At 38.0% G+C, this 144,179-nt stretch overlaps 4 protein-coding genes across 14 annotated transcripts in view; 2 read left to right on the plus strand and 2 right to left on the minus strand.

Annotated features, from left to right (window-relative positions):
* The window catches only part of vav2 (vav 2 guanine nucleotide exchange factor), a 195,574-nt gene extending 181,403 nt beyond the window's left edge, over window positions 1-14,171 (plus strand). For 4 of the 10 annotated variants that reach the window (XM_063478842.1, XM_063478843.1, XM_063478845.1 and 1 more), the window contains 11 exons: window positions 1-2; window positions 156-174; window positions 1,936-2,063; window positions 3,729-3,800; window positions 3,941-3,996; window positions 4,277-4,393; window positions 4,951-5,038; window positions 5,172-5,295; window positions 8,961-9,050; window positions 9,532-9,686; window positions 11,942-14,171. The exon at window positions 1-2 is cut by the window's left edge and continues 12 nt beyond it. In XM_063478842.1, coding sequence (XP_063334912.1) covers window positions 1-2; window positions 156-174; window positions 1,936-2,063; window positions 3,729-3,800; window positions 3,941-3,996; window positions 4,277-4,393; window positions 4,951-5,038; window positions 5,172-5,295; window positions 8,961-9,050; window positions 9,532-9,686; window positions 11,942-11,989 — 899 coding nt within the window. In that variant the 3' untranslated portion in view covers window positions 11,990-14,171. Of the gene's footprint in view, window positions 3-155; window positions 175-1,935; window positions 2,064-3,728; window positions 3,801-3,940; window positions 3,997-4,276; window positions 4,394-4,950; window positions 5,039-5,171; window positions 5,296-6,046; window positions 6,089-8,960; window positions 9,051-9,531; window positions 9,687-11,941 lie in introns of all 10 variants that reach the window. The other 6 variants (XM_063478844.1, XM_063478851.1, XM_063478849.1 and 3 more) reach the window with 3 other exon arrangements.
* A 3,622-nt stretch (window positions 14,172-17,793) lies between these two features.
* On the minus strand, window positions 17,794-91,655 carry LOC134632187 (coxsackievirus and adenovirus receptor homolog). The gene is made up of 10 exons (XM_063480842.1): window positions 91,066-91,655; window positions 83,006-83,090; window positions 62,711-62,787; window positions 61,319-61,382; window positions 35,136-35,311; window positions 32,463-32,667; window positions 30,464-30,616; window positions 29,679-29,801; window positions 27,204-27,345; window positions 17,794-18,137 (listed from the first exon to the last, which is right to left on the minus strand). The coding sequence occupies exons 5-10, from the start codon at window positions 35,136-35,138 to the stop codon at window positions 17,921-17,923; spliced, it is 843 nt and encodes a 280-aa protein (XP_063336912.1). The 5' UTR covers window positions 35,139-35,311; window positions 61,319-61,382; window positions 62,711-62,787; window positions 83,006-83,090; window positions 91,066-91,655; the 3' UTR covers window positions 17,794-17,920.
* si:ch211-127i16.2 (probable flavin-containing monoamine oxidase A) lies at window positions 43,926-88,526 on the plus strand. Its single transcript, XM_063480841.1, has 12 exons — window positions 43,926-44,139; window positions 44,255-44,342; window positions 47,490-47,670; window positions 48,117-48,231; window positions 48,839-48,996; window positions 49,897-49,986; window positions 56,133-56,217; window positions 62,728-62,828; window positions 73,801-73,959; window positions 75,996-76,082; window positions 79,260-79,360; window positions 87,022-88,526. Exons 1-12 carry the CDS (start codon window positions 44,022-44,024, stop codon window positions 87,365-87,367), a joined length of 1,629 nt encoding a protein of 542 aa, XP_063336911.1. The 5' UTR covers window positions 43,926-44,021; the 3' UTR covers window positions 87,368-88,526.
* A 9,906-nt stretch (window positions 91,656-101,561) lies between the features above and the next one.
* Window positions 101,562-144,179, minus strand: part of lrrtm4l1 (leucine rich repeat transmembrane neuronal 4 like 1) — a 59,361-nt gene continuing 16,743 nt past the window's right edge. The window contains exons 2-3 of one of the 2 annotated variants that reach the window (XR_010094343.1): window positions 141,910-143,605; window positions 101,562-103,298 (exon numbers count right to left, since the gene is read on the minus strand). Coding sequence is in view for 1 of the 2 variants with exons in the window: in XM_063478854.1 (XP_063334924.1) it covers window positions 103,233-103,298; window positions 141,975-143,605 (1,697 nt within the window). In the remaining variant the exon portion in view is untranslated. The remainder of the gene's footprint in view (window positions 103,299-141,909; window positions 143,606-144,179) is intronic. The other variant, XM_063478854.1, reaches the window with a different exon arrangement.

Here is a 144,179-nt window from a genome sequence, read left to right on the forward strand (position 1 = left end):
TGGTGAGTAGTTTCTTTTTCACTCAATATACAACAGCTTTCTCTAATTGTCACCATCTTTCTTTGTTAAATAATTACCACAAAATGATAAAAGGTGATGTTTTTTGCTTGCTTATTAACAGTATCAATAATCAGATATTTGTCTCTGTTCTGTAGGAGCCTGGAATATCACCTGGTAAGAGCCAACATTTGAATATGAAGCTGGATATTCTGTCAGCTGTCAACTTTGTTTTGGCTGTAGCTGCGCTTAAATAGCACAGCTCTCTACTGCCATCTAGTGAATAGCTCCATTGCAGCAACAATACTAACCCTATACTAATCCCTCTAAAAAAACATTTGAATATTGTGAAAAGGTTTTATTTTGTTTTCCTATAATTTGATTCAAAAAGGTAAACTTTAATGTATTCTGTATCATGACATGTTCACATCACAAGTGAACTATTTCAAGCTAGATTATAGTTTAATACAGATTTTTTTTTGTGGCTTTAAAAAAGAATCAGAATTCCAGCATCTGAAATTATTAAATTATTTGTGATCAATCAAAAAAAACTACGTATAATACAGAAATGAACAATTTCTGTTAAGTTAGCACTTGGTTGGGGCTTCTTTACCATGAATTATTACATCAGTCTGGCGTAGTCTGGTGGTGATCAGGTTGTGTCACTGCTTAGCTGTTAGGGAAGCCCAGATTCCTTTAATAGTAGGCTTCAGGTGTTTCTCATCTTCCTCAGTTTGTTGATTGAGGAAGATGAGATTCTCTTTGGGGTTTCAGGTCACATCAGTTGCCTGGGTAGTCAAACCCAGCATTATCATAGTCAGCAAACCAATAAATACTAGCTTTGGCGCTGTGGGAGTTCCTAGTTCCTGGTGAAAAAGGAAATATGCTCCATACTTTTTGTCAGGTGGAAACATGAAGCGCTCTAGTAGGTGGTTACATTGAATTTTTACGTGATAGTACAGAGTAGAGCAGCAACCATCAACACCAGCAGATGGCATGGCACCCTAAATAATCAAAGATTGAATTCTAGCATGAGGTTTCCACAAACACTTTTGATTGTATGCCTCTCCATCCTTCACCAAACTCTAGAACCTTGATTCTAAATGAAATCAAAAGAAAACCTGGACCACTGAGCAACAGTCCACTTCTTTTTCTCTTTAAACCAGGTACTTGTAAGATGCATCTGATGTTTTCCATTGTTTCAGGAGTGGCATGATTTTAGGAATTTAACAGTTGTAGCTTTGATCCTGAAGAGGTCTACGTGTGGTGGCTTTTGATGCTCTGACTCCAGCCTTGGTCCACTTGTTGTGAAGCTCTTCTTGAGTGGACTTGACAGTCTTGTCAAGGCTCTGGTCATCTCTCTTGGCTCTGCACTCTTCCCGGCCGGTTCATCTTGTCATTGATATGCTTTGATACAGCACTGAACAGCCAGCCTTTTTTGCAATGACCTCGTGTGGTGTTACGTCCTCGTGGAGGGAGTCGACTATCATTTGGACAACTGTCAGGCTAGGAGTCTTGCCTGTGACTGTGGTTGCATGTACCGAAGTAGAACGAGAGATACACAGTATTTATATAGTTTGAATAATGCAATCCCAAAATTAAATATGCCAATAAGTCAGTCAATAAGCATCAATACTCCAAATTTGAGAAAGTCTGCAGATATTTAACTTTACAGCTAATGAAAATATAATATGTAAAAGTTTACCTTTCTCTATTATATTACAAAAAAAGTAACCTTTTCACAATATAAATGCATTAGTAGAGTGTGCGGAAGTACAGTAGAGATACACTGACTGGCCACTTTATTAGGTACACCTGCAGAATCTGATCTTTTCTTTCACAACTCTTCTACAGCTTTTGTTTTCTCAATGTCAGTGGACTTTTTTATTAGTGAGAAGCTGTAAGCGGTAATGTACTGGACACTGACTGTTATTGCAGGTCCTAAGATGGTGGCAGTGAAGAACTACCATGGCACACCAGTGCCTCCGGGGAAGACACCTCTCTGTTTCCAAACAGGAGATTTTATCGAGCTTCTGAAGGGAGACCCGGATATCACATGGTGGGAGGTAGAGTAGTCAATCATTTTTAAATCAATCCATCCCCCACTTTGACACACGCAGCTTGTTACGCAGACAGCTGATGTTGGCACAGCACCTCACACAGTGGATTTGAAATGAGTCAGTGATTCTCATGTTAAATTCAAATTTTTTTTACCTGCGAGATAGAAAGTATAGAACATAAGTCAAAGTTCTGTCTCTGTTCAAATACCAGCACTTCCAGATTGAAATAGTTAGCATATAGGATCGCTATTATTAGATCTGGACAAAAACCTTGTTTTATTGGACAATTGCAATGACTTTGGTGGAGTCTTATAATCAGCAAAGCTAAAGTCTGAGCACACAACCTCCTGTAAAACTGTATATTAGTTTTTACACACACTGTTTTTTTGTATTGATTGAACAAACAAGATATATGTGTTAATTACTGAGCTTTAGAGTTGCCAGTAGCAAACGTTTTGTTGCCTTTCGAGCCATTTCTGTCATTTCTTTTCATGTTTTCTAACCAGGCTGCAGAAAGCACTATCAATCTTATCCCTCTGGTGGTGAGCAAGTACAGTAACCCCAAAATGCCTTTAATTCAAATTGCTGTGGAGTAGGCAAATCCCTAAGTGCTTTTTTTCCCCCGTGCTACAAAAAAAGATAATTTTTCTTGTAGTTGCAAATCATCATCATATTCCAGCGCACACCTTGTAAACAGAGTCCCCTTGTCACCTTGTCAGTTTAAATTAATAGCGCTTTGGCTTGTGCATCTCACTAAAATAGCACAGGATACTTTAAAGAGTGTTTGAATGATAAACTGAGCCACGCTCGCCTAAAATTGTTCTAAAATCTTAGAGGAAGTTAAAGACTTCTTTGCACCTTCACCAATGGAAATAAATCACTTTTAGCTGAACATTAGTAGAGGTGTACCTGCAGACCTGGAGGATCCTCTGCAGTGAATTAGGCTGGATGATAGGAACTGTGACACTGTTTGCTCCAGGAACTGTTGGCATTCCTGCTGAATCACCGACTCTAATATCAGGCTGACTTTTCCCGAAGTGACTCTGGGCAACTTTCTGATGACATTAATTGATCTTAGCTATAACAGTAGGCTATCCCTCTACAGCATGGCAGTTTAATCTCTCAGTGTGATGTCAGCGGGTGTGCCGAGTTTAAAATCGATTGCTGCAGGCATAAGATGGTGGAGTCATTTCATCCTCTGTCTGACTTTGATGGGGAAAGTTTGTACATACAACATCTAGCACTGAAAATATGATGCATAGTGTGTAATATTTATTTAGCTCCAAGTGAATACATCGTCTTTTAGAAATTTTTTACTTGCTTACTTTCAGTTTGGTTCCTTTTGACAAAACTAATCCAGTGCGGATAAACTGGCACCACTAGGAGGCACCAACGTAACACTGTTTCACATTATACACATTAAACTAAAGAATCTCTGCTTCAGATATTTGTTTACAAGGAGGAAATATAGTTCTCAGTTTTAGTTTTTCCTCTATACACCCTACAAATTTTTCAGTGTGCCTTAGGATTTCCAAATTTTCTGTATCTACACTAAACTGTATTACCCATTTTCCCTTTTTTCCACAGATGTTCTAAAGTATTTCTTTGCCTGAAGTAAGCACAGTTTTGTTTCACATCTAGAAATAAACTTACCCTGTGTTTGTCTTACAGGGAAAGCTGATACAGACACAAAAGAGCGGCTTTTTCCCCAGTTCCTATGTAAAGCCTTGTTTGGACCCAAAGGTAATGCACCCATACACCTGTAAAGTGGGTTGTGACTGATTACAGCGTTTATGATTTGAGAGTGGACGAGTTTATGCATGTGCATGTCAATTAGTCCTGTGCTGTGTTCTTTAATGAACGGTGTCTGTTATGTGCGACAGCCCTTCCAGACATGCCGGTCGTCCTCAAGGGATGCAGACTACTATGGATATCCTTGGTAAGACCTATAACTGTGCATTTAATGGGCCTGTGCACTATAAGATACCATTAGCCCAAGGTCAATATCCTGTAATTAGTGCAGATCTGTTAATGTTAAACTATACCGTTATCTCAAAGCAGTGGTTCAATTGAAAGCAAGCTGACCCTAACCAAAAGATTAATTACTACATGGGTGATTGAAGTTAAGTGTTTTTAAAGCTTTTAGAGTGTCATTTGATGAAACAACTTTAAATTTAGAGGTCACTGTTTTTTTGTTTTGTTTTGTTTTTTTTCTGTAGGTTTGCAGGAAACATGGAGCGGCAGCAGGCAGACAACCTTTTAAAATCCCACTGCAGTGGGACCTACCTTATCAGAGAGAGGACAGCTGAGGCGGAGAGGTTCGCCATCAGCATCAAGTGAGTATTTCAGATCTTACAGGAGAGGAAAATGTCAAGGGAAGGTTTTTATCCATATCTCATGGGGAATAAATATTCTCACAGGGAGCCCTAGTCAGCTTTTTCTGTGCATCTTTTAGCTCCAGCTAATTACTACTCAGTAATTGCTTTTTTTTTTTTAATCCTTTCTTTTTTTGTGCCTTTTCAATGAGAGGATGCATTCTCAAGAGGAAAAAAAATCCACGGGTTCTTTACTGGAGTTGTCATATAATGATGGGTTGGGAAAGTGAATGCACATTTATACATTTGTGTCTAACACAGGTGATGAGTGACTGTGGGGACCAGGCTCAATATAATTAAGTAAACAAATCTGTTAAGAAGTCTTAACTTTAAGAAAAAATACTTAATTTTCATCTTATTTAATCAGATATACTGAAAAAGAAATGTGTGGAGCAGCAGAACACATTAAGTTAAGGGCACAAGAGAATACAGGCTCAACAGTAATTTGCAAGATATGGATAAAGAAAATCGATAACAGTGGAAAAATAACATCTATTCTTGGTGATTTCTCTTTACAGATTCAACGATGAAGTAAAGCACATCAAAGTCATTGAAAAAGACAGCTGGATACACATCACCGAGGCAAAGAAGTTTGAAAGTCTGTTGGTAAGTCATATTAAACTGTTTAAAAAAAAGAAAAAAGGTCATATATTGAACTGCCAACACAGAAACACCCATAGGAGCTTGTTGTCAATGTGAAGCAGAAAAGTTCACCTTTTTGTATCCTGTTACTTAACAGGAGCTTGTGGAGTACTATCAGTCTCATTCGCTGAAAGAAAGCTTCAAGTTGTTAGATACCACACTGAGATACCCCTACAAGTCGAGAGAACGCTCGCTTACACGGGCCAACACACGCTCACCAGGTAAACCTTTTGAATTTTTCTCTGTTCCAATACTTTACTTTCCACTTCTGCAGCCATTCTGATACCTCATAGCAGCCAAACTCTGCAAACAACACAATCTGTTAGTACCAGAAAATCATATTAGATCCTTGAGCAATGAACAGCTAAGTACAGCCAGCTGATAAATGATAGTCAGTAAGCGTTTTGGCAGAGCAAGGTTTCATGTTTATCGGTTGTGAAAGAGAGCCTAATGTTTGTCCTTCCGTGTTAATGATAACTTAATCCAAGGAACTTAATATGTGGATTTATAGTATAGATTAAGTGACCACGATGCTTATCAGTGTGGTTCTGATGAAGCTAAGTTTTGAGAACATCTTCAGATAAAATATTCATCATTCTTTTAGAAGCAAGTTTCACTGCTTGGCAGGCATCTTTGTAACAGCACCTGGGAGTTTATTCAGGCTAACACTAAGCCCCTCTCTAAATGAATAAGGAGACAGCCGCAACGTTAATAAAAAGCTGTATAAATCACCAGAAAAATCTAATAAAAAAGGTGACTTTGCCTCATGATATTTAAGTTTTATAAAGTTTTATACAGCACCTTCAAGAGTTAAATTCCACCTCAATCAAGTGTGCCAACAGAATCAACATATCTGGTTGATCCTGCAAGGGCATTTGAACAAATACGAGGCTAATTTACATTATGGATGCAGTAAGCCAAGAAAAAAAACTTGTATAGATTTTGGAATCACTTCTGTGTGTTCTGTTTCAGCTATTATAAAGCAGACGGTTGGCCCTTTGGAGGGAGTAGTAGGTACAAGATTTATTCAGATATTTCTATTCAGGATTCTTTTTAGTGCCATGTCTCTCCCATATAAAATCACATGTGGTTGGCTTTGGACTTGACTCTTAAATACACTATGACTTGTGGTGGGTGCGCATATCATCCCTTTAACTTTTCTACCACTTGACTCATGTTACAGACCTCATTTCCATTAATGAGCTTTGGGTAATGCCCACTGGAAGTTGAGTGGAACCACCCAAAGCTCTAACGAGACATGCACAGACATCTTCAAATGCTAGTGTCAGTGTTTTTGCATGGAGACTGAAGGAGCATTGCATGTTAAATAATGTCTACCTGCTTCAATGCACGATTATGAAAATACCTTTTTCACTCTGTGTTACCAAAATACACTGGTCCAGTACAAATTCAATTTCATGACACCGTGGCTGTGGATACTGTAAGAACGGGGGTAAAATAAATGAGACACACTTCCTCCCACTCTCTTTGTCTTCCCCTGTCCTCTGTTTTTCCCAAGGCCAGTGACTCTCATGACTCATACAGACAAAAAAAAGGATGGAGGCCAGAGGGGCAGCTGGGCAGAGTAGAGGGCAGCAGTGTGAAATGATAAAGAGAGTGACAAAGAGAAAGTCAGCTAACTCCAGCCTGTGGAATGACTGAATTGGCTGCCCTTTGTGGCCATTACACTATATGAATACTGGCTGTGTCTTTGCGCTAGCTTCTGTCCTACACTGGCCTCACTTTGTTCGCTCTTCACAAAGACCCAACTGGCCACTATAGTGAGATCATTTCTCCTCCTGTTTTGGCTGAAGTTGTACACGGATGGAGACAACTGGAGTTTTTGCTAATAATGGTTTTCCTCTCAGTTTTATCCTTGACTGTTTCCAAGCACGTACTTTTACTTTTCAATCTGGAAAACTCTATTATGGTTACAAAGAGCCACGACTATGTCCAATTGAAAGAGGTTTGTTCAAAAGCTATATTTTCAGCGTGATAATCTACTGACAGTTTGGTAATGGGCTGAGTTCACACAAACATTTTCTGATAAGTCAAATCAACAACAATTGAAGCAGCTGGAAAATATGTATATTATATTATATAGCTGCCCTATTTATTTTATATAAAATAAATAGCACAACTACTGCGGTTTTATTTTTGTAGTGCCAAATCATGACAACAGCCCCCCTTAAGGCGCTTTGTAACGTAAAGGCCCTGTAACAATAGGACCCTACAATAACCACACGTGACACACAGTCCCCACGACATCCATATCGTATGTAATGACATATTAAGAACAAAAAGCTCAGGTTTCATGTGAATTTCAGTGGAGCTTCATAAGATGTCACCTTTTACTACTACTACTGTTTTCTTGATCCTTTCAACAAGTTGTGACAATTTTAGATCCCTCTGTCTATTATTCCACAAAAAAGGAATTCTGTTCCAAGTCCAGGAAAAGGATTTGTAAAAGGTGGTGTGGGATTTTACACGTCTGTACAGAGATAAGAGGAAGCCAGTCAGTTTTCTATAGATTTAGTGGCCACTTTGCTAGGTGGCCAGTGCTAACTCCTTTGCTACGTAGTTCCAGGTTGGCCCCTCCTTTTTGGTTCAAAGTTGCTCCAGATTGCTCAAATGCACATTCACAATGGGAATTTCCTGTCCCAGATTATCCCAAAGGGTGACTCTATTTGACTTGGATCTGGTGGCTGTGCAGGCCATTTGAGTGATCTCAATGTCAAAAAAGCTGTTTGAGATTATTTGAGCTTTGTCACAGTCTGTATTATTAGTTTTTTGTAGACCTTCAGGTAAATATCTATTTGAGAAAAATAAGTTTGAGAAAAAATAAAATCAAATAAAGTGTGACCTGGCCTGGAGAGCTGCAGAGATTTTATACACACAAGTGACACAAAGTGCAAGTGAGTAAGCACAAAATCAAGATCATGTGCAATTATACATCAAGAACAAAAAAGGTCCAATTTCAAATAAATTTCAGTGCAACTCCAAGAGATATCACAGTGAACAAGAGTACTAATTTTTCAATCCTTTAAAAGTGGTTATTCCAGAAAAAAGAGCAGCATAATCAACGCCTCTGTCTTTAAAATATTAGAAATTAGAGGTTGTAAAACTATGTCTTTATATTTAAAAAAGAAAAAACAACAACCAATTGGATAATAGTTTAACATAAAATGGTAGTAAAACATGAGGAACATCGGTATAGTGTCCAGCTTCTTTAGGTGTTTCTTGAGTGCATTCATAAAGAGCACCGTATTCATTGCCTGGAGGGAAAAACAAGATTATTCATTTAAAAGAATCTTAATGTAAGTTTTAGCTCTCTGTCTCCTTTTTAAATAAAAAATTTCAATGCATAATACTAAATACTAATATCTTGTGATAATTTCACTTTCAGCCCTTTTAGCAGCTTTTATCTTTTTCTTTATTTGAAAATAGCATGACCTTGGATTTTGCTCCATTTAAGTTGAGTTAAATGGGAACAACATGAAACGCAGACTGCAGCGATTTAAAGGTTTTCACTACGGTAAATAATAGATAACAGTGCCATCTGCATAAAAATGGAAAGCAGCATTTGATCAGTTATCACAAATGATGAAGTCTTGTTAATCCAACCTTCAGTTGGGCTGAATGAGTTCCCATGCTGCTTCTGTTTGAGACTTTGTAAATAAATTCACACTCTTAAAGCAGTCAAATTGTAACACCTACATGGTTAAGATTAAATATAATGAGAACCGAACGCACAGGCACACAAAGCTTCAATGCAAAATCTTTTTATCTTTCTGCTTCTTTGGCTTCGCCTCTGCATGTGTTCACCTCAAACATTTTCCAGCTTTACTTCCTCCCTTGTCTCGCTCTCTCTCTCTCCTCCTCTCAGCAGCCACCTGTGCATCCTACAACTTCTCCTTCCTCAGTCCGCAGGGCCTCAACTTCTCCTCCTCTCAGAGCTCAGCCCCTTTTTGGTCAGGTACTATCTACTTATCCTCTCCTTTCCCCCGCTGCCTCTGTTGTGTTCTCGCGCCGCATCTCTTGTAATTACATAATAAGCCTATGTACCTCGACCTCATTACTTCTTCTCTGTGGCACTCTTTTCATTAACAAGAACACTGCAGTTCTTCTCAGGATGACATTTCCTCATTAAATCAAGAAAAGAAAACCAATTTCCTCTCCAGTGATGAAACAAGTTGTCCTTTCCCATCGTGCTCATTTGTCATTTTGTGGCAACAGCGTGTCACGCTGAAAACTGACCTGACCATCTCGCCTCTGTACATTCTTCACAACTAATTATTACCATTATGTTCAGTGTGACCTCGTCTTACAACCGTCACCCTCATACATAAACATGAATATTCATCAATACCAGTAAATAATAACTATTGTTACGAATTCAGTGGTGTGCCATTAAGTTAATTAACTATGGCTCAACTCCTATTGTTATCAATTTTCAGTGTTTACACCTCGAGTGGTCAGCACAGCAGTGGCCAGGTATAACTTTGCAGCGCGAGACATGAGAGAGCTGTCACTGCGAGAAGGCGACATTGTCAAAATCTACAGCAAGATCGGTGGAGACCAGGGCTGGTGGAAAGGAGAAGCCAATGGACGAGTAAGTAACTATGAATAAAGTGTTTATTTGTGGATGGGAAATTGATCAGACCCAAGGCATAAAAGCCACCACTGGATTAAATACTTTAATGTTGTAATATTTTGATTTTGATCAAAAATGTATCCAGTTAGCTTTATTAAGTTAGAGATCTGCAAAAGAGAAATTCGGGTAAGCATGTCCCCAAAAGTGCATTGATACATTTGACAATTTAACCAGTGATATCGGGGAAAAAGGAAAAAACAAAACAAAAAGATGTGGTTGAAAGACAAAAACTAGCTGCTGGGAAATGTGCCAGTTTAATAGGATGGCAGTAAAAGGGAATGTGATGTCAGAATTTTATTTTAGGAATGTTCCCAATTAGGCTGTAAATTTAGAGTTGTGCTGTGGAGCCAGAGGATCTGCACAACTTGAGCAGTTGTAAAGCTAAACCTTACCACACTCTGCTGTACAGCCTGGTGTAAAAATGCCATAGAGTCTAGTTTTGATTTTTATCGGTGTTTTCCCCACCTTACTTTTATTCCCTCGGGTGGATTGATGGAAATAAGCTTTTAACTTTCTCCTATGAAACCATCTGCCTGCACACGCAGTTTCTTTGGATTGGTCTCTCTGTAACGTATGACCTTGATGGAACAGAAGTGGTAAAAAAAGCTGAAACGTACCGACTTAAAAAAAAAAAAAAGTATAATTATAAGGTTTTTTTGCTGGTATAACTCAGCAAAAAAAAAAGTATTTGCTAATGCAGTGTGTACAGCAAATACATTGAAATTTGTGTATCATATACTATGATAACCAGGTCAACTACTTTAGCTGGTTGCAAATCTATTCTGACAAAGCCTCTAAGTTTTCATGAAGTGAGCTGAAGTTTCTTGATTACTGCTGTGTATGAGAAAGACATCAAGCTCACAAAATTAGATGCTATTTATTTCTACATGAAGAAATACCCACCGTAATTGGATGATTTGCTGAATGTAGTGGCTATTAGTGATGACATCAGAGCTGCTGTTTAATGGCTTTTTACTTCTTTTTTCCATTCTTGATATTTATAAGAATAAGATTTGACCTAGGTGAATAACCTAGTGCAACTGATGAATATTGCCACAAGATGCTATTCGTTGTCCTTCCTTTGCTGTGTTAAACCCAAGACTGAAAAGCTTGACTTCCCAGTTCTGTGTAGACATGACTTTGTGTAGCTTCTTATAAGGTGAAGAACGCAGTGTTGCGGAAGTCTCCATTCTGTGTCCAGCAAAGATAAGAAGCTCTCCCAGAGCCTATGCTAAGTAGATTATCATTTGGTTGGTGGTTTCTCCACAAAGACCCCTTACATATTATGGGTTCTGTACTTTGATCATTTATTAGCACTTGTTCATTTTACAGCTGAAAGGTTTCCATTAGCTTTTTTGTTTTAATGTACTTTCCTGGCTAGCTGGTTTTGTCTGGTTTCAAACTAAAATACTGCAAAATATGAATTGTTTTATTCCACGTGTGCACATGGCCCCTGCAAATATATTTTCATTCCCCTACTGTTGAATTAAAAATGACCATTTTGAAATCTTTACATATCACGCCAACCCTAACATTCATGTGGAGCACCACAGGCATCACAGCAAATACCATTAATTCAGCCAATATACATGGTGCTGATCTGTGTTTATGGACAGTGCACATGCTACTAATTGAATCACGACTTAACTTGAGCACATAAAATATTATTGCTTCTCTTTTTAAATTAAGACATCTGCTACTTTCAACTACCTCATTTCAGCATTTTAACACCCAGTCTAATTCAGGAAAATTGAGTCAGGATGAGATTTTCTTTGGACAAAACATACCCAGATACAGACCTCAACAGATATTAATGGATGTCTTCGTGTTGCTGTAAATACAACCTTTGTGTTTCTATTATCTCTGTTAGTTCAGTACATGCTTTATAATTCTAACAAGTAGGAGAAGTCGTAGCCTAGCAACAGCTGAAGTAGCATTTGAAGTAGCCTTCAAGTATTTTTTCAGAACAGAGGCAAGGCTGCTGCTGAGCTGTGCAGTTATCGGAAAATAACGCACATCTTCTGCCAAAATAATATAGAGGAAAGAGCTCCGAGAGCTCTCGGCCTAATGTAGTCATGGTGCACATCCAACGGATTCACGGCATGTAAACAAAACAAAAAAAAGCATATAAATGAACCCAATTAACATCTTTTGTTTACATTGGTTGATGTAAAATACTGTGTGTGTCTGATAATTACTGTTTCATGTTACAGATTGGATGGTTTCCTTCAACTTATGTGGATGAAGAAGGAGTGCAGTAAGGCTCAGATGTTGCTGGTCTGGCTCCCTTTAAATCAGGAACCATCTTCTATCTACTGTTCTCAGAGAAAATTACTCAGTCTCTCCAGGAAAATAACACAAGGAAAAAAACACAAAAAAACCAACAAAGAACTTTTTTTGTTGTTGTTTTGCTGGATACTCATTTTTCAGTGAGCGTTTCTACTCTGTTTATCTTCAATTATGCATCAGCTTTTGTCTTTGCTGGATGTCCTGTTTAATTTCTGTACAGGGAAAAAAAGGAAAAAATGGCTTGCTGTCTGTCAGCCTCTGTGTGCTCTGCAGAGACTTTACTGAGGACTGAGGACACAGCAGAAACTGACTGCTGATAGCTTTACTTTGGAAAAAAAAAAAGGCTCCCCTTTTTTTGCAGGTCTACGCGAGGTGAAATAATTGTACAGTATAGATAATTTATTGAATAGAGATTATCATCATTACTAATGATTATTGTGGGGAGTTGATTTTAAGCAAAGAATCTGAAAAACTAAAATAAGAAAAAAAAAGATGCTGTGTTTTTTATGTTGAAAGATTTTGCCTTAGTTGTCATGGTGATGCCTTGTGGGCTGACACCAGTGGAGGGAATCGACTTTGTTGACTGATTTTACTTCTCCATGTATGCATGTGCTCATATGTGGCCCACATAAACACGCACACGCACGCACACACAGACCAATGTACAGTATGGTGCCTTTGAAGAATGGGTGTTGCTTACTGAACCTCAACTTCAGCCACTCAAGAACATTGCCATGCTCAAAAATACTTCACTAAAAGAGGAGCTTGAGCCCCCGAAAACAAGATGGTGAGGCATTTATGTCCTAAATGGCCACTGGATGAACTCACTGGATGTGTTCTTCTTTTTTTTATAGCCAACACAATGCCATACACAGTCTACAAGTCAGTCGTCAGTCAGATGGATACGAAAGGGAAAACTTTCAACTCAACAGTCACGTCACACAGTCTCAGTGTTTTTCATGTGATTTTTCTTGCACAGAATCATGCTTTTTTTTTAACTGGACCAACAATTTTTTTTAATTATTATTATTATTTAAAGCCAAATTTAGCTGTATTTCAGTGTCTGCACAGGATTTAATTGATTTATGATTTTTCTACCTTGCCTTACTGTTTTTTAAAGAGTTGATCAGGTGATGGGATTGTATCCCCCTTAATTTAAATGTTCCTGTGTGAAAATTATTTTCGTGTTGTGCAGACTGATAAACAGTGTTTTAATCTGAAGAAAAACTGTGTGTGCTATAGACGTTAAACCACAGAAGATGTACTTAATTGCTTTGTGATTTTCTAGGGTTGCGGTGCTTAGTGTTTCCATTTATTTCCACTCATTTCTTCATGCCATACACACTTAATAGATTTATAGCTATTTACACCACAGTGTGCTGGCATCAGTTTTTCTATTGACAGCACAAATGTACCAGGCAGCTTTCTGAATCTAGTATTGTACAGGTATTAATATTTTTTGAAATATTTGACCTTGGCAATTCTTTCTTTTAAAGGGTTCAGTTGTTATGGAACACGATCTACAGTTTAATGAATGGCTTTCATTTCAGTCTTCTCATTTTCCAAAAAATTACCATGTTGATATAGACGGATATTCAAAGGCAGTTGACTCTGTCCCTAAACATCACGGACTCCTTCAGGGTCATGTACTTGTGCACCCGTGGGCCACTTAAAGTGCTGCTGCTTTTATTAATTTTATTCTCACAATGTCTGCTTCTGTAGTTTTACCATGGATCTCAAATTGTGCAGAAAGTAGGGATGCGACTGTATCCAACTAACCCAACTTCCAAGCCATCACTGGTGGTAAGAGTTAGGTCTCTGTCGCTGGGCAGATTTCAGTTAGGAGTTAGCAGTTTTTAAACCCAGAGGCAGCACATCACACTGTAAAATCTAATTAGTTCCCAGAACTCAAAAAAATTATGGAAACTCGTTGCCTCAAAAAAATTGAGTAAAGCTTAGCTAAAAATGACTAAGTTAGGACAACGTATTTATTTTGAGTATTCTGTACAAGCTCATTTGTTCCCAGAACTCAAAAAAATTGGATCAAGTTTACGTAAGATGACCAAGTTAGGGCAACTTACTCATTTTGAGTACACCCTACTCAAAATGTACACAGCCGTGTTAGTTCCCAGAACTCAAAAAAATTATGGAAACTCGTTGCCTCAAAAAAACTAAGTAAAGCTTACTTAGGATGACTGTTAGGACAACTTATACATTGCAAGTCTGCAGTATTAAGAATAACTTGATATTTCTGACTTTCTGACAATACTAATTTTTTACCTACTGACAAACATTTCAAGTTCAACTAAATGAAAAAACAATTTGTGGTACCATGAATATCATTAAAAATAATTAACAACACTTTTGTAATGATGTTAAAATGAGCACAACTTTTATTTTCAAACACAACAAAGTACAACAGCCAACATACTGGACACTGTTCTGCTGAATAAAAATGATATTGCCATCACTGTTATAATCTTACAACGAAACAAAGTCTTAGATGTAATTATTCTGAAAATAAGTTTAGGCCTACCACAAGTTTGTTTTGTACTTACATTATTTATATAATCAACATAAAATATTTATTGTTCTGTCACAAGTGCAGTCTCTAATTTAAACAACACATTCGTTTTTCATTCCAACACAGGAGCTGGAATGTTGTAATATTTTAAGGATGGCTTGTTTCCAGTCCAGGCATTACTGCCTGAATGACTGTCATGGATCGAGGTGATCCAAATGTAAGTGCAGAAGAAAGTCTTTAACTTCCCTTAAGTACAGTGGCAGTGGATGTGGGTTGGAGATGCAATGAGCTTGAACCTGCAGGCGACCATCTTCACTGACCACACCATCTGTGACGGGGGACTCATCTCTCCTGGTGTCCTGCAAGCAAACAATCATATTTTTTGGAACATGAACTTAATTGCTTTCTTAAAACATTTTTTCTGCATTTGGTATAAAACAGACTCCAATTTAGACAATCTCAGGCTCCCTCCCCGCCGGAGAGGTGACATTCAATGTCCCAAATTGTCAGTCTGGATAGCCGTGACCACCACGCAACACACAATATTGTCATGAAAGAATAATTTTAAAAAGGGCTATGCAAACATGGGCAATAACTTTCATTCTAATGATGTGCAAAATGATTTTGGGCACAAAACAAATTTTGCTGTTAGAAAACTTGCAGACTTCACTATATACAGTGTAGACTCTCTAAACTAAGTTTGGGGGATGTGATCTTTCAAGAAATGCAGACCAAACTGTTGTTGTTTGTTTACTTACACAGCATGTCTTGTAGAATTAACTGGAGTCACAGCAACAGCACAGTGCGGTCATATCTCAAGTCTAATAACAGAAGACAGGAAAAGATCAGTAAAGAAACAACTTCCCCAAACCAAAGCACAAATAAAACAATAAGTAAGACAGGCTGATCTAAAGTATGATTAAAGTTCAGCCTGATTAATATAAATGTCACTGACAGTTGCTAATATATTGGAAAACCAAAATACTTACCACTGAGTTGATGTCTTTCTGTCCAACAGCAGGAGTGCTGGTCCCGAGCCTCAAAGACAGTAAGAAGCAAGCAGAGGGAGAAAAAACAGAACATATTTCAGAAACTGATTTGATCCTTAATGGCTGTGCAATCATTGTAACATAGAGTTCGCTTATGTTGTTAAATAAAGGCTAGATTTGACATTAATAGATGCCACAGATGTTCTAAAGCTGCCACAAAGCATGAAAAAATAGACGTCTCCGAAAACGTCGGAGCATTTTTGCAAATATGTGATGTCTTGATAAATCGAGCAGATATTTGAAATTCACACAGCTACATTCTTGCCTGAAAATATCTTAAAAGTTTATTTTGTGACCCAGAAAAAGTAATACGTTTTTCAGCAGTGCTCCTCCGCCATTGCCGCGCTTACAAGTGCGCACAGGCTCCGACAACCGTGGCCGACAAATGCGATCCTCTTTTTCACCAGACTACCCTTTCTGGGTCACAAAATAACATTTTAAGATATTTTCAGGCGAGAATGTAGCTGTGTAATGCTCAAATATCTACTTAATTTATCAAAATATCACATATTTGCAAAAGTGCTTCCACGTTTTCGGAGAGCTCCGTTATCCACCCCCCACACCCACACCCACCCCACCCCTAACGGCTGCACCTCCCAAAGAATTTTGTCTGGGCTCTTATCTCACTTATTTATTTCAAACAATCAACAAAAAAATTCACCGACGTAGTTTTATGTAAGGTTTTTAAGGCTGTGGTGTTAATTTTTAAGTAACATGAGCACAGCGGCAGCAGCAACGCTAGGCTAACACTAACTAGCTAGCAAGATTATAAACCTGGTGCTAAACTAAGAGAAGCCACAAAATCAGTTTGAATAAGAGTAAACATTTACTCACCAAGTCAGTAAAGATCCACAGCAATGACAACAATAATATCTCCAGGTTTGCTCAATATATTCCATAACAAATGCTGGCGCCATGAACATGCGGACTGATCCGGGAGGGAGGAGAACGGCAGTCACGTGGCATTTTCAAAACACATCTTTCATCCTTCCGCCCTGAGAAGCAAAACTTCCAGCTTACTTAGTTTTTCTAAGTTAGGACAGCTCAAATTAATCGAGTTTATCAGCATTTTTGCATAAAAAGTACTGGTAACTTATTTAAATTGAGTTCTAATAACAAATTGATAAAAATTGAGTTCAGCCTATTTAATATTTTTAATTAAACACAATATTACATTTTACAGTGCAGTTCAGGCATATGCGTTCCTGACATCATGGGGCTGCGCACTCTTAAGCTGAATGGTTGCCATTTTGACACAATGTGGGAGACCTAGTGTGAGTTAGAGTGGAAGGGGATAGAACAGGACCCACACAGGGTGATCTAAAAATAGCAGCAGCAGTGAATGAGGTCATGCTTGGTATTGTATTGATTCAGCACACACAACCAATAAAAAAGGCTTTGCTAAAATTTGAATGTATGTAGATGTTTATAATGAAGACCGCTTTCTTGCTGCAAATAGGTCAAAAACACAAGTCAGTCATTACAGCTTGAACCAACTTGACAAAAACCTTTGGAAGTAAAGTGCAAACACTGAGCACATCAGCTCTGGCTGGTTCACAAAGGCTTATGGAGCAGAGGATGCCAAAATGTTTAGATTTTAAACATGTAACTGTCTAAGATGTGAATTGTTCCAAAGGCCAAATGCCCTGGAAAACACAAAGTCCTACCACTGTGTAACGGGGACACACAGGAAGCCTCCTTTTTGTCTGGAATAAGGGGTTTGGGGGACATCAGCTGTAGTCACTTTTTTCTTTTGTTTTGTTTTGGTTTTGTTTTTTTGTAGTGGACAAGAACCCATTGCATGTGGCTATTAATATTTCAACTCCTGTCAGTTCATCCTCAGAAAAAAATAAGTACTTACTCGTGTACATTTTTTGGATGGTTGAGTATTTCCAAATGAGGTCTATCATGAATAAATATTTCTTTTGGTTTAAATTTGAGACTGGATTCTTTTCATTTTTTTTATTGCAAAATTGTGTCACAAAACACCTAAACGTCAATCTCCAAATTCCACAGTAGAGTGAATTTCTGAATTTCTTGAATTAATGCTCTTTTATAGCTACATATTTTGATGATCTGCTTTATAGACATCCACCTAAATGTTGAATGATACAATCTAATATATCCAAGCCAATCAAATACCAGAACTTCCTTTTACTAAGATTATCTTAAAGCAATCACATTGAACAATGTTATCATAGAATCCTCACAGTGCATAGCTTTGAATTTAGTTAATTAAAGTCTCGGCAGGACTGCCACTACTGCATATTTTCAGTTTCAAGTTTTCAAACTGTCCTGAAACTTCTCTTTAATTCAGCTCGCTCTGAGTGTCACACTGCATATCCATATTTGCTGTTATACTCTGCTGGTGTGTGTTTGACCGGCCTGTGTCCGTGGCTGGTGCTGGAAGGAGTGTGGCTGAGTCCCTCATTCAACGACATCACCTCAGTGCCATCAACCTGGCAGTAAGTGACCTGTGGGAGCTGACTGGCGCTCTGGCTTGTGTGACGGCTGATGGGGCGGCTGTCAGGAGGTGGCGCGTCTACCCTGTTTGACATAAAAGTGGAATAGAGGGAGTTAAAGGAGAATTTCTACAGACAGTAAATGCAGAAGCTGGGCAAAAACGGGTGATGATTTGAACTGAAATACTAAAATATATTAGAAGTTACAGTTTAACATGTTTGGTTTGTTACTGTAATTAGTCCAAAACTGACAACTAGCAGTTCTTACTCCTTAGGTAAAACAGCCCCATGCCAAACAGAAGAGAGCTATAAGAGTCCTCTAACTGGCAACAAATAAGCAATCTGGCTTTTACAAAAAATACTTTTTGTAAAATATTTTCTGGCTGTATAGGGGAGGTTCTCTCTGGGTACTCTGACTTCAGAGACATACAGATAGTGGGGTTAGATTAATTGGTGACTCTAAATTGGCCAGTGGTGTGAATGTTGTCTGTCTGTCTGCCTTTCCCCTGCTTCTTACCCAGTGGCAGCTGAGATAGGCTCCAGCCCCCCTGCAACACTGAATTAGAGAAGTGGAAGAGAATGAATGGATGCATGGATTGTAGATCCACTTTAACTGTTAAGCTTTCATAGTATGAATGTCTAGCTTTATTTCCAGGATAAGCTTATTATTTGGGTGAATATGCCCCCATCCAACCAAATTCTCACTAACTTTACGTTCAAAGGAGAAAGCCACTGCATCAAATGGACTTTCAGACATTATTTCCTTCAGAAAGGACCACCTGTGAACAATAATAAAGTCCAAACCAATACTCCACTAGAATCATTAAATACTGGCTTTTTTGCTGGCCCAAAACAAATCAACACAAGTTGTTGGTCTGGCTGTACTTTCAAAACAGATGGATAGAACAGCAAGTGTAGACTTTGGAGCAGTTTGCATATCATAGCTCAAAAACCAACATGGAACGAAAAACTATAGGATGTCTATGTTGGAATGTTCTACAGCTTTTGTATATAACCTTGAAGGCTTTTAACATATCAGAATTGTCATATTCCAATATGTTTAGTATGTCAGTAGTTTTACAAGAGCAAGCACATCGAGCCATAAATTAACCAGCTCCAGTGTAGCAGCAGCTACAAAGAACACCACACTGCACATGAAGGCTCCTCTCTTATCAGAACAGAACAATAATATTGCCATTGGATTTAGCAAATGCAGTGCTCTGGAAAAGAGTGCTGTTAGCATTATTACTGAACAGTTTTTGTGCTGGGATCCTAAATTGATTTATTTCTATTTGGAAACACTGACAAGCTCAGTGTGTTGTTTCAGTTTGAAATACCAGCGTTAAAATATATAAGAGGCAATGCTGCAAATACTAGCTATTTAATCTCCTCAACATTTGTTTAGGCTAATAAGGTTAGTGGCTAAAGTAGTAATGTAACCTACATTACTGTCAGTGGTTTGGGTTATGCTTATTGTGAAGGATATGAACAGTTATATCTCTGCATTCATCAAAAATAAAAGGAATGAAATCATTTAGGAAGAAAACAATGGGATAAAAATTGAAAGTGTTTTAGTACAGCCCACTTTAAACACATTGTGGTATTTATGAAAAATAGCAGTCTTATTTTTTAGTTGCCTTCTATATACTTGTTATACACACACACACGCGCACACACAGTGGACATACACTATTTACCGAGCAAAATAATGTTTCCCTGTAGGTAAAAGCAGAGACCTTTGTTGTTTTTGCCTATTTGGAGGCTCTTCCCAGGGGTGCCTACTTTCACAGCAGACCTTGCTTTAAATTTCTCCTCTTCTACTAAAGCATAACATTCACTCTGGTGGTGGTTTCAACCAGGAAACACTGACAACAGCATACAGAAGCATACAATCTCTCCTCGTCAACACTGCCAGCTTTCAAGCTTAGCTACTTTGCATTCTGCATTTATGTAACTTTGAAATACCAGCTGGAATCTGCTTTTCTGTCAAAGAAAACATCCTCACACCTATCGAATTTGGCATTTTCTTCTCTCCTGTGCCAGCCAAGGACGCATATTTTTGTCGGTAAAGGGCATAAACTTACGCTGGTTTAGCAGAAATGGAAAAATTGGACAAGTTTGGCTCTTGGGTGTGTTGGGTGTAGCATCCTATGAGGGAAAAAACTGCCCTGAACTGAATGTGTACTAGTTTAATTAAACTCTAATTAGTATCTTATTTCCAAGGTATTCCCACACCTACTTTATTCTGCTAGTGAAACCATTTCGCTCATAATTTATATAAAGGCTGATTTGAAAACTGTAAACCTGCATACAGAATTAGCTGCAAGTTATTAATGGATTCATACCGATTGTTTTCTTCTGTGCTTCTATTCATTTTCATTCTTCCTGCATAATAATGTATAATTATAATATTTTTTGATGTTTTAAAAAAATCATTATACAAAGGGTTTGTTTCTTTTTAAAATGACTTCTTTATATCTGCTGTAATTAATGTAACACTGCTTTACACACTGAAGCCTGGATTATTTGATCTAGGATTATTTATGTTAAGCCTGGATCAAACAAATCAACTTGGACAGGCTTCAGCCCCCTGCAGGCCGATAGATAGTCTACCTGACAAAAATATCCGTCAATCTGACTCCAAATGCATGACTGTTTTGCTTGATATTTGCTTGATGTCTAAATAAGCAACTGTTGCTTTCAAGTTTAAGTCACACTGTTCAATCTACCAATTTCATCCTCAGTTATAGGATCACTGTAGTCAGAAGTATCTGTCCAGCAGCAGTGCTCCCAGTGCTTTGATTCAGTGTGAAATGCTATATCTCCCATGTTTTGGCCATGATGGAGAGCTGAGTCACTATTTTAATTGATATGATTCTCCCTGTGACTAATCTGAACTTTTCAAGCTGCTTTCTTTACTTTTTATCCAGAAAACTCAAGTACCCAGTGGATTTGACATTAACTATAGTTGTCATCACTCAAGTTATTAGAGCTTTGCCATTTCCCATCTATTAGCATTTCTCTCTGATGAGTTGTTCATGTGAAAAGTGTTGAACCTCTGTATGTCACAGATATGGAGAACCGTGTATAAGTATTGTGGCTTGAAGTGCTTCTCTGTCTCCTGTGCACAACACTGTCCTCCCACACTGACACTGCACTCGTTTCAATGTCTACTTTGAAAGCATGTGGGTTGTTTTCAACTGCATGTGAACCACAACTCCAACATTTCTTTCTTTCTTTTTTTCTTTTTTTTGTCTTTTTGGTGAGACAATGTTTATTTGCAACAGGAGAAATCCTTTCAGAGATGTCAGAACATGAGGTCATCTGCAGAACATTTCTCCCCTGCCCCTGGAACAGTGAAAACTGTGTAACTAGTTAAAAAGGGCATGTGGGACACCAAGCGCAGTGCTGCTCTAGGGGCAAACTCCACTAAAAATAATAACCCAGAAATGAACAAACTGGATTTTCTCACATGTGGATTTTTAAACCGTGAAAATATTTTCACAAAAAAAAGGCTAAAAAACAGGAGGATTCGCAATTTGCAGAGGTCTACTGTAGATTAAAAAAATGTAATTAATGGGAAAATTAGAGGTAGTGACAACAAACAAAATTTAGATTTAAACTTTCAAAACTTGCCCCCATTTCCAAGTAAGTGTACTGTTGAAAACTGTATGGTCTGGCCTACCAGAAGTGACAGTCCAAACATCAAAGCTTTTTTGAACATTGCTGCCAAAGTACAAAAAACCCCCAAGAAAATGTAGCAGGAATTACATAGGTAATAATGTGAAAAAATACATACATCCTGTGCATGTTTGATGTATTTGAAATGTAAATGCGTTAGAAGTGAGTTACCTGTCTTATTTAAACCTCTGACATCAAGGGCATGGTGTTCTCTCTGCTGCTGAGGTATATGGTGTCATCGTGCCAAGATCTGAAGAGCTCTCTAAGGCCTTAAGTAAAGACATTGTTGATGCCTGTGAGTCTTTCATGGGATTTAAAAATAGCTCCAAAGTATTTTAAACAGCAGACATGTTTGACGCAGACCAAAGGCAGCTTTTCTGGAAAGGGACCTTGTACGAACTGTGAAGCATGTTGCTGTTATGATTTGGAGTTGCTCTGTTGCCTCAGGGACCAGACAGCTTGCAGTCATTGATTTAGCCATGAATTCTGCATCATCAAAGACTGCTTAAAGATGATGTGAGGCCATCTGTCCAAAAGCTGGACCTTAGGATAGTGATCCAAAACAGGCTAACAAGTCCATCAAGGAAGGTCTTAGAAACAAGGAATGGAGGGTTATGGAATGGCCAGGTTTAAGTCCAGATTTGAATCCCACTAAAATGTTGTAGACAGGGAAATTAGCGTATCCTTCAACATATTGGACAATATGGTGAGGAAAATCTTAGCAAGCATTTTCCAGACAGCAGAAAAAATATAATTATAAAATAAAAACTATACTTGGGGCAGCGCTGTTGCCTCACAGCAATAAGGTTCTGGGTTTGAATCCACCATCTTGCTGAGGCCTTTCTGTGTGGAGTTCACATTTTTTCCCTGTATCTGCACTGGCTCTCTCTGAGTACTCGGGCTTCTTCCCACAATCTAAATACATGCAGTTAATAGGGTTAGATGATTCTAAACAGGAGCATGAATGACACTGAATGGATAAGCAAAAAATGGATGGATGTATTGAACTCCATTCTCTGCATATTTATTTCAATATTTGTGGGACACATTTTATTTCACTTTAAATAATTCAGTTTTCTTTAAAAGTGCTTTTAGATGGTTTACATGCCAGTGTTTAATACTGCCTTACATTATGCACTTTGAACATCTTCTGCTTTTGAAATCTGCAGAGAGTTACAGAGGATGGCAAAGTTTTACAAAATCTTTTCAAGCCAGTGAAATGATGTATTTGGAGGTAGGATTGACTGACGCTAATAGCGGGGGAAGTTAGCCTTCGGGGCTTTCTACCCGAAAGCCTTTAGGCTATCAGGTAAGATAAAAGCAAAAAAGTAAACAAATCCAGCAGGTTGTGCAAAAATGGGCCAAACGCACGACTGTCACCCATGAAAACAGTTCTAAGTCCAGTTGTGGTTTGATTTACCCCCCCCCCCCCCACACACACACACACACACACCCATTAGAAAGGTCAGCTGGCTATCTAAATATAATTTTTACATAAATTTCCAACAAGTGATTTCTTTTTTTTCCTTTCCTGATTGCATGAACATATTTGGATTCGTTGAGGTGAAATTGTGAATGAGTGGTTCAGAAAGCATTATTTTCATACATGGATTTTACCACCATAGAGTCTGGATCTTACCCCCACTGGAGACCTCTGGGATTTGCTGAAGACAATTTTTGTGTTTTGACTGTCCAAACCTTAATGCAATTCTGTGGAGTGTACATTACCTACAAAATATAACCTCTAACAGTGGTGATATCTAAAATAACACATATGTTTACATAAACCTTGATCAGACTTTGGGCTAAAATACATCCTTTTGTGTTAGAAAGAATTCACATCTACTAAAATTCCCCTTAAAACCAGCATTCGCAAAGCTGTTTGAAATACCAGCGTTAAAATACCAGCACTTTCAAAGCTGGCCACCTGTCTCAAATATAAGAACAGAAAAGAAGAAGCTGTCACACCACATCTAATGGACTGTGCCTGATTTTTCTCTCACTCAGTAAAATATCTGTGTGCTTACAGACAAATTGTGTTTGGCTTACTGGGGATTTAAACATTATATACACCAGTACTCACTGCTATAACATTTTTTTCTTTCAATAGCTATCTATTTATGATCTGCCACCCAAAAAAAAGGCAATCAATGGAATTAAATATTTGTTTCTAGTCTTTACCCTAAGCTATAATTAGGGTGCAGAAGTTGATGATCTTATGTACTGATCCTCCATAAAGCAAAGAATATTATTTTAAAAGCTTTTGCTTGAAAAATGCAACCATGTTCCACATGTTTCTGTTTTTTTTAGTAGTAAAAGAATACTTTTAAATCACATTACCTTGTACCTTGGCAGGCTTTCTCTATATCAAATAGGAAGTCTGACATTCCTTCCAAAAGTAAAGCTCTCTAAATTATAATTACAAAAGGCTGCAGAAAAAAATTGAATATGTAGTCACCTAAGCTACTAAACCACAAATACAAAATTGCAAAAGATTGAGCATTAAAGTTTGTTATTTAAAATATATATATATATTTTTTAATGGTGTAGCATGGAGGATATTTCAAAGACAGATCTGAGAAACTGCTCCAGACACTTGTGGTATCCACTGCCGTTCTGTATGTTTTAAAAGTTATAGGGTCAGCATGTGTACTATATTTGCATTACCCTCCCCGAATAAAATTAACACCTTGATTTAAGGTGTTAAAAAAAATCTGCATTGTAGTGATGAATGTGGAGAACAGGAATTGAATCATAACATTTTGCATTATACGATAACCCGACTGCAAGGCTTAGGATTAATGGTCACCTAACTCAACCTCTAACATTGGAGAGGGGAGTGAGACGAGGCTGTGCCTGGTCTCCTCTTCTCTTTGCTATATTTCTGGAGCCACTAGCCCAATATATAAGGCAAAACAGAAAAATCGCAGGTGTTACAATAAATGAAGTGGAACATAAAGTAGCATGCTATGCCGATGATGTACTCTTATTCCTAAAAACACCTGAGGAGTCTCTGCCGGAGGTAATGAACTGTCTTAAAAACACTGGCCCAATAACAGGATATAAACTGAATCTAAGTAAAACTGAAGCCCTTCCCTACAATTATAGTCCATCTGAAAAGCTCAAACAAGCACATCCACTGAAATGGAACACAGACTCAATTAAATACCTGGGGGTAACACTTAATAAAGATACAAAAAGACTATTTGACAAAAATTACAACCATTTATATCAAAGAGTCAAAGTGGACCTTACAAAATGGAATCATATACCATGTCTGAGCATAAGCTCTAGAATAGAAACTATCAAAATTAATGTTTTACCAAGATTTTTATATTTGTTTCAGACCCTCCCACTCCAGATTAATCAAAAAGATTTTATTGAATGAGATAAAACGATCTCTAGATTTATATGGCAAGGGAAACGACCCAGAATACGATACAAAACATTACAATTGCCCAAAGAGAACGGCGGCTGGGGCCTACCATGTTTAAAAAAAAATACTATACTTCAGCAATGATCAGGGCAGTGTTGCACTGGTGCGATCCCTCGTATGTAGCAGCATGGAAGGAAATTGAATGCAAAACAATAACCAATATGCATATACAGGCAGTTCTAGCAGATAAAAATTTACAGGACTACATTTCCAAAATAAGAAATCCTTGGGTAAAGGCCACACTAGGGGTTTGGAAAATGGTGGTAAAAGAAAATAAGCTGGAGAAGCATATAAAAATATTAAAATGGTGCGCATATGATTCGGAATTTACACCAAATCAAATAGACCCTAGTTTTAAAAACTGGATAGATAAAGGAATTACATCGATGTGTGATATTGTAAAGGACGGTGAAATTATGAGTTTCCAAACTTTAAAGCAAACGTTTCATTTAGAAAACCAAGACCACTATAGATACTTACAGTTAAGAAACTGCTATACTCGAAACGTTAAAAACCAAATACCCACTACAGCGAGGCCATTTATCCAACTCTTTGTAAATGCTTATAAGTCAGAAAGGTGTAATCTCACAAATATACAAAAGTCTTCATGATCTCAGCAATTATTCAACAAAGTATATAAAAGAAAGATGGGAGAAAGAGGGAGGTCTGGCAATTACAGAAGAGGAATGGCAAAACATTTGTTCTTTTCATTGGAAAAGTACAAAATCACATATATGGAAGGAGTTCTGCTGGAAAAGTTTTGTTTGTTTTTTCATTGCCCAAGGCGCGTTATGATGATGGAAGTTGTGAATGTTGGAGGAACTGTGGCTATGAAACAGCACACCACTACCATATATTTTGGGATTGTAAGAATATTAAGAACTACTGGAGAGAAGTCCATAAAGTGATGCAAAACATATTTAGTACATATTTACCCTTTGATTTCAAATCCATATTTTTAGGATACATACCCTCAGACATAAAGGGTATAGATAAATACTTACTTGGTGTGCTGCTAGCTGCAAGTAAAAAGGCACTGACTAAAAGGTGGCTAACACAGGATCCACCAACGTTAAACAGCTGGATTGATGTAACTTTTGAGATTTATAAGATGGAAAAGATTACTTTTTTAGTGAATTTTGAGTATGAGAAATTTGTAAAACACTGGAGAAAATGGCTCCGTTATGTGAGTTCTATAAGGCCAGATATTGCTGATATTCATCATTGAAGGAATGATTGTTTAAATTTTTGTTTGTTTATTTTGTTTGTTTTTTATAATAACATGTACTAATGCTATGTCACCATCTGCTACTGAGTGTGTTGGCTTTTCAATTGCCCTCTCTCTGGATATATATAGTTACAAACTGTATCTATCTGTACACATGTTTCTTTGTTTGTGTGTTTTGTTCTGTTTGTTCCTTTTCTTTCTCTTGTTTTCATACCTGCGTGAAGGAAAAGTACTTCATCCAGACTACTGTACATATATGAGTCTTAGAACAAAGGAAGCCATCAAATACTGTACATTTTATTTTATGCATAACTTCAATAAACACTTTCCCACACGTGGGAAACAAATTTCCCACGTGTGGGACTAATAAAGGTTATCTTATCTTAAATTACAAAAAAAAAAAGAAAAAAGAATCATAACATTTTTTTAAAAGAAAGCTCTGGTGGAGAAGAGATATGTTACCACATGGAGTGTCATGAAACTTATTTTTTCCCTATACTTTTGTTGTATTTGCATGTTTCTTGTTTGGTTTTAATTGATAACTGGGATTTATATTCTATTCTTATCTGAATGGCTTTGATGTGTGTTGTTTAATATCTTACAGTTTAATTGCCTCTCTGCCTGTTAAAGCTCTGCCGTTGGTGTCATGGTTTTGATCTTTAAAAAGCCGTACATCACACAATGTACTATCCAAATGTTCACAGCACGCTGGTAAAATTCAGCACTAATAGAAGCTGAAGTTTAGCAAAGTAAGTTATCTACCCATCATCATCATCTTAAAATGCACTGGTGTATCTGCACTGTACCTGATGTCATTGGAAAATTCCTTCTCATAGCGATGTCTGCTGCTCAACTTCCAGTACAGAAGCACAACAAAGACCAGGAAGATAAAGATGAGGAGCAGGGAACCAACAATGGTGCCAACTATCACAGCAGCTCTGTTTGGAGCTGCAAAATAAGTATGAAAAACATTAAATTATTCACCCTGAAGTTATGTTTTAACATCTTGTTTCAAAGAAATAAAAGTATAAAAACTGTAATTCCTAAACAGTTAATTGCCATACTTTTTGTTAAACCCCTTTCTAAGCGGAAAGTCTACAGTTCAGTCACATCTTGATTGATTTGAACTGTGCCTCTGTACACCAGAGGCTACACTGTGATGTTATCCAATTACTTATGGGCCTCACTCTGTCTATCTGTGTCTGTCTGTACTTGAAAATGGTTTATGAATTTCTGATTTTCTTGAGTAAATAGTTTGAACTTGCATATCACTTTAGCTTGGCTCTACAAAATGCTTTCTAACACATCTCTCCTTTCACACACTAACACATGCAAAGTGCTTGGCTGATATACTTGATATACTCATGAGAGGCTTTTTCAAGTAAATTAACTTACAGCCATTGCTCACCTGTTATAAGCATGGCAATCCCTTGGGTTTCCAGCAGAATACTGCTGACTCTGTTTAACTGTAGCAGTATTTTAACATAGCTAAGAAAAAGTCAAGTCAAATTATTATTCTAAACACAGAAGGGCTCTCTCTCTGTGGCAAATAATGGATAGGCGGAAGGTTTCTAAGGTGACGGTGCATGGTACTCAAGAATCCTTTGCAGAAAGTGCAACAGTTGTATTCAAAGCATGATCAGGCACACCGAAAGTAAGCACACCATCCAAAGATCAATACATTAAGTAGCAGTCCACCTCTCAGGAGGAGAAACAACTCTTGGCGTGGGATGAAATATATCCGGATTTTATGGTGGATGCTTGAGATTTGTAGTGTTAGCAGACAGGTGTGTGAAAGGAGACAAACAGGGGAAAGAATGATACTGCAGTGTATCAAGCTCACAGTGAATGATAGTAGGGTGATTTTACTTTCACCCTGACCAAGGAGAAGTACCACTCCAGTTTTCATAGAGACATGCTACGTGGCATGCTTCACCCTGTGGTTGGCACTCTTTGTGGAGAAGGATTCATATTGCAGCAGGACAATGGGCCCAAAACACCTTAAAGCCATATCATGGATGTTTCATTATTGCACACTGAAACATTGTCAGATCATGCTGGGACATCAATGCCTGTCAGATTTTGAGTGCTGTTATCAGATCAGGAATGTCACTCATTATTTTTTTTTAAACCACATTGTTAAAAATATCATTTTGTAATGAAAGCTTTTCTATTAAACCTCATTGAGCTCAAGTTTACTGGAGAACACAGTTGTGTTTTAAATTATGTCCCCATTGCCAATAGTAGACCAAATCAGTGTAGTCCAATGAAAACTACACGTAGGTTTCCTGAGACTTAGATGTAAAAGCATGAATATATAATATATTTCCTGGCAGTTAAAAACAGGATTAATATGCTAGTTTTATACTGTTTCTACCTGCTTTTATTCCATAATATGCCACTAATTATGCTGCAAATCCTTGGTTGAGGGCCACGAGCCTAAGGGTTGACACTTCTTGTGTAGGACAGAAGCCTGCACTTGGAATAAAAATGAATGACTATGAATGATTCACTGCTCGAAGCTTAACATCTAAGCACTTATTCAAGGGGGTCTGGACCTGACGAGATGCATTGGTGCCTGCTCCAAAGATCATAAGGCCCAAAGAGAAACTCATGCTATGGATCCAACGGATGCAGATGGTTGTGTGAGTCTTGAACTAAATGATGATCTCATCTGTACTGGCAGGCTGTAACACAGACTGTACTTCCCACTGGTGCACTCACTGTCAACAGATTCATTGCCTGTGAGACTCATCTGCTATACCCCTCATATCTGTCTTGTTTAGATGTATTACTGTAAATAGATTGCCCTCATTTAAGGCATATCACTTAAAATTGAGTAGCGTTTCTGCTTGTATTTAATTAGTCCACATATTTTTTTGACACTGCTTTTGCTTTGTTTCATCTGCATTGTAGAAAGCCAACAGGGTCTGCAGACCTGCTGGCAGCAGAATTATCATAGCTTTACACTTGTGTGAATTTGTGATTTAACACCGAAAAAAGTTAGCGATGAAAAACAGAAGGCTAAAAACTTTCAGCGAATAAATGTTTTTCTTGTCACGGAAAGCGTCCCTCTCCCATCATCGTTAGACAGCATAAAAAGAACGTCACACTAATGTTACAGTGTGTGAAAAGCACAGCAAAGAGGAGATTTTGGCACAGCTACAAAGAGAGGAGATTTAAGAGGATGAACTCGAACATCCACGTCTTTCATGATCTGATGTGTGCGTCATCCGTCATGCATGTGAACACAAGCAGTCTGTGTGAGCGTGCTTTCTTACGTTTGTTGGCTTTCAGGTTCAGCATGCAGCTTTCTACTCCAACAGCATTGTTTGCTTCACAAAGGTAGATCCCTGCAAAGCTCTCTGAGTGGTTGCTGATTTTCAGCTCTCCGGTCACACTGTCTGGGAAAATGAGCACGTGCCAACAAGCATAGATTAATTCAGGGTATACATACTGTACATTATAAGGTGCTCAAATGAAAATTGATCAAACTGCCATCTCTACACGAAAAAACAAAAAATATGAAGCTCATTAGTATGCAGGTTTGGAGCAGATTTTCATTACGTATGCATGCAAGCAGAGTGTGTTTGTTGTTTCCTGCTTATATAAGGCACTGATCAATGTAGTTTGCAGTAAATATGTTTGGGAAGGACAAGGAAATGTTTCTAGTTGTAGAGTGAGAACTAATGTGGAGAAATGCAAGTAACATGGTAAAATGCCACCATTATAATAGTCTTGCTTAAAATAAGCTGCAGGGTTTATGTTATTATCAAATATTGCCACCCAGGAGTTTTGCCATGTAAGCAATCAATGAAAAAAAATGTATTTTTTGGGAAAAAAGGTGACAAAGTTAGCAAATAATAGACGCTCACAAAGAAAATGATTTTCATTGAGTTTTTGCTCACACAGCATCAAATAATACAGTGCCTCAGTCCCAAGGCACCCGCCCCCCCACCCCTCCAAACCTCCAACACACGCATATACACATACATAGACTCTCGAGCATGCGCGTATTCTCTTTGATGTGCAGTATCATTGTGACATCAGCAGAGGTCACACTTACTCTGTGCGGCTCCATCAGGGATGGAGCCAGCTCTTTCTCTCCTCCATGTGTATTTTAAGGGAATGGAGCCTTTTGCAGACTTGCAGTGCAGAGACACAGGATTGCCAATCAGTTCCCCTCCCTCCACCCAGCACTTAGGTACAGACGGCTTCGCTGAAATCATACAACAAATGGATAATTTTCCATTGCCATTTCCATTCTATTTCTTTCCCTTTCAAAGGAAAGGGAAAAGAAAAAGAAATAAAACAGCACAGCTTTATAGCTTTAGGATGAAAAAGGGGGAACCTTTTTGACTGAGTTTTGCCACATATACAAACAATACAGAGGGTTTTTTTTGTTTTTGTTTTCCAACTCAGATGTGCTATAAAATCTATGACTCACCCCAAAAAAGCACATCTCCAAGACAAATTAATGTTTCAAATCCTCATGGAGTTAAAGCTTGATGGCTAATGATGGCAAGGCTGAACAATTTAGACACCAATGCCATCTTGTTGTGAAGAGATGTGAGAGGGTCGAAATTGCTACCCATTAGGGTGAGACTGAAAATGTTACACAATACTCTGAGCATGTTGCACATTTGCACAATTTACATAGTGAAAGAAGATTTACAAAAATCTGTCCCCCAATTTCTCCAGATATTTTTTTCAAACCACTTATGCTATACACGATCGCACAAGGAGTCTAATCTATAAAATGAATTGCTGGCTCTCAGGACTGCCTTGTGTTGCTGTCAGCAAGAAAATAGCTATGGGTTATCTACTGACATATAAGAGTGTGGTATGGATATTTATTTAACAATGTGTACGTTTCATTGAGGAGGGAGGTGATGTTATCTGGAATTTTAGAACACTTAAATGCTTCTTGGAAAATATTGGAGAAATAACACAGGCTGTGGCAGATATAGGTAGGTAATTTGGTCCCAGGTTGGATAGATTATGTTCTTCAGGTCATTTTAAACCAAAAAAATGTTTTATTAACTTGAAACATTACTGCAAAACAATAATGTATGTTATTTCCTTCCTATCCTGAGACCTAGCTGCCAGATGGCTTGCAAACTTGTATTTTTTGAAGAATGTTTCATCACTACAGTTGTACAATACGTTGTACACTCTCAGTTTAGACTTTTGAATGTAGGTTCTACAGGACTTCTGAGGGAGTTGGACTGCATCAATTATCTGCTCCATTATGAGACACATTATTTAATACCATACTCAACTGTAAGTCTGGCAGCGAGGTGACTGTCCTCCACCGCAGTTACTGCTCAGTCTTCAAAATAGATGAGATTGACTAAGTAAGTTCCTTTTCCCAACTGGCAAACTTTAAGATTCAGTACACTGACAAATGGCTCTTAGTGAAGTGTCATTAGTTTTAGACAAAGCCATCTTCCTTCAGTTCATTCATTTCCATTTGTAAAATTGCAAACACACCGGCCTATTCGCAGCAAACTCCATCTACTGATGAAGACTGATGTCCAGAGAAAGCTAGTAAGTGAACCTTCATTTCAGATTGTGTAATTCAATCATGCAAGTATTCACTATCCTGCAATTGATTACTGGACTCTAAAAAATGATGAGTTCTAAGCGATCGGTTTTGTAATGCGTTATAAAAAGGAGTAAAATGCATGTTCTACCAAAGCAGGGAAACTTTATTGCAGATTAAATGGTTTAAGCACTAGATCAAATCGGCCCATTTAACACAAATTTAGGGACTCACTTGTCATCAGATAAATAATTTTTTCTTACTACGACTTCTTTTGGGTGCTCCCTTTAGGGGGTCACCGCAGCGGATCACCTGCCTCTGTCGCACCCTATCCCTAGGATTCTCCATCCTCAATCGCACTATGACATGACAAGGCAATATTAACTTCTTAAATAGAATAGGTGCCTCCTGAAGTACTAAACACCAAGAACACTGCAGTTTGGAAAGGTGATGGACATAAATAATGCAGTTAGCTGACATCTAGGGTAACCCCAAGACGCAACCTAAAGCCTGGTCTTACCCATTACCACCAGTGACATCTTGTGCATGTCCACTCCAGGTGATTTCTTCACTTTACATTGGTAGGTAGCGGTGTGAGCAGGTGACAGCAGAGCAATCGACAGTGAAGCGTCACCCATCGAGGGATCACCAGCAGCAAAGCTGAGCTCTTTTTCAAATGCATGGTTACCATAGAAGTACTTAGTGCCACCGGTATAGGATACAAGCTGATGGAAAAAATAAAGACAGCAATTGACTGAAATGGTGTTAATGTTACATGCAGTCTTATTAAATTAAATGTAACATGAGTGGTTGGTTGAATTACCACCAAAGCTGGATCTCAGAGGGTCTCTAAAAATCTCTTTTAGTTCAGTGTTTTACTTTTAAAGCACGTTTACTGTGGCTCAGTTTCACAACACTCATCAGTCTCATTTCCAGCAACAGCAGGGAGCAGCAAAAAAACCAAAAAAAAAAAAAAAACCTGCCAAGCACCAAAAGGCATAATAACTATTTAGTAAGAAATGGAAATGCAGTTAGATTTTTTTTTCCTCATTTAACCAAGAACAAATCAGGGAGATCAATAGTGTATCTGCACATCATCAAAGAGAGAAACAACTCAAAATTAATGCTTTCAGGTTTTGGTTTTATATGGATTTCCCATTTGCAAGACTTGTAAATGAAAAATTGTTTGATCGCACATTAACATATCTATATACACTTTTTGGTCAGATATTAGAGTTGTGTGCTCATTAGCTGGTTGTAAGTTCTTTAAAGTGGACCTATAATTTGTTCCTTATTTTCAGATTTTTCCTTTTTTTTTTCACTAAACATGGCAAGAGTGATGAGGTCACTGAGTAAAAGTACCCTCTATAAGACACACACACACACACACACACACACACACACACACACACACACACACACACACACACACAAATCATGCAATATGTACTCCACATTTTTTGTACTCTTGGCTCTGTATGATGTCAGTCAAAAAAGATATCCATCATTTCAGTCACAGTTCTAGATCCAGCTCCAACTGCCAGCTGTTCAAACCTTTGTCAGGCAGTCAGAAGAAAGTTGGCAAAAAGGAAGAATGGGCTGAAAGAGACAGAAACTAAAACTGCTTTTTTTAGACAGAACAAAAAATCAGTACCAAAGCCCAGAATAGGATAAATGATGATTATTTTGAACTGTGAATTATGCAAAAACCACCCCCTAGTAAAGAACAAGAATAAAGACATGGAGCTGGAAATGTGCATAAATAGGTCTACTAGTTTACAATAAGGAGCAAAGCCTCTACTACTTTATGCGTTAAACTACAATATATCACATTCAATTTTGACTTGGACCACAATTTTACAATGTTTTTAATATTGGTACATTATACGTAGTAGATCTAGTCAATCGTATCGACTTTGCATAGGGAGAGATGAAAGGGGGGAAAAAAACGTTCTCCCGAGTCTTAAACACTAATGACTTGTTTAATTTAAAAGGCAAATGGGATAAACAACTAATTCCTGTGAAATTAAAAGGTAGTGAGAGTTCATCAACTCTCCAGTCTCCTTGAATGAATATTAGTTTAGACTTAGAGGTTTAGGGTGCATGTGCACCACATGAGATTTAGAATAGAAAAAGATGATGTGAAATCCGAATAGATTAAAAGATTTAGGGATTGTTTTGTGAAGTGTTTTTTTTTTTGACACCTAATTAGGGGTGCATGCAGCTTGTGGGTGAATAGAGCGATTAATGACAAAAGGCTACCAAAAGGGATGGTGTACAAGATGGTAGTTAACACAGCTCTACTATGTGGGTCAGAGATGGTGACAGCTGAGTTAAAGATTGCAAAGATTTGCATTGGGACTGAAAATGATAAGCAGGATTAAGAGCGAGTATATCAGAGCAACAGCTCAGGTGAGATTGACAGATGCGGGACGGAGTAAGAGAGGCAAGATTGAGCTGGTTTGGAAATGTGAAGAGGAACGAGACCCGGTATGCTGGGATAAGCATGTTGAAGAGGGAGCTGTCATGTGAGAGGAAAAGAAAAAGGCCAAAGAGGAGGTTTATGGGTGTGGTGAGAGAAGATTTGCAGGTGGCTGGCAAGGATGTAGAGGGCAGGAAGAGATTCAAACAGATGATCTGCTGTGGTGATGAGTAACAGGAACAGCAACATTAATAAGCTCGCTTAGCTGTATTCAGAATCCTTGTTTGAGTATGGTGAGAGATGTTGAACTCTTTCATTTCATGGACCTTCGTGTTCAAATCATTTGCTAACAATTTCAGATGCTATTATTGGAAATGCATTTGTGATTTACTAATAATTTAATGGAAAAATGCGCTTCAGTGACGGGCATGCCAGTCATTTTTATTGAGTGCTACAGCTGGTCAGATTGACATGTAAAAATATAGGCATGACTCAACTTTAACATGAAAGAATAAAATCTGAAAGAGTTAATGAATAATAAGCAAACAGTGGAACTATTTAACTGTAGATTTTTTTTTAACTGGAACAATCTGTACCAAAGAACATATTCTTAAAAATAACTGGTACATAGACCCAAAATATTACCAAATGTTTCCAAACATTTGAAATGGCATAAAATAACAAAACTTCTGAATACTGCAATTTAATAAATTCATCCTGTATGCATTTTATAGATAGCATTGTCTGGGTCGATCTCACATTACTTCTTACCATTTGATCTTTCTGTGTGGTGTCTGGACTGATCACAGACCATTCAATGTCAAGTTCCCCAGTGTCACGAGGGCTTGGTTTGTAGCTGCATCCCAAGGTCACACTCTCTCCCTCTGCCTTACGGATGGTCTGTGGGCCCTTGGATGTCACCTGCAAGCCTTGCGTGTATCCCAGCTCTTAAAAAATTCAGAACACTTGCATCAAAGGAATGCAAACATTAAATAAACATCATAAGGTAGTGCATTAGATGATAGAGCTTTCTGGATTCCCCCCCCCCCCCCCCCCCCCCCCCAAAAAAAACTCTGATTACTCAATTTACTGAAATAAAGCTTCTCTCCTCCTATACAGTTACAGTTGGAATGTGGCACCCCATACACTACCAATCCCATAATGCACAGGTCACATCACATACTCAGGCATCAATGCCTTCCTTTGGCTGTCAATGCTGGTTGGACTCAGTTTCACTCCACTACTTAAAATAATAAATGATGACCTTGAGCATTGGATCAATCTACCACTATTCATCACAGGCTGAATTCCAACTGTTAAAACATCAATATCTTCTAAAAATAAATTATATATTCAGTTATCTCAACTCGTCCTGCTGCCAACCGTATAATTCCTAAATACTACAAGAAAAACAAGACATCAAGAATTAAACAGACAACCCTTCAAAAAAAAAAAGAAAAGCAAAACAAACAAACAAAAACAAAAGAGGACAAGAACCACTATGTTTTTAATCATTTTCATCATGAAAACGTCTTAAATGATCAGATAAGTTAGAGATCAAACAGTCTGTAAAGACATCTTAGTTTAAGATCAATCATGCTCCTGTCAGACACTCAAACAGCATTGTTTCAAAACAATAACAGCAACAATAACTGACAGGTTGCACCATCTATTTCTACTCTAACATTTGATGTACACTGTATGGAAAATGTATCACACATCTGCAACATATTTCTCAAATTAATATCCTGGTCTCATTTTCCTACTTCATCAAGAGGTAATGGCATGAGAAGCAGACATTTTCTGGAATATCTGCAACTCAAATCATCCATCCAGTCAAAACTTAATTTTGCAGTTATCGTCCCGGATCTTGCTTCTGCACCTTGAGAACTAATAAACATCTGTCCCTCCAAAAAAAATAAAAAACAAAATGAGAACTGAGCTTCATCATCATCATCATCATCATCATCATCATCAGGTGCCAACTTGTGGAATCAAACACAAAGTACCTCACTTAAAAAAAAAAGGTTAAATCTAGATTCATATCAGAAATATTACCATATTGTGTACAAAATACGCTAGTTAGCTCTGATCACCCTACTTCATTCTGTGCAGCAGCTACACAACTTTGGAAAGACAACACCAGGTCACTCTCTGTCTTTCAAGGCTGCCACTACTCCCCATCCCTCCACCTGCCCAAGAGACATATTAGCAATTTTAACAGGGAAAAAACGATAGTATTCAATGCAGAATATCTATATTTTACAATCTAGAACAAAACTTAAATACTACATCCTCTATCCATCTCCTGTGGAATCTTTGCAACAAACCCTATTCTTGGTAATATCTACATTCCCAAAGGTTTACATAGATATGTTTACATATTCTTATTATTTTATCATCTCTTGTATAAACTGTATTTGATTGATTTCTCATCAGAGCCTCCTCCATGTATATTGTTTTGCAATAAATAAAGAATTAAGAAATTTCTGTTAGCTGTTTAATTACAGCCGTGCCAGATGTAAGTAAAAATAAATTAATTACACACATACTGATTCTAATCTAATCCTTCTTTTTGTTGTCAGTGATAAATATCCTATTTTCACACTTACTGGGCCACAGTTTACAGTCTCCACATCTAATGATTCAGGATATTTTGTTAAAGGAAGGCTGAGTACAAAAACATAATTGTTTTAGCCAAATATCACAAAGGGATATGAAAAGCACTTGGACAAATTAAATTAAGAAATATTTAAGACTGGTTACATTTTTTTAAAGCAGCTCTCCAGAAGAAAAATGAGATTCAGAGAATAAGTAACTCTATGCTGTTCTTGGCAAAACTAATCTCAAAGAGCTTTGCATCATTGTATTGGCTCCGTCACAAGGCCAGCATATTCAAGCTCAACAAGAAAAACTGGCTTTTGTGGTATGCAAACATTTTGAATTAGCTGCAAAAGGTGAAAAAAACTGCAAAAAAACCTTTTTCTAGATAAAATCCCCCAAATTTATCTGTGATTTTATCTAGAATTGGTAGTCTATTTATGTTGGTTGGTTTCCTGGCAACTTAAATGGACTTGGCTTTTAATCATAGTCCACAAATATTCAATAGGGTTAAGGTCGGGGCTTTGGCAAGGCTGTTCCAGAAGCTTGATTTCAGCCTGCTTTATCCATTTCAAAATCAGTTTTGATGTGTGTCTGGGAACATTGTCATGCTAAAACATCTGTCGAAGTTTCAATCATCTGTTGATTTGAGTTGAAGAATCTGAAGATAGTTATTTTTCATTATTCTATCCCCTTTCTGCCTTGCATGAGTACCACTGGCAGCAAAACAGCCGAAGAGCATGATGCTACTACTATCATGCTTGACAGCTGGTATAGTGTTGTTAGGTTTAAAAGCCCCACCTTTACTCCTTCAAACACACCTTATCATTCTGGCCAAATGACAGTGGTGTTCCAGCAGTTTCCAGTTCATGCTGCGTCACCCCTGGATGACACACTTGTATACCTCGTACTTATGTACAATTGTTTGAACTGATGATCCTGGAATCTGTAATTGTTTAGAAATGTCTCCAAGAGACTTTACAAATTTCTGTAAATTCAGATCTTAATTGAGTTCCTTGGACTTTCTCATTGTTCATGATATTTGTCAGTCCAATGAGTGATGCCAAACATGTTTTATGTGGGCAAAAAGAAACCACCAGTTGTTGTCAATCATGATCACTACTGAGAAGTTAGTAGGGCTTGGCCTTGCCAAGTTAAAGTACACTTTAGAGCCTTCAGCACCATTTAATAAAAGATTTAAGTGAAAGTCTGAATACATTTGACCCTGTATATGTATGTTTGACCCTGTGTGGGCTAGAGAAAATCCCCCTCCAAAATTCTTAAAGGCGCATGCTATATAATCATTACACCCCAGAAAAAGAAGAGTTCAAATAAATCATTAAAAAGCCAAAACAAATTACCATGATATTCATACCCATAATGAGTGCATGTCAACTTCTGACCACAACTGTAAGTGCTTAGTGGGAAAAAGTACATAAACATAAACAACATTTCAGATAATTCTGTTTGTCTGTAGTACATAACAGAAACTTTAAATATACTTCTCAGTCAAAATAAGAAGAGCTGCCCAGTATAAGAGCCGCACCCTGAAAAAGGAAAAAACACACACACACACACAAACGTTGCACATATGTGAGTCCCAGGAACATTAGGGAGTCAACAATCATCTCCAAACATAATATCTGATTGGACAGCCCGGGCGCCATGGTAACATGGAAAACTAACACCACTGAGCTCTATGTCTCAGCAGACTTCAATAGAGAATAGATGTGAAGGTCTCAATTACTGTCCATAAAAATATGCCTTACTTAATGTTAGTTTTTCTAAAACAGTATTATGCAGCAGATAAATACACCATATTTACCATTTATACATGCATAGGTAGATTCATGTGATTCAGTCTGTGTACTTACCTGAGCTCAAGAAAACTGCAGCACATAACAAGAACACAGAGAGCCAGGGCAGGCAGCTGAGGTAAAATCCTGTTCTCAACTGAGTGCGGCTTTGTTTAAACATACTGTTCCTTTTTAAAATAGTCGCTAGTAGCTGGTCAAAATAATGAGTACAGTGTCCTCAAATATATAGTTTATACGTCACATATAAAAAAAAAATAAAAAAATTTAAGTATTCATATAGATACTTTATACTGATATTACCTGAATGGAGGTGCTACACACACATCTATCTGTGGAATACAAAGGAACTACAGCAGTGTGATACCTGTTGCTCTTGCTTTAATGTGAGCTCCTCCTGTAGCCCTTCCTCATTACCATAAAGCTTTCTGATTGGATAGTGACCACTTTAACAAAAGGTTACCTTGATATTGCTATTCAGCTGTTAATATTGCTTTCAACACCCTCCATTCTTCCTTTTGTAATCACAAGTTAATGAATACAAATTATGTACAATTTTAGAAAACCAATCAAAATGTGCTTGAGGAAATCAGTGTCCAGGCAGCTGAATAACAATGCAATACAATCTCTCTGTAAACAAGGGAAACTGAAGGAGCAAACAATGGCTGGGAAACTCAGGGTGCTAATTTGAAGAGAGCTGAACTCCACTGAAAGCAAATCACCTGCCACAAATTGCTGCTTTGTCTACAGTAAGCTTTGTGTGTGTTTTTTGTCCAAGTTGTCTGTCTCTGTTCAGTCTCCTATTACCCATTAAATGTGTTTTTATTGATTTTTTTGGTTTGTTTTTATACCCCCCCACCACCCAAAAAAGAACTTCCTGGAAACACACAATTACTGTATACCTTATTTATTGTATACACTACCTAAACACCTCCCATTTGTCAAATGTCCATGGTTTCAAATTAAAAGCTATACAAAAAAAAAGAAAAAAAAAGAGTACATGACGTCTAAAGTGATGAAAAACTGTTTTTTATTATTTGCTTTCTTTTTTCTTTCCTTAAAAAACCCCTGCAAAACTCACGTCTCTGCTACAAGAAAAGGTGGGGTACTCTTCAGCAGACACATGAAGAAAATACATTAGAGGCAGAGGATAAAGTGCTTTATGTGAACTGTACTATACCCTCCAAGGACCTGGCGTCCACATATGTGGACATCACATTTTGGGTTGTCTAGACCAAAATATTAAATGTTGCTTTACAAGGCCCTGATATCCACTTACGAGGACATTATACTGCCACTGTTCTGTCGAAATTTAAAACGAATGTCCTCATATGCGGATCTCATTTTTCTCAGAAACAAAAATGAGGTAAAAAAAAAAAAAAAAAATCAGGTAATTCTTTGTTTTTACATTCATCAGGTCCCAATCAGCTCAAATAGCAAAGAGAAATTACAAATGCATGCCATGAAAGAGTTCAGGTCTTAGGAGGATACATATATAATATATATAACACTTCTTTAAAATCTATATATGAATTTTTTTCAGCTATTTTAAATGCTCTGTGCCTGTTTTAAAAAGTAATTTTATCCATGACCACTATTCGATAAAGAACACTATGAGAAAAAACATCTAAAACCCAGCTTACCTTCTCTTTGACCTTGCACACCCACTCATTTCAAACTTTGAGAATACACTGTAAAGTTTTCTGAGTAACTGCTTTAAAAAAGGAATTACTTGTCTAGAAATAGGTTGGATTTTGTGGGAAGAAATTACATTTAAGGGCTTTAAAAGCATGAAACTGTCACTGCTCCCCTTTTCCAAATTACTTTAATGTGAACCTTTTACGAAACCTGTTCAGGACTTCCTCTGGAATCTACCTGCACAATGAAGTTAGATTAGATTCAGCATTGCATATCACTCAGTAAGTACCGGTATGATAATATGCTATTTATGCAGAATAGTTTCCAGATAGATACAGAGCAGTTCCCTACTACGCTGTTATATGGTTGGTGAGATGTTGCGTTGGTATTGCTGCAATAGAAATTACCGGAAATTTAATCTGACTGATGGTTTTGATTGGTAGGGTACAGTTCATTGGACACTTAAACATGTAAAGTTTAAAAGGAAATGATAAGGTCTATGAGATATTAATGTCTAAATCTCAACAAAAAGTTGCAGAAAATGCTTGCAATAAGTTGCACAAAATTTGCAGCCACACTAGTCTTCCTATATTATTCCATAGAGACCTTTGTCATCATCTGACCAAATCCTTATGAAATAGTGTTTATCTACAAGCTTATCACAAGAGCTGTACAGTGTCATCAGCTACTCAACAGCTGCTATTTAGCAGCAAAGTGAAATTGGTTGCAATGAGGATGCCCGATCAAAAACCTTGTGATTGCTTTGGTGGTTAGCTGTAGGTAGCCTATAGTTTGGATGGAAGAATCCAACTCATCTGTAAATACTTAAGGAACATGTAAGGAGAGATCATTTGGAAGAATTGAACATGACTGGAGAAAGGGAAATAGATGTATTTAGCAATTAGACTGTGATGGCCCACTATGGCAAAATGGAATGCCAGTGGTTATAGGATTCTAGTTGCTCGTGGTGGTGAAGATGAAGATTGGAGGAGAATGAAGAGGAGGACAGATTTAAAACACAGAGCGGAGGCTGATTGGCTCAAACAAGGCAGGCAAGAATATGATTGGACAAGTGTTGACAGTATTAAGTTTGACAGGAAGGGAAAGGAGTAGTGAAGTAAAGAGTAGACTAGGACCCAAACACCCAGGAATAGACTAGCCTTTTATTGTCACTGCACATGTGCAACGCAATTATGGAATAAAAAGGAGGAAAGATGAATGATTGCAGATCTTCCTTTTTAAACTCACACATAATCTTCATTAAATGAACTATAACCATTTGGGGAATACATATTTTTTCTCATCAACCAGTGGTCACTAGACCTGTGTGATTGAGGCATTCTTCACTTGACCCTCACATATCCAAAGTTACTGTCAGGTAGTTAATGATCAAAAAAACAAGACGAGCGATTAAACCTTCACCATATGTTGATATATTACACCTCTGTTCAGTTTCCTCTTGCTCTAGTGTCATCTACACTGTGATACCCAGTGGCTATATTAAAATAAAGTTGGTTACTTTTTTCTGTTTCAGTTGTCAAACTATTTGAACTAATTATAAAATATGAATAAGCGAACAGTAACAACATCAAGATAAAGCCACTGACAGCATCTGTGATGTCTATCAATTCATCAAATTAAACGCTGCCCTATCAAAGGCCACGCAACCCTTGATCCTTTGTTTTTGTTTGAGCCATTAATTTGAAAATGCTACACAGTGACAAACTAATCTGCAATTTTTGTTCACACACTGCTAACTATTTTGAAAAGGGGTCAGTTTTAGTTAAGAGGAATTTTTGTCTGGACAGATGGCTGAAAAATGTAAAAAAAAACGAACCAAAAAAAAAAAAAAAGATTTTAGAACATCAGTGTACATAGTTAAAGTTATTCTGCAACATTATTATGTGAAGTGATGTGGACATCCTGTCTTTTGTTAACCTGTTTGGTAAGGGAATGAAAAGAGGCAAAGAGGAACCTTAATTTACATTTGTTAGGCACACAGAAACATCTCTAAACAAATGCTTGTCATCTGCTGTAGGTACAAATAAATGTTTGTTCTGGGTCTTTTTATTGTCTGGGTAATTTTGTTGTCTTGGAATGAAAACAACTGAAATAAAAACGTGTGGAATAAAGCCATTAGAAACCATTCCCACATGAAGCTTAAACTGTTCATTTATTTGCTCATTGTTCCAGTCTTCTGAGAACTTGCTTTAAGACAGCAGTGATCATTCTGACCACAAAATAAAATTAAAAGGAAAATAAAGAACTGCCATAAAAATAAGAGCAAACGATGTGCCAGATTTTTGGTTTTGGCTAAGTAATTAGAAACTCTGAACACCTCCATATGAGGTTCGGCACAAATGGAGACAGATGGACTCAAAGACATAAGAGCCAAACCAGAACAAGAGGAATTTTCATTGTTTGTACAGACATGCAAGCCCTTCTTGTTCTACACACTTGTTGGTATGGTTTTCACTTGCTGTGTCTCAGAAGTCATTTTTAAGCAGTCCTTTTTATTGCATAATGATCTGAACGTCCTTGTCATTTTAACTAAGAAAAGAGACTCAGAAAGAATCAGGTTTTATTTCATAACAAACCATAAAAGTTGCAGAGAACACCGTTGTGCCCTTGACTTGACTGAATTTTCTTTACTCGGTTATTTTTCACATTGAGAACTGCTTCAAAGCCTGTACACATTTATATGGAGATAATACAGTTAGACCCACAGGTTTTTGGACAATGACTCAGTTTTTGTGATTTTGCCTTTGTACACCAGCACAGTGGATTTTAAATCCAACAATCAAGATGTAATTGAAGTATCAACTTTCATCTTTAATTCAAGGGGTTTAACAAATGCACTGCATTATCTGTTTACAGATCATGGCCATTTTTACACACAGGCCCCCATTTTCAGAGACTCCAAACTAATTGGTCAAACTAATACAAGGATTATTTTTAATAACTGGATGAAAATCCTCCTCAGTTTGTGTCTGCCTGAAGTCTAGAACCCATGGACATCCCCAAATATTACTGTGCTTCCTCCTTTGAAATGTTCTGCTTGGACTTCATTGCAGCTGCTGCTTGTTTGTGGGTCTCTCTCCCTTCAGTTTTGTCTCCAGCAACTGGGTGAAGTCTTATCCAGTCTTCTTATCTATTCTTCTCCAAGTTCAAAGTTACATTTTATTTGCATAATATTGCTCTTGCTCTATAGTGCCAATTCTCCTTCTGACTTACAACTGATTACTCCATTCTCTGTATGTATGTATGTATGTATGTTTGAATGTTCCAAGATTCATATTTGAAAATTTGCCTAAAGTTTTCCATGGTCTACAAAGATTTTATATCTGACAATGTCTCTACTGTTCAAGAATCAAACGCCTCTCTTGGCTTTATTTGCTGGAATTTGCACAGCCGATTCTTTGCCAACTAGGTCACAAGCTCACTTGTTCACAGTTCCAAAGTGCACTATTATGAAAGTCGCCCAGGCTTCGCAAGATAAGATAACCTAATTGATACAGAGAAGAAAAGGGAATACAGGCTGGATTTGAGTGTCTGAATCCTCAGTTTACCAGCACACGCTAAGTTGGCACTAAAGAAAGTAACTATGACTGCGGAAATTTGGGACGTTATAGTTGTTGGTGCTGGACTTTCTGGACTAAGTGCAGCTCATTGGCTTAAAAAAAGGGACGCCACTATGAAAATACTGATTCTGGAAGGGAAAGGTTTGTAAAATTTCATGATATTTAAAGGCAACTGGTAATTTGTAATGCAGAATTATATAATGAAGCAAGAATTATTGCACTGTTATAACAGAATTATGACTGTTGTGTCATGCAGATCGGGTGGGAGGGCGCACAGTGACTGTCAAGTTACCAGCAGCCAGTGGTGTTGATCGCTGGGACCTTGGAGGGCAGTGGGTAGGAAGGTAATGTTGATCAAATAAATGCATTAATACTGAAGGTAGAAACAGAAGTGCAGTAGAATTACAGTAAACATGACTCAAATGCAAATGTGTTATTCTGGAAAAAGGGGAGACGTTTCGACTGAGTCACTGGGATTTGGAAGATTACCCAGAAAATGAAGACCTTAGCTAAACAAATGAAATTTTTCCACAATAATTGCAACAGATTGTTGCCTATTGTTGAATGGCCTAGTTGTACAATGATTACCACTGACACCTGACAGCACAGACAGTGACAAATGCTGGCTGAATGAGAGCTGGGACTGACTCCAGCTTCCCATGATCATGTAAAGAATAATATATGTGAATATATGTGAATGCACTGCTTACGGAAACATTATCTTTACGGCACAGACAGAGCATTTAGATTATGATATTGTTAACACAGGCAGCTAAGGTATTGGAAGATACCAACTTATAAGAAAACTCTTGGATAGGATTGGTTGATGTGAATGAGGTTACTTGATACTGTTTATGTAATGCAATGTAATACTGAGATTACAGGGTTAAAGTCTCAGAGAAACTGATCGCAAAGTGTGTATTGCAGGATTTCTTAGCAGTATTCTTACAGTCTATTACTGAACATTTCATTTTTGTATTAATGCATATGGAGGTGTGATGCATACGCACATGTAACATGTTCACTTTTGCCAGATTGACATCATACAATCAAACTGGGGTTTTTTTTCAGTGTAAAGCAAGACTACATGCTGCAGTGGCAATAAAGATCTACAAATAAACAGCTACCTAGAAAAAAAAAACTAGCATTCTGCAGGGTTTCAAGGCTTCACAAGTATTCAAGGGCAGTTCTCTTTCAATGTTTCCCACTAGCACTTATGTGTTAACCTTTGTGTCCAACCTTTTTTTAACCCTCATATACCATTCCTATTGTGTGCCTTTGCATGGTTTGGGTTAATTTTCCCCATTTCCATATATTACCTCAAATTACGTGTCTATACAAAGATTTGCACTACAGAATATATTTAGATCCTATAAATACCCTGTTGGTTAACTCACTAAATGGTACCAGCCTAACCATCTCTTATTAAGTTGCTTATAAAAAAAAATTGTGATGAAGTTGAGCCTTTTCTGAGGAGCTTTTTCAACATATCTACCAACACAAACACACGCACACATATATATATAGAGAGAGAGATATAGATATGGTCTTTTGATCTCTATTTTAATCTCAGTTAGTTGTCAGTTTAATTTCAGTGCATAATAAAGGGATTCAAATGTGTTCTATTCAATTGGAGTTGCTTGTAGGTCTAAATGTAACATAGTGTACCGACTTTTACATAATTTCTTCTTTAGTTTTACTAATCACTCAAACCACTTAATTACAAGTCACACTTTAATTACATATTCATACAGCACTTTATTCTATAAACGTTAAGAAACTGATGCACCTCTGTGGACTGTGGAATGAAGCTGGAGACTCACATAGGCACAGAGAGAACATGCATGTGCAAGGCCCCAGCCAGGATTTTAACCAGAAATCCTGCAGCTCTGTACTGCTCTATTGCAGAGTTTGTGTCTGTGTCAAGGCACCCTTTGCCCTCTGTTCCTTACATGCACCATATATGATCACTCCTTTGTTGTTTTACCATTTCACTGTTGTGAGGTTCCTCAGTGATCCTTCAAAGACCAACAAGCGGTGGGCACACAGACAATTCTTGACAGTGTCAAGGTCCACTTAACCTCTGTCACCACTGTGGCATAAAACATGCACACAGACACGATGCATAGTGTCAGTTTCAAGAGTCCCTAAAACCACAATTTTCCTTGATTTAACTCACACTACTGATGGATCTAAAATTCATCCCTGGCTTCCCCTAGTCTGCATGCCAAATATCCTTGGGCAAGATACTAACCCCAAATTGCTCCATCGGAGTATGAATGTGTGTGTGAATGTTAGTTAGAAAGCACTAAGAAAAAATGTGCTGGTGTGAATGAGTGAATGCGCAAGTTGTGTGAAGTGCTTTGTGCTCAGAAGAGTAGAAAAGCGCTATATAAGAACCAGGCCATTTACCAATACGGATCAAGTTTGACCTGGAACAGTCTCAGCTTATACAATAGAGGCTGTACAAAACTATAATATTTTTAAACATTTTCATAATTGTGTATTTTGTGTCACTATAAGTAATCAACTTTTAGACTAAAAGAAATCACACTTTGGGCTATCAAATGTCAAAAATGGGCCAAAATCAACCAAAAAAGCATGTAAGGTTTAAATTCAACAGCCAGTATTTCTCAAACTTGCCTCATCTATCTCATTTTCCTACTCTGGCTATTTTTTTTTCTGAATTCAGTGTTTGATCAGTGATATTGCTGAGAATGATTTTAAATAATCAACTCGTATGGTTACCTGCAGTCTCTACCTTAAATCAATTCAATCTACTTTTATTCATAAAGCACCACTTTCACCACACATGCTGAAACTTTACAGTGAACAGAAAAGACCAGGACCCAGAAAAGCTGCCAACTTCCTTGGATTCTGATCTGGACAGAGGTGAAGTAGGAAACTCTCCTGTTGTTTCATCTCTAGAAATCCTCTGGGGTTAACAAAAAAGCAGGACCCTCTGACTAATTATCAGGAGACGGCTCTAAAGATAGCACCCATTAGTGAAAATAAAATAAGTGGTTTGCAGATATGCAGAGGTAACATTATTGCTGGACAAAATATGCAGACTCTGGAGCAACATTTACTGCCAATCAATCAATATTATTGATATTATTTCAATGCCAAGCAGCATTCTGCAAGCATTACAAATACATGACTCCACAATAAAAGGTCAAGACAGCAAATGATTCTCAGCTCTCAGAATATGAGGTTATTACAATTTCAGCTAATAAAACCATCATTTCGTTGTTACTTAGTTTAGAAATGTGAGCTTGAAACTACAGCCCAACATTGGTTAAGTGAGTCACGGAACACATGAAAACATCTGAACTCTGAGAAGTGAAATGTAGAAGCTTGTAGAAGTTTGAGGTCTACTTCTATACAAACAGTAAACATGACATTTTGACCATGTATTAGCAGAAAACTTCACAGTAAAACACTGGAAAGACAAAAACAATGGTTTTAAAACAGCATGCTTTCTCTTACAGTACTCAAACGCACGTCTTGAAGCTCATAAAAGAGCTGGGCTTAGAAGTCTACCCACAGTTCAATAGGGGTAGAAAGGTGCACCACATGGGTGGGCCAACTTCCAAAGTTCGCACCTATAAGACCAGCATTCCTACTCTGTCCCCTGTGGTGCTAATGGACTTCACCCAGATCCTGTGGAAGGTGAGACTTGCACAGTAATATTCTATTGTTAGTACTTTGCCCAGTCAGAGTAGAAGGATCTGGAAATACTACAGTTCCAATCTACGATGTTTGGTTTGATTCATTTCTTGTATACCAAACATATATTTAAAGAATTAATTTTATTATCTGATTAAAATTTAAAAGTTTCAAATCAATATGGTAATGATACTTTGTTTTCTGTTTTTGGATTTATAGGACAAAAGTGCGTTTATCACAAAGCAAAGTACCAGAAAATTTTGAGTCCAAGATAAATGGTTAGAGTACCAGTAGGAAGAATATACTGTGGGGAAAATTGCACTGGCAAAATCATTTTTGGCAGCCTTGAGCTATTCTTCTGTTATTATCTCTATCAATGGGATACTTTTGGTTCACAGTGGTAAACCATCATGTGTGGGTGTGATGTGGTGATTTTCCTCTGCATTCAGATTGACAGACTGTGCGCAACAGTATGCGTCCAGGATCCCTCAAAGACTCCAAATGCTGAAGAACTAGACAGCATGACGCTGCACACGTACATTGAGAAACACGCTTGGACTGCAGGTCAGTTTAAAGAGTGCCTTTAACCTTCTCATTGCCTCAATCTTTCTCAAGCAAACATGTCGAGCTCCTCTGGTGAGACTCCAGAGATTCAAGTTTGAGTTCCTCATATCTCATCTTCAAAAAGTAGAAAACAAGATTAGGAAAGAAAATAGTTTCCACTGCAGATAAATGTCCCAATAAAATATCTGCAAGAATTTGCTCACAATGATGCATGCAAGTATAATGGTGGCATGGAACCGTGCTTAAATCCTCTGGGAATCTCCCCTGTCAGAAAATCTGGCATGCATTTGTCAAGATATTGCATTGTGGATGCTGCATAGATTATTAATGATTAAATTCTTTATGCCAAATCAAATGACTCACTGCATCGGCAGATTCATTGAGAGAAAACTAAAAAAGGCATCTACATTTGACAGGATAATTACAGAAGTGATAATTACCATCCTCTCAGGTAGCTCTTTCATGTGGCAGAGAAAGCTGCATTTTCTTTATATTTGACAGTGTACTCTGTGTTGGTTAGCTTATTACAATGTTATACTGTCATTGTAGGAAAATGTGTATTATTATCGCATGTGTGAAGTCTACAGTATGTATTATTCCATGACAGAACTAAAAGAGGAAATCGGGCTGTGTAGCAGATCTGTCTTTGGAATTGAGCCATCCCAGATGTCTTTCCTATTCTTCCTGATGTATGCTACAGCTGCTGGAGGGCTACTAAAGCTGCTGGAGAGCACTCCAGGTTGTGCTCAAGAGTTCAAGATAAAGGTACATACCTATTATCATTCCCCACACTCAATATTGTTGGCACAAGTGCTTTTTCAAAACTTCAGGCCACACTGACCTTTTTATTTATTTATTTTCTATTAAACTTAGCACCTCCCATTCTATGTCCCAAAAATCCCACTGCCTCCCTTTGTCCTCGAAATATTGATTCGCATTTAAAGCCGCAGTCTTGTATTGGATTTTTCCACTTTTTAGTCCTCTGGAAGCATAAAACTTGTGTGATCCATTTTTGTGCTATTGCTTCAGAAACTTCTCTCCCTCCCAACAATGGTCATGTGTAAAAATGGGCTGAGAGCCAAAAAAGGGGCATACAAACTAATCGACAAAAGAAGGCCTTTGGCTAAATGGTGCAAAGTGCTGGATTTTTAAACCTATGTTTTAGCACGCTTCCTGCACTTGTTATCATCTGGAGCTGTTTTCTTTTAATTGCATCCTCGCTATGGCCTGGAATGAGCAGCGCAGCATCACTGAACACGACACGGCACCAAATGTGAACTGAAAAAAGCGTTTCAACTTAACAGAAACTTATTCCTGTGGTATTTTATGTTTTTTCCTTCCTCTCGACCTCGGCATTTATTTGTGTGCATGTATTATTATGGCTTATTTGTTGTTGTTTTTTTCTCTACTTAAGCAGCTGTGAACATTTGCTCATATTTTGTTTTACATTGGTGCAAAAAACCCCAAAACAAAACAAAAACCTACTTGAAGTCAGTTTTCCGGCTTATGAAGACTAACCAGGAAACTTTTCCAAGAAATACACTTGACAGCAATGCAAATTGAAATGTATAGAAAAATGGATCATTTGCAGGGGTCAAGCATTTTGTTAATTAATAATAATTGTTTTTAAGCACACCTTGAAATCTAATATCTGCCTCTCCACAGGGAGGCACCCAACAGCTTTCAGAGTGTCTGGCAGACCGTGTTGGATGGAAGAATGTCCGGCTGGGTTGTGCTGTGACAGCCATATGGCAGGTAGGGTACAGTAACGGCTCACTCAGGGATTGATGAGGCGCGACACAGAGATAACAGCTTCCTCAGTAGGGAAACAGGCTGTCTCATGTGAAGGCCCTGTCTGTTCTGCTTGAATGTCTCCTTTATCCACAGCTGAGAGACTAAGAGGGCTCCATGTAAATGCAGTGCTTCTCATCAATATATTTTCTTGTTTGAAAAAAAACCCCCAAAAAAACACAACCCACCCATAGCTACAGCCATCAACTTTGACACAAAATCTGGGCAGACATAAATATTCTACAAATATTTACTTTGAACAAAAACAAAAATAAAAGAAACACTTCACGTCTCTGAACCACAACTCATAGTCCCCTTCAGGTTGGATGACTATTTATGCCTTTCCACACTCCGGGCTGTTTGTTCTCATTTTCACGCCCTACGCTCCCTCAACCTTTCTCAGTTATCACGCCTCTCATTAGTACCCGGTTATCTGCCTGGCCCGGGAGTCAGACACTACTGCCTGTAAACTGCGTCACTAACCAAAATGTTCTGCATGCTCTGTTAGTTCAGTTAGTTCACTCTTTGGTGATTTTTACAGTTCAGTTGCTCGAGTTGTGTTTTATTTACATTACCCTAGAAAAGTCTTGAGCCACCTGTGAAGTAGTCAGACTCGAACGTCAAGGAAGGTGGTAGGGAAGCAGACTACGCAGACATATCAGCTTTCCAGAGGTGAGCAATTTATTTACAGTGAACTTAATTTAATGCGTAACTTAACAAAACTTCCCCCCAAAGTAACTCAATTAAGAAAACTCAACAGACCATGGATCTGGTAACACAGCTCACCTCTCCTCTCTCGTCTGAATCTGGTAGAGACTGGCTTTAAATAGGGCCATCAATTTCCCTTCAATTAGCCCAGCCAGTACCACTCACTTGAACTGAGGGATCTAAAACTCTACACAGATAATTAAAAAGACACAAAACCTCACACTTCTAATTGGCACATTTACACAGCTAAATAGCTGTATTAACAAAAAGAAAAAGATTCAACAAGTCCCTTTAAACCTTAACACAAACAAAAGGAAGCATTTCTATGGACAAAGAAACCCCTCCACTTCGTTCGACCTGCTGATGTCATGTGTGACATCATCAGGACTTTAAAATGAGGAAATGCTAGGCAGGCGTTTCCCCACACCTGACCCTCGTGAAGACTGAAAAGAAAGAGCATTGTAAGTATGAACAAGTTACTTAATCTGTAAAACAATAAAGTATAAAGAAACATGTAACTGAGTATTTGCCTTAATTTGCAGAATGTTTGATTTGCCGGCAACAGAACGCTTACACAAACAAACCCGGGATAGTGAGTGCAGTAATGTTACTTGACGAATAGCAAATCATAGCAAATAAATAGAAATAGAATAATGTGTATAATGTGCAAAACAAAAAAGGTCAACACATATGGGACAAATGGAGAGCATTGCAACTGCTCATCCACTTTGTCACACCACCCCTCATTTCTTTGGATTTTGCTTCCAAGAAGCCAGACTTTCTTGTCATTTTTCAAAGTGGTCTTGAACAATTGTTCTCCAGGCTTTGTGAAGGTCTTTCAAAGTTTTTGCTTTGAACATTGGTGGCTTTTTCACTCTTTTCCAGTCCAGTCCTTGTAATCATGAATTATTTAAGCACAGAAAGTGCACATAGCGCAAGTGATGAACCACCGTTATGTCTAAACATAACAGACAACTTAGCAAAGAACCAATCTTAAATTGTACCTTTAGGCACTCTGACACTAGCAGCCTGTCGCAAAAATACAATTTGTTCCCTTTTGTTTGTTGAAACTATGAAAAATGCCAAATGTAACACAGTTTGACAGACCTAAAATAGTATTTTTGCACCAACAAGTTTATTCCTAAAGACTTATTAGCTGACAAATCCTGGCATAATTTGCAGTGTTAGAAAACCTAGAAAACTGCAGGACAAGAGAAGAAGTGGAACTCTCTACAGCAGATGAACAGTATCTGAAACTCATGCCCTCTTAATAGATATAGGGAAACATTCCAGCAAAGACCTGACACAGGACCTGAGAGATGCATCTGGCCCTCCAGGTGTTCTATCTACTGTTCACTGAAGCCTCATCAGAAGTTCTCAATGGAGGCAGTGTCAAGAAGCCATTCATAAGGAACAGAAAAGCTGCTTTACACAAGGAATGGACTGAAAACATCACCATTTGAAAAACGTGATTGCCGATGGCGTCATTTTTCAGCATGAAAATAATCCCAAACACATTGCCAATGCAGTAAAAAACATATCTACTGTAAATAGAAAAACACAATGGGACACAATCAGGCATGGATTGGCCTCCCCAGAGCCTAGACTTCAACATAACTGAAGCAGTGTGGGATCATCTTTACTGAGAATGGAATAAAAGGTAACCAACATCCAAAGAACAGCTATGAATATTATTCAAGTTGCCTGGAGAGCTATTGCTGAACAGTACTTAAAGAAATAAGAAGAAAGCTCTTCTAAGAGAGCTCAGTCTATGTTGAAGAATAAAGGTGGTCATGGTTTTCAAGTTTTGTTAGATTTATATAAAGGTCATGTTTGCCTTATACTGTATTTGAAATCAGAAAGGGTTTTATTGCCAAATGTTGAGCAGGTTTACAACATTAGGAAATTGCTGCGGTACTTAGTGCAAAAACATACTGTCAGACAACGCTTAAATAAACATAAAAATAAAAATTAAAAGTGCTAAGTAGCCATTTATGTTTGCACATGTTTCGATAATGTTTCTGGAGAAATGACAGGTGGCTCAAGACCTTTGCACAGCACTGTACTTTGATGTTAAATACATGGTCCAGTGGGCTGCTGCAACAAACAAAGCAAGACAGAAAACCAGGAAAGGAACCTGCACTTTTATTTATCTTTTTATAAAGATCTTCACAGACATACAAAAATCTTAAATTATGTTGTCTTTCATTGCAAATTTACTTCTTACATGCAAACAATTTGAAAAGCTAGCTCAAGCAAGAGGTTTAAAGTAAAACAATCAAATGAAAAATATACTCAGTCCTGATAAATATTAATTACTTAGAAAATATCTAAAGGTAAAACTGTATCATTTATGAAGTAAAGGGTCACAAAAAGGCAATAGTGTGTACTAGCATAGACTGGGTGAAAGACGGGGCACACCCTTGACATTTTGCCAGCCTATCAAAGCACTAACACGTATTGACAGATAAACACATTCACACTGACATTCACAGCTATGGGCAATTGGGAGTTTTCACTTCACTTAAGATGAAGCAAAGCACAGAAAGGAAACGAATACAGGCATGAGAAGCTCAAAAAACTTCACACAGAGATGTCCCATTTGGTGAGGCTGCGATAACACTCAGGAACCTTTTGCCGACAGGCATATGGCCTTGCCAAAAACAAAACAAAACAAAAAAAGAAAAAGATATCAGAAAATAAAAACACGATAACAACTGCATGTGACAAAGGTTAAAATCTCACATTTAATTATAAAATTTTCAGCTGCAACTCTGGGAGTTATGCCTTCGTGAAGCATGCACACAAACGAATTAAGAGTACTACTAAGGACTAGGTAAAAATGCTCACTTCTTAATCAAAATGCCAAGCTTCAGCCTCCTTTGAAAGCATTTTTTAGTAACCTTACCCTATTTCCCAATGTTGCCATTGAACAGTCAAAAATTTCAAGTTGAATTGAGGTTCAATCAAACACATATTTGAAAAACTGCTATTTTAACTGAAGAATGTGAAAGAATTCTTCCATTTTTGGTTTTTATAGCTTCATGCCATTCCAAGTCTGTTTCTAAAAATGGTCAATCAGAACAAAGTATGCTGAATCAGAAAGGAAGCAGCTTGTTTTTTTCCCCATACAATTAAATGTTAATAAATAAATTAAAATAAAACTCACTGATTAAAAATACATGAGCACTGCTTTGCAATTGGAGGTCAACCTCTTTGCCTGGAGAGTTAGGCTCACCAGTGAAAGTCATTGTTATTTTTCTTTCTCACACAGTGCAGACGTTCTGTTCTTTCTAACGTTGGCTGAGAATGATTATTTTACACCTAAATGCAGTTGAAATCAAAGCACAGCCATTATCTCTAACTTATGTGTCTGGTGACTTTGTCAGACGCCATCTGAAGTTATAAAATCAGACCAGCTTTAATTTAAGGGATTGAACAAAAATATTGCTTTACCTGCTGAGAAATTAAAGCCATTTTTATATGCCGACACCGACTTTCAGTGATTCAAATGTAATTGGACAATTGACTCAAAAGCTGCTTCATGGAGAGGTATGGGCTATAACTTTGTTACTTCTTCATACATTAGGCAGGTAAAGAGGTCTAGAGATGATTCCAAGTGGGGCATTTGAAAACTGTTTCTGTGAACCAACAGCATGCGGTCAAAGGACCTCTCAATGTCACTGAAACAAGCCATTTTAACAAATCCATCAGGAAGATAGCAGGGACATTTTGATGGCTCCACGATAAAGAAAGACCTCTTTACAACATCCAAAGGAGAACACTCTGCAGGGGGTATGCGCATCATTATCCAAGCCTGTCATTAAGCAATAAGTAACTCAGAGTCATTTTGAATTTTTTATTAACAACATGTAAAGCGCGACATGGCTACAGGCTCCTGCATATATAAGCTACTGAGACCCTTTTTTTTGCGGTAGCCTTCTAATCATCTGATCTGGGTCTTATATTTTAAGGAAAAAGACAACCACACATTTAAGGTTTCAACTCCTAAACTTTGGAGTACCCCATCAGATTTACAGAATCAGTGGTTTCTTTTACAAGCTGCTGAAAACTCTTTTTAATAGCTTGTCTTATCCTTAATCATTATTCCATTATTTTTGGCTATAATTGACATCTAATTTCACCTATGCTTGTGAAAGTATGTAGGAATAAATGGAAGACCGTATGTTTGATATGACATGATATGTTTATCCAAACTGTGAAGTACTTTGTAACTCTGTGCTTTAAACAGTGCCACAAATAAAAGGTTGTTGTTGGTTTCTTAGGGATTAAGAGGGTAACTAACAACCAGGTGCTGCTAATCAAAAGCATTTGATTAACTGATAATCAGTATGTGTGACCACCTCTATAAAAGCTTTGTGTTAACACAATACCACAATTTTCCAAGTTGTGAACATCCAGCAAATTAAGGTCACTGCCACTTACAGAAACAGCAAAAAAACAAAATAGTGAAAAAAACCAACTCAAAAAACAAAGAGCTACATCTCAGATCTTCAGATGTAAATGTCTGCATAAATTCCTACTTCTGATAGTTTGACACTGCCTCTTCTACCTCCATAAACCACCGTTTAAAAGTTGTTTTAAGTTTGTAGCAGTTAGAGAACTGTCAATCAAAACTGAGACTGGTGAGTTAAACTATAGCATGTGATTAACATAATTTTTATGCTCAAAGCATTCAGTTATCCCCTCTGCCATTATCGATGTAGTCATCATGATGCAGGGAATGGCCAATACCATTAGACTATGAGGATAGAGCTAACTACTCAAAGCAACTTTGCAATGATGGGCTGTGAGCCCACCCTCTAAAAGTAGAAATAGACCAAAAACATGACAGAAGAATTACCACAACCCCCTTACCACAGGATTTTCTTTTAATGTGCTGTAATGTAATGTACATGCTTTTATATACTGTGTTTCTAGTCTCACTGACCACTCTGTGTAATCCAGACTTTTCTTCATTTAAAAAGATCTCTAAAAGCACATTAGTGGAATACTTAATGAACACAGACAAGTAAATATGATTTATCATTTAACAACTCTCCTCAAGAACTCATTCTCCAAGGACTACGGTTCACTTAATGTAACAAATATATACAACACATATACAACAAGATGATTATATAATATGGCGTAATGGAAAGCAAAAACCCAGAATTTAACTGTGGTGGGGGAAAAAAGGTAATTCAACAGAACAAAGGGACAAACAACTGAGGGCAAGTAACTTCAGTTTGTGTATACTGTACTGGAAATAAATTATATCCAAAATCGATCAAAGAAGTAACCTAAAACAGCTCTACCATATCAAACAAAATGAAATTTAGTTGCAAGTCTGTGCGACTTGCTTTTAAAATAAAACTGTATTTCTGTTTGTGTTTAAACAGGATGCTGAGTGGGCCAGGGTGATGACTGCTACAGACACCTTCTTGTGCAGAGCTGTGATTGTCACCTGCCCCCCTCATTTGGCAGGTCAGTGTGCGTCTCCCACCTCTGTCAACTTGCTAAATGAAATTCTCAGTGATGCAGAAGGCAAATATCCTTCTCTCTCATCTGTCTGTCAAATGTGGCAAACTGTGCATCCATGCAGATAAATCTATGATTTTCCTAAATCTTCTTCAGCTCTAGAGTGTGGCAGCCACGTTGGCTGAAGTACACTCGGGTCTCCAGCTCATGGACTGCCTGGATTAGATTCTGAACCACAGCAAATGTTAAAGCCAAAACTTTAACTGGAGTCTAACATGACTTACAACCGTTAGCTGTGGGAAGTTGAAAGTGGCAAAGATGCCATTATCAACCTTTCTAAATTCAGGTTACCAAAGCAGGGAATGCTATACATATTTTGGACTGTTTGTGAGAAACCATAAGTTTTAACTGAACCAAAATTGAAAGGAAAGCCATGCTATAAAATTATTTTTACAGACAGGTGATTTGTTTACTCGTGGCTGTCTGACAATATATGGGGATTTTTCTCAACCCTTGATTTATTTTCCTCATATGGAAATAGAGATACCTGCACCCCAGCATCTAATCAGCTATAGTGGAAAATTGTGTTGATGTTGATTGGGATTTGGATTTGATTTCTTCCTTCCAGCTGGTGTTTGTCATGTGTAGGACACACACCAAGGGTGGAGTTGATGCAGGTTGAAGTTGTGACTGGAAGCACACTTGGTTTTGCCAGGTTTGGAAAGGGCTGAAGCTAAATCCGAAGTGCAGGCTTATACTGAGTCTGTTCCTATTTGTACTAAGCTGGCAAAAGATCTGTCACTCAAAGCCTCATAGTCAGAGCCATGGACCAAAGCCAGGATCCTTAATGAGACAGGTCTGAGAGCAATGTTGAATTATGCAGCATGGATTGCTCTGGCTCGTATGCCACAGTGCCACACTTTGGCCCTAAATCAGTGTGGGGAGGTTGACAGGGACTCTTGAAAGCCAAAGTCAACCCAGTGATTGAGACCTCACCTCTCCCAAAAGAAGTTGGGTGTAAATTTAACAAAGGTTTGCAGCTTAAAGTCCTCTTTGTGACATGTTTCAGTTTGAATTTTCTGGGAACTGGGTAAACCTGGGCAGCTTTGTGATTTGTGGGTGTGAGAAAGAACAAGACAGGCGGGATTGACGATAAAGACGAAATGATACCAAGTCTCTCTTCAACGGCTGAAGTCTAAAATTATATTTGCTGTATCCACTGCACCTCAATTCTGTCTCTTTTACAGATTTTTGGTGCTGACATTTCAAATGAATTGTAAAGTCACTTGCTTTCAAGTCCAGTAATGGGCAGCTGGTTACAAAATGTGAACCCCCCCCCCCCCAAACTTTCCGAGTCTACAGGATGCCTGGCATCAAGATGTGCCACTATTTTCACACACACCAGGATTTGTTTTCTAATACATCATCTTAGACCTGTTCCTGGCTCCTGTATTTACCTCCCTGTTCATCCATCCATCTTTTGTAATGAGTCCGGTCAGGTTTTTTTTTCCTTTTTGATACCCCTTCTTTCACTCATGTTCATGATTTATGAACTGTTTTGTCACACTGCATATTGAGATTGCTATGCATGAAAATGATGAATGTGGAATTAGGATCTGTTGCCATGTGTTGACTTTTGAAATGTGGACACGTAAAATATTTGGATGTTTTTCTTGGTAAATAGTTTATAGTAAATAGTTTATAGGTTAGTATGTTTATAGAGTCTGAGACTAGATAAGATTAAGATAAAAATCTTGAAAAGCATTTTCAAATTTCTGTTTGTTTGTTTGTTTGTTTTTTAATATAATGCAATTAAGCATACCATCCAATATTCAGCAACAGTTACAGAGAGCTTTGCAGCTGCTAAATTAGCATTTAGTTTCACACCGTATTACTGTTTCTCATTTCAGGAAGCTCTTAGTAGAACATGCTGTGAGTGCACACGTTTGTGTGGGCTTGTCTGTGTGTATTTATTTTGAAAGCAGTGAAGCTAAAGTTCTCAAAGACTGCAAACTCACAGTACCTGAGTATAGTGGGATGCATGTCTCGTGCAGGAGGAGCTGCTCTAATTAGAAGAGGCTTGGGCAATGGTGAGGAAATGTGCCATTCAGGTCTGGTTTACACTAGTAGAAAAATGGGTAAACAGTGCATTAGCAATGATTTTGACAACTTACACTGCATGAGTCAGGATTCTAGGTCAGTATCTGCTGTGCTGTGAATGAAACTAATGGAGCCTAATTTAGGGATTAAACATGAAGTGGGAGCTAAAGTGATTGTGAAGATAATTAACGCACTGTGATTTTTATCTTGCTGAGTTTAAACTCAGTGGAAATAAATTTCACTCTCTCTTTATATTTTACATCTCTCCTGATGAGTAATATATGCAAGTGTTGAAGAACAGACAATCATAGCTATAATTTCACAAACCTTCATTGACCAATGGATAATTGCTATGGAAAATTTGGTCTCCTGGAAAGATAAACCATGGTCGATATGATCTTTTGTCACTGGAGATTGATCGTTACTGGATTTTTTATTTATTTATTTATTTTTTTAAGGTCAGTAGGGATGTTAGTATTTGACAGATAAAAATGATGATATAAAAAAAAGAGTCTGAAATGACCATTTAACAAACTACATTTTGGGGGGGTTACACCTGATCAATAAAAAGCTGTGGTTAGTCCTTTGCATCCAAACAAATAGAAATTGTCACTGAGGTTTTAATGCACTTTGTGTGTGCAGTGTAGCTTGATTGTTTTTAACTGATACAGTATAATCAAATAGGTTTTTTTTTTAAATGAAACCACCTCATCTCAAACATGCCATTCTTCATTTCTGAGCATTTTCAGCTGCCATGCCTTTATTGTGGTGGTAAAATATTCAGTGCTGCAATAAATAATAGATAAAACTTGTCTGTATGGGCACTGCATAGTATGCATTTTAAAAGTATGATGGGATAACATCAGCAAACAACACTATACTGTAGTTGCCCTGAACAGCCCTGTAGTAATAGTGGTGCAGTCAAACAGTAATACTAAATATCAAGTAGTTGTTGCCCAGATAAGAGATTACTGCATAAAAGTATGTCTTAATTAGCTTCTCATTTCTATTCAGAAACTGTAAGGCATGGTTTCCTGGCACTACAGTTAGTAGTCAAGATTACAGTCAGGTATTCAGAAGCAATTAAAAGTCATTCAATATTAAAGCATAGTTAAATTAATTAGTAAACAAATTGCTTTGGACTCAGAGGTCATTCTCCTCAAGTCCACTTTTGCTTAGACCAACAGCAAAACTCGAACAGTGGTGTAGGTATGGATGGGGGAGGGTGTATATGTCGACTACTGAGCCTTCAATTTCAATAAGTGTCAAGGGGATGCATATGTAATTCAATAAAGGGTCTGTGCTGTAACATAGCCATAGATACAGAACCTCCATCTTTAACATTTTGTTTAAGTGGTTGATGAAGAGTGCTGCCCATCTCTAATGGCCTTACAGATTTATGATCGTAGCGACTGCTATTTCTTTGGTATTCATTTGTCATTATTACCTGTATCTTTTAAATTAGCTCTGGGTATGGATACCTCCCCATGATTATGGCCAGAACTGTGTTTTTTTTCCTCCTTTGTTTCAATCAAACAGCTGACACATTAATTTATTTTTCTATTTTCAGATGCAATTATCTTAGCCAGTTACCTGGCAAGAAGTTGTATGTGTCACTATTTTTTTTTTCATTTTTCTCCACAGCAGGTTGTTGAGGCTTACGCTGTGGACTGCTCCGTTGTTTTTGTGAGGATGGAAATGATTATCTTTTACAGCTTACAAAAAGACAGCCAGGAACTAAACTTGAGTCGGGTTTTTTTTCATACTTTTTAAAGGATTTTTTTTTAACCACTCCTCATAAATTGCCATTCAGAAGCTGCATCTCTGAATCATCACGCCTTTGATGTTATGTCTTGATTTGAGTGGCTTTTCAAGTTTCACTTTCCTCATCCTTCTAACAGTCAAAGACACTGAAAGTGCCGGTACCGTATGCTGTGCTAAAAGTTCAGAGTGAAAAAGTAATGGAAATTTTGAGGCCTTACTTGCCGAAGGCAACCGCAGATGTGACTTGCAGGTCACATCCAGAAGAAATTGAGAAAGTGTGGTTACTGTTGTCCAGGAGTGCATTCACAAAAATTAAGTCAGAGAGGATCAAATGCCAGAATTTTTTTAAAAGGAAGGACATGAAATGAAGACAGACAGAATGATGATGAAAAATTGAAAGGAAACCACTCAGAGGGGAAGCAGTGTCCTCAGATGTCAGAGTATTAAGGGTCAGGAACAAACATTTGTGCATATAGCTTGGAAGCTATGAGATGCTCTTGAACTTGGCACTGTTTTGCATAGATGACAGTGTAATGCAAAAAAAAAAAAAAAAAAAGTCTGATGAGCTGTCAAATTAGTGCTTCAGAGGACGGTAGATGAGGATGGTGTCAGCATACTAGAGGGAACATTCAATTTTTCTCCATGTCTGGTCCAAATGTAAATCTTCTGACCTTCAACTGCAACTTTCACTTGTCAAACTAAAGAAGGGGTTCTTTCACCCAAATAGTTTAGGATACTAATTAGCATCATGGCTAAGGTTCTTATCATTCTAATGAGTTGAATATTATTTAGATCACTGAATAGATGTAACACATGTCGAATTTTAAAAGTTCCATGCAGTCAAATAGAAATGATAATGTGAGGACAATGACTATCCGATCAAAACTAAAAATACTGTCAGCCCCTGAGTGTTGGACCCAGTAAGGAACCAAGAGACCATCATTGCCTTAATTCCAATTTATTTAGTACTACTAAAAATGTGAATATGCTACATTTTGCCACAAACATCATCACTTCTATTAAGGTTTAATTAAAAAAAAATGTATTACTTTCTCAGTTGCTAGGCTGTGCAATTTAAAGGGCTACCATCCCAACAGTGTAAAATTAAATGCTCTAGAGTCAAGGATATTTTGTTATTGTCAAAGTGGCTTTTTCACTTCTATATCAGACAGGGAAAATCATCAGTATTTATCCTGTGTATATACTGAAATCTGTGCTCTCAAAGCTTTATGATTTAACCCACCTTTTCAGAAGATGCCAAAAACAAGGGGACCTCCACAGTAAAAAGAACAGAAATTATCGGATACCTTAAAAAGACAAGACAACAGTGTTATTTTTCTTTCTGCTGCAAATAGCTGATGGCTGTCTCAAATAGGCAAATTTGCTCGCACTCGCTCATGTTTATGTAAGTGCATAAATTGCCATTGCATTGTTGCCATTTTATACTTTTACCTATGTCGCCTTGATTTGACTGTGATTTTGAGTTGCGGTAGCAAAGTTCCACAAAAGTGTCACAACAGATTAGCATATTTATGAGCGGATGATAGTGTTTTCACTGCACTTTTGTGTTCAAAAGCGTGAGATGCCAGTGTATGTTGTATTTACTTATCTGCAATTCAACAGCTGTCTGACAGAAATGTGGTAAAAGACATCCCTTGCCATCAACTTAGCATGCATGGTGTCAAAAATAGTATTATGGATAGATACCACTTGACAGGTCTTATGTCATGTGTACAGTGCCGTCAATTGAATGTCTAGGTGCCCATGTCAAATTAGTTTTGAGCCACTTATCATGTCACTGTTTTTCAATTATACTGCTTCAAGCTCATAAATTTTGTTCTGCATTGAGGGCATTATTTTGAGGTTGCTGACAGGCCCTTGACGGTTTCAAAATGATGTTTCACATCTTCCAGTGGTTCATTCGTTAAAAGCCTGGCTTCTAGCCAGATGTTGGTACACTTGCCAGGACAAGCACAGAAACAGCTTGCCTTCTCTTTATGTGTGACATATGCTAACTCTAACAGTACTGATGAAGTTACTTGACTGCCTTCACATCAGTGAGATTGAGCTTTAACAGATGTAAGCACTGTGATTAGTACTCTGAAGCCAAGCAGCAGGGAGAGTTGCAGCAGGTCATGGCGATTTATTTAGAAGGTCATTAATGCTAGTCAGTGATTAAAGATAAAGCCTGATCAATAGAAGGATTAGCTCCTGAGTTCTGTCTTAACTTTTGTTCCTTTACTCTGTGTTTCAAAAGAAAAAAAAACAAAAAAAGTAGACTAGTCCTATGTGTTATAGTATGGTTTATAGTAAAGCGCATGAAGTAAGATCAGTGAAGGTGATGCACTAGAGGTAGAGCAGGTTGTCTACTAATCAGAAGGTTGGTGGTTCAATCCCCAGCTCCTCTAGTCTGCATGGCAAAATGTCCCAGGCTGAGATGCTGAACCCCGAGCTGCACATGATGCAGTGTGAGTGTGTGAATATCAAGTTAAAAGCATTAGGACATAGAAAAAAAGCACCTCTATGAATGTGTGAGTGAATAAGGCTTGGAATAAAAATACTTTAAGTGCTAAAATAGATATGAAAAGCACTCTGTTTATTTAAGTACTAGTCCAGATTAAGATTCATGGCTTACCTTTATTTTCCCACCAGCAAAGATCAACTACCAACCAGCCCTGCCCAGCCAGAGAGAATTCCTTACTCAGAACATGCCTGTGGGTCATATGATAAAATTCATTATTACCTACAAAACGGTAAGTAAAAAAAAGACAAGAACACACAGAAGCAATGTTTATATGATTAAGGTTATGACGATCTAATCAAGAAGCATTTGTTTTAAATGATAACCCTTTTCCCTTCAAATCTGTTGAGCCAAAGTTACATACAATCATAGTTACCACATTTAAGACTGATTGGCTATGGTCGATAATGAAGTTGGTTGTAGATGAAAAAGGTTTTATGTGAATATATATATATATATATATATATGATAATTTGATAATCGTGTGGCTTCATTCTTGAATTATCGTGTGCACAGGATTTTCAGAAACCTTGTTGTTGAGGTTGAGGTCACTAGGGTGAGATTTAGTAGATGTACCAATTTCAAAATCCTTTATAACTTAGGAACGAGGCAACAAAGTTCATAAAGTTGGGTGTCCACGCTACACCCCCCTCCTCCTCAGTGGGGTGTCAACAGTACTCAGCCTTTAATGGCGGGGGGATAAAAAAGTAAGGTAAAAATACTTTGCTGATAGATTTATAAATTTCAAATAAATGTTAGAATCCACAAGGGGGTTCCTTATAAGTCTGCACTTTGCTTGATTAAGAAAATACCATATGTTACAGTGACATGTGGGGAAATTAACAGCTGATTTTAATTGCAGACAAAAATATCAGACAAAAAAAATATATCAATAACAAAACAAATTGCAGTTTCCGGTGTAGAAAAATTGTTTAAAAATATTTATTTGGTAAGCAGGAGTCTTTATCAGACAGCAAATAACTAACTTGACACATTTATACATCAATCTGACAACAATCTGTACAAAAAGCTTTGAGCACATGAAATTTGATTTGTGTAATCTAATCCATTTTGCACTTCCACTACAACACAACAGTTAATTAGCAAAATGCTTTTGTGCCTTGTTAAGTAACTGAAATTGTCAGCTGTACAGAACATAAAAGAATTTGTGCTCATGCAAACATTTATTTGATCAGTGTCTTGGCAAGGTGCACTAAGATTCCAATAAACACACGGAAAAACTGCTCACTGATAGACAATATGGTTTAATTTTTAGTCTGCTCCTGTGCATCTGCAGAAATTCTATAGTCTCAGATGTATGGAGACCTTACTTTTATCAATTACGATTATGAGTTGTAGCCCAGGAGCCATGGGTCATATGTCTGAAATATACATGTTTAAAAAGGTTAAATATAATAGATGTAAAGCATATACATTTCCCTGACAGGCTGAAGGAAATAAGAGTATATGTGAATGGAAGGGAAACAAATCATCACGAGAAACAAAGTTCATTCTTTGTAGCTCTTGAAAAGAGCACCATTATTTCTTTGTGCACAGTATTATCACGGCTGGTGGGTCAAGACATAGACACCAAAGGATGCCTTGTGCCTAATTTGGCTGCCAGCTGCATCTGACTATTCATGTATAAAAGTACAAAAAAGAACATTCCCGTGGTGTAGGTGCACCCATTTGCTTTATCAGATGTTTTAACACTACCGTTGTGTGGTCTTACATGTGTATGTACAACTACTTTCATCCTGCACTAATGTCAACGTGAAAACGCTCTTTAACAACTTGGTGAGTGACAAAACTATCTCATTTTCCCTTCAAAATACCTCTGTTGTTGACCTTAATGGTCGTTTTTAGTATTTTGAACATCTAAATCCGTGGTGCTAGTGTTCCATTTCATTTCTGCACATCATTTTAGCCAATTTCTGGTTACATCTGGTTTGCTTTATTTATTTATTTATTTTTTGGGAGTAGTAATTAAACATTTTTTGCAGTTTTTATAGGGAAAAACAAAAACCGAACAGCTGAATTTCCACTCACCTGTGCTACTCTGGGATTTGGAAATCAAACCTGATTGGTATTCACCTAGTCTTTTTCAACATATACCTTACAGACCTTAGCCCTTGTGATTAATTGTGTCAATATACTGACATAGGTGAGGATGCACACTGATCTAAAGCAACATTGGAAAAAAAATGTTACTAAGCAAATACAGTGATTCCCAGTCTTCTCACTGAGGCCAAGGCCTCTTGAGGTGTATTTTCTAGACCTGAGAAAAGCTGTTCATGCTTGAAAACACACAAATGTCATTGAGTGGTAGCAGTTCTGCATGAAGGAATGGGCCAAATACCTCAATAGCTTTGTGAGAGGCTTATCCATTTTAAAGAACATACAGTGAAGGTTATATATATATATATGTATATATATATATATATATATATATATATATATATATATATATATATATATATATATATATATATATATATACACACACACACACACACACACACACATATTTTTTTTTTTAGGGGTGCAACAACACTCGTATCGATATTGAACCGTTCGATACAGTGCTTTCGGTTCGGTACGCATGTATCGAACAATACAAAATGTTTTATTTATTTTATCAACTTTTCTTCTGACGATGCTGTCTGTGTTGAGCGCTCAGTGGATCTGCGTTCGACTACTCCACCTAGGCTGCACTGTCGAGTGCAGATCCACTGAGCGCAGTGCAAGCTAGCAAGACAGAAGCTAAGCTCATTGCAACATGGCAACTGCCTCAACGCTACCCAAAACTGAACCTCCCCCACCCTCATTCAGATCTGGCGTTTGGAACTTTCTTGGTTTTCATGTGAAGTATGACTCTGAAGGTAAGCGCGTCATGGACAAAAGTAAAACAGTATGTCGGATGTGCCACGCAATGCTCAATTGGTGGGAACTAGTGCGTTAGCGCAGTTAGCTTGTTAACGTGTTGACGCCGTCCAGCCCCACGCACGGGGCGATCCGCGGTAACCAAAGACAAAGAGGAGTCCAAAGACAAAGAGGAGTTGAAAAGGGTGCAGAGAGAGTTGAGGGGACTGATAAGGAATGGGAAGGATAGCTACAGGCAGAAGATGGAGAACCAGCTTCAGCAAAATAACGTTGGTGAAGTCTGAAGAGGCCTCAGAACCATCTCAGGCCACAAACATCAGAACTCTCTGCCTGGGAGGGATGTGAGGTGGGCAAATGAACTGAATCATTTCTTCAACAGATTTGATTCAGCCATGAGGCAGTCTCCAACATCGGCTGCAGACTCACCCACCCCCACTGCTGCTGTTCCACCTCTGACACCTCAGACACTTCACACCTTCTCTATTCACCCTGCTCACTCCTCCCCACCCCCAACAACAGCATCCAATACACAATCAACACAAGGCTCCAGCCTGTCTCTCTCAACCACCCAGGTTAGGAGGGAACTGAGGAGGATTAATGGCAAGAAGGCAGCGGGCCCAGATGGCATCAGCTCGAGGGTCGTCAGGTCCTGCGCGGACCAACTGTGTGGGGTGATCGAGCACCTCTTCAACCTGAGCCTGAGGCTGGGAAGAGTCCCACAGCTCTGGAAAACCTCCTGTGTCATACCAGTGCCAAAGACTTCACGCCCCAAGGACCTCAACAGCTACAGGCCGGTGGCTCTGACATCCCACCTGATGAAGACCCTGGAGCGGTTGGTCCTGGCTCAGCTTCGGCGCCTTGTGAGCTCATCACTGGACCCACTTCAGTTTGCCTACCAGCCTGGCATTGGAGCGGATGATGCCGTCATTCACCTCCTACATCGCTCCCTCGCTCACCTGGAGACCGCTGGGAGCACTGTGAGAATCATGTTCTTTGATTTCTCCAGTGCCTTCAACACTATTCTTCCCTCGGTTCTGAAGGACAAGCTGGAGAACTCTGGAGTGGACCATCACCTCACTACCTGGATTTTGGACTACCTCACCAACCGACCACAGTATGTGAGGACTCAGGGCTGTGTGTCGGACAGGGTCGTCTGCAGTACGGGGGCCCCACAGGGAACGGTTCTGGCTCCGTTCCTCTTCACCATCTACACTGCAGACTTTTCCCACAACTCCACCCAATGCTTCCTGCAGAAGTTCTCTGATGACTCTGCAATAGTCGGCCTCATCACTGATGGGGACGACAAGGAGTACAGAGGACTGACTCAAGACTTTGTGGACTGGTGCCAGCTGAACTACCTCCAGATCAATGCCAGTAAAACCAAGGAGCTGGTGGTAGACTTCCACAGGCACAAAAATCCTCCACTGCAACCACTGAACATCCAAGGTATGGACATTGAGACTGTGGACAGCTACAGGTACCTTGGTGTTCATCTGAACAGCAAACTGGACTGGACTCATAACTCAGACGCCCTCTACAGGAAAGGGCAGAGCAGACTGTACCTGCTGCGGAGACTCAGGTCGTTTGGAGTGGAGGGCCCACTCCTGAAGACCTTCTATGACTCTGTGGTGGCCTCAGCCATCTTTTATGGTGTGGTCTGCTGGGGCGGCAGCATCTCTGCCGGGGACAGGAAGAGACTGAACAGGCTGATCCGAAGGGCCAGCTCTGTTCTAGGATGCCCTCTGGACCCAGTGGAGGTGGTGAGTGACAGGAGAATGGTGGCTAAGCTGTCATCCCTGTTGGACAACATCTCCCACCCCATGCATGAGACTGTGACAGCACTGAGCAGCTCCTTCAGTGGGAGACTGCGGCACCCACGGTGTGGGACGGAGAGATTTCGCAGGTCTTTCCTCCCCACTGCTGTCAGACTCCACAACAAAGACTTTAACTGATCAAACACACACATCCACAAATATGCAATAACACTAATGTGCAATAATCTTTTCTGGCATCGTTGTATTTTTACTCAGTTGTATATAGCATTTGTATTCTATTTTTATCTTATTGTATATTTTATTCTATTTTATTCTACTGTATATAGTATTCTATTTTATTCTATTCTGTACAGTTGTGTACTGTATTTATTCTTATTTTATTTTATTCTAATTTTTGCTTCATAACTTTTGCACTGTCCACTTCCTGCTGTGACAAAACAAATTTCCCACGTGTGGGACTAATAAAGGTTATCTTATCTTATCTTATCTTAACGGAGATTTGCTGTGTTATGGCGTTAATGTCATTTTAACGAGATTAAAGCTGACAGCACTTGTGGGAACACAACGAATATGACTGCACATTTACGCCGACATCATCCTAGTGCAAAGACAAGTGGAAGCAGACAAAAACAACAAGCACGCATGCTACAAACTTTACCCGAGTCATTTAGACAGCCGTTAGCACATGATTCTCCTTATGGGGACCTGATATGTTTAATATGCTGCTGAGAATATACCCCAGAAGAAGCGTATAGTATAGCTTTTATTTTGGAAAGAGCCATTTCTCTGTAATAAACTCTCTTTTCCAAAGATGAGGGATTTCTCGATCAGATAGATTTATTTTTTTTTATTATTTTGTTGTTTCAGCAACATTAAATTTAAAAACTGTACTTTTGAGTTAAAATATATATTTATAATTTTAATAAATGACAAATTGAAAAGGCATGAACATTTTTTTGTATCGAAAAAATATCGAACCGTGACACCAAAGTATTGAACCGAACCGAACCGTGAATTTTGTGTATCGTTGCACCCCTAATATATATATATATATATATATAAACTTATCCTTCTTTTAATTTTTTCCTATTTCTATTCACTTTCTTGCATAATATTCACAAGATAAATACCGAAATGTGCAGAAATGTTCTTTTAGCTTTTTTTTTTTTTTCTTCTTCAAATGTCAGGTGAGCGACGACCAGTCAGTCGTCCCCACTGAAGGGAAAAGAAGAATACATTTAAAGATGGGCACCATCTTCTTATTCCCTGACTCCCTACTGGAGACATTTTAGGGGGGAGTGATTCAAAAAACCCAACCCACAGAGGAAATCACAGAGACAATTTGATAACAGATGGCAGCAGACTTCTCCCTATGAAAACACTCAGCTGATCGAGCAGTTCACTGAAATGCTCTTGCCAGATCACAAGTCCAAGGATTTAGCATTTTCAGCATAAACAGATGACTGCCTATTGTTACCTTGCATTATCATGGAATACAGTCTTTAAATCAGAAGAATGTTCCCTGCAGGATCTAAATCTTATAAAAAGTATTTCAATCTTTTCAGGAGTGAATGTAGTCTCAGTCTCAAAAAAACAACAAAACACAAACAAACAAGAACTGTAGCATGAATCATAACCTTGTTATATAGAAATAGCCTGTGTGCATCCAATCTCAGAAGTGGATTAGTGTCAGAAATGACGTTACTTGCGATAAAATGTATACGGACCAAAACAAGGTTCAACAAGTAACTATGTTCACAATTAAGTGCGCTATAGCAGACGTAATAAAATAAGCACTTCACCAAAAAAAACAGTGTAGTGCTAGCTACACTACATTGCCAGAAGTATTTACTCACTCATCCAAATCACTGAAGTCAAGTGGTCTAATCACTTCCATGGCCCCAGCTGTATAAAATCAAGCATCAAGCAGACTGCTCAGGAACTCTGTGAATTCTAGCATGGCACCATGATAGGATGCCACATGTGCAACAAGTCCAGCTGTGAAATTTCCTCAGTACTAAATATTCCAGTCAATTGTTATTTAATAACAAAGTGGAAATGTTTGGGAATGACAGCAACCAAGGCACGAAGTACAGTAGGAGGTAGGGCTGGGCCATATCATACCGTTCACGGTAATACCGGTATAATGTTGGGCAACGATAAGATAATGAAATATCGCGATAGAATATGGGTAAAACGCACGTGCGCAGTGCCTTCATTTGCATACGCACATGCCGAAAAAAGCATGACGGCGACGGAGAATGAGGACAGTGAAAGCGGATCGTTGAATGAAACAGATGAACCAGAATTGGTTTGTAAAAATGCTGCAACTTCAGTGGTGTGGAACTGGTTTAGCTTTCGTCCGTCAGATACACAACAAAGCACTATTTTTGGTAGAGCATGCTAGCGGGCCGTCGTTATTACCGTGTTTTTTGGAAAATACGGCACACTTAAAATCAATCCTTTGATTTTTCTGAAAATTGACAGTGCCCCTTATAATCCCGTGTGCCTTATGTATGAATTCTGGTTGTGTTTACTGACCTCGAAACGATTTTATGTGGTACACGGCGCTTGAAAATCTGTCAAATGTTTCAGTACGACTTTGCTAAGCTACGAACCCGCACCGTTTGATGGATTGTCGGAGCATTACGGCTACCGTAGGCAGGAGTCTCGCGGAGTGATACGTACTGTACTTCGACATAATATTACTGTATTGTGCGTGTATAACCTCTTTTTAAGTTTTGTGGATATTATACATGGTTATGCTGAGGATATGTCGGCCAATTTCCACTGGAAATGCCTTTTGGTTAAACTGTCAGCAAGGAATTTGCATTTCCACTGTTAAATTTTTACATAACTTTAATGCACATAAAAAACAGCGGCTTGTTTAAGTGAAAATACATTGATTTTTTTTTTTTTGCACTAATAAAGTTGTGGAGTTGTAAAGTATTTTGTCTAGTGTCAATTATATCGTCAGTTATATTGTTATCGCAAATTTTCAAATGTATATCGTGATAAATATTTTTGGTCATATCGCCCTGCTCTAGTAGGAGGCCATGTAAAATCACAAAGTGGGATAAGCGGATGCTGAGGTTAAAAGTGTGCAAAGTTCTTCTGCAGACTTAATTGCTAAAGAACCTTTATACGGCCTTCAGATTAGATCAAAAACAGTGTGTAGAGAACTTCATGAAATGGGTTTCCATGGCTGAACAGCTCTATCCAAGCCTTAAATCACCAAAATCAATGTTGTGACATAAATGATGCCACTACTGGACTCTAAAGCACTGGAGACTTGTTTACTGGAGTGGCAAATCACAGTTCTCTGTTCTCTGTACCAGACATACTCTGGCAATGCGATGTTGGTGGTTCCCAGAAGAACATTACTTGTCTGACTGCATTGTACCAAGTACAAAGTTTGGTGGAGGGGTGATTATAGTGTGGGGTTGTTTTTCAGAGCAAACTGCCACTCCTGAAAAGTGGCACTTGACCTCTAATTCCAGCGAAAAGAAAATACTGGACAATTTCATGCTCTGAACTTTGAGGAAACAGTTTGGCCCTTCCCTGTTCCATCATGAATGCACTCAGGTGCACTGAGCAAGGTCCATAAAGACTTGGTGTAGAGGAACTTGACTGGCCTGCACAGAGTCCTGGTCTCCACCTGATAGAACACCTCTGGGATGGGATTTAGCACACACTTTGAGACAGGCTGTCTCATCTAACATCGGTGGCTGACTTCACAAATGTGCATGTGTAAGAATGGCCAAAAATTCCCTGAAACACTCATAAACCTTGTGAAAATCCTTCTCAGAAGAGTTAAAGCTGATATAGTTCCAAAGGCTAGCACACATCAAAGATTAAACCCTATGGATTAAAAATGGGATGTTACTCCAGTTTATATGTGCGTGAAGGCAGAGGCACAAATACTTTTGGCAATATAGTGCATTTGTCTTGCCAGAATCTGCTTTCTCTTCTGATTGTTTCTAGAATAGGAAATAATGTGAACATAAACAGCATATTGGATGCTTGTTTAGCATTTGAATTAGCCTGGGAGAGTTGATATGCCCTGTGTAGATAATAGATGAATTTGTCATAAAGTATATAAAACATAAAAAATATCAAATATAAAAAATAAACGCTTAATTTCAATCACAATGTAAGCACATTTTGGTTGAAATCTATTTAGCCTTTTTGGGGGTGGTTGTTGGGGTTCTTAGCAGTGAATAACTAATCAAGATCCAAAAAGGAAACTGTAATTGAAACCAAGTCTCCAGTAATCATGTATTAAGTAAAGTCATTGTTTATTTTGAGCAAAAATACAATGGAAATAATTAAAAAAGAGAATACAAATTCAAAGCAAGATCCAGAAATATGCTTTCAGAATCACAGTTGCCATTATACAATGACACTGATCACAATGTTAGAGAGATGCAGCACAAAAGGATGGCTCAACACACATTTAAATTCACGTGGATGTAAACGTGACAGCCCATGCTTATACAAATGTAAATGCAGAATACATAGTAGCATTAGTAATACAATAATTTGTGAAACAATGCTGCTAGTAGCAGTAGTCATATTATGTTTTCTTGCAAAATTCCCCATGTCACAAAGTGAATAAATTCTTAAAATAAAAAGTTAGTGTTATTTGATGCAGGTTCAAAAATGTCCCTGCTTCCCAAAAGCTTGTGCTGTAAGAACATTAAAGTTACTTATTATTACATGAGGCTATGAGATTGCCAGAAAGCAACACATAGTGTGTATGACAGAGCCAAATGATTATAATTTTATGAAGCATTTGTATTACATTTGTACATCTCATGCTATTTTACTGCCACAGAATGGTCTTCACATACATGAAATGTATTCAAATTACCAACACTCCAATATACGAAAATAAAATTATAGTTACACATATGAACATGTAATTTGCATTAGCTACGACATATTATACTTTATAATATTACTAATATTATAATATTGTTTAGTAAAACAAAGCTGTCACAGACTGGATATTTATATTAAGCATACATTTCTTAAAAAAACAAAACAATAAAACCCACAATTACTGACAGATTTTGGATCTGTTGTTTTTGAAAGAAATTTAATGAGGAATCTATTTAATATTTAATCAGCACAAATCAAGGATTTGCCTTTCTAAAATAACTACATAGATGTACTATACGGAGGCCCATCCAGTGGTGTGTTACCTAATTTAAGGCTGATTGATCATTATAAAAAGCCTTTGCCAGTAATGGTAATTGCTGATTAAAGAAGCACTGCTTTTTGTTCCCTAGTGTAGTTGCATGTCTGGAGCTTCAGCTTAGGTTTCGATAAGTCTCAAAAGGGGTAGAGATGCAAAGAAAAAAGCCACTCCTGATATTGGCCCAAAAGATCAACATGGGCAAAGGGACACAAAAACTGGACAGAGAAAGATTGGAAAATGTGTTATGAACAAACAGTCTGTGTTTGAGATGTCTGAACCAAAAGAAAAACAGCTGTGAGATGTAGAATAAATACACAGATGCTGAAAGAGGTGGTTGATCCCAACTACTATGGTTTAACATCATTCTAAAGTGAAACCAGATTATAACCAAAAGCAAAGTTAAAAAATTATGCAAAAAAATTTAAGGAAGTTGGTCAGGTAACAGGTATTCAACAACTGAGTGGCCGGCACAGGACCTCAACCTTATTACTAACGTGTTGTGTGAACAGCTTGTCAGTATGGTACATAAGAAGTGCTCAGTAAACCATCCTGATTTCATGAAGGGTATTCTTTCTATCCGTCCATCCACTTATCCTTATCTAGCACAATCCTGCAGGATTGTGCTAGCCCTGCAGGATTGCAGGGCTAGCACAGAGACAGACAACCATTCACACTAATGGGCAATTTAGAATCACCAGTTAACCTAACCCCACTAACTGCTTGTCTTTGGACTGTGGGAGAAAGCCAGAGTACCCGGAGAGAGCCCATGCAAACACGTGGAGAACATGGGAACTCCACACAGAAAGGCCCCAGCCAGCTGGAGGATTCAGACTTGGGACTTTTTTTTGCTGTGAGGCAACAGTGCTAACCACATGGTGCACGCTGCTTCTTTACTTTTTTCCTTTAATTTAATATTTCACATTTGGATGTGAAAAGGAGTTCCAATATCCCACTGACAACTTTGAGTAACTAAAAGTTGTCAATACAAGGTTCTGTTGATTTATCTTCAAATTTGAAGACATTGAGGGAAATGTGAGCACAAAATAATATTTTTCCCCCTGACATTATCACTTTAATCATGAAGAACAGAAGGTATTCTTTATCGTTTTCAGACAGATCTATGATAGCTCCCCTCTGTTTTAGCTTAAACAATTTTTCTTGACAAAGCAGTTTGTTGGGTTTTTTTTTTTTTGCCAAACCTTCAAATTAATCCAGTCAAAATTTAATGCCATTTCCCCAATGTGTAATCAAGGAATGACTGTATGCAAATGGTTTGTAGCTCGTTTCAGTATTAAAGTGTTGCCATTATTGATGATGCTAAGAATGTTTGTATTTCTTCGCAGGCTTTTTGGAGGGAGAAGGGTTTTTCTGGGGAAATAGTGGCAGGGTCCTCCACCGAGTGTCCATTCTGTGTAACCTTTGATGCCACCAGCCCTTTTGGTAATGCTGCTCTGGTAGGATTCATTGCTGGCCAGCAGGCTTCTCATTGGGAATCAAAAGAGGTAATGGAAAAATGCTGTAGAGAGGCTTTTAAGTAACTTTCTATGCACATGTCATTTAAACATGACAGTATCTTCAACATGTTTTAATAAGCAGAAACTTGCATACTCCTCCACCATCAGGATCATTTGCTTTTACTTGGATGTCCATTGCTAGTAGATATAAACTAAAGAACTCCCCAATCATGGGTATATTTAGGGTTAGGTCTTGTTTGCATTAGAGAAAAAAGCCACATCGAATGCATTCTCAAAATGATGTTGTTCAGTGGCAGCATTATAAAACTGCACTCAAGATTGCTCATCACCCGAGTGCAGATAAAGCACTGCCTTTAGACTGAGAATTGTGGGGTACTGATGCAAGCTTTCAGTAACTGCAACTTCAGTAAATAACAGACAGAAGTGTTTTTTACCTGTATAATAGAAAGAAGACTTTAAGAGCATCCCTAAAAATAGACAGTGGGTATTTTTTGCTTGTTAAGTGTTTAGAAATAAAGGGAAGGTGGTTATAGTTACTGTTACCAGGTTTAAGTTTAAGGTTTAAGTTGTAAAAGACAACCCACAAAAATAGAGAATGACTTAACTAAAATTTAAGATGCATGGTTGTTCATGTTATTGGCCAACCAATCTATTATTTCTTAACAAAGAGCATTTAAAAATATTTGGAATTGTACAAGTCTTGTCTTAATCTTTTAAATTCCTTTGAATTCTTTTCAGCAATAGCTTTGGTATAGGAAGAATGCAGGCTTTATATGCCTTTAAGCGTGTGTTGTAAATGTGTGCGAGTATGGTTAAAGTGGTTTGCAACACGCTTTTCACACACAGCCTACACTCTTTCTACATACATACATACATACATACATACATACAGGTAGCAGTGTTTCCCTTTACATAAAAATATAAATATATTCAGCCCCATCTATACAGTTGTTTTTGCCATCTAAGTCATCCTGACTGGCTAAAGCTCTTGAGTAACTATCACCCTGCTGCTTTATTCTGTGTAGGATGCTAAATAATTCAACAAAAGAAAAAAAAAATCCCCAAACTATGGTGGTATATGTGAGTAGACGTGGCATCAGACATGCAATTACGCACAGTATGTGCTGCTGCAAAGTATGAGTTTGTTATTATTTTATGTATTTTATGTGTTTTTGCTTTGTTTTTTTCTGTATTTTTTTCCATTTCCAGGTCTCTTGCACTTCGCTGGCTTTCTATTGTTGCAGTTTTAAATTTGTTTAAATGTTTACTTGGATGCTGTTTCTTTGCCTGTTTTTCTTGTAGTATGCCAACATTACCAATGCAGAAATACAGGGGATTGAAGATTGCACAAAAAATAGTGTGAACTTTACCGTTTATTGGAGCAAATGGGATGACTCCAAAATTAACTTGACACTTCATTCACCTTCGTTGAACTCAAGTCTTTATAAATAAATAAATATAAATAAATAAATTAGAATTAACTACAATGTTCCTGAATTATAAATATTATTGCTCAACTCATGTTTTATGTAATAGGAGGCCATTCTTGTTTGGTTTTACAGAGAAACTCAAACAGAATGACAGGCTGATGTTAGCACAGCCGGTCAGAGTGTAAAGGAGAAATCTGTGACCTGTTGTGACACACAAAAAAATAATGTATTATTTATTAATTTATTAGGAAACATAATAAAACAACAAATAAAAATATTTGTAGGAAATCATCTGTGTTTGATTTACATACATTTACTGTAATAGATCAATGTCACTTTCAGAAACACTCAAAAACATGACGTGTTTGGCTTTAATTCTTTTCCTAGAATCTCTATAACACAGGCAAAGTTTAAATGACTTTTATTGCATCTCGTTTTGTTACCAGGCCTCAGCTGCTCATCATGTGTGCTAATACAACTGTGAGAATGAGTTGCACAAATTCTTTACTTCTTGTGTCCAAATTGGAATGGTTTCTAGACAATACATTCATACTTCAGCACAAAGCATGTTGTTACAGTCTTAAGTTAGAGAAAGTGCCAAGTTACAACACACATTTCTGTTTCTGTTTATAGGTTGGAGAAAGGAAAAATGCTGTGCTTTCCAGTCTGGTCAAATATCTAGGTCCTCAGGCTGCATCTTTCATTCATTATGAAGAAAAAGTAAGAGCTAAGTGCCAAATGTCTGGTGAAATAAAACAATATTTTTAGTTTAAGGTGGTTCCGTACAGTGCCAAAATGTATCCCATCTCTCTCACTCACTTTGCAGTTTTCTGGTTTGTATTCTTAAGGTATAAAGTTTTTGTATTATATTAGGAAAAAAGCAAACAAAAATAAATTAAAAGTTATTTTAGACTGCACTGGGGTTTCACAGTGAGTCTAGAATCATTTCCACAGACCATAAATTGTGTCTAAAACCCTCCAAATTTGCATCCCTTTCTAGTGTGGAAAGTGGACAAGTTCTGTTAACAGGCCTGCCTTTTTAAATTCTGAAAGAGTAGCTGCTGCATTCTGTTATTCTTATTTTCCTGATAGTACTGCTTCTGATTACTCTGCTTTTAAAACATCTCAGCCACAAGCACAGCATGGTTTGCTCTTGTGTTGACTGCATGAGGAAATACAAGAAACCTGAACTCCCAGTACCTTAGGAAATGAAAAGCCAGTAGATAAAAAAGACCACAATGAAGAACATACACAAACAATTAACATGACTGTGTCATCAGCCGTCAGAATAATGAGGAGGAAAGCCAGGATGGAATCAAAAAGTATAGTGGTGACTCTAAATAAGGCTCATAAACAAGGTAATTCTTGACTTGTGACAGTCCCTAGAGACACGCTAAAAAAAGGCCACATTTTGAAAGTTCAATGGCAGACTTTAGGTGGCTGCTTTAAAAACATGCTGTCAAAACAAGCAGAAACTGAATAAATAAGTCACTGGAAGGCAAGCATGTCGAATGTGGGCTGGGTCTCCAAATGGGGCACAATCACCCATTTTGCACACGAGATACTACATCTTCTACAGTCCTGGGTAAAAACAATGTACATGCAATAAACTGTCTTTGAAAGATACTTTTAATTTTAATCTGCCTATCATCCTAAAAATGTGTCAGACACAAACCAAATAGCTCAGCTGTATTACATGATGTAGCACATTCATTTATGGTCTGTAAAGGAATACATTGGTAAGGCAGATAATTTATTTAAATAAATTGTATTTTATTTATATATTTAACATCTATACAGTTTGATGAACTATTTCTCTCTTTTTTATATCCTGCACCACTTTTTTCCACATGAAAAAAGAAAAGTTTGCATTTAACCATTTTGCATGTCTATTTTAGGGGAAAACCTAATGTTAACTCATGCTGATGAAATATTCACTAAATATTCAGTCAAGTCATGATTTAGGTGTTTGGTTGGCAGATGGGATTAATTTATTGCAGACTGACCTGTTGATTTGGTTCACATAACTGTCAGCATGTGCAGCTGTGGCACAGTTTATGGCACACTTAATTCTCCTATACATGAACAAGGAAAAGGGAAAAGCAACAAAGCAGTGATAGCTAACCAACTCAGAAGCTAGCAGCGTTGCACAAAAAGCTAATGACATGAACATGGAAGAAGTAGACCTGAGGAGCATATGAAGGTGCAGAAATGGGCACCATTACTGGCTGCAGTTAATAGTACAACATCTGAGGTTTTCCTCCTAACTGGAGGGAATTATGGCAGCCTAAGCAAAGTTGAGCAAGGAGATATGAAGGAGAAGGACTGCAGGTCAAGCTGCAATCATAACTGTCTGAGGATGATGATGCTTCTCTCCACCCCCCCAAAAAGTATGCTGCAAGTGAAAAACAAAACGTCAAAACGTTGAAAGGAAAACTTCTACATTTAGAGATATTCCCAGACATGAACATATTAAATGCCTTAAATGTTTCTCCTTACCCACTCCAACGTCTTCCTACTCTCAATTTTAGGTTAACTGGTGGTTCTAAACTGGTCATGGATGTGAGGCAGATAAAATGCTTTAAGTAGAATAAATTACTGTATAAATGTACAAGTCTAAATTTGACTTGTAGTCTAAATACCTTTAAGTGGTAAGACAAGAGAGTACTATATAAATGTAAGTGCATATATTACAAACTGAGGCTGGTGGGCATATAGAGGGGGCTAAAATCCCCTGACCCCCATGCTCTTTTTTGACATTTGGATACTGGAGGTGCTTGACTTTGACATTTAAATTATTCTGAGCGGACATACCGGGTCAGGGCAAGAAACACCCACTGAGAATGTGAATAATGAAGCTTCTCAACCACAAGCGACAACTTGATGGTAATCTATGTTGCCTAGGCTAGATTCCATTTTCACATCTACATAAAATCTCAGAATCCTGCAAGCAACCTAAGAACTATGATTCACTTCACCAGCAGCTGTGGAGACAGAAAATATATGGTGGGATTGCACTGGCACGATCTTAAAGTCACTGAATAATCCACAGGACTTGTTGAGAACATCAGGGAAGTAATGAGTGAGGGCTAAACAGAGAATATACACCAGAAATTTTCTCTGCACTCTGGGCTAAGCAGTGTGACGAACTTTCTAGACATTAAAGGAACAGAGAAATTTAATCCGGTACTTAATAATCCATCTTAGAAAGAATGTTAAGTTTAAAAGAAGAGAATAAGTAAATCTGCACAGAACTTTGGATAGTGACTGATAAGTCCCTAACATTTTTATTTCTATGTTTATATTTAGTTGTCCTTTCTAAGGTGTTATTTAAATGTGTTGTCATGAAGGCATCCTTACTCTCTTTTAACTGGATGACATCCTAGGAGGTGGGCACCCATGCAAGTTGAAAGATTAGCTTTCCTGTGTGCAGATTCAAGGTGTTGGATGATTAGTATTAGTATTACACATTTTCCTCAACAAATAATTCAATATAGTTAACATTTTCCAAAGGAAAATTAGATGTTACATTTTGTACTTTAGGCCTCACTGGGGCTTAAAAAGAGTCAAATTCTGTATCATCAAAACTCTGATATTATTATGTCTTTTTGGTCCCTGCCTGAGAATCATTATATATTTAGGTTTTCACACTAAAATGTTTAATATCGAATCATTGTAATACGAGTTTTACGGATTTAGGCAGCTTGCAAACATTAAACTAGTATCAGCTTATTTAGCATACTATACAGGAATGTCAAGGAGTAGTCCATGGTATCTTCCATGGTCCATGGTTATGTCCTCATAAATTGTCAAAAATATTATGACTGCTATGAAATCAAGCCATATGTGATGTGAAACAATACTGAAAAATATAATTAAATCCATTTTCTCCTGCAGGATTGGGCCAAGGAGGACTACAGTGGTGGCTGTCCTGTTAATGTCATGGCACCAGGTTTGCTAACATATTACCACTCTAGCCTGAGGAAGCCTTTTAGCAGGTAAACACCTGACTAATGACATATATACCAGTGAATTACAATACTTATTCTCCCTTACATTAAAATAACTCATCGTCCATCTGCATTTGTATCCACACAAGATTAATAGTAATGTTTTCAATGGCTAAACGTGTGGAGTTATAGAATTCACAGTTGTAAATGTTAACACAGTACAGAAGGCGACAGGATGAGAGATACTGAGTATATTTGCTGAATGTTTATACTATTTTTATACAACAAAAAATAGGTCTGTATTCTCCCTGCCAACTAGATATTACTCACTAGCACCCAGTGCGTACAGATCATTGACATGAGTCGTGGGAGTGATTACATCTTTAATGATACATAGTAGTCCAGTTCTAAAGAAATGGCAAGAGGTCATCAGGAGGGGTGTTCTCATGGGAAAATGCCCTATAATCCACTTCTAATGGCCTGTTCAGAGATGCACAAAGCTGAAAAACGAGAGAGAGAGAGAGAGGGAGAGAGATGGGGAGGGGGATCCAGGTAATGCATTTCCATAATGACATGAAGTCCGTGGGGAGCAGAGGAAGCTCATTACATAACGTGACTGAAACAGCAGAAAGGTGATGGTAGCTCTCAGCCACATCCCTACCCCATATAAGAAATTGATTCTCAAGGGCATACTATAACCTTGACACAAATCTAGCACGTGTAATGAAGACAAACCCAAGATTGGTTGACAAAAATGCTGCTGGTGCTTCCAAGGTAATGTATTTACCAGTGCAAAAAATTTAGCTAGTGTCCCATTATTATCCCATTATGGGATTTGACATGGTCTGTATCTTTATACTGACAATGTGTTTTTCACACTTCACACACTGACTAATTATTCTAGGTTAATAATACGCTTGAATGGACAGCATGGAGGATGTTTGAGAGCAGAGAAGAGGGTATGTGAGATGTGAGAAAAACCAAGACATATGAATAAACTGACTTCAGTAGGTTTTACACCAAGTTAGCAGAAAGAAAGATTAATTCTTTAGTATAAATATAAATATGTAGTTTAAACAAAAGATCTCTGTTTTTTACCAAGGGAGGAAACATCTGGGATAATATGTCAAATCCAAACACGCACTGTTGTGCCCCTTTGTGAAAAAGGAGCAACTAAAAGTAGCTTGCTTGGTTTACACTAATTTGATTATATGTTTAATATAATTCCCGGGGCTTGCATCATAGTATCTAGTATGTGGACATTAAATTCTAACAACTTACAGAGCTATCGCTCTCCATCAGATCTATGTTAAAGTCTGCATCTATTCAGTCACTTCATGATTAGTCTGTGAGTCCCATCTAAGTCTGTCTTAACAGCAGCAACCTCATTCTGAAATACCAGTATGAGTCCCTGTTCCAGTAGTTAAGGCCTGAACTTTCTTACGGTTTACAGGTGGTTAGCTCAAGCCAAAATAATGCAAAGGAAAATAAAGTAATGACAGATTTTCCACAAGCAAACCTTCAGGGGAACCACTTCATTACTGATTCTTCATGTATTTACATGGTTTACAATAAATTACATTTTATTTGAAAACAAATACATTCTTTAAGCAAAACGTATCCTTCTGAATCTTGATTTTGCCATAATCAAGGAACACTGATATATGGCTAGGAAACACTGCACAGTAGGAGTGCTGAAAACATGCAAGGCACCCCCACTCTAAACAGCTGAGAAAAAAAAAAAAGATACTGGCCACAAGTTCTACCCCTCAGCCTCAGGAGTGTTTCCAGAAAAGTTGATCTCAAGATCAAAGGTTTTGAACTCACACAGGCGACTGCACCTATGGGATGAATTTAAAAACCCACGTCACCTTGTTCTCGATTTATTGTGGTCACAAGATTTTTAGAAAACTTCAACTTTGACCATGACATTAAGGCCAAGGTCACCGGGGGTTCAAACTTGTCTGAGGCGATTAGTTGCTTTAGTTGGTATCAATTTTAAAATCCTAGTTGACTTCATCATTCCCAGTTTTAGAGACTATATAAATGTTATACTTGTGCATATCCAGCAGCACCTGTGTTATATGACTGACTTTTATACCGCTACTTTTACATCCCACACACATTTAAGCTCACAAAAACAAAGCATTTCCTTTATTTTGATAGAGCACTACAGTTATGACGGCTGTCAGCTGAACGGTTTCACTTACTTCTTATCATTTAATCACCCATTTAAACAAGACACCAATCAAGTTCAATCAGGGCCAAAATGCAGACTTTTTAATTTGACAAGCTCTCGTTCTTTTCATCATAATGCTGCGGCTCATTATACTGTTTACTGCCACCTGCTATGCATGCCACTGTAATGGCTGAGTTGATTGATTTCCCTCTCCACCACTTCTGCATGTTTGATTTTTTTTTTATTCTTACTGGATATATTGCTTTCCTTTTTCATTATCATGTATCCTATATCTCAATGATATGAATAGCTGCTGCATAAATCCATTACAGAGTACCCCTCAAGCAAGTGTGTAATCATATGCTGCAGCCAATTATCCTATAGTTGAGGTGATATTTGGTACCTCCAAACATACATTCTGGAAAGCTAAACTTTACCTCTAAGCTTAGGCAGGTGCGTGTTGTGAGAGACAGACTCAGCATTACCAGCTCATTACCAAACTCACTGACATCTCAGACTTGGGTCTTAAGGTCTTAGAAATTCTGCTGTTGTTGAAGTTGCCTATTGGGCTGGACTAAACAGTCAAAATCCTTATCACATTCACACTGCAGCTTTGCCACACATTGACCCTCTGTTTACTCCTGATTACTCTCTACTCTTTTAGCACCTTTGCTGAATGGTATTTTAGTTGTTCAATTCAGTGTTCGCATCTATTTGTGGATTTCATCGACATAGCCTGCTTTGCTAAAAAGTATGAATAGAGAGTAAAGACTGTTTGTTGCAAAGACATCAAAAACTTAAATCAGCATACCCATTATTCACACAAATTAAACTCATAACTTCAACTGGCTTAATTTCCTCTAACACAGTTATCACACACAAGGAGGTAACCATGCTCTTGCATGCAGCCACCATGCACAGCTGTCATTATCTGATGCTCATGTATCATTATTCCTATTTTTTTGCATATTTGTCACATTTACATGCTTCAGATCAAACAGATTTTAATATTAGATAAAGGTAACTCAGGTAAATACAAAAAAATGTATGCTTGGAATTGTTTTGGGGGTTTTTTGTTTCATTATCCAAGGGAAAAAACTGCATGCCCCTTTGTAAGTTAATACATACATAACTTGATAAAATTTATTTATTTATTTAATTTAATTTAATTCAGTATTAAAATGCATTTGATGGCCTGAAAGATGTAACTGTACACAATCATTGTGGTAGTGTAAGCAATAGCTTCCAAGTACCAAAACTGAGTTAGACTGGCATCATTTTTAACCAAGGTGATTGGTTAATACGTCTCATTGTGGCATATGGTTTTTCCTTTTTGTGGTTACCCACAAAAAGGAAAAAGAAAATTGTATGAGAACAAAAGAAGCAATCATATGTACCAAATTAAATGCATGGTTGCCATAGGAAACCTTAGAGGAGGCAAATAGATTTTTTTCATAGATAATACAAAACAATAGGACAACAGTTACTACATAATGGACTTGAAGCACTCTTACTTGCTGTAGGGCACTTGAACCACCCGGAAGATTGTCTCTCTTTAACCTGGAGAGGCTGTGAGTGACTCCATCAGGTCACCAAAACCTGGTGCAAAAACATGCAAAAACATATTATATCCCAAAGAAAAAAAATTAATCCACATAAAAAAATCCCCTCATCATATCTAATAGTATGCTGAAGTACCTATAGTGTAGAAAGCTGTGAATAAAAAACTAGAAATCTCTAAAATTTACCATCCTCAAAAAGGGGATTTGTCCAGTGAAAGTAAAAATGATCCTACATTTTATTGGTGTTAGATTCCAGTAAGACTGAGCATTATGTTAAAAAAAAATCAAATTAACCATCATCTGACCAAGGTGTGCAGAGTCTTCAATTAGAGCAAATGCAAACATCAAAGAGACTGCTGGCAAAAAATACATAATCACCTATTTGGGACTAAACATGTAAGCCATGTAGACACAGGGAGGCAATGAGGTTAAGGGACATGTCCAATTGCTACCTATATATCCGCAAACAGGTGGATAATTTACAGATATGTCCATAAATATTTGGACAATGACACAGTTTTTATAGTTTTGCCTCTGTACAACACCACAGTGGATTGTAACTCAATCAGGATGTGATTCAAGTGCAAGCTTTTTTTACTTTTAATTTAACGAGTTTAATACAAAGATTTTATAATTTGAGCCAGTTTTGTAAATAGCCCTATATGTTAAAGCGCTCAAAAATAATTCAACAATTAACTGAAAAGGAATTTCACAGCCAGACAAGGCCTGGTCCTTTGTTATTTCAAGAATAATTAATTAGTGTTGAACTTACTTTTGTTTGCTCACCGACGATGACTAAAATGCAGAATAATTTCCTTGGTTAATAAAAATGCCTTTACAAAATTTAGCCACATTGAGAACTCTTGCTTGTCTTTGTCAACCTGTATTACCAAGAGAGACCTTCATAAATATAAACACAGAGAGTTTGCAACAAGGTACAAACTACTGGTTATAGTCAAGAACAGGAAGGCAGCCACTGGCACTAGTATTTATTGATGTTTTAACTGCTGATAGAAGTAGAAGGATGAAATTTGATGTGTTGACAGCTACACTCTCCGCTGTGTTCAGATAATGACCCAAAGCATAGTACAACCAACAACCAAGTCAAAAACCTGATCTCAATCTGACATAGCATGTTTTCCACATATCAAAGACAAAACGTCAGAGATGCCCACAAACAAGCAGAAACCAAAGACAGCTACAGTAAATGCCTGACAGAGAATATCAAGGAAGGAAACACGGCATTTGGTGATCCCGATGGGTTCTAGACAGTCTTTGACTGGATTTTCACCCAGTTATTAGAAACAATCATTGTCCAATTACTTTTGTACCTCTGAAAAAGTAGTAGACATTACATAGCTGTAATTCCCAAACAATTAATGCAATGCTTTTGTTAAATCCCTCTGAAAGCCTGCACTTCAGTCACATTTTGATTCTATGAACTAAAATCTACTGTAAAGATATGCAGAGGCAAAATTATGAAAGTTTGATTGCCCATATATTTATGATCCTAACTGGTATCAAATGATCAGTGTGCAGTTGTTGATTGTAATTATGACTAAAAATTGTTGTTGCATTTAAGAACCAAGCAGACAGAAATGACTGTAGATGCCTTAATAGTCATTTTGTCACTATGTCTTCTGGTGAAAAACAACAGTGTGTATAAAATGGCCCAACTCCAACTGCTAATTCGAATCAGCCAATACTGTAAGCACTCTTTAGAGGTAATTATTTACTGAAACAAATTCTCAAGGAGGTGCACAATTCAGTTCAGTGCACAAAAAAAGGACGAAAATTACCTCTTGAAAAAATAGAAACAATTGACTCGGCTAAGCACAGATAGACTATCATCCAAAAGCACCCACCCATCCCAATCTGCATTGCATGTTTAGTTTCTGCAGAATCTCAATTACGGGGTCAGGTCAGGAAGCGTTACGTGTTATTATGCTTGTTTAGGGGCTCATGTTTGGTTTTCCAGACCTTCCAGACAGAAACAGTACTGCAGACAGTTCTTCAATACTATCCTACCTCTCGCTTCTATAGCTATTTGATTGGATCTTTGAAAAAAAATAGCTAACCTGATGCTAAAGTATCAACAGCAGAGGGTGGATAGTGGCCTCTTTGCATAATGTAGCTGATGATAAGGGACAGTAATGCATGCACTGTAGGGCTGGGTATTGTCACTGATTTCTAGAATCAATACGATTCCGATTCACAAGGTCCCGATTCGATTCGATTCACGATTTCGATTAGATTCAAATTGGGCAAATTTTGCCTCAGACAGTCAGAAATATTATATTTATCAGTACTGACATTTGTGAGACTTCATCAGAGGTGTAAGCATCACAGCAGTTGCCTTTGTGTCAAACTGAGGATAAAACACAGAAAAACATGAAGGAGATTTTCCTGGCCTGGCTTTTTCTAGTAGATAGCCTTAAAATATTCTGCAGTAGAACAAAAACAGAAGAAGGCCATCAATCAACATATGAACATTACCTGATGCTGCTGAAGTGAAGCAGAGCAAAGTTACAGAGGTTTTATTAGAGACACAGCTAAGCGTTTTGCAGTTTGTCATAATTTTAAAAAAGTTTACATTTCTTCGGTATTGAACAGCAGAAGTGAGGCTTTCTTGTCAGAAGTCATTAAAAAAAAACAAAAAAAAAAAAAACAGCGGCCGACAGCTGTACACAACGGTAGACTAGTGTGTAATAAGCAAGCGAATAATGCATAAAATTGAGATTTTTAGATGGAAACTGTTCTTAAAGTATACAGAGAGGGAGAGAGAGCCCTACAAAGTGTGATGATATTGTGGTGGAAGCAAAACAGCAAAAGTAGGAGGGAATTCATGACGATGTTTATGGGAAGCGAAATGTGAAGCTTAGTTTGGATCTTCTTTTGCTGATGGTTCAGTCAGTTTTGGTTGGAGAGTGATGAAACCTGCAGCTTCAGAATCTACTGCAAAAAAAAGGCGTAAACACAAAGCTTTGAGCTGTCGGCTTTCAGCCGCGACGGTGTGAGAAAACCGATGTCTCACTGATTCTGATGTGTCGGCTCCGCGCTTTGTGCTTATGTCTTTTTGCAGAATCCATTTACCTGCTCTCATTTGCTGTCTAGCTGTTTGGTGGTTGTTGAAATAGTTTTGTGAGGTTTAACCTGAGATTCTGGGATTTCTGACAAAATACATGTATATTTAAAAATCGATTCAGGATCTTAATGAATCAATATTGCTTTATTCAAGCTAAAATCGATTTTAATCGATAAATCGATAATCAAAACCCACCCCTATTTAACAGAGCTTTTGTCTCCTGTGTCTTTGGGATCACCAGATGAAAGCAGCTACATACATTGCCATGGTATCTCTATGTAGTAGTAGTATGTAGTCTATGACCAGCATTTGTTTTTCAGATTTCTTTCATTAGATCAACAACAAGACAGCACTTCTTTTGAGAAACCCACAATGATAGACTCTTACCAGTGATATAGCCCTGCAGTCTGCACAGTCTGGCTGAAACTTACTTTGACAGCAATATGTTCAGATCCGAAGCACATGATACGGACTGATGTTGACAATAAAGCTGGATACCATGGGCAGTAATTTGTAAGATTTATAAGACATTCTTGGCCGTGTTGTCATTACATGGAGCAGAAGAGGTGGATGAGGGGCAACATCGTTACTGTGCTTTTCCAGGCAGCAAGCCCTACAGCGTTGAACAGACCTAATCTAATTTGTTAGTGGGAGATTTCAGTGCACAGAGACATAGACCATCTAAGCCAGCAGAGATTTGTTTTATGGGTGAATCTTAAACGGTATCTGTTTGTGAGAGAAAATCTTATCAGTCAACACCATCATATGTATTATTATTTCTTAAGACATCATAAATACATTACTATCATGTATTGACAAGGGCAAGGGAACACTGAACTTTGTGTGTATTCGTATATGACTCACTAAATTTCTTGATTTACAGGATACATTGGGCAGGAACAGAGACAGCCACCCAGTGGTGTGGATACATGGATGGAGCGGTGCAAGCTGGTCAGAGAGCTGCTCTGGAGGTGCTGGCTGAAGTGTCCCACATGACTCTGACCACAGAGGAGCAGGAAGAATTGCAGTGCATTCAAAATGTCAAGAGTACTTCTAAGCAAAGACCATCATCCAAACTCGTGTACCTGCCTACAAGCAAATCTGTGGTTATAGCAACACTCACAATAGGAGCTGTTCTTCTGCTGGCTCAGCATCAAAATACAGTATTAAAGATCAAAGAGTACTTCACAAATGCCTTTTCACCAATCAAGCACAACCTTCTGCTGTGATAACAAAAAAAACCAAACAAACCTGTAAACCAAGAGTACATTTAAGCAAAAAAAAATGAAAAAAAATAATTTAAAACAAGATGAAAAATATATTGGCAGCAGCCAGTGGTATCAATTTCAAATATTTTCACAAGATTTTCAAAAAACTTGACCTAAAACCTCTGATCTTGAGGTCAGACCACTGACATTGGAACTCCATCCAAGGTTTTTAGTAGTTGCACCTGTGGTATCAATTTGAATGGTCTTGTTCTCGAGTTATTGCATTAACAAGCTTCCACAGTGCCCGCCTGCCAGCCTGGCAAGGTGACAACAATACCACATCAGCCTTTTATGGCTGAGGGGTAAAAAGCTAAAGGTTCTGCTGGAATCTAAATTATTTTCACTAGCAGTGACTACAAAAACAACAACAACAACACGCCCCCCCTAAAGTCATAAAGTTGTGCTTATGACATTAGGACCAGAATGCAGGACTTTTACATGTACTCTACTTTTGCTTGCAAGGTGTAACTAATGAAGTGACTGGTGAATACAGATGTATGTGGGAGAGCCTTTGGGAAAAATACCTAAGAAAACTCAAAGAAACTATTTATATAAATAAGAGGGAAAAAAAGGTCTGCACTGCAGTTAAAACCAGTTTGTCATGAGAAAATCAAGCCTTCACAGTGTATGCCTTTTGAGGTTTCACACAAAGCCATAACATCTGGATGAAAGGTTTGAAGCTATTCCACAAGCATGTTTTTTGACTCACAAAACCATAAAAAGATGAACGAGTGTAAGATGGATGAACCAGTCAGACAATGGACATATCCAAGAGAAGGTGATTTAATCGCTATCACTTGATTGCACAGTCGATTGAAAGGATTTTTGTCACTTCCAATGTCTCCTCTAGAGAGGATCTCAAATGCCCACTAATCACTGTATGGTAGTCTGTGACTCCTTTGGCGCCATGGCTTTCTATTTGTCTTTGTTATCACTAGCTTGCACTGAATCAACTGCTTGTTCTCCCTGGTTTCACTTAAGCCAGCCCAGGCTGAATCAAGGCCAGTGTCCTAACATTTCTGAACATGTTTGATTATTTGTAGCATTTGATTACTGACCCATTTTTTGTTGAGAGTCAAATGAGCTGAAATCAGTGCAATGGTTCTTGTGCAAGTAAGTTCTGAATAAATTCAGTATAAAATGCAAAAAGATGCTTATGTACATTTTTCTATGAGTCGCCTGTAATAATAGGCAAAGTATAGTGAATTGTACTATTTTAGAACTCCTCATTGCTCTCAGAGGTACCTTATTATGATATATGCCATTGCCAGCTCAAGGCACACATGCAGTAATGTACCATCTGGGAGAATGGCAGCTTGCCTTGTCAGTTGCTATTTTTTCCATCATTAGTTGAAATCCAGTTCTTGATTTTAGTGATAAATGCATTCCCATCCCCATTCCCACTGGGATATCATGAGTACTAAGTAGAAAAAAGTTGGCCAAACTATTGTGTTGAATGAATATGAATGAATACGTGCAACATAAGTGCAACATGAGCCTCAAAAATGGCTCAGATTTTTAAAACAAGCATCAGCATACAGTGTCCATGTTAAAGTTTAACAAGTGCAGAAGCATGGATGCAAAAACCTAAAGCTGTAGTCATCACTGATGGCAATGGCATAGTTCATTAGAAGTATAAATGCTTTGTATTTAAAAAAATGACTGAAGACTGAAGCCAAGATATTGTGTTTTGTGAAAAATTTGGAAGACATTTGTTGATAAACACCCGAAATACAGTACAAAAATTAAAAACCCAAAACAAATTTCAGCATTTTTTTTTTTAAATCTTAGTAGCTCAGCATTTTTTACTATCTCTTGAGATTTTGCACTGTGGAGTGTTTTTTTTTTTTTTTTTAAATCTAATATCAAAGAAAAAAACAACAAAATAACATTTCCAGCAAAGTCTCTAAGTAATGTTCCTGTAATTACTGCAGCCTCTAAACACCTGTCAAATCACTTGCCATGGTGTTTGCCTTTGGGCAATAGCACCAACTTTAAAAATTCATACTTTCCAGTGCAGTGTAATCAGCATGTGTAGCCATAAACAACGCTTTTCACAGGACTAAACCAGAGCTCAGCTAGTTTAAATAGATGTCATTATTATTTATTTAGACACGCAGTGGCTTGTGAACAGAAGTGTAACATTAATGCAATCATTCAAAACTGGAAGAAAGAATCCATTCATCACGTGAGCAATTAGTTGATACAATGCCGGCAACTATGTTTATCCTGTCTTTTTTATTGTTGTTATGCAAATATCCTATTAAGAGCCACTGAGTTAATGCTTGCAAGCACTTCCTCGTGGCCTCCACTGCCATTTGTCAGAGAAGACTTTCTGTATTCAACAAACATCATGATTTTTGAGGCCCTTTTAAAACTTGATGAGTCATTTATGCAGCTGCTTTAGCAGCTGTAATTTACTCACTTCAAAGTGAGAGGGCAGTTCGCTTTAGAATGTAATGTATACAAGATGATTTTGTAGCACCAATTTGTACCCAATACCAACATCCAACTTTGTTTTTGTTTTTTCTTTGAAGAGAGAAAAAGTCTGGAGGAAAATGATGGGCATATAGCACATCTGACTTTGACGTTGATATTTATGTTCCGCCTTAAACCAGTAATAAGAAATATGCTGTGCCAATTATACATTTCACTCCTCAGAGTCTGACAATGACTCATGGCGAAGGGTTCAAAAAAAGAAAGGATCAAAATATATGCAGCTTGTGCATCAAACTCTGGTGCTCACAATCCAACTCAATTTGGTCAGAGATACATTTATGTTAAAAGCAGCCAAAGGATCATCAATTCACAAGCCTTAAGAAAATAAATAAATAAAAATGGAGACTGAGCAAAAGAGCCCTAGCAGGAGTGCTCATTTCTTCAACTTGAATTCTTCAGCAACTTCCATCTGGAGCTACCTGGATATATACTTTTCTTTTTCTCTGACATGTGGTAGCACTATCACTGATGTGTGAAATCTGGTAAGCATCCTTCAAAACATTGTCATCACATCGGTTTACTTTACTATTTATTTTATACATAACTGTTTACATAAATCATGCAATAGAATCTTACAAGACAGAGTTGTTTAATCGTTATCACTTGATTGCACATATTTGATTGACAGGATTTTTATCAGTCCCACTTTCTCCCCTGATGAGTATCTCCCAACACCCACTGATCACTGAGAGGCAGTCTGGTGCCATCCCTTGCTATTTGTCTTTGCTAGCTTGCAAAAGATCAACCGAGACTGTTGTCCCGAGTTTCACTTAAACCAGTCACAGCTGAAACACAGCCAGCAACCTAACGTTTCTGTCGCACATACAGGCAGATTTGTACTAGGAGTCATAAAATGACTGCAATAGCAACTGGGTGTATAGACAACAACCCAGGCAGCTAGACCAAAAGAAGTGACCGTGCTGCCAAGCATTCAAGGGTATTCAGAATGAATTGTCATTCATGAATACACAAGGAAATTAGATACTGACACAGCACAGAAATAAAAACACTCACTGCCTGCGCATTTAGCACCACGGACAGTGACAGCATGGACTAAACAAGAAAGCGGGCAAGCGCCGTGTTTGTGAGCCATATACAAATTAAGCCGCAGAAGAACAGAAGCACAATAATGCCAACGGGTAAAAATAAGCTTCACTCACCCTTGAAATAGCTGAAGGCGGACAAAGTCTCAGTTAAGCCGTGTGAAGATAGCATCTCTCCACTCATTAGTGCACTTGCGGTAAGTTCTCTCGAAGGCCAGCTGCAGTAACTTGGCCTTCTGTGAATTAAATCATGTTCACTGTGAGACTGAATCATAACTTATTTCTTATGTGGAAGTCGAGGAAAGAGATCTTTGAATGCTGCATTAGGGTGAACAGCGTTTGCTACCATCTGTCCTCATAATGAAATTTACAGTTCCCACCCGTCTTTAACAAGGGCATAATCTTCAAAATGACTTGATTATAACTGATGCCATCATCATCGGAGAGTTGACAGAGCTCGACGTAAAGCAGCACGAGAGAGTGGAGAGGAAGGAACACCTGTCGCTAAAGAAAACATTGCTTAGCTATTAGCTTGAACCAATGACTGTCATTGGCTTGAACTGACAGAGGTCGCGATTACAAATGGTTGGTTTTCTTCCCCTTTTTTGCTCCAGCCTGGGTCCCAACTCCTCCTTCATGTGCTACAGCGAATGGCTTTATATTTGGCACAGACTTTGTGTCACAGGAAAACAATTTTACAAGTCCGTCGTCTCAGTTAGCCGGTGTTCCGGCTTGAAAACTAAAGCGCCCCATCCACTTCCTGTCACGTTAATTTTCACCTGTTGGGGAAATCCCATTAACAAATCCAACTTTCTATCCTTAGGTACATGTAAGTCCCACTCATGAAGATGTATTACTTTCTCCTTTTATTCAATAAAATTTAATTTAATTCTCATATAAATATATACAGAAATTAAAAAAAAAGGATGGATACCGTACTGTAGTTGTTCACTCAGAGAAATCACAAAGCAGTCATCGTCGTTTTGTACACTGTTTCAGTTTCAGTTTCCTTCTGTTTTGCAAATATAAACAACAACTTAAGAAGGTACATCAAGTTCAATACCAATTAGCACTTTTTCAGCAACAAGAGAGATTTTGTAATCATTTACAAATGATGAGAAATGTTTCAAAACGATGTAAAATGTAGGTTTAACCACAAATTGATACTTTAAAACTATAGTTAGTAAGGTGATAGCAAATTAAATTAATATAGGTGTTGTGCCAAAAACTGATTTCCAATGTTTCTGTGTATTTTTTATGTGTAATATCTTTACGTATGTTGGTAAATAGACTTCGGTGAACAGGGTTTACAAAGGGGTTATATATAGAATTAAAAAATTATCTGTTTTTCAAGTATCTTTAAACTCTGTGTTATTGTACTTACATTATAACCAATCCTGTCCTTTATCCCCACTTAAAATATTTTTACAGAACTATTGTAATATTTGCTGCCATTTCTGCTGTCCTCTTGGCCAACTTACTCTTACAAAAGACATTTTTAATGTTAAGGAGATTTTTTTTAACTGCATAAATAAAGGTTACGTAAAAGTCACTGCCAAAAACTGATTGCGGCTTCTACCTTGTTACACGAATGTTGTTTGTGGCTCAAGATGACTTTATGTCATCCATGAGGGATGCATTTGACATATGTTTCACATAATATAGCCCAACAAGTTACTTATAGCAGTTTAAATACGAGCAATCAGTTTTTGGCAAATACCGGAAATCAGTTTTTGGCAGACAATCACTTTTTGGCACAACAATAGGCACTTATCACTTTGTTAGGTACTGGACACTTTGCTAGAACCAAGTTGGACCCCTTTTGTTAATTCTTCTCAGATTAGATTAAGTAATGTGTTGAAAATAGAGATTTTGGACCATATTGGCATGATGTAAGGGTACCTATGAATAATATTTTTTACTTTATTATATATGTTGGTGGGTGATTCAGTAGGGAGTGGTCTCAAGGTACTTTGAGAAATGTGTGAAAAGAATGTGAGGCAAAAACATATAACAGCAACATATTCATTTGCATTCATGTGTGGCTTGTGAAAAACAGATTACCACTTATCTAAGTGTGTGAGATAGGGTCCCTACAACCCTAAAGAAAAAGACAGAATGCTAAATTAAATGCTAGAGTAGATGGTTACAGTTTTTGAGGGGATATTTATTTGTTATAGTCATTTGGCTTTTTTTTAACAAGCATTTTAAACTGATTAAAGCAAAAAAAAAAAGGAAAAAAAAGCATGTTTTGCTGAGAGAAAAAAAGAACATTTCCAGCCCATTTCATTTGTCATTCAAAAAAGCAAAAAGGCATTGCGCTATCCATGAAAAAAAAAAAAAAAAAAAAACATAATGGAAAACTATGAATTGGGTTCTGCAGAGCTCATGCCTTAACATTCTTGAAGCAATTTTTGTTCATCTTGACACTGAACAGAACCAAAAGCAGACGACAGCGAGAGAAGAACTTTGTCTTTTAAGAAACTCAGAGTATTTGTTCCTGAAGACTATTTAGAAAAATTCTAACAAAGCTCTTCTCTAACAGAGAAGAATAAAGGAAGGCATATAGAACATGGACTTTCAATGTTTTTAGAGTTGCACAAGCTCTGTTTTGACATATGCTTTATTTCCATGTATGTTTGCACACGTGTCAGCAAAATATAAAGAAATGATTGGTGTGGTAGCTCAAAAGTTTGCACAGTCGTGTGTTTTTGACTTGGTTCTTATTTCTAATACTCTTTAGTCCGGTGTGTCAAAGACTGACCGAGGCTGTCTCTTCATAGGGTCCACTCAGTCCATTTTTTCATCTCAAATACATGAAATTCTTTTAGCCTAACTCATAAAATAGGAAGTAGAAGCAGCTCTACAATTATGCTCTCTCTCATTCATAGGATTCGATCTTTGGCTGCATTTATGCTTAATATCCCTCCCTCAGGAGACACATCTCATTGATCCCAGTGTGTTTGGGAACATCATTGCAATGTGGAAAATACCCAGCTCTCTTAAACCTGCACATTTTAGCAGATAATCAATTGTATAAATCCCCTGGGTGACATTGCACAGTGGTGGGACATAATATCAGGTAGTGAATGTGAGATTTAAAACAAAAATCTCTGTTGGCTTTAAAAATGTGCTAGATGTCACCATTATTTTTTTTTTCTGTTACTGTAATCTTCAGTTGAGTCTTCAAATGTGAAATTATTCAAAGTAGTGATAAATCTTTTTTCCCCCGTTTGTATGTTTTTTTTTTGTAATTATTTTACTTCTTTTTCTGTTAAGAATATGTCCTACAAACTGAATTATCATGTTGGCCTTTTGTCTTTGTTTAAAACAGTTCTTCAGATTGCAGTTATTTAAGGTTAAGGTTCATGGATTACCAAAGTGAATAACAGATCTATCTCTGGAGTTTGCTTGTGCTGCTTATGGTGACTAGCTTAATTATTCAAGTACCAGTGGAGGTTCCAGCCATTCTGATCTAAATACTCCAAACCATGGGGTCTATTAGACCCCATTCCTACAATACTGGTCAAAGAATTCATACCATTAATTAATACTTTTATCTTAAATATGATCAGTCTCAGCTGTTACAGGTAATTATAGGCCAATCCCTATTCCCATCTTCCTTTTATGTCTAAAATCCTTGAAAACTAGTTGTAAAAAAGCCAAATGATTAGGTGCAGAGGGTTGGCTTATATGAAGAGTCTCAGTCAGAATTCAGAATTCATCAAAATACAGAAACAACATAAGTGAAGACTATGGATGACATTTGTTTTGATTTTTGTGCTTAGAACATGCTGTATGCATTAAAGGTATTGCACTGCGGTGGTTTTAATCATATCTATCTAACAGACTCTAATTTGTTCATGAGGAGTTTTTTCACACACTAAGGTTAATTATGTAGTTCCACAGGGTTCTTTGCTGGGAGCATTTACATTATACATGCTTCCCTTAGCCAATATTATTAGAAGACATCACATAAAATTTCATTGCTATGCAGATGACAGCCAGCTTTATAAAGCCAGATGACACACACAATTAGTTAAACTAGAGGAATATCTTAAAGACATCAAGGCCCTAATGCTTCCCTATAATTCTTAGAAACATGGTGCCTAACCAGATACTTACACTGGATAGCTTTACCTTGGCCTCCCATGACACTATGAAAGATCTTTAAGGCTTTCTTGACCATAATATGTGTCTCAGTGTGCTTGATAAACAAATATGTAGGACTGCTCTCTTGCATTTGCGCAATATTTCTATAATTAGAACAAATTCTGAATCAGAGTGATACTGAAAAACTAGTTTATGCATTTAATACTTCTAGGCTGGACTACTGTATTTATTACTGTCAGGTTGCTCTAAAAGTTTGACAAATACTTCAACTGATCCCGAATGCTGCAGTGAGAAAGAGACATTTCCCCCATACTGTTCATTGGTTCCCTGTTAAATTGAAAATTTCTGTGATACTTACCTCTTTTCACCCTCTATGTATACAGGATTTTGGATTTTTGTCTTCTTTTACCCTCAACCCAATTTAATTATGGCAGATGTCTGCCCCACCCCCATGTAGTGCCAGAGGTTTCTTCCTGTTAAAAGGGAGTTTTTCCTAACCACTGTTGCCAAGTGCTTGCTCATAATCATTGTCTCATTATTGGGGTTTTCTTTACATTACTGTAGTGTCTTTACCTTACAATATAAAGTGCCTTGAGATGAATGAAACTAAATTTTAAGTAAAGTATCAACTAATAAGTAGTAAAGTAAAGAAGGCTGTGAAATTGATTCAAACCATAAAAGTAAAATGTAGCTGTTCTGGCACCTATTTATTATTATTATTTTAATTTTAATTTAATTTATTATTATTATTTTTTTTTTTACAAATTTAACTAAACCCTCATCTTTCATATTAACATCATAATAAAAAAAATATTAATATAACAGAATACAAACTTTAAGTTAAATTCTAATGAATTCACATGCCATGAACATGTATTATTTAGAACACAGGCAGAAACAAACCAATCAAACTATTTAAAAGGAAAAAAAAACAAAAACCCAATGCTCTGTTCACTCTTGCCTACATTGCCTGCTAAGATACATCACTCTCTGTGATTTTAGCCAACTGAATTCAGTAAGACATAACCAGATGTTTCATGAGCTATCAAGGCTGATCTCCAAACCCCTAGAATGAATTAGAACATTAAATGTAAGATTTAATTTTCAAATTTAATGAATGTCACCGAGCAGTCCCTGCCTTTGACAAAAATCTCTCTTCTTATTCTCCTGTCCTTTCTTTCTTACATCTTCTTTCATCTGTGAGTGAAGTTAATTCTTTTCTCTCCCTGGGAAATTAAGCAGTTATACCTTTAGCTAGCAGACATTGTGTGGCAAACTACATAGGAACAGTTCTGTGTTTGTGAATATTTGTTGAGCTGTTTAAAATGCTGCATTTAAAATTACATGCCACTTAAACAAGTTTTACTCTGTTTTTAGGGATTGAAATTAAAAAGTAAAATACAGATACTTTAAAATTCTACTGAAGTATAGCGATTTAGTATTTATACTTTATTACTTCCCAACTCTGCTGCTATTCATTCAAGGGCATTCAAACATCTAGTTTATTCCGCATCAAAATTGAGAAGTTGATCATTGTGATGAACAATCATCTTTTTTATGTGAAAGTCCATAACAGTCAGGTATCTGGGCTCATACTAACTGCTAATCAAAGCTTTTTTGCTTAGCTTTCCTTGAGACTGATTACATATGGTTGTTCTAACAATTAACCACTGTGTTGCCCATTAGTACTGCAGTCACATGAGTGTAATATACGATAGATTGTATATACAGTTTTGTTTATAGGAGTTAACCGATGTGACTGATTGGGGTACTGACTTACGTATAAATGCTGCTTATCTGCTTTCTGTTCAAGGAACTGGCAGGTCCTTATCCTTGTGCTTCATTCTCATTGCTGGCTTTCATTTCAACTCAGAATTGGCTGAAGGGCTTCTCCTGCTTGTTTTGCAAGCTTTAAATGGACTAGAAAGCCTTGACCTTTTAGGTCAGCCCATATAAGTCTCTTAGTGTTTCCACAGAGAGCTCAGCTTTTGAAGTTGCAAACCCTAGACTTTGGAAGAGCTCTCACTGAATAAAATCTAAAAAAAAAAAAAAACAACCCTCATTTTATTCTTAAGCATCTTCATGCAAGTCATGACTATGAATCTTATTCCGGCATTTAGTTCATTTATTTTACAAGATTTTGATTATTGTTTTCATTTTTGATTACTGGTAAACTTGATTTAATTTGGATATAACTACCACAACTATGTGTTCAGTTTCATGGAACAAATAATATGCAAGGTTGTATTCATGTGCTTTTAGGCATATTTGAATTCCAGTCTCATTTCAAATACCCAGCCTCCCTAAAGTAACTTTGTCCTTTTAATTGAGTCAACATTTAAACCCCTTTGTTTTGGAGAAATACTCCAGACATCCATCACTCTGGAGAACATCAATAATGTCATTGAGCATGCGCAGTGTAGTACATTAGCGCATGAAACTGTCCAGAAACACCACTTAATAAAATGTGTGGTCAGTATGCATGGTAATCTCAAGCACACATGTCCAGAGGTAAACTAAAAGCACTGCTTTGTTCTGCTGTACAGGCTTAAATTTGCTGTAGCATCGTCCAACATAACACTCTTAATTCCGTTATTAAGCTGCCTAGCCTGCTAACAAAGTGAACACACAAAACAGCTTAGAAGAGGAAAAAGAAACAGGGTACTCCTCAGGGGGTGGTTAGTGATATCAGTTGCCATACTCTAACAGGCTCAGTTTGTCTTTCCCTGCTGTTGTCAACACCTTGGTTTTCCCAAAGAAGGGTGTATTATCACCTTAGATGCCGCAAGCTACAGTTAGCAAAAAAAATAAAAATAAATAAATAAATAAGTAAATTTTTATGGTGGGTTGATGTCCTTTGTGACCTGGGTATTAATTTCTGCACAAATGTTGAACTCATTTCAGGTGCTGCTTTTGCATTTTTATTGATAATGAGTTTAATATTTATTGTGGCTGACCTAAATTTTCTGTATTGCACTGTCTGGCAGCTCCAACACGATGGTTTTATTGTGGTTTATTGTGCTCATGCATGAATATTATGGGATACATTGATTTTGCTGGTTATTGTTTCCTCTTGGCTTAGCAGAAGCTCATATGCTGGCAGAATGTAAAGTCTACTGCTGTCTTGCACATAATTGTTTGCCTGTACAATTGGCTTTGTTGGGAAAATCCCTGTGTACAGGAGGTTGTCCTCTTCACATTTTCTCTGCACATTTCATAGTCAGGTAAACATTAGAAACATATTTTATCTCAAATGTGGTCATAAGAGAGCCCGTTTTGATAAATCCATCTAAATTACTGAGCTTCTTTTAAACCGTGCATATGTATAAACTTTGCTCCTCAGTCCAGTTGCATTCATGGGTAACCTTAAGTTCAGGTACTTTATGGTGATCTGCTTCTTGCAAATTCTACATCGCACTTCATAAAAAAGTGGCTTAGTGCTCCAAGACATAGATTGTAGATTTTTATACCCATGAGATGATTATTATCAGCTCCTCCTATCTTAGCTTTCTGCTAAGAATTATTCGGTTTAAAATTATTCATTCCAGCTCATTATGTTTTTCCCTGCAGTGGGTGGAGATGCTTTGTTGAGGTGTGGCTTTTCAATGATGCCCCACAGATACACATACCATATAATGTGTTGATGTAAAAATAGCACACATTAACTTCACATTGTATGAGATATGGCTAATTGAGATGCATCATTTTCTTGACATTTGTTAATTTTGGAATTGCTCTAAAAAGACATCATGTAAAGAGGTATTCCTTTATGTTACTGTAAAGGTACTGTAGGGCCCCAAAAGTTAACGAAGCTAAGAAAATGCTCCAGTGGTGTATTTCAATATGTGCTCAGTTATGTCTTTTAAAGGATTAGTCATATATGGTCATGGTATATGGTGTTTCCCCCCCAAAAAAAAGAAAAAAGAAAGGAGATGGAAGCATGTGAAAATATCAGACCAGCAGTTGGCAATGACTGAAGATGATCTCAACGAGAACCCTGCAGTCCCCCAGCAAGGAGCAGATGGCTTAAGCAGATGATCTGTTGAACGCCACTCCTTGTGTGTTGCGAAAGCAGTGATGTGACTGGTGCTTACATAAAGATTTGCCATTCGTTCACTGATGGAGTTCGATATTTTAGCTTCTAACTCACTTCTCTCAGGCAGTCGCTGACTAATAGCTCCAGCAGTCGTAATTAAAGTGAAAGCCACCTGGTGAGCTGTGCTCCAAGTTGGAGATTATATGAGGTTATGAGTGATTAGAAGTCATTCCTAGAGAAGCAGACACAGTGCTATTTTAACATTTAAAAAAAAAATACAAATCCTACTGTCTGAATGAAACTTCAGATTACAGTGTCACATCAAATTAACATGCCTTACATAAAAAAAAGAATGATTCGGTTGTGAGTCAGGTTGAGGCTAGGCAAATTTATTAGTGGCACATTTGTTTGAAGTGACGACCAAGAGCAGGGAAGGGAAAAAAAGAATGTTTTCTCGCATCTCTTTTCCAATTGGAAGCCCTCCAATGGATGAAAACACTATAGATCAAGGCCCAACAGGGTCTCTCATTATTTTTGTCTCCTTTCTTCTTAAAATTTGCCTTTACATACATTCTCAGTTTTGTTCTTTCATTTGTCATATAATCTGACATCTCTTAAGCTATCATAAATTCTTAGAGTAATGTCATATTTTTAAATTCTCCATATGATCCATTGTCCTACTTGCAGTGTATGTGACTGCATCTGCTTCAAAGGATTTTCAGATACTTTAAGCTATTCTTTCATATCCTGAGATGACAGCGATGATGTCTGAATGTTACGTTGTTTATGATGTCATGGGACTGGCTTGATGAATTTTGCATCAGTGTATTTTCCTCATAGTTTAACATCTTCTTCCTGGGGCCTTTCTGTGCAAGTGTTATAGACTGCCAACTGTTTGGACTCGGGTCAACAGGGAGCCCAAATCACATGAATTATGCATGGTGTCTGCTCTCAGGCATACAGCCCTGTCTGTGCTGCCACTGCACATGCAGCGCCGGAGACGGAGACTGAGTTACAGAGATCATAGAGAACAGTGGCGAATAAAACAGATAGACAGGGGGAAAAAAAAGAGAAGGGGACAGAGAAATATAGAAAATATGACCAAACACAGAAATGTATAATACGCAATAGAGAAGAACAGGCCATTCATAGTAGTGGTTCTCTAAAATTAAATAATCCTAGTCTAGAGTTTCTAAAAATACAAATGGCAAGGACGTTAAATTGCAACCCTTTTTTGATTCTGGTAAATGTTTACCACTGGTGCCTGATAAATGCTATTTAAATGTTTTCAGACATCATTGTGGAAGTCTATAATTGCAAACAAAGCCCACCGTTGCCGAGTCTCAGATTTTGCATTTGTATTTTCTATAACTGCAAATTGAATATCTTTTTTTTTGTGCTCCTGAATTTCACAACACATTTGCTGGAAGAGTTCCTCTATCGTGCCATTTTCTTTTTTGGACTAGATCATTCTATTAATTAATCAAGCACACAACTGGGGCATTGATCAATACAAATATTAACTGTTGGATGCAGGCCGACCCCTGTCTCTCTGCGTGTTTCCTGTCTGTCTCTACTGTGCGCTGTCAATAAATAGCAGATTAATGAACCACTCACACTTCCATTCACTCCCATTGGAAATTTCACAACTTTGACACATGAGCTGCTGACTTCATCAGCTCCGTGAAGCTACTGCACTCAAATGGAACAGCCCAGAAATGAAACCTACATTATTGAAGTATATGGTGTTAATCTTTTTGTTTTACCCATTTCAAACAAAACTTATTTGCAACAAGTTTTATAATCCGTATAGCTAGATAGTATCAGGAATAATCTCCTTTAATAAATTTGAGTCCACTGACGCTTTGAGGCAGATGGGGGGAAGCAAGGATTAAGAGTGAGACTGATATGCATAGGATTGGCCTTGTATGTCATAATAATGTAAAGAAACTAAAAACAACTCAAGTATGGGCACCCAACAAGGAGGAAGAAAGTGTGAGTGGGGGGGAGTTGTAGGGGGGATAAAGGTAGAGAAGAGTATGTGAAAATACCACAGGGACTGCCCGACAGATTGGCCATCTGGACCTCTGAGCTGACAGCCTGACATGTTCCAAGTGCAGCAAATGTGGAGCAAATTCACTAAGCAGGGCCCCCCTCTTGAGATACGCAGCACATTACACAGGAAGCATAATTAGAGGCATGGTGAGGCCCCGCAGCATCACCTTGAACAGAATGGTCAAACAGAGATCAATGTTCTGCTCTCTAAATTAATGAGGCTAATGTTGGTGTGACAGCATCGACACTCGGGATCTGTGGGGAATCAGACAGATTTCACCATGTGTGAAAGGAGACATGAAACAAGTACAAGCTTATTAAATTCCAGTGCATGCCAAAGAAAATGCCTCAAACACATAGCTAGAACCCAAGAAAAATGATTAATGAATATTTTAATTGGACCAATTCATATTGCTCACCAATAAAGTCATTATTTTCTTTATAAAACATACTGTCGAAAGTGAATAAAGAATACAGCTGCTTACTAAATATCAACAAATTCAAGGGAGGAAGGACATAAATTTACAATAGAAAATTATCATTTTCCGCCGTAGAAAGGTTATGTCGAGAGGTCCAAAACAAACAATCCAAAACTCGGTGTGTCAAACTCAAAACGAATGAAACACAAGCACACGCAGGAACTACACACAGCAACATCTGCAATCTCCTTTGAGGAGAGAGGCGGGCTGATTATCTTAAGGAAAGTGAAGCATGTATTAAACAAAAGTCATACAATGTAAAGCAGTGCTCAGAGTTATCTTCCTTATGAAGACTGTAATTGTAAGATTTTTTTCTTTTCTTTTCACAAAGACATACACATTATACACATGAGAAAAGCCGATTCAGTAATGGAGCACTGCTGTACGTCAGGGGTGTTGAGGCTAGTTTAAGATTTTTTAGGGGGGAGGGGGGGTTATTTCATTTAAAAGAACCATTTCTGGATCTGTTATGACTCTTGTTTGGGAGAGCCAAAAGCCAAGAAGTATCCATTTGGCTCTTTGGTATTTGTCATTGAAAACGGCAGAAACACATATATATATTTATATATATAAAGTACAACGTTAACGACATTATAATTTCAGAAAATCACATTTTATCCTTGATAGGACCTTTTTTTTTCTTTTATCCCCTCATTTGCTTTTGATTGCCCTTGCTGTCCTCCAAATCGTACAAGACAGTCGAAGTTTGATTGCAATTAATGACAACTTAAAAAAATAATTTTAAAAAAAGCAAATAAACAAACATCTTCACCAAATGTTATTGGCTGGGGGATAGTTTGCTTTCTTCAGGCAATTTTCCACAAGCTTCAAATGGAGATTCCAGCTGCTTACTTAATTTCCACCAGACAACAGACTTCCTCTTTACTGGCAGGTGCTTAAAAACTCAGTGACTCGTTCCATAAATTTTCTGCTCCAGTGAGGCACATTTACATCATAGCCTTTGAATAGTCTTTCTTTAAAAAAAAAAGTAAAAAAGTGAAAAATGACAGAAAGATGCTTCATATGGAAAGAAAATATGCAAGCCCACTTTAAATTATACACAGATTAGTTAACAGAGCAATCACCATTACTTGTTCAGTGCATTTTCATTGATGACTCATTGCTCGGTTTACACTTTTTAAAGCCTCTTGAATTTGTACAGTGCCTTGTTGTCCTCATGGAGACAATAAGCTGTTAATATCTATACAATAAGCTTGGTTGTTGTTCATAATCATCCAGTTAGTTCTCATGACTTTTCATCAAAAGGTCTACTGTGCAACACACAGTAAGATTGTATGTTCACAATCATCAGTGTCAGTATCTGTGTAGTGATGAAGCGATGTGATGGACGGAGCAAAGCCAATGACCAAAGACCACAGGCCAAAAACAGACATTAGAAAATTTTAAGAAAAAAAAAAAAAAAAAGACAATAGTATCTCCATGTGTTGGTCCGTGGTTGCCTTTGTTAGCGTGGAATGCCATTGTAAGTGTGTCCTTAAATGTGAACTATGGGAGTAGGATCCTGATGGGTTCTCTGCATATGTCTCTCTCCTTGCGTCTCTGTGGTTTGCTGCATCATCCGAAAGCAGTCCTTTTGAGGGTTAATGGATGGTAGGCAAATCTCCCAACCAGGCACCGGGTAGGGGGCGTGGACATGTATACTCATTCTGCAAGAACAGAAAAAAAATACAATGAAGACCATTTAACAGTTGGCCTGCACCAGTTACAGAGGTGGTGGTTACAATGTAAAGTTAATTACAGTGCCCAGTGATTTGATAACAGTACAATGGGGCTGTGACAGTGCCAGCAAAGCAAATTAGGGTAAGCAATTAAGCAGATGATGAAATCCCATAAGCTTAGATAACTTAGAAGGCTGAGGTGGAGTGACTTCCCAAATGTCTCACAAAGATTAAAAGAAGGCTCAGCACACAAGTATTCTTTTTGAAAATGTTAATTAAAGCTGAAATTTAAATATTAAATTTTTCACTTTAGTCGGTAACTGTTTACTACTCTTTGATGATTAACATACAACTGGATTAATTATTATAACAATTTTAATGAATTATTATGGTTATTGAAAGAGAAGCATTTCCCCCCGTTATTTTCCAGACTCTTGTTTTTAGAACAACGTGTTCCTGAAAAAATATATAGAGTAACTTGCATTATACATATCCATCCATCCATCAACTTAACCTAATCTCATCTGTGTGTTTGGACTGTGGAAGGAAGTAGCTGGAGAGAAGATGTAAATGCCAAACGGAAAGACCCCAGACATGATTAAAACGCAGGACTATCTTATTGTGGGGCAACAGTGCTAACCACTACACCACCATGCTCTGAGTATCTTGATGCATGCTCAATCATCCAGGTAAGAAAATCACAAAAGGTTCATTCCTGATCCTCTTGACATAGTGTTTTCAGTGGGAGAAATGTTTTATGGACGAACCTTATTATAAGGTTCATCGACGAACATTGCCATTGTTCGTTAGTTGTGCTAGTTTTAGTCATTATGTAAATGTACTGTTTATAAGGTTGGAGAAACTTGCAGTAGGCTGAGAGAGAAGAAGTCACTTGGATGAGTGACGAAGCGTTTCTTCCACTGAAAAAGCTACGTCCAGATGAACAGAGTCAACTTTTTGGTCATGCTCTCAGCAGTTGTCTTTCTATCCATGTTAATTCTTTGATAGACCTGGCGACCTGTGCAGAGTACACCCTGGGGGATAAGTGCACAATCACACCTAAATACAAGGATAATAAAAGGCTCATTTCTATCACACAGCACACTGGATACACTAGAAAAAGTAAATTAGAAATCATCACAGGTGAATAATTTGGAACGGTTTAAATGTCAGTGCTTTCCCACAGGTCAAGTCAACCTTGTTGAGATGTTGCAAATAAGTAAGAATTCTTTTTGACATTTTACTCTAACCTGCTATGAACTGATCTCCACACTGAAAAACAGGCAAAGGCACACTCAGCCTCCTTATCCAATTTTGCCTCTGAGCATTTTTTTTCTCAGACCCTTTAAAACTTAACCTTTAAAAGAGCCTATTTGTGACTTGGCTACAGGTAAATCCACATTGCATTAATAAGAAAAAATGCTCAGAGTTTTGATAGGCTAAGCAATTTCTAAAGCTTTCTGAATCTGCTCAAAATTATCCCAGCTCAACTTTTTGCTGCTCAAGCTGAGATTGTTGTCAGTGTGAAGCAGATCTCTGTAACAAAGGGCTCAGACGAGTATGCCCCGAGCAGAACTTTGATTTAAACGTTATCAAACAGGCTGACAAGTCTTCACTCCACTCTTTATCTACCTCTCAGGTGGATGTGAAAGAAGTGGAGACAGCTGCACAAATTGTCATACCTTAGACAATTTCAACACAGCACAAAAACAGAAACAACTTGCAGCAAAACCTCAGACTGTGTGTCTCTGAACACATGCATAGCAACACAGAGACAATAAAGTGCACAACTCTCTGCAGACACACACCTAAACGGAAGGAAATAATCTTATCAGGTACTGTGCCATCAGATCATCCACTCAGTAATTTCTGCCGTTAATCAGTATTGCAGACTTAATTTATCACATTGCAAATGGTATGCAGAACATGCGTGCCATTTGTTCATCTTGTAAAACATAATCAAATCCTGGCAAGGTGTACAAGTTACTTTATACAGATTTATATAAAAAAAAATACAATTATATATGCATAAACAAGCACTGAATTTCAGCCATCAGTCAGCAAGATATATGGAAAGAAGGTCTTGAATAGATCTTCATAAATATGCATGTAACAGATGTGCCTGCAATCCTGGTAGATTCACAAATGCACTCAGTTGATATCCTCCCATGCGTCCAATTGGCACATATCATTTTTAAGTTGCTTTAGCGTGCCTATAGTTGCTGCTGTGGCTACAAGCCACTTTGACACTTACAGTAACTCTATGCAAAGTCTGTTGTTGCAGATGCCTTCTCTGTTCTGTACCCGGGGCTGTTATTGCTGTTGCTGCTGCTCTCCTGCTCTGTGCATTGATGGGCAAAGAGGTCCCATAACAGCACGTTACAACCAAATATAAATTGATGCAGAACTGTAGTGGTCCTGATTACAGTTTGCATAGTCTGTACTTTGCATTCCAGAAACAACTTGGAACATTACAGAATGTGGTCAGAATGGCTGTAATTTTAATCTGTATTCAAGAGCTATTCTTCACATAGCTTGCTGAGTGATGGCAGAAGTGAGGACTGATGATAAAAGCCCACAATTTCCACATGTTAATTAATGAGCTTTATGTTGTTGTCTTGCATTTGTGCAAGACAACAACATAGTTTGTTATTGGCATTATGCAAAATGTCCTCTTTTTAGCACAGTGCAGACTTTCCTTCACGGCTACTGACATCTGAGCTGAGCTATTGCAAAACTCATTATGGTCCTTCAAGATGATTTTCTTGAATTGCTTGGGCAAATGAGTGCTATTGTAATAAACACTTAAGCTTATACCTCTTCAAACACTTCCAGTGCAAACAGCCATTAGATGGTCAGTGGCTTCTAAAGCTATGCGTTTTATATCCTCACATGCTGGATGTCTAAGAATATCTTTGTTTCCAGACTCCATCATTCAAATCACTTCTACTGGTGAAAAAATAAAAGATCATTAACTTCCTTCACAGCAACAGTGAAGGTTGCCTGTACACAGCAAAGAAGAGGTTTTGTCACCAGCCATCAGAAAAATGGACTTCACTTAAGCAGTTAAGTATTTTCTTGTTGTAGAAAAATGACATTTTTTTCTCCTGTTGCTTTCCCACCATTGTTTAGCAGGACAGCTGGAGAGCAATACTGACTTTTTTTTTTTTTTAAAAACCAGAGCAAAATGTATTTGCAGGGGCATTTGACTTTTTCACCTGCTTGTTAAAACCTCTGCAGGAACTACTGGTATATTCAATGAAGCAACACATACGTTGGTGTGCTTTCTTTTTTCTAGTAGCTTTCTAAGAGTTTTAAAAAGGTGGGAAAAAGCTCAATAAATTCTATATTCAGGGGTCCCTGCCTCCCACCACTGAAAAATTGCAATATGTGGTAGAAGTGTAGCTGCTGTTTACTTACAACTGAAAATCACAGAGAACCTATTTCACTGTGCCACAAACACACACACACGCACACACAGACACACACACAAAATCTCCCCCACATTGCAGCCCTTTCCAGGCATCTGAACTGACAAACTTAATGTCCACAGAAAAGCCAGTAGGCGATAAGATAGTCCAAAAGAGAATCCAAAAATTTGAGGAAGATTTTTTTTTATTTTTTTTTATCCAAATGACACGTCTACTTTGTCATTTTAGATCTCTTGCCAACCCATAACCATCCACCCTCTTGGACGCTTGTGCAGTCCTGCTAGTTGTTCAGAAAAGAAGACATAAGAAGCTGGCGTTGATCCTGGTGGTTTCAAAATGGACAGTTTCTCCTGAATACACAGACAGAGATGGCTTGGCTTTTGTAGCACCAACCTCATCAGTCCCCCTATACAATTTACTGGGGACAGAAGTGATGTGTAGGGTTCAGCCTCTCAAGGAGTAACATTCTGAATAGGCCTGGCACAGAAAACTAGGGCTGTCTGCTGTAGTGGCATTACTTAGGGCGATTGTGGCTCAAGAGTTGGCAGTTCGTCTTGTAATCGGAAGGTTGCAGGTTCGAGCCCCGGCTCCGACAGTCTCGGTCGTTGTGTCCTTGGGCAAGACACTTCACCCGTTGCCTACTGGTGGTGGTCAGAGGGCCCGGTGGCACCAGTGTCCAGTCTGTCAGTGCGCCCCAGGGCAGCTGTGGGTACAATGTAGCTTGCCATCACCAGTGTGTGAATGGGTGGATGACTGAATGTAGTGTAAAGCGCTTTGGGGTCCATAGGGACTAAGTAAAGCGCTATACAAATACAGGCCATTTACCATTACTTTGAAACACAAAGCATGTCCCCAAAAGTAGTATTGTATGAAGGCTCATGATTTATTCATAGTGAATCAAGTCCCACATTCCAACTCATGTACTAAACAGTTGTGGATAATATTGTTGATAAGTATCCCCAGTACTCTACTCTACTCTAATCTTTTACTGTCACTCTCGATAACAGTGAAATTAATTTTCAGATGAAGCCTGCTTGTACAAGAGTATTTCATAATCAATGTAAGTGTGACTTAATAATTTCTTGAAAAATTATGGATACAACCAGGGCCCATAAGTGTGAGCCCTTTGCTTGTATGCTTTCTTTTTTGAGTAAAATAAGTATTGCACTACTCTAACACAGCTATGAATAAATTCAAGATAGCAAGAAGGTTTCTGGGTTTCAATCTGCTGGCTGCGGCTTTCTGGTGTGGAGTTTGTATGAACCCATCCTAAGCCTGGATGGGTTCTCTCTGGATATTCTGATTTCCAACCGCAGTCTAAAGATATAAATACAAGGTTAAGAGGTGATTCTTAATTGGTCATAGGTGTGAATGTGGTTGTCTCTATGTATTAGCCCTGTGATGGACTAGCAACCTGTCCACAGTATACCCTGCCTCTCAACCAATGACAGCTGGGATAGGCGCCAGCCCCACTGTATGCCTAAATTGCATAAGTGGTTAAGAGCTTAGTTAAGAAATTAGTTGTTCCAAAAATGACTAAGTTGTTAAAGTGTGTACAGATGTATTTATTCAACATTTGATAAACCGTTCTTATGTATCTCTATGTATTTATTTTTGTGTTTTGTACTTTGTGATCTTGGCACGAAAATCAAATCCATGGTGAAAGTCATGTTTCATTTCATCTGACGTTGTAACTACAAGATTTGAAAATAAAGGTTAATTATATTTGAGCCTGCTGGTTTTGAATGATCAGTTATATTTAATTTTAGTATATAATTTTAACAGTCTAAAATACGTGTGGATGAATATTAGATTCAGATAGAATGCAATGCTAAAATCTTGACACTAATTTCAGACTGAAAAGACTTCAAAAACAGCACAAAGGGGATGCTATAATAAACCGCAGAACATTTTTGTAGTTTTTTTTAGGCTACAAATACATCTAATCTAGTTCTAAAATCATAATTTGACAACCACTAGGCCTACAGTTTTAATAGTATTCGAACCTTTAATCAAGTTTTTTGAAGGCAATATGGGTTTCCAAGGATTGTTTTATGATTTTCATCATGAACTGACAGGTGTTTTAATCCAACCTTTGAGCAAGCTTTCTACACGCTGTGAAGTGGTTTCATATTAGGCTTGCTTCTGTCTTTCGTCTCTGTTCACTGACATGCGATTGCTTTTTTCAGCATTTGGACCTCAGTGTCAGAAGAAAGCCAGTACAATAATTTCATTTTAGAGACCTAGCGAATCCAAAGTTTCCGGTCTAGTTCCAAAATCCTCTCTCTCTTAACTTTCACACCGACCCACTGCATAACCCCCATCTCTGTGGGTTTGTGACTGCCGATTTCAGAATTCCTATATCATCTCGTGCACGCACACGCGCACACACACACACTTGCATCACCCACATAAACCTGTAAAGCCTATATTCTTGATCACTAGTTAGGATTTATAATTGACACTTTATGTTGTGAGGGAATGTACTGGCTGTGAGTGCTGTGAGAGTGAGTTGTGTTGTGAATATTGGCTGTATGGTTGCTGGTGTTTTTGTGTGTAATAAATTCTATTTTATTACTCATTCTTGCAGAATATTATCTGAAACCATGCTCTGTAAACAAAGTGCTGCCAAATGACTTCATTATTTGGCTATTTGATTTGTGTTAGAATCATAGTTGCAAAATCATATGGGTGCAGGATGAAAAGAGGATGGGTTTCCATTAAAGTTAAAGTTTAATTCTGAAATAAATTCCAGATAATCAACAAAAGAAAATGTGACTTAAAATGCATTTCTATGAAAATATCAGTCCTCTGTAATATGCTATTTATATTCTCTCTCTATATATGCTCTGTGGTGGGCAGATGTCAGTTTCTATTTCAGGAGTTTAAACAAAAGTATTCTATTAACTGTTCTGGAATTAAAGTCCACTCAAACATAGTCATAGAATTGAATGACAAGCAGTTTCACAACCACTTATATTGCCACCTATTATCTTGGGACAAATTAAGCGGATAAATGATCCTGAGTTGATTCCAAGCATTTGGAATCAGAAGCTGCCAATTTGCATTTGGTAGCTGTTCACTGGAACTCTCTGTGAAGAGCTGTATAGTGATGAAATACAAGCAAAGGAGGACATCTTTAGACCAAAAGACAAAGAGGTATAAAAACTGTAGGAGTAGATAAACAATCTGGTGCAAAGAAGGGAAAAAATGGAATGTACTAGCCAGCTGATTAACACCCAAAGGCCTGGAAGATCATTAAAGAAAACTAAAGTGAATGATCACAGAATCCTTTGGCAAAGTCGCTGTCAAAATCTGCAATTGATAGATGCTCTCGTGTATGAAGTCCAGAGAATTTAAGGTTATTCCAAGTGAAAAAACAAAACAAAACAAAACAAAAAACCCGGACAAAAACCTATATATTTCAAATTAGGTAGGTTTGGATAACTGGATAATCTGAAAATGTGGGACTATGTACATAAATGGAAATAATTCCTAAACAGTTAACACAGTACTTTTGTTAAAGCACTTTAATTGATCCTAAAGTTCTGCATTTAAATCATGCCTTGATTGTTTACCACAGAATTTGGCTGTGGTGGTATACATAGGAAAAATTACAAAAACTGTCAATGTTTATTAAGCTAGTTTACATATTAGCCTACAGTGTTGGGAAGGTTACTTTTAAAATGTATTCCACTACAGATTACAGAATACATGTCCCAAAATGTATTCTGTAACGTATTCCGTTACGTTACTCAATGAGGGTAACGTATTCTGAATAACTTTGGATTACTTAATATATTATCATGCTTTTTACAACTACATGAATGTACTATTGCTGTGTGATTTATTACTATTACTGAAGGTCCGCGGCTCAGAACCATAGTAAAGGGACCTCTGGCTAATACGTCGGGTTCCGCATCGGGCTCGTAGCCGAAAAACAGCTTTACTTTGTTGTCTGGGTCGTGTTTGAGACAGAGAGAGGTGTTGAAAGGCTGCTCCAACGGAACTTATTGTTTCGGAGGAAAACACGAACACAGTGTACAGTCGAGTCTTAATAGCTTACTTACAACTGGGCTCGTCAGGCACTCTTCTTGGCTGCAGTGGTTATTATTATATTTACATGCTTCCAGCTCCCGTTTCTGCTCGATGATAACTCGTACTTTTCCACTCTCCTTTTTCTCCCTCCTCGCGCTCACAGACACATAACGGGTATGGCAGTCCATTCCAAGGTTATTATCGTTAACTAAAACTAACGAAATAACGAAAACTAGAAGTGAAAAAACATTTTCGTTAACGGAAATAAAAATAAAAGCAAAAAAAGGAAAACTAAAACTGTAATAAGTGTTCAAAAAACTAACTAAAATTAACTGAATTTATAGCAAAAATGTGTTTAGTTTTCGTTGATGTGTGTGTGTCATACAATAGTCAAGGGTAAAAAAGAAGTTTAGTTTTTAGGTTTTTTTCTTGCTGTGTCTAATTACGCCAGCAGGTGGCAGTACGTTAGTCAAGTCGTCTGTGTTGGTGCTCCGTCCACATGCAGAATCATGTCAGGAAAAGTCTGGAGAAAGCGCCAGCTTCCAGTTTGGGATTACTTTGAATATGACTGTGTTTTGGATAAAGCAAGTGTCTTGTAGTGGAACGAGACAAATTATGAGGGACATTTCTAAAGGGAAAAAAATCCCACAAACCTTAAAGTGCACTTGAAAAGCTCACACAAGAAGGCTAAGCTAGCTTACCTTGAGAAGGTAAGGGAGCACACTCAACCCTCATCCCCAGAAAACAGAAGCTAACCCCAGGCAAGGCAGCATGATGCATCCCGAGACAACAGGACTGGGATATCTACATAACTGTGTGAGTCAATTGCCTTCAAAAAGTTTATCAATTCACTTGAACCAAAATTACGAACACCCGGTGCTGCAAGAGTTAATAGTCTCATTGGGGCCAAGATATACATTTTATAGTTGCCTGGTATCAATGGTTGTTCATCTGCCTTTATTTATTTATTTATTTAAAGAACCCATAGGTGGGAATGTGAGTTGTCTGTCTCTGCGTGTTAACCCTGCGACAGACAGGCGACCTGTCCAGGGTGCAGGGTATGGTAGCTGGAATAGCAACATACCCAAGGATAAGCAGAAGAGAATGACTGATATGATGAAACTGGGATTTTGTTACACTTAATTATTGCAAACACAACTAAAACTATAACTGAAACTAATCAAAACTAAACTGAAACTAAGGATTTTCAAAAAAATAAAAACTAAACTAAACTAGCAAACAATTGGTAAAAACTAATTAAAACTAATATAAAATTGAAAATCTGAAGTCAAAACTAAATAAAAATAAAAACTAATGAAAATTGCAAAACTATTAAAACCCTGGTCCATTCTCCCTGCAGCACGGACTACACTGCCCATGAGGGTACATTCTTTAGGGCTATGCCTGTAGCATAACAACAACAACAAAAAGGCGCTCTCTCACCCAGGAAACACAGTCGCAGAGAGAGCGCGCGTCACCCTGTAACCATGGCAACCATAACGCTGCCACCTGGAACGACAGAACACAACTGTCAAACAAAACCCAAACAGTCCTGACCCGCGACAACATGAAACAGGAAAGTACCGCCGTGTAATCCATTTATTTCAACAAAGTAACTGTATTCTAAATATCACCTTTTTAAACGGTAACTGTAACGGAATACAGTTACTCATATTTTGTATTTTAAATACGTAACGGCGGTACATGTATTCCGTTACTCCCCAACACTGTTAGCCTACATGTATAAAAATGACCTGAAACAGCCAAAAACAAAACAAAACAAAACAAAAAAACAGACAAAATATATTCTATCCACTTATGTACCCTAATTAAGGTGGGCTTAGTCATTCCATCTTTTTCTCTGCCTCGTTCTCTTCTCATGCATCTGAGGTCTGAAGCAGCCAGAGCTGCACCTAGGCCTACGGCACACAGCTGTTCTGATTTTGACACACAGTGCATACTGTGTGTCAAAATCAGAACAGGGGGTGGATAGTGCTCAGTTAACCTTCCCACAGCCCTGTCTCTAACAACCTTTCTGGTTGGAAATCCAGCTTTGCAGTGTTGCTCAGAAGACACACAGCCGCTGCTGGTGCTGCCTTTTTTTTGTTTTTTGTTTTACAATTGATTATTCTTTTTCACAATGGAATGTCTAATACTTTAAAAATATTCATTTATGCAATCAAATTTAGAATATATGCTGACAGACTGCACTGTGCTTCTATTAGTCAAAGCCTGTCCAATCAGGGAACTAATAACCCCTCCGTTTTTTATTTACAGTCTATAATCATATAGCCTTTGATGCGGTTGACAATATTGTCCTATTTGTCTTAAAGGGCTTTTTCTGTTAGGGTAAGGAAGCTTTCCTTTAACTCTTCTCTGACCTTTGGGGTTCTGCAAGGCTCAATCCGAGACCAGTTATTATTCTCTTTTTACATCCTTGCTTTAGCCAGCATCTCAATCTTTTTTTTGGCATTTCTTATCATTTTTATGCAAAAGACATTTAGCTGCATATGTCTTAAGCCTCACCAGCTGGATATGCTGTCCAACCTAGTTCTCTTTTTATTCCAGATAACTGACTGGCTCTCCAACAATGACCTTGTGTTAAATTCCAATAAGACTGAGGTCATGATTATGGCTCCTCCTGAAAAGCTTTTAAGAATGAGTGCAGTGATTGCTTCCTTTTGTTCATATGCGAACTCCAGTGTTCGCAATCTCAGTGAAATATTTGAGCACATTCCTCTCTTTCTCTCACTTAGGGGACATTAATTTGGGAGCTATAGTCTGTTCCCCTGAATTGGAGAAAATTGTTCATGCATTTGTGTCATTGCATCTAGATTACTGTAATACCCTATTTACCATATTAGATAAATCATCTCTTTCCCACCTCTAAGCAATACAAAATGTTACAGCCACGCTCATTACATGATCTAGCAAACAAGTTGACATTACCCTAATTTTATACTCTCTACATTGGCTTCCAGTTATTTTGAGAATTAATTTTAAAATTCTCATACTATCAGCGGTGGGAATGAGAATCAGCACCTCCAAATCTGAGGCCATGGTCCTCAGCCGGAAAAGGGTGGAGTGTCCACTCCGGGTCAGGGACGAGACCCTGCCCCAAGTGGAGGAGTTTAACTATCTCGGGGTCTTGTTCACGAGTGATGGGAGAAGGGAGCCGGAGATTGACAGATGGATTGGCGCAGCGGCTGCAGTGATGCGGACGCTGTACCGGTCTGTTGTGGTGAAGAGAGAGCTGAGCGTAAAAGCGAAGCTCTCAATTTACCGGTCGATCTATGCCCCTACCCTCACCTATGGTCACGAGCTGTGGGTAGTGACCGAAAGAACGAGATTGTGAATACAAGCGGCGGAAATAGGTTTCCTCCGAAGGGTGGCTGGCCCCTCCCTTAGAGATAGGGTGAGAAGTTCTCCCATTCGGGAGGGGCTCAGAGTAGAGCAGCTGCTCCTCCACATCGAAAGGAACCAGTTGAGGTGGTTTGGGCATCTGACAAGGATGCCCCCTGGGCGAGGTTTTCCAGGCATGTCCCACTGGGCGGAGGCCCCAGGGCAGACCCAGGACACGCTGGAGAGATAATATCTCTCGGCTAGCCTGGGAACGCCTTGGTGTTCCCCCGGATAAGCTGGAGGAGGTGGCTGGGGAGAGGGAGCTCTGGGCTTCTCTGCTTGGGCTGCTGCCCCCACGATCTGGCCCCGGATAAGCGGAAGAAAATGGATGGATGGATGGATGGATGGATGGATCATACTTTCATACAGAGCATTAAATCAACTAGCTCCAGACTATTTATCTAATCCTAACCCTAACCTACTTCTTGTTAAACACACTGCTGTTTGCAGTCTTCGTTTGCAGGCTCAAAATTTATTAGCTGTTCCTTGTACGAGATTTAAGACTAGAGGAAACAGACTGCAGCATCTAGACTTTGGAATAGTCTATGACTTCAACTACATTTGACTCTTTCTTGATGCATGCTCAATCATCCAGGTAAGTAAATCTCCAAAAGTTGATTCTGTTCATCTGGACGTAGCGTTTTGTGGGAGAAACGTTTCATCACTCATCCAAGTGACTTCTTCAGTCTCAGCTGACTGCAGGTTTCCCCAATCTTATAAACAGCACATTTGCATAATGACTGAAACCAGCCCACTGAAAGAACAATGGGCTGGGAGGTCAGTTCCTTAATCTTAATTATGCAAATTCTCATGACCATTGATCAACAACCACTGACCAAAACCCACTGATCAATGGCCACTGATCAATGGCCATGAGTACCATTCACAGAGAGTTGGGGAATGGCTGCAATCACAGCATTGTAAGATGGCAAAAGATGTACCCTTAGGCCCCCCTCCTCGATTCAGAGATGGTCTTTCCCTTTCTTACGTAAATGGCTTCCTTGACTCCGTGCTCAAACCAGCGTTCCTCCCTGTCCAGGATGTGTACATCCTCATCATTGAAAGAGTGTCCACTGGCCTGTAGGTGTAAATAGACTGCAGAGTCCTGGCCTGACGAGGTAGCTCTTCTGTGTTGTGCCATCCGCTTCGCCAGAGGTTGTTTGGTTTCCCCGATGTATAAATCCTGGCAATCCTCCTGGCACTTAACAGCGTACACTATGTTACTCTGTTTGTGTCGGGGGACCCGATCCTTGGGCTGGACCAGTTTTTGGCGCAGCGTGTTTTGGGGTTTAAAAGCCACAGAGACCCGGTGTTTCGAAAAAATGCATCTCAACTGCTCTGATACTCCTGACACATATGGGATCACTACAGGTTTATGCTTAGGCAGCGGTTGTCCTTCTCTCCTGGATCGGCTGGAGCTTTCTTTAGGCGCCTTTCCAGCTTTGACAAAAGTCCAGCTGGGATAACCACATTTACTCAGGGCCAGTGTTGGGTGTAACGCGTTACTTTTCCACTGAAAAAGTAGAGTAACTAATTACTGTTCATTTTTAGGTATTTTAAATACAGTTACTTACAATGTACTTGCGTTACATTGTAAGTAACTAAACTCGCTGAATATCATTATTTAATTTCATTAATTTATCTTCTAAAGGTAAAAATAAACTCTGCCGCTCTAACATCGCTGTAGTGCAGCTGTACGTCATTTCGCGCCAGTTTGCTGCATAGTCGTATTCTACAGCGGAAGACGTCGGACTCGGCTGAAGCCTGTGGCTGTTTTACGAAATGGACATATTCCCGTTTCTGAAACAAGCAGACAAGAACATTACAGCAACATGTAAGCTATGTGCTGGGGAGAAAAAACTATCAGCTGCTGTTAATAGCGTTAATAGAGTAATCTACTGAAGCGCCTGACACAGAGCATAGACGAACACTTCTGAGTGATTCTTGTTCATCATCCATGGATAACACCGCGGAAACTCCTGCTAAGCAGCAAAACGTGATTTTACTTCAGCAGCACAGAAAGCGTCTGAAGGTGAGCTTAAAAAATGACTGCAGGCTACATAGCTGGACTGGCCATCGGGCATACCGGGCATTTGCCCGGTGGGCCGATGGTGATCTCCCTCTGTTTCTACTTTAATCATGAAACTGATCAGTGATCAGCTTTTCTCTCTTGTTTGTTTATCGCTCTGAATCTTACAACAAACGTTTTCATCTGATGTAAAATGTATAGAAATCCATTATTGTACATAGTATTTTTTTAGGGTCCCATCATAATTTCTTCAGAAGTAGCTAAGTACTGTTTATGATGCCAGTATTTTCCCACATTTTCTAGATTCTGTACCAGTACTGTGTGTGAAATGCCATCAAAAAGTCAGTTAAGTTTTTCTTTCTCACCTGTCTCTGTCTCCTTTCACTTTTTAAAGGTTGCCATGTTAGAAAAAATATTTTGCCCTGCCATGCTGTTTATTGATGTGGCAAATGAATGGTTTATGAAAATATATCTAAATCTGTCATCAGTAATCAGTAATGATCATGTCTCACCTCTAGTCTTCTCTGTCTTACTTTCAGGTTTTCACTATGTGTTGTAGATAGTTCAGGAGGTTAACTCGACCAATACCAGAATAGGGAGGATGGTGTAGGTTTAAGTTTATTAGATTGATACATTTATACCAACAAGACAGTGTACATCACTGTGACAACAGCGTTTGTTTTCATTCAAAGGCTTTATGGCTTTTCCTATAATACCTGGCGGCATTTGTCTCTAGTCAAAATGCCCGGGCCGATTTTTTTTGTCCCAGTCCAGCCCTGCCAGGCTACATTGTGGAACAGATGCTACCGCTGCGTACTGTAGCGTGTCCGTCTTTAAAAAAATTTATTTATTATTTAAAGAGTTTAATTTCTATTGTTTGTCCACTCAAGGTTTATGTGGATTTTAAGAAGTATTTAGTTAAATACTTATGTAGTACTTAAGTTACTTTTCTGACACAGTAATTAGATAAGTATTTTAAATACAATATTGACTAAGTAATTAGTAATAGTAATTAATTACTTTTTTAAAGTAACTTACCCAACACTGCTCAGGGCCTTCTTGATGTGCTGTTCTTCTGCCTCCCTGGCCGCTGTGTCAGTGGGGATGGTGTTCGCTCTGTGTTGTAGCGTCCTAATGACACCCAGTTTGTGCTCCAGTGGATGATGAGAGCCGATCCAGGAGAGAAGGACAACCGCTGCCTAAGCGTAAACCTGTAGTGATCCCATATGTGTCAGGAGTATCGGAGCAGTTGAGACGCATTTTTTCGAAACACCGGGTCTCTGTGGCTTTTAAACCCCAAAACACGCTGCGCCAAAAATTGGTCCACCCCAAGGATCAGGTCCCCCGACACAAACAGAGTAACATAGTGTACGCTGTTAAGTGCCAGGAGGATTGCCAGGATTTATACATCGGGGAAACCAAACAACCTCTGGCGAAGCGGATGGCACAACACAGAAGAGCTACCTCGTCATGCCAGGACTCTGCAGTCTATGTACACCTACACCACCACTGGTCAGTGGTTGTTGATCAACGGTCATGAGAATTTGCATAATTAAGATTAAGGAACTGACCTCCCAGCCCATTGTTCTTTCAGTGGGCTGGTTTCAGTCATTATGCAAATGTATGTTTATAAGATTGGGGAAACCTGCAGTCAGCTGAGACTGAAGAAGTCACTTGGATGAGTGACGGAACGTTTCTCCCACAAAGCGCTACGTCCAGATGAACAGAATCAACTTTTGGAGAGATACGTTTGACTCTGTGGACTCCGTTCAAAACTTCTCCCTTTAACGAGGCCTTCTTTTTTTAAATCCTTTTTGTTTTTGTTTTTTTAAATATGGTTTTGTATTTCTACTAAAGTGTAATTCTATTAGCTTTCATATTTTATTGTGGTTACTCCTAGCATTTGCTTATTTTATTGTAAGGCACTTTATGTCTGTGAAAAATATTCTATAAATAAACTGTACTGAGTTATTTATAAATAAGTAAGTAAATAAAAATAGTGTTTGTGTGTGGATGAAGCATGCGAGAAAAATAATTTAAATCCATGTATTTGTACTGAAAAACAAACAAAGAAAAGTACAAGTAATTTTAATGAAACTCTGAAAACAGCGTGGCAAACTCACACAACTCTTTCTCTGCCTGTATATAATTGCATAGAAAAAAACCTACTAAAAAACACCATCATTAAAAGCTTCATAATTATAAATGTTTCTCTTATGCTACATAGGCATACCAGTGAACAAATGAGCACTTTTAAGACTAAGTCCTGGTCTTTTCAAGAACACAGGTTACATGTCCAGAGCTGAACCTACTTTCATCCACCCCCCACTAAAGCTGTTATGTTTTTAATTAGGATACTAATTAGCATTGTGCAAACATGATGTAATTAGTTTGCTCTCAGTTAGGACAGCTGGAAGTAACACAGACATATGCCTGCCACACTCAAAAGGATCACAAGCTTCTTACTCCACTCAGTGCACCAATTACCCTGTTCTAATTCTCCGCCCTGTTTGTGTGAAGTTGCACGTTCCCTCAAAGTCCCTCAAAGGCAGGCAGACAATATGAACTTGACAGAATGTGCCAATTGTGAAATATAAAGTTAATGAGACAAAGGATATATAGTTTAATTTTAAGTTATAAGTTTATGTATGAAAATAGCCACTCTTGTGTGTTCATGTACATGAATGGAACACCTCTAACCATCAACAAGGCAGGAAAATTAAAGCACCACAACCAGGCATATTTTTACTCAAAGAAAAACAAAGAACAAAACACAATAACAATTAAACAGGGGAGCTCTTTCTGGGGAGCTAATGCCCATATAAGCTCTTGATCTCTACAGCATGAATACTTACAAAAAGCCCTCAGTCTGACTTTCTTTCTGGAACACAAACAAATACTCAATCCTCTTATTCTTTAGGAACCAATCGTATTTCTTGGTTAATAATTTGCAATACTAATTCTGCATGAACATGACAATATAAAAGCCACTGTGAACAAAGATATCTGTAGATGGTTTGAAGTAATGAGGATGTCTGTGAAGGTTCTCAGTCATCGTAGTCTAAGGAGCTTGGAAAGAAAAGCGTCTGGACTTCTTTAAGTTGCTTGAAGACGTTTCACCTCTCATCCGAGAAGCTTCTTCAGTTCTAAGGTCAAATGGTGGAGAGTCCCAGATTTATGCTCTGTGGGAGTAACCCACCGAGCGGGACAATGGACCCCTAATGATCCTCTACCTAATCACATGAGCCAAGGTGTGAAAATGGGTGTAGGTCACAATCAGCCAAGGTTTCGGGTGAGCTCATTGTGAAACCTAGCCCCACCCAATCATGTGATTTCTGACCTCAGGAAATCACATGATAGGGTGGGTTAGTCCCACAGAGCTTAAATCTGGGACTCTCCACCATTTGACCCTAGAACTGAAGAAGCTTCTTGGATGAGAGTTGAAACGTCTTCAAGCAACTTAAAGAAGTCCAGACGCTTTTCTTTCCAAGCTCCTTAGACAAGTAATTAGGATGCTCTCTTTATATAACAGTGTTCAATAGAAATAAAAAGGTAAAATAACAGAGTCTCCACCAATGACTTGAAATTCATCCATTAAGGACCTCTAATTTAGTTTTTAGCAAGGTCTGTCAAATGTGACTTGTTGCTCACAGTGTTACATAGAAATATTGGGATCTGGGCAACTACACATACTGTATATAAAGCAAAAACAGAGTTTGTACAAATGTAAAAAAACAAAACAAACAACCAAGCAACTTTAAAGTACATATTTTGAAATAACCTTGTAATTTCTTTAAGCACTAAGTAGTTCTTGGACAATATTCAAAGAAACTGTCTGCCTTTTCTTCCATTCTGTGTCTAGATGATTCCACACTGCTTCAATAATGTCGAGATCCAGGGAAGAAATTCATGCCTGATAGCATTCCATTCTATATTTATTTTTCTATTCAGGTATGCTTTTATTGTATTGGCAATATGTTTGCAAGCTGAGAAATGAAGCTTCTGCCAGTCAGATGCTTTCCAGATGGCACTGTATTGTGGGTCAAACTCTTATCGTATTGTTCTGCGTTCAGTCTTGACAAGATTCACAATACCACTGGCTAAAATACAGCGCATACAATCTTCTTTTTTTTTTGTTAACACAAGGCTGCCGACATTCACTGTTGTACACCTCATCCATACATGTTTACAGTGACTTGAAATGTATAAATGTAAAATTTGGATTCATGACTCCATAGGAGTTGTTGCCATTGATTGTCAGTCCAGTTCTTCTGGACAGAAAATTCATTCCTTAAGAATGACTTCTTGACAGCTGCCATGATACCATTTCTGATTAGGCTTCAGCAAACTGTAGATGGGCCAACAGATGCATCTTTCAGGTCTGATGTCAGTTCTTTATTGCACTTTTTCTATTCCTTAAGGATGTGACTTACAGATACTGATCATCTGCTGTAAATAGTTTTTTAAGCCTGCCACCGCTTCTTTTATCCTCCACTTGTCCACGGGACTCCCACAGCACCATGGCATGATATGACAAATTTTTTACTACTAGATTTTTGGGAATCAACCTTGTTGGGGCAGAAATACAATTTTATGCCTGTAGAACTGTGTTATCATAGGCATTTTTCATAATTTCAGCTCAAGAAATGGGAACCAATGGTGTGTTTTTGTGACAAACTGCCAGTATCAAAATATCTAAAGATAAATTATAAAAACTATTCTTTGCCAAGTTTTCTGTTATTCGTAGACACAACATTGGTTCATCTGTTGAGTTAGGTAACCTTGTTTACAGTATGTCTGAATGATCCATAAGTCAGTGTTTAGTGGCTTAACAAACAAAGAAAAACATGCCTCTGAAAATGGTCAAGCACAAGGACGGGACGGAGAAAGGGTTAAAAAAAAAAACCCCAAAAAAACAAAAAACAGCCAATATCCAAGGAAAACCTTTGAAAGACCTTTAGAAAGTCAGGAGAACTGTTCTCCTGAAACAAGGTGTGGCTCAACATTTTTGCATAGTACTGCACAGTAAAGATATCCACTTTGAAGTAGGCCAGTACAACCAGAAGTAAGAGTAAACTGTTCTTATGTCATGTGAAGTTGAAGAAGTTGAAAAAAACAAACAAACAATATTCTATTTGTACAAATTAAGGGAGGCATTTAATCCATGGTCTATATGTAGAGCTCAACGATTTCCCTGAGCACATCCAATTCAGTGATTTGTGGCTAGGAGCAAAGTGAGCACATCCTTAATGAAATATCTCAATGTGTATGCATATTTATTTAAGTGTATGCACATGCATGTTTATCTCTGCTTGAATGTTATGATTTATGATAGCTGTGATTCAGGCAGGTGATGGATGACCGCATTAGAAGCAGCAGTTTTTTCCCTTCAGGTCTTTCTCTGTATATATTATGTAGCACGCAATAAATCTGACTTCACATATCTCAAACAATAATACATAAATAAATAAGGCAAGTAATAATTTTTGACCTTGTTAGGTTACATGCATCATCTCAGCAATCATACTCAAAAAGGAATGTTCTGCTAGTGTAATGAAGGACGTGGCCACAGTGTCATACATTATTTGTGTTATTTCACTGCAGGACTTAAAACAGAAAATCTTCTCACATCTCAGCATTTGAGTCTCATATACAAATGTTGGATACCACCAATATTATTTCCTGTGCCTTAGAATGCTGCTCACATTAGGTAACACCAAAGGGCCAGCTTGGCAAGTGTGACGAGGTTAGATTGCAAGATTTGACTAATTTTGAAGTACGTTTCATCACACAAAGCTTCAGTGATTATCTGCTTTGAAATCATGAATATACTTAAACTAGAAGAATAAAGAACAGTGTTGCATCACGAACAACAGGATTTTCAGAGGGTCTTTCGCTCTATTGCATGCACAGACTCACCTCACTCCCCTTTTCTCTACCTTCCGTTGTCAGAACACATATGGTTACTTTCTCTGTCTCCTTGTCACACTTGTTAACGCTCGTCCTTCATCTGTGAATGTAAAGCCTCAGCAGTTTCAACAACACTTCTCCTGCAGCTGTCTGTTAAACCTGCCAAACACTAATGCAAATGGTAACAAATTGAAAACCTAATGACAGAATTGCTTGTCTTTTTATTTAATCATAGAGGCATGTGATAAAATAGAACCCCTTTTCAAATAAATTCAAATTTACTGATTTAGATTTTAATTAAAAATACATTTGTCTCATTCCAGGGTAAATCCAACGTGTTTCTGCTGGACTGATGTGCGCTGATGATACTGCAGCAGCATATCGGTTCACAATCATTGATCAAATGGCCTAGTTGGGAGTGGCAAGGTACTATGTTACACAGCTAACTACTACTTACTAAATTTCAGCAAAACCTTGGAGCTGGTTATAGAAAGCACAGCTGGATGCTCTTGAAACTGCTTAGTTCAGAACCATAAAACTACCCTACCACAAGATCTACTACTCTCCACTCCACCTCATTGTGCAGAACCAAAACTAATGCGATTACAAAGCATCCTCTACATGACAGCGGTGACATATGCCAACTTCTGGCAAACAACTCTGTAGCAACAACTGCAAAATGATGACAAAAAGAATTAAAAAAACTAAACATTAGGGGTTTTTTGTTTTAGCTTTTGTGTATTCTTAACCTTATTAACTGCTGTCTTCACTGAGCCCACTGGATTGTTTATTGACTTGAATGTTTCCTCCATCTTTGAAAAGTGAATTTGTACTGTTTGATTTGAAATTGCAACATATACATAATACATTTGTACATATATGTTATTTTTAATTTGATTCTTTTTGCCTTTATTGGACAGAAAAGTCAAGAGTAGACAGCAAAGTAAGGAGCGAGCAAGAGGGAATGACAAAAGTGAAATGGTCAGCAGAATCAAACCGCAGCATGTGTCATCTCCTCAACCACGTGAGCTAAAGCAGCACTCAAATCATTTTTTTATCATTTTTTAAACATCACACTATATGGTGATAAGTAAAACTTTTCTAAACAATAATGTATGTTAAATAACCTATAGTCTATATATCGGTAATGTATAATCAACACACAAAAAATACAATTTCTTATTTACAACAATCAAACCCCATGGCTCTCCAAATTATAGTCAGGTGTATCGTCTTTGCTTCAATTATCCTTGAGATGTGTCAAGAACTAAATTAAAAGTTCCACTGTGGCTAATTAAATTCTTTAGAAAGGTACACAACTGTGTATAAAAGGATGCGTGTCAAGAAAAAAAATAAAATGGCACAGTGAATTTGTGAAACACACATTAGGGGAAGGGTTGAAATAAATTCTAAAGCTGAGTATTCATAGGAGCACCTAGAAACGACGTACTTCATCAGAGTAAAAACCAAGAGCAGTCACATTCACGCTAATAGAGTTTCAGAAATTCTCTGCAGAGACAAAATAACCCGACACAAGGACGACCATGTCAACAACTCGCCATCAATAAATACTTTTGAGCATGAGGAAAACCATTTCTTGATCCATTGAGTCAGAAACTGAAATATTTGGATGAAGCATGTGGCAGCCTGATACTATGGGTGTGGATCTCACCCATAGGGACAAAGTGAAAGCGGTCCGTTTAATTTGGCCACTAAATTGAGAAAAGTCTCGTTTTGTCCATAAGAGGCCCAACTAAAACCCAGAGGGAACATTTGAGACCTGGAGCTGGACCTTTCCAAGCACTTTGACAATATCAGTCCGGAAGAATGTCATAAACTACACGATTCCAGGTGTGAAAAGCCTATGGAGACTTATTTAAAAAGACTGATGGCAAAAATGGTTGACAAAGGGTCTTCAAGTACTAATTTAATCTCAAATAATTTGTAAACAAGAAATTTCAGGTTTTGTCTCAATTTCACTTTGAAATTGTGAGCTGTCAAGTGAAGATGTGTAAGGTGTATGAATTTAGTCATTTTAAAATTAAACACTAAAATGTGGGTAAGAAGTAAAATGATCTGGATATGTGATATGGCGTTATTTTTGTGCCACTATTCTGAGCGCACGTAAAAAAAATTTGAGCGCACGTAAAAAAAGTTTGCAGGTGCAAGTGTTGCATTTTGAGGAGAAATTTATTTTGAGCAAAGAAAAGCTAAATTTGAGTGAACAAAATTCATTGCTGCGTGCAAAAAATGTATTTCAGTCTTTGCTATTATCCATACACACACACAATAGCAGCCCCTCTCGCTCAGTTTTTGCATTTGCGCTTGCTCGCAATGTGTTGCTTGCACTCTCAACATTTCTGCCCGTGCGCGCTCAACTCTTTCTGTACACCGTTATATTTGTGCCACAAAACCAGCCAAACTTCAAATAAACTTCAAATAAACTTCAAATATCTGCTCGATTTATCTATAGTAATGGGGGACATCTAAAAGCTGACGTGTACCGTAAACCTACACATACGGATCAGTATTTAAGGTTTGACTCTCATCATCCACTGGAGCACAAACTGGGTGTCATTAGGACGCTACAACACAAAGCGAACACCATCCCCACTGACACAGCGGCCAGGGAGGCAGAAGAACAGCACATCAACAAGGCCCTGAGTAAATGTGGTTATCCCAGCTGGACTTTTGTCAACGCTGGAAAGGCGCCTAAAGAAAGCTCCAGCCGATCCAGGAGAGAAGGACAACCGCTGCCTAAGCGTAAACCTGTAGTGATCCCATATGTGTCAGGAGTATCGGAGCAGTTGAGATGCATTTTTTCGAAACACCGGGTCTCTGTGGCTTTTAAACCCCAAAACACGCTGCGCCAAAAATTGGTCCAGCCCAAGGATCGGGTCCCCCGACACAAACAGAGTAACATAGTGTACGCTGTTCAGTGCCAGGAGGATTGCCAGGATTTATACATCGGGGAAACCAAACAACCTCTGGCGAAGCGGATGGCACAACACAGAAGAGCTACCTCGTCAGGCCAGGACTCTGCAGTCTATTTACACCTACAGGCCAGTGGACACTCTTTCAATGATGAGGATGTACACATCTTGGACAGGGAGGAACGCTGGATTGAGTGCGGAGTCAAGGAGGCCATTTACGTGAAAAGGGAAAGGCCATCTCTGAATCGAGGAGGGGGGCCTAAGGGTACATCTTTCGCCATCTTACAATGCTGTGATTGCAGCCATTCCCCAACTCTCTGTGAATGGTACTCATGGCCATTGATCAGTGGGTTTTGGTCAGTGGTTGTTGATCAATGGTCATGAAAATTTGCATAATTAAGATTAAGGAACTGACCTCCCAGCCCATTGTTCTTTCAGTGGGCTGGTTTCAGTCATTATGCAAATGTACTGTTTATAAGATTGGGGAAACCTGCAGTCAGCTGAGACTGAAGAAGTCACTTGGATGAGTGACGAAACGTTTCTCCCACAAAACGCTACGTCCAGATGAACAGAATCAACTTTTGGAGAAGTGCTCTAATGTTTTCGGAGATGCCTGTTACCCACGGGCATCCTCACCCTGAAGTTTACACAGCACCATTCTCGCTTGAAACTATCTTAAAAGTTTGTGACCCAGTAAGAGTAATATTTCAAACTCCGCCACTCTGTGTTCCTCCGCCACTGCCTCGTTTGAGTTTTGGACGAAAGGGATTCTGGGATATTGCATTTCGTCATTTCGAGCTGATTGGAGACGAAAACAGCCAATCAGATTTTTTTGCATCCAAGTCTGTGATTGGCTGGTTTTGTGGCACAAATATAACGGTGTACAGAAAGAGTTGAGCGCGCACGGGCAGAAATGTTGAGAGCGCGAGCAACACATTGCAAGCAAGCGCAAATGCAAAAACTGAGCGAGAGGGGCTGCTATTGTGTGTGTGTATGGATAATAGCAAACACTGAAATACATTTTTTGCACGCAGCAATGAGTTTTGTTCACTCAAATTTAGCTTTTCTTCGCTTGAAATAAATTTCTCCTCAAAATGCAACACTTGCACCTGCAAATTTTTTTTACGTGCGCTCAAATTTTTTTTACGTGCGCTCAGAATAGTGGCACAAAAATAATGCCATAATGTGAAGGCTTGGCATGATTCCTAACTCTCCCTACTTACTGCCCTCCTGTGCCACCTTCCTGCATCACTGCCTACTCCACCCTAGCACGTTGCACATGTGTGCAACTGTCTCCCCTGTATATTTAAACTGCATTTCCCCCCATACCTCTGTCCAATCATTAGATATATTCTTAGAGTTCTAGCAGTTTATTAGTCTTAGCTTCCCCATATATTTGACCCAGTTCTGTCTCATTCTTTTTGCCTTGGTCTACTCTTTTTTTGTGTACTGAACCCATCTTTACCTCAGTAAAATGCTTAAATTCTTACCTGGTCTTGCTGCTGTCACACTAGTCATAAGCGAATACTTTATGAAGTGACTAGAAGGTAAGGCTATAATGATATAGGAAAATTCAAGGAAATTGAATTTAGATGTTGTTCCCAATGACCTACATACCTGGAAAACGCAGTTTTAAAACTAGCATTAACGGTAGTAAATCTGCGTCATGGTGGTGCTATTCTGTTATATATTTCCCTTAAGCGATATCCAAAGATGTTGGGTTGCACTTGTCCCCTTCATATGCATTGCTGCAAACTGATTTTTCCTAACATCTCATGCAATCTCTGTGACAATGTCCTCTGACTGTCCAGCTACAAAAATCCAGAAAAACTATCGCAGCAGTTGATGCTCATCCCTAGCCCCATCTGTTACCAACACGGATGTCTAACAAGATATCAGTTGAAGATGAGGTAGGAAAACCATCTATCATCTGTATCAGGGATGTTAGCTTTATAAGTAGAGAGAAATTACCTGAGTTTAATGTTAGCATCAACCTGACTACTCAGTCCTCTTTCGTTAAAATGTACCAGATACTGGATATCGGCCAGGTGTTCCGCATTAATCCAAAACCTAAGCAGAGATGAGTGCAGTTAAACTGGTAGAGTTTCACTCCAAATGAATGTATCAATGCAGGATTTAATAAGCACAATCAGCCAAACAGCATCGCTAAAAGGCAATCCTTTTTCCCCCTCTCTAGAGAATTCTAAGAAAACATGATACATATTCCCGCCAAAGCCATCAGTCTGCTGCTCTATCAGCTGTCACTGATTCCCACACTAAAAGTCTAAAAACATGTCAAACACAGAGTCTGACAAATAGTTATTAAACAGTCATGAACACACAGTAACAATGTGGGCTGTCTTGCTGCACAAACAAGCATTTATTTCTGTGCAAAAGCATCTACAGCCATCATAAAATCCATATCTCTTCTCAGACTGGTGGAGCTAATAGGTAATTTGGTTAATAATAGTTAATTTGGTAATCTTAAATTGGAGTTAATGTTTAATCTCCCAGTTCATCTGTGAAGACAAGCCTTGTTGTTGCTTCTGTCTGTTCAAATAGATTGTTGAGACCAGGTCTCTGAGACTGTACTGTATGATACAGGAGTCTTAAGAGTAGTCAACAAACTCTAAACCTACTACCATAGCCACACTGCGAAATTCACTTGAGGCAAATCAGATGCCTTCCAAATGAGGCTACATATTGTAAAAATCTGAACATCTTAAACTTTTGTACAGCAGTGTGGATCCAGATACATGGGTCCCCAAGCCCTCGGCAGTGCCTACAATGGCTTAATGAAACCAGACACGGATATAATCATTAGGAACACTACAGCAAAATCTCAACTGACAGTTGACACATTTTCTCATAGAATTAATGTTATTAGATCACACAGTTTGGCTGTGCACTGGGAGGTACAGTGTTTAAATCAAAATCTCCCCGTTTTTCCCACACGTCTTCTGGGACCCTGCTAGAAATGCAGGGGCTCTTCTTTGGTCATGTTGGCTCCCCGCAGATCCTCTCATCTCAGAAATGGCATTTCCTTAGTTCTTCTCTATAACACTCAGCTTTTACAACCAGGTTTCTGCATTTGTTTGATTAAAAATTAATTCGTCCTTCCCCAATGCCATCTTACTTGTATTTGTCTAGGTCATATCTTGGTAACATGGTTACAATCATGATTATTGATTTCTGCAAGAGTGACACGAACGGGAGGTCAGTTTTCCATTTTCCTATTTTAGACCTTTATTTATTTATTTATTTTACATTGGGAATAAGACTGCAGTGACTCACTTTATGAAATATTATCATGAAATGAAACAATAACTAATATAGGGAGAAAGTCACCCTGAATCAGAGTTCACGTGTTTTATTATGTGGTCAGAGACAGTTCAATTAATCAACATTTTATAAGCGTGAATAACTCATTAGCAAAGTGACACAAGGGAACCAACAGTCTGCTATGTGAGTTCATGTAATATGGTGCAAAACTGTGCTGCAGCAAGTCTCCTGAGCCTTTGCTCAGTCTTACAGATTATTTCTAAATCTGAAGATGTGAGAAACTGTAATTTGCTTCTGTGTTTCCTTCACAAACTGACCTAATAAATATTTTAATAGGGAATCATGATCTGTAGTCACTGAGTAAATGAAATTCAAGTCAGGACTGTCTGATGCAATACAATACATTTTAATATGATTAAGTATGATAGAGATGTTGTAAACACTTTTATTATTCAATTATTTCATCTGGACAGTAGTTTGGCCAACGGTTACACAAGGGAGGTTTTGGCATCAGTAAGAGGCAAAGATGTAAATTAAAATGGACTCTTTCATAATGTAATGATCATGATAAAAACCTTTTTAGATGATTAATTGTATTGTGTTTAGGCAGTGGTACAGTTTCATTTTATAAGAGGTAAAAAAGAAATAAGTCAACTCAATTTAAGCCTTTCAAACACCCCATTGTTTATCCATAATACAAAACTGCTATGGTTTATATACTGCATGTGCAGTGTTTACAGTAATTGATTTCTATCATGGTTGGAGGGTTTTCTGTACCACTTACCCAGCGCTATACTCCAGACTGTACATTTTTCAGTACTATTCAGGCTCTGTGCTTTGGCAAATTAATTTTGACATAAGACAATGAAGTGCATATTCAAGTGTCAAGTCTCTGCTTTAATTTGAGTAGTTTTCAGTATAGAAAGAACTGTTTGGGAGCCCTTTTAGCACATAATCCCAAAGTTTAGAGCTTTAAAAAGTAATTGGACAAATACACAATATACAACTATGTTTAAAAATTTGTGAAAAATCTTTTCGATTCTACAGCTGCGTGAAACCTTCATCAGCAGACACTTTCAACGATGCTTTCACTGTAGTCACAGTCAGCTTGTTGTGTGATCCCTTTGCCTTTGGTTTATGCTTCTGTAAGTAAATGAAATCTAATTATTGGCTGACCAGTCAAAGACCTACTTTGACTGGTCAGCCAGATACTGTCAAGCTCTTGGGTTACTATGAACCCATGTTTATAATTAATGGTCTTGTAAATGATGAAAATTGAATTTTGATGTTGAATCTTGGCTTAGAACCCTGAATTCATTGTGTTGATACTGTCCACAGTATAAACATCAATAAATGCCAGTGTGCCAGTTCCATTAACAGTCATACATGCCTAAAAGATAACAGAACCATCACTATGTCTAAGTGATCAAGTGGTACAGATTGGTTGGGGTGGTTTATTCCATTTTTATGCCAAGCCTTCTTTTTGTGAATGTTTTGATGCACTAACATTTAAGAGACTGACAGAAGTCTTCACATGATATGAAAGGAAAGATGTTCATTTCTAATTTTTGGGTGTGTAAAGCAGCAATTTCTAATATGTTCATCTTTGGAATTTTATAGGGAAAAAGAAAAAAAAGTTTGCTAATTTTAGGATTATGTCAGATGACTTTAAATCATCTCAGGCTATCAGTTATTAATATCCGTATACCACTCAATGCTTTTAAGGCAGATAGGGAAGCTGTTCCATTTCTAGGAAGCACTGGTATAAATAAAGTGAAGATTTGAGACGAGGTAAGGTTTGAGATTAAGGGAGACTTAAATTGTGTTTTCCCTCAGTATATACGGAAATAGTTTGAGGTTGATTTGAGACACAGTCTAGTGTCAGGTTAAAGCATCAGTTTCTCCAGGAAACATATTTTAACTGTACTGAAAAATATACAATAATCAGAAGATAAATATAATGATATACATTCATATGATGGGTGTACTGAACTATTGTAGTACTTATCTGATCCTGGATTAAAGGATTTAGTATATATCTGAGGATGGGACATGGACATGATCCTGTGAAATGAACAAAAAAATTGTATCTCATTTTGAACGCAATTTGTTAGCTACTAAACCACAGCTAAACTTTTAATGTGTAAAGAGTAAACTTATTAAACAGCTTTGGGAACATTGCTGCCAAGTATTCAAGACTGACTGCAATGTCTTGTGAAATGTGTGATTTCCGATCTGAGATTCATATACTATATGTGCCTTATTGCAAATATACTTTAAGTGTAAGAAGATCTCATTCTGATTTCATCACCCCTACAATTCAGTTGAACTGACTAGTGTAATGGGGCCGAAATTTCAAATTTATCTCCATTCACTATTTCAGAGAATAAGCTGTATTTCTTCTCACTCATGTATGCCTTCTACTCTGGAAAAAAAACCCCTCCCATATTGTGTAGGCATTTGCATTTGAACATGATAGCGCAGAATATAAAATTACATGGGAGCAGGCTCTGAGTAAATGGTGTCTCATTCAGTTATATTTTTGGTACTTGTTGAAAGAGGGGAAAGCATTACTCACACACCGAATCTACAGTGGTTCTTTCGATCAAAAAGCCTACGTGTCATTTCCTATTGGTATACATAATTTGATGACATATAATTTTTATCTCTATTTTTCAAAAATAGATGTACTATTTACAAGCCAAACATAATTATCCATCATTACTTTCCTCACTTCAGAGCCTTAAACGTGACGTGACAAAATTTGTTTAATACAAAAAAAGTCTCTAATAGTAAGAGCAGGCCGCGGAAATTTAAATGCATCTAAATATAGTAGGAATTTGGCTATTATTCCTTTTACTACCGGGTATTTTAGCTTAGTTAATTCATTACGACATTGTTGTGTTTTTTTCTTTTTGTTTTTATGCAAAACATGTTCACATGTTCCAAATCACTTTTGACTGTCTGACATAATAAGATTTTATCCTGACGAACTGCCAAACAGCTACAGGAGATATTGTTTTCCTTTCCCCTTTTTTCTACTGAAGTGGCTGTTGACACTTGCCAGAGGGTGCAAAAGTGCAAGTAGCACTCCAAATGCAACTACTAGTGACAGTGTCATACTCAGCAGTTAATAAATGACAGCCTCAATGTGACATTTAACAAAACTTGAATGTACATTATATTATGAACCAGAATATAAAACTAACTTTACACATTCTTATCCAAAAATGATCACCACTAATAATGCAGGAGAGTGCAGGAGATAGGCAGTTACTCTAGAAGAGCTGGACAGGGCCATAGAAGGTCCTCAACCCATCAGAAGGACCACAGCCCCTTTGTATGGGGAAGTATAGCATTAACGTTGATGGAGGACTACAAAGTTACTTTCAGCAAGCCACTGGTGTGAATGTCTGATCAAAAAAGTCATAAGCAGGGTTCCCCCTGAGAACATGTTACAGACATGAAAGCAGGCAGTCCCTGGAGGATGAAGGAATTTAAACCATTGTCAGGCCCCCAAGCTCCAGCAGAACACCTCTGGGACATTATGTTCCATCGAATCTGACACCACCAGCTTGCACCTCAGACTGTCCGGGAGCTCAGTGACTGCCTGGAACAGATCTGGGAGGATATCCTCCACGACACTGTCCGTCATCTCATTAGGAGCATGCCACAACATTGTCAGGCATGGATGCAAGGACGTTTTATTTTCATCAAAAGATGTGGCATCCTTTCACACTACCCGGTCCATATCAGGATAGACAGATATTCAGCATGGTTTTTTTTTGTCTTGTTTTGGTTTTTTTCCTATTGAGATCTGATGCATTTTTAAAGTGTTAAGAAGTGTATATGACAAAGCTGTAGGAGGTGTGTGATGCTATCATGTCAAAATGGACCAGTGCTGAATCAATGCAATGAAGAAGAAAATGCAGTTATAATAAATGAGTGTAATTAGATAAATATTATAAAAATAGCTCCATAGCTCCAGTCATCCTCAAAGTCATGGAGTCGCTGTGCCTAACTGACACTGGGAAAGAGGCAGGGCTCACCAACCGCAGGTCACTACTCACATGGGTAACACAGAGAGACAGATAACCTACAGCCATTTTTGAGTCACTATTTAACCTACCAAGTGCCATTTCACCCTGTTATAAGACACAGTCACACAGGGTGCACCACAGGACCATGGAAACAGCAATATAATGACGGAAAGTGGGATTAATTTGTTCACAGAGAGGATGTCTTCAGATAATATGCAAGATCAATTAGTGATAACTTATTAAATAGCAAAATTTATTACAAACAGTAGCCATGCAGCCATTACTCATAGAAAGCACAGGGCAACATAAATGTAAGTGGTGTGTGAGGTATAGGCTATAGGTATAGGTATTTTATTTAAACTTTTTAAACTAGCATGGGTCACTTGGAGTAGAAAAGGCAGCATTATTCTGGTCTACTAAGACATGCTTTTTTCATGGGTGGATGTGGATGTTCTTAGATTCTGGAAAAAGAAAATTGTGCCTATAGGGAGCCATTTAAAAATATGTGATCTCCACAAATGTTTCGGTTCCCTTTAGGAAACCACACTTTAATGATTTAAACATTTGTAGAGAAAGAACCAGCAACTTTGCGCAACTGAACTGAAGGAGCAAAAGGAGAGAAACAAAAAAACCCAAACCAGAAACCACACACACCTAACAAAAACAACAACAACAAAAAAAAACAGTATCTCACCCCCCCCCCCCCCCCCCCCCCCCCCCCCCCAAGTTCTGCACAAAAGTTGCAGTCCTATTCGATTCTTATTATATAAGTAATGCACAAAGAAGGCAAAAATAATATTGTACTTACTGTAAAAAATTTATGTAAAAACAGTTTGAATTGGTGATTTTTTTTATTTTTACCTGATAGGCCTTGGAGCCCAAAATAACTCTTTGAGATTTCATAACCAAAAAGCAATGTGCAGTTCAAACTATTGAAACACAATTAATTACTCTAACCTATGTCTTTTGAAGAGAACAATGAAGTATTATTTATGACTAAACTACCTTCACACAGTTTCAAGGTTCATAGGGTACAGTCTGTCTAGTGCAGACAGCTTGTTAGGATACACTGGTCATTGCTGTAAACCCTCTTATGGTACTACAGCCATGCTCTTCCTACATAGAGGTGATTTCATGGGATTCCTTGCCTGGCTGCACATTAGCCACCAACCTCTTAATGTTATAAATAGCACAAATGGCATAGTGCCTCCTTGTTCCACATTTTCATTCCAGCTGACTTCCTTCAGCCTTTATTTTCTCACATTTTCTAAACTCAAATGCTTCACAGTTGGCAATAAAACAGCAATGAGGAATCAAAAGGTGCTACAAGGGAAGTTTTAATAAGACAAATGGGAAGATAGTTGTGGATGCTTATTCCCTGCAGAATTAGAATGCTACACTACAGGGCTCCAACTAATGAGTAAAGATTCATTGTGAGGGTTTGAAAGACGATTACAAGGATCATCATGAAGAAGAAAAAAAAAAAAATTCAGCTCCATAAAGTACAGCATATTTAGGCCCTGTAGTGGACGTTTGGTCTGCTGCTTTGGTTCAGACTGAAATATCATACTATTTTTTTTTGTCCTTCGACATTGGTGTGCATTGCGCTGGCTGTACCATTTTCCCTGGATTAACTCAGTGAGTTAACTTAGCCAGTTAACCTATAACTAGAATGTTGAACTTTAATATAGCCAACACTCAGCCTGATCAAGACACCAATACCAAAGGAAACCTTGTTAATATCAGTCTGATGCTACTGGCTTTGAAAATGTAAGTATTTGATACCCTTGTGAATGACAATGTTTCCATACTGGTATTTGCATTAAGCTGAAATCAAAAATGTACATGCGGATTTTGTGCTACTATCACTCCTTGCCACACTGTTTGGTAGAAAGACACATGTATTTACTGCACTTCATAATTCTCTACCTGAATAAATGTATTCTGCTAAACCTAATACAAAGAATCAGCAGTCTCATCCCGACAAACCATATGCATATCTCCATCTTGGCATTTGGCATGCTAGGTTATTGCTGGAGTTTTGTTCAGCCGCACAATGCTGCAAAGAAAACTGTCTCAAATACAACTGAGAAAAATCTCAACTGAAGGCAACACACTTTATCCCACATCCCAGTATTCCTACTTAATTTGAAAATCTTTTCTCAACACACCATTGTTTCTTCAAAGAATGGAGAATAGCGGATAAAAGTTTCTGGTTAAAAACTACTAAGAGTACCAGCAATAAAAAGCAAGGACAACGTCTTACGTGTTTATTAACTACTTAGCCAATCACACAAAGATCTTTTTGCTTCACTAGCTTTAGGGCACTGTCTTCCACACCCATTTACACCCATTTACTTGTATTAAATAAGAGCAGGATGAAGAAGTGTGCTGGAGATGAATTGCTGTATTCTGCAAGACTAGCACTGCAGGCAAATGGAAAGTCAATACAAAGTAGATTCATTTTTGAAGTTTATTTCATACTGTGTGGCTTAATTTTAAGTAATATTAAAATTTTTAAGAAGTTAGTTTCATTTAAAAAAAAAACAGAAATCCCCTTTTTTGTGTGATGACACTTAATGAGGTTTTGTGGCTTCTGGCATGAAACAGACACGCTCTCAACTAGATGGGTGTTGTTGAAATAAATCCTGCTGACTATGAAGGTGACAAGAACTGCCCATTCATTTTTGATCTATTGATTGATTCAGTTTAAGGCAGTAAATGGTATGAAATGCATATGGCATATGAGTGTCACATTAAGACAGAGGTTCAATATATGTTTATTCACCTATTTTTTTGCTCTTGCTTACTAACTTACATACGTGTTGCAGAAGTCTAGGTGTTTAATATGCCAAGACTGCCTGCTGTAGACTATTACAGTTCAAGAATGGCCAGAAACATTTGTTGCAAGTTCCTTACCTTTTTTTTTTCCTACCTTTATTTTCTTTATCCTTGCTACATTTTTAGTTGCTTTATTAACATTAAATGCATAATTACTACACAATTTACCTGTGTCAGTGTGTCTAGTTATATATGTTAATATCTTTTTTGACCTGCCTCTGCAGTGAATGTGATGACATAGTGAGTTATCCTTATTCTCATTTTTGTATCTGCACATTTTAGTACGTGTGTGTACATGTGCCAGCTTTGCAGTTATTAAGACTGAAGCAAAACAAGATGTTTGTGTGTTTTTGACAGAACAAGTGAGGTGGGTGGGTTGATGCTACTGTTATCTGAGGATGAAGTATACAGTGGCTGCCAAAGCCAACGGCAAGAAGAAGGGGGAGGAGGGGGGCAGGTAGCAGATTAGAAAATTCAATTTAGGGCAAACGCGGAGGTGGATCTTTTATATAAGGTGCCACTGAGCTGTTTTCCCCTTTTCAGTCTAAAAACTGTTCAAAAAAATATACTATAGAATCTCCTCTCTGTTTTTGGTGTGATATCCAGTAAAACAGAAGATCCTTATTTGTCTTAGCTCCAGGGCCAAATCAGGCTCCAGAAGCTGCTAAGAATACACCACTCACCGGGGTTTGTGTTGAGTATGTATGACTGCATCTCTTCATGTGAGATAGGAGGGAGTGCCTAGGGTGCAGAATCACGTCTACAACATTTTAGTACATGCATCATCATCCAGCACAACCTTCCTGGGAGTTCTTTTGAGGATGACCCAGCAATCGAGGGAAGAGGGCATGAAATTGTCCCTCTGAGAGGGCTAAGAGGTTTGTTGCACCGAAGAAGTGGAAATACTTCTCACCAAGGGGCTTCTTGGCATTGTCATACAAGCAGCTGTTCCAACTGTCCGCCATTTTAAATGATGATAAAGTAAGATGTTTTGCAGCTTTTCTCTGTTCTGTCAACTGGAAAAATACTTGGGCCGTGCAGCCAGAAACACATATCGCTCCCTCATTAGCCCTCCGTTTCCATTAAAAGAGGTTCAGTTATTGGCTGACAGGAGCAGCAGGATCTTGCTCTCTGGAGCATAAGACACAGAAAGTTTAAAAAACAAGAGAAAACAGACAGAAAGCTTACTATAGACCAAAAAACCTCTTAATAATTCAGTTACTTTAAACTCTATCTTGCTCGATCACAGAAATGATGAATTTAATAATGTAAGACCAGAGAGGATTGCATGATGCACATATTAAAAGCTGTTTTAGTGCCTGCAAGGGAGAATTTGGGGCAGGAGGGGAAGTGAGGGAGCAAATGACTAAACTGGAATCAGGGGTGTGAGACTTACTGTATATTCATTGAGATCTTTCTCAGTAGTGTATGCCTGCTTGCACTTAAGCTCTTAATGGTTCCTTAGAGCTGATGAGGTAAAGGGGAGAGAGAGCGGAAAATGAAAGTGTTCTTCTAAATGGTTTTTGGAAGAACGCCTGTCAAGTGGAACGGGACTAGAGGGGAAATTAGCCAGGGGACATGCAAAGTGTACGCTGGGGCTGACTGTGTGACACCCTTCTCTCTTCAAAGCCGTGTTGAGGTAAAGGGTGGGGGTAGGGTACCAGCACAGTATCTCCCAGAAGCAGGGATCGCTTGAGGAAAGACCAATGAGAGAATGAACTGCCAAATCTACTTTTTCAGTTTCTCCTATGAGACAATCAAACATCACTCACCTCATGTTGATTTCTTAGACTGTTTTAGTGACTGTTTATGTCAAAGCAACATTTCTATCCACTTACTATTACTTTCAAAGGTGCACGTGCTATTATAACAGTATTTTAAACACATATGATTGCCTTTCCACACACATACAACACCAATACTGTACAACATTAAAATCATTACAACTGCTTACCAAAAATACATGTAATGGGCTCTTAAGATCAAAATATGCATTCCCAGTATTATTTATTTTAACTGCCCTGTAGGTATGTGTAACAATTTGTACTATTCTATAATCTGTCAACATGTAGGAGGATCACAAACAAGCCCAAGATGAAGTTAATTTATGCTTTGAAGTCTTAAAAAGTGAATGGTTGTTGAAATGCAGCAAAAACATCTTTTTAAAAAAAAAATAAACAGAAGATGAACCAATTCGCCTGTTATTATAGCTCACACACAGAGTCTGTGAATTTCATTGTCTGGGCAGAATTATCAACTTTATCAACACCAAAACTGAATACAATGAGTTCAAACTGTGTACTGCTATATTATTGCCACAGAGCTGAGCAGCATGACGTAATGATCACACTGCAACCATACTCGTGCTGTCCACAACTGTATGTTTTACTACTATCTTTTTCTTATAATTGTATGTCAAAATATGTATAATTGACCTTTCACAATAACACTTTATAACAGAATTTGTTAATAAAATATAAACTGATAGTTAATTAAACTTTAGTTAATAGTTGTTTTACTGCTGACAGAAAAATTTTATTTCTTAAATGACATTGATTTTTTTTTTCAGTTTAAGTTATTATAATAAATGTGTATTAACTGGGGTATCATTTTTTATTATTTAATAGGCATTCCAAGGATTTAGAAAATAATTTTAGAAATATAAAAATGTGATTGAAACATATTCAGTGTTATAACAAAGACTATTCCATTTTATTCCATAGCCTAGACTTTTTCCAGTATTTCAAAGTAGCTGAACCCATCTACAATGAAATACAGCACTGTGTTGCCAACCGAATGTGATCAGCAACAAAATGAATCAGAAGGCAAAGATTATCATTCTAATATTTCAAAGAGTCACCCATTTATGCTTTAAACTTCATGCCGCCTGTTAATGTAATGCTATTATGTAAATTAAACTTCAGCATTCACTATTTTGAAGATTCATGAACATCACTATTTTGGTATAGAAACAATGAGTCAATAGGCCTACCAGGGCTTATTAAAGCTTCAAGGGAAGTTTTAATAAGATAAATAGGATGATAGTTGTGGATCTCGAATAGCAGAGTATACCCACACATATGAGCTTCCTGAAATAAGCCGTGTTTAATTTCTATTTGTGGTAATACTTGCTATCATTTAGGCACCACGTCTAAAGCTGTTTTTTTTCCCATAGCTGTAAATTTTCCACAACTCCTACATGAGAGACCTGCCCATATTTGAATTCTGTACATGGTGTATTACTGATCCATTTTGGTGATCTCAGCAAACGCCATGCATAACTGCAGCTAACCTCAACCTGTGAAAAAAACCCAAAAAAACCAAACAAACCTCTGGAGCTGCACAGGCTTTTAAGTGTTGAGTTTCTTGCCTCAAAATCTTTAGGATGTAAGTAAAAAAGACATCGACTTGTCTCCTGCTGGGCTCTGATGCCATGCCGTGTCAGTCAGAATACCTCACCGAATTCTAGCCACACCAGAGTAAATGTGTTGTGCTAGCTTTTGTTCCTCCCCATTGCCATCCAAAAGGGACTGCTGGCGCTGCACACAGCCGTAATGAAAGGCACAGCCAGCTGCGCCGACCAGCAAGATGGCACTTTCATCAAACTAAACCAGGCTGACACCAGCTTCTCAATTATTAAACGGCTGAAATAAGCAACAGTGTAGAACGCCCCCAAGCAAACTACTGTAGACACCGTCAGTGATGTTGAAAAGGAAAGATCGTTTTTGAGATGATGAGATTTGGATTATGGTTATGTGGAGAGAAACAATACTTACACTGACACTGATTGCTACAGAAATATTTGCAGTTAAAAGAGAGAATCAGAGCATTGCTTTTGTTTGTATCAAACTGGAGTCAAGCTGTGTGCTGGTGACTAACACAGCAGTCACAAGACACTGTACAAATATGGGTCTCTTAATCTTTTCAAATGAAGTATACAATACTTTTTGGGTTATCTTTAAAAGACATTCATTTTTTCAAATCTTATGGACTTCTTTGGAATTTGAATACATCTATAAAAACAAAACAATGAAAAAAAAACCCCAACAAACTATTAATCTAAATGCTTTTTACCAAATTCCAAGTAAGATTTTGAAAGTGAGAATTAACTTTATTAACTGAGTTTGCACAACATTATGTTTTCCCACATTATTCTCTACAGTGAAAAGTTAATAACATCCTTGTTCAGAAAAAACCCCAAATACTCCACTGAATAAAATCGGCCTAAAGATATGTAAATTTAACATAATGTCCTTTGTTCAGCGTAAATGCGTGTTGGATGCTTGGTGTTGTAGCAGGGTAAGCAATGCTTAAAAAACCTTCATAGTATGCAAGTGAGCAAGATACCTTTTATTGGCTGGTTTTCATTTGCAACTGATGAACCCCAGATTCATTTATTCAGAGCAGAGAAAAGCTATACACAGCTGTGTTTTTGATCTCTGGAGGGTAGATTAGTATTGGTCAAACCCAGGCGTAATCAGGCATCTGATTCTCTATTTACAAAAGCAAAGGTATGTTTCTTTTAAGAGTTTTCAATTGGCGTAGTTTTGGGCTACTAGTAAAGTTTAGGGGCAAACATCCATTCAAGCTGTGGCTCATTGCACAAAATTGAGATTTCTTCAGCAAATATTACAAGCTTTGGGAAAGAGATATCAAAACACCTCTATGCCACTAAGACATCTTGTAATTGAAACTGAATAAGCACCAAAGGGGAAGTGGAGAATTTTTGAAAGAAGCCATAACCCTCTGGATGAATAGCATCCTAATTGGCTTTAGATTTGACATTAGTTTCACCCCTTAACCACTGGACTGCATCTTTGAAGTGCTCCTTCATTCATCCTTGAAGTCAGACTGCTTGATTAGCTGCTTTGCTCACAAAAATCTATGCATAAAACTGATCGCCATTTGTTTATTCTGTATATAAGTACATGTCATTTTAACACACACCATTTTTTTTATCCTTGGGAGCACTTGAAATCAATTTAATCCTAGTACATTTCTCTTTATCGTTACTGCTGACATTATCCATTCGATCATAATGCAGTGCATTATGACTGAACTCTACAATAGCCTAATATCATGAAAGTGAATCATGAAAGCAAACCAGCTACATTGTAACTGTCAATATGTCCTTGTGAACACATGCCATGAGGAAAACTGGAATTAAAAATACTGCTATAACTGCAAGTAGGAGGTTGAAAACAATTTTACAGCTGATGTAAAATGTTAAAAGCTGGACCTGCTCCACTGTCAATATCAAGTGAGTTACGACTTAGAGTATATGGAACAGGCTGATTTGATTAGGTGATTTGGTTGACTTGCTTTAATTCATTCGACCTCCCCACTGCTGTAATGCTGACTTCACCTACAGGGAAGGAAAAAAATTTATTTTTTCTTACTGACATTTACTTATTATATTATAACTTCACAATGTGAGAAAATTAAGTTTATAGCTCAAGTAAAAACGAATAGTACCTAACAATTTAAATTTCAAAATTAAACATTTTGCTCAGTGAGCCTCTTTCACATTAGTTTGAATATGAGTTAGGATAACTAGAGAAAAAACTATTATTTGATGTATTGTATCCTCCAATTTCCCCTTTTTTTAATTTAATTGAAATCAATCACATTTAAAATAAAATATTCAGACAAAAATATTTTAAGTATTTTAATTTACTTAAACTATCTTGGGCCCATTGGTGAAATGTCATTATTTTGAAAGGTAGAATTTTTGTCCCAAAATTAGATGTTTTCATGTTGGTGGTTGTAATTACAATGGTTTATACATTCACTCCTTACCAGAGCAGAGGGATCCTCATTTAAGCCATATCATAAGCTTTGGGATTACCATAGTGCCTCCCCTCTATGCAGATTAACATAAATTTCCTCAAGTGAGGAGGCATGCAGTGCGCCAGACACACTCAGCGCAGATCATCAACTTTAGACATCTATAATGGATGTTCAGCTGACGATAGGCAATATATTTGAACTTTATGTTCTATCTAGTATTGATCAACTGCTCTCACTTTGTGACAGCAAAACTACCAAATTCTTACTTAACAGCATTGCACTTCATAGACCCTTGCCATTTTACCTTAATAGATGCTAAATATAGTATATTTGGCATTTTTCATTAGAAAAATTAATTATGTAGGCACACATTTATGCATTAGTCCACACACACGCACACACAAACACATCATTCTCACTCCTCCAAACACGCAAACCAAAAAAGCTTTAAAACATCTAAGCCATGCAATGCTAATGTGGAGTAGTGTCTACAAATTAGTTAGACAGTTTCCAATTATTCCCTGTGCTTTCAAGTCTACATACCATGAAGAACATTTTCAAAAGGGTAGCTTTGAAAAGATCATCCAGATAACAAGTGATATAGAGATAAATTCCAAGCAAAAGAATGGTAATTAAAGCCATAACCAATATAATTCAGAGAACAAAAAATTATGCATGCATTAATTATTGTGTTAATGCAGTCCTCTGAGACCATGATGTAGATTTCTTTTCCTGGATCAGATTAGCTGTTTTGTATTTTCCCCTTTAGAGTCGGTTTCAAAATAAAAAACTGGAATAATTGGAGACATCTAACATTTGGAGTCAAGCGTGCTTTAAATGAAGAGTTAAGGGTGCTTAACTGTGATTAGTGTTTTTACAGTACATACTTGATAAAGGATTTACCTCTCTGTTGGGTCTTGTATTTTGATTTTGAGTTTTTATTTTTAGGCTGATGCGATCGATCATACCTCACACTCCCTGGAGCCAGAAATTGTGCAAGTGCAGGAACCAGTGCCATTGCCTAGCACCTCCAATGCTTCCGGTGTTGCAGCAGGATTGTAGCTCATGTAATACTCTTGGAGCTGGGAGCTGAGGTTCTGTTCTGGCTCTGGACTCTTTTTGCGACGCTTCCGTCCCACCATGGATCTCTGCTGCAGCAACCTGGTTGCACCTGGGTAGCGCCGCCACAAAACATAAAAAATTGTCAAGATTAACGACATGGTGAAGAAGAGTGCTACGCTGCCCACAACCACTTTGTGCAGAGTCATGTGCTCTATCTCTGGGGGTGGTATGTGAGTGGGTCGAGGGCGAACCACTGAGTCTCTGGGATCTTTGCTCATATGCCCGGGAAAGGTAGGATGAGGAATGGGTCGAGGTCTAAATGGTGGGAGAGGACCAAGGGTACTGGTCGGTGGCATAGGTGGAATGCCACTTGTGGGGCCAAAGGTTGGTTCGGCAGTGGCTTCCGAAATGAGCTCTGACGTTGGTGAAGGTGTTTCAGTCAGAATGTAATCGATTTCCTCACAAATACCATGGCTCCTTGTAGCATCCATGACTTTTTCTCCCTGGAGGTACTTTGGGCTGCTGCATATCATTGTTGTGTCTTTACTACCCCGAAAATTTCTCAACCAAGCAACAAGTGGGCATATCCCAGTTCCACAATCCCAGATATTGCCAGCAAGACTTATGGAGGTCAGTGAGATCCACGCTGACACTGCCTCCTGAGACACATTGGACAGCTTGTTGGATTCCAGGTTTAAGACTTGCAGGTTGGGCAAGCAGTGAAACACAGCTGGGTCCAGAGTCTGAATTTCATTTCCAGACAGATCAAGCTTCTGCAGTGTATACCATGTCCATGGCAGACCCTGGTTGACCACCCTAATTCGATTCCACTGCAGATAAAGTGATCTTAGGTTGGCTAAACGTGGAAACAAAAAAAAGTTGATCCGAGAGAATTGGTTATGTTCCAGATGTAACTCCATCAGCTTCTGTAGACCCAGAAAAGTTGTGCGGGTAAGAGCTTTGATTCGATTGTAACCCAAATCCAGAAACTCCAAACTTCGACACTCCAGAAATGCTCGAATTGGGATGTTGGAGAGACCATTGGAGCGTAGGTGAAGGTTTTGTAGTTTTCGTAAGCCATGGAATTGACCTGGCTGTAGGATTTCTAATTTGTTGTAGGACAAGTCCAGACTTCGAAGATTTGGAATTCCATGAAATGTTGAATTGTGTAGGGCTGTAATCCTGTTGGAGCTCAGTATGAGCTCTTTGAGTCTGCGGACCCCCTGGAACGCTCGACTGTCAACAACTGAAATCTGATTGTGGTCTAAGTAGATCCAGAGAAGCTGGCTGAGGTGAGCAAACTGATATGGTAGCAGCGTATGCAGTTCATTGTATCGCAGGGAAAGGCCCTGGCAGCCTACTGAGATGTTTTCTGGAACATCTAAAAATCCAGATGAATCACAATGGACAGTTTTTCCCTCACATCGGCAGCTATTGGGGCATGTTCGCTCACCAAAACTGAATAACAGGGGAGCCCGCAAGAGAAGAAGCAAAGGGAAGAGGAGGTGTGTCAGTCGTCCATCACACAGCAATGGACCTACAAAACATTATGAGAAAGAGATACAGAGAAAAAAACGTAAAGATTTGAATGGTGATCAAGTTATATTTACAATTTCAAAATATTCATGCTGTCAAACAAAAAGGACTAAGAAGTATTATTACTGATTTACCATGCAAAGTCAGCAATGTGTTGCTTGGGCTGGTGCAACAACAGCTTTATACATGCATTGAAAACGACTTAAATATAAAATCTCTTCTACAAAGATCTCAAAATTCGAGACTGGCAAATATAATGTTTTTTTAAATTGTGGGTTTTTTGTTTGTTTGTTTGTTTTAAATTATTTCTTTAGTGATCTAAATAGTTTATCATTCAGCAGTGGTACTTTTCTGTTTCTGTTGAGATTGGCCCTTATTCAAGTATCTTTATGACTTATCTTTACATTCTTTTTCTTTACATTATGTCATGAAAAGAATCATATTTACAAAAACCCGCCAGTCATGTCATGACCTAACACACAGTTGGGACAGTGGTTCTACGTAACCAACCGGTCATGACAATGGTTTCCTAAAAGAAATACACTAACTGACATATAGTTCTCCTCATAAATGAA

This window comes from Pelmatolapia mariae, linkage group LG7, assembly GCF_036321145.2.
Source record: "Pelmatolapia mariae isolate MD_Pm_ZW linkage group LG7, Pm_UMD_F_2, whole genome shotgun sequence".
NCBI lineage: Eukaryota > Metazoa > Chordata > Actinopteri > Cichliformes > Cichlidae > Pelmatolapia > Pelmatolapia mariae.

What these genes read in the sequence shown, in the direction of transcription:
- LOC134632187 (XM_063480842.1), bottom strand. An exon ending in GAACCTGAAAGCCAACAAAC is followed by an intron (nt 27,346 to 29,678) that starts GTAAGAAAGCAC and finishes CTTATTTTGCAG; the next exon opens with CTCCAAACAGAGCTGCTGTG. An exon ending in GAATTTTCCAATGACATCAG is followed by an intron (nt 18,138 to 27,203) that starts GTACAGTGCAGA and finishes TATGTCAAACAG; the next exon opens with GGTAGACGCGCCACCTCCTG.
- si:ch211-127i16.2 (XM_063480841.1), top strand. Translation starts at nt 44,022, where the DNA reads ATGACTGCGGAAATTTGGGACGTTATAGTTGTTGGTGCTGGACTTTCT. An exon ending in ACTGATTCTGGAAGGGAAAG is followed by an intron (nt 44,140 to 44,254) that starts GTTTGTAAAATT and finishes TGTGTCATGCAG; the next exon opens with ATCGGGTGGGAGGGCGCACA. An exon ending in CTCAAGAGTTCAAGATAAAG is followed by an intron (nt 48,997 to 49,896) that starts GTACATACCTAT and finishes GCCTCTCCACAG; the next exon opens with GGAGGCACCCAACAGCTTTC.